Source organism: Labrus mixtus, chromosome 1, assembly GCF_963584025.1.
Source record: "Labrus mixtus chromosome 1, fLabMix1.1, whole genome shotgun sequence".
NCBI classification, from domain to species: Eukaryota; Metazoa; Chordata; class Actinopteri; order Labriformes; family Labridae; genus Labrus; species Labrus mixtus.
In genome coordinates, this window is record NC_083612.1 from 5,843,919 (window position 1) to 5,981,418 (window position 137,500).

A 137,500-nucleotide genomic window follows, 5' to 3' on the forward strand; every position below is an offset into this window, starting at 1 on the left:
TCCTCCATTAACTTACAACTTGTTGAATTTTAAATATGATGTTACAAAGCCAAATTGTTCTCATGTCATAAAGTTTATTTATGTTGCACATTTAAACCCCTCTCCTCCACTTCTCCCCCTGATCCCCCAACAACTCTGGACTTTTAAAACTCCTTTGACTGATTCAAATCAACATTTGTTTAACACTCAGAAAAAGACCTGGATCCATTCCTTTTTCTGACGTCTTCGTCATGATATGACACTAGAAATCTCTTGGTTGAAAACTTTTTATAGTCTGTGTGGGAACAGATTAGTAAACTATAGGAACAGATTTGTAAATTGCGGGAACGGATTTGTAAACTGTGGGAACGAATTTGGAAACCATGGGAATGGATTTGTAAACTGTGGGATCAGATTTATAAACTGTGGGAACGGATTTGTAAACCGTGGGAACGGATTTGTAAACCATAGGAATGGATTTGTAAACTGTGGGATCAGATTTGTAAACTGTGGGAACGGATTTGGAAACTGTGGGAACGGATTTGGAAACCATGGGAATGGATTTGTAAACCATAGGAATGGATTTGTAAACTGTGGGATCAGATTTGTAAACTGTGGGAACGGATTTGTAAACCGTGGGAACGGATTTGTAAACCATAGGAATGGATTTGTAAACTGTGGGATCAGATTTGTAAACTGTGGGAACGGATTTGGAAACTGTGGGAACGGATTTGTAAACCATGGGAATGGATTTGGAAACTGTGGGATCAGATTTGTAAACTGTGGGAACGGATTTGTAAACCGTGGGAACGGATTTGTAAACCATGGGAACGGATTTGTAAACCATGGGATCGGATTTGTAAACCGTGGGAACAGATTTGTAAACTGTGGGAACGGATTTGTAAACTATGGGATCGGATTTGTTTGGGAACAAAATTGTAAACCGTAGGAACAGTTTACCAACTCTTTTTTTTTTTTACCTGAGCCCTCTGGGTCTCGGCTCTTAAGCAAATCTTAATAAAACCAGAAAGTAAGAGAACAAAAGTATCAGCACCAAACGAAGCGTAGAGTTCCAAAAGTGAAGGCACTTCATCTAAAACAATATGTCACATTATATTTGTTGGATCTCTACAGTCAGGAGGAACAACAAAAGAAAGAGGTAAATATGTCTCTGAAGATTATGACTGCATGTGAGTACTACCTGAAGTTTGAACTTTCCTCTGCAGGTAACAGGTGATGTGTTCAAGTCTGTCATGCACGTTCAGGCATGAGCTGTGCGTCATAAAGCCGCTTTAAGAGTCTCTGTTTGTTTTGAAACAGTGAACAGGATTTAATCAGCTGTTGGATCAGTTGAAGGATTCGGACGACTGAGTTTCTTTAATTCATCACAACTCTGAGATAAAACATCACGCTGCAGCTTTCAGAGACAGATCTGCAGCTCAGAGGAGAGTCTTTCTGTTTTTGACCTGATTAATAATATGCCACCACAGTTGGCCTCTCATCGAGTCAGCCAATCAGTTGTCAGCAGACTCAGTCATATGTAGGTGAAGATTGGAGGTTTTGAGTTCAGTAATCTTCCACAGACTGAGGCGAGGCCGTTCAGCTGAGGACACCAAGTTCACGTCTTCACTGTGTGTGTGTGTGTGTGTGTGTGTGTGTGTGTGTGTGTGTGTGTGTGTGTGTGTGTGTGTGTGTGTGTGTGTGTGTGTGTGTGGAGGAGTGTGGAAAGCCCTGGGAATGTATCTTTAACTGTTTCACGTTCTGTTTTATTTTCCTCCCCTTGCACCATAGAGCTCTACTCTTATTGAAAACACTCCGCTGGCTGAGTGTACTCGCTCATCAGCCTCCTGGATCTGATCTGATGGTTACATGTAAATGAGAAGCCATGTTATTAAAGTCTCTGTTTACATTATGCCCTCAGTGATCAGACACCTGGAGCAGGTGTTCTCATGACTCAGCATCGTGGTTTTTATCAGAGAAGTACAGCGAGCAGAACTGGCTTTCTGAAAGTAAGAATGATGTTTATATGTGAGGCAGATTTCTGTTCTGTGAGGTTCAGCACCATATCTCAGTGATCTCTCTTTACAGATTCTGCATGAAAATACAGAACCAGATTTTGATCGTGAAAGTGTTCTGCTTTCTGTTTTGTAGTCGTAGTAGTCCGTTAGCATTTCAGCAGGCATTGTCTGTCTGCAGGTAATCAGTCCATGCGGAGGCATCAAACAACCATGAGGCTGATATTAACGTTGCAGCCTGATGTGCACATGAACACAAGGTCAGACAGCACATATATCTCTGACCTTATCGAGGATTAAAGCAAGATTCAAATATGGGTTGCTCAGAGGGAAGAACAAACACCTAGCTGTGGGAGTGTCACCCACCTGGGGGAGGGGATACTGCCCTTTGTGATGTCATGAAGGGAAGATCTCCAAACGGCCTGTTTGAGCACACATTTTCTGAAAAGTGGAGCAGGCAGAAGACGGAGAGGATGGACTTTTCTCATAATTGGGGGGTTTGTAGACAGACTAGAGACACATATTAGTGTTAGAGAAACATGGTGAAGAGGATTGAAATGTTCAGAAATTCTGGTCGAGATTTCTCATTTAGGAGGTGTCCGTGAGGTGAGACCCAAAGCAGAATAACACTTTCTGCTCAAAGAGGAAAACACAGAGGATGTTTTTTTATGAGAAGATACAGATAAAAATGATCAGTCATTCACGGACAACGCATGCAGCTGAAGCAACACTGTGTTATCATTACACCTTGTATTCACGTGTCATATGAACATCCCTTTCATTCTGAGGAGACACAGAAACACATGAGACTCAGTGTGTGTGTTACTATGGTGAACGATGCAGAGAGACACAGGAGAGAGAGAGAGAGAGCTCAAGGTCACCTGTATTTAGTCTAAGCACAAGAAAAAGCCAAACACACTCAGAAACACGGTGGGAAAATAAAAACAGACGCTCTCAAAGCGTGAACAGCCTGTTAAAGGCTGTGTGAGGAGAAAAACATCAAACTTCTGTTCGGTCTGTTTTCATGTTTTAACCTGAAATAAGAAACAGAAATGTCCCCTGGGAGTTCAAAAAGATCAGGAGTGTGAGGCGTTTTTATTAGGTTATGAAACAGACTGAGTTAATATGAAGGCTTCTTAACAACCTATAAACCAAACCACACCGTAGATGATTCCTCTAAAGTGTTTTTAATGTGTGTTATTCCAGATAAGATGACATTTTGGAAATTTGATGTCTAACAGCTGATCCGTATCTGGTCTTTTTTTAGTTCTCGTTAACGTCAGTGAGGTTAGAAAAAAGTGAACTGAAGCTACAGAGGGTCTCCTCTCCTCTTATCTCGCTCAACATATTTCCTGTTCAGGCTCCGAGCACATGACCTTTTTCTGGAGCAGCATGGCCGCCTGTAAAAGCTAAATGCAGGAAAAGTTCATGTATACATTGATTTCATAGTATTAGAAGAATCTCCAGGTGTCATAGTTTGAATAGAAGCACGTGGGGTAAAATCTGTTCAGATAAAACCTGACATCAACAAATGAAACAGGATTTCTGGAATTTGTTGTAAAACTTCCAGCTCTGAGGGAATTCTTGTGTGTCCTGAGATGATGGATGTATGTCAGAAGATTCATGCCCACACGTACAAATAAGCTTTTTTCCTCTATATAAATGGAATTACATTGATAGTTTATGATTTTAAAAGTACATTTGTGGAAGATTGATGCTTTTGTTGTTCAGTTCATACCTTGCAGACAGAGGCCATGTTGTTGTTTGATACTGGAGGACATCAATCTGAGCAGATCATCATGAGATGTGATGTCCCCCAGGGCTCAAGTCTTGGACCACTACAATTCAACATTTACATGCTCCTCTAGCTCAAATAAAAGCTCATAAAAGCTACAAGAAAGAAAACCAAATAAGGGGGCTGAGAGTTGTTTGATACCAGAGAACATAAATCTGAGTAGATCCTCATGAAATGTGGTGTCCCCCAGGGCTCAACTCTTGGACCACTACAATTCAACTTTTACATACTCCTTTAGCTCAAACACAATTTAATTAAAGCTACAAGAAAGAATACCAATAATTGCATAAATATTTGTCAAAATGAAAAAGGAAATATTGATATTTGCAGCTTTAAGGACCTTTGAGTAAATTTGTGGAAGATTTATGCTTTTGTTGTTCAGTTAATACCTTGGAGACAGATGCAATGTTGTTGTTCGTTAGTGGAGAACATAAATCCTAGCATATCATCTTGTGATGTGGTGCCCCACAGGGCTCAACTCTTGGGCCACAATATTTCAATGTTTACATGCTCCTTTAGCTCAAATACAGTTCAATTAAAGCTACAAGAAATAAAACCAAACCAGAGAGTTGAAAGTTGCTAAAATACTCTAACACTGAGAGGGGGAAGAAGGCTGAGGGATGGTTGCACATGTTTGTCACTAATCACATAAATATTTGTCAAATCGAAAATAAATATTGATATTTCCAGCTGGACATGCCAGCTTGTATTCACAATTACAGCTGAGTATTCAGGACAGTGTAACCCTTTAGTTAAACAGTAAACAGCTGATAAAAAGGTCTGATTCAGTCTGACAGTCAGGCTGAATGTTCAGGACATTGGGAGCAGCTCAATAAACTGTTTTTACTGTTTGTACTGAACACACCTTTAAAAGCCAACGCACAAGTCCAGAGTGGAAACAGATTTTCTGTGTTTTTTTCTCATTCACATGCACATTGTTTTCTCTTTTGTGTGACTCAGAGCTGAGCAGTACATCAGACTGACGGTCAGAGAAATGCAGCTCATATTCTGCTTTCCATGACGAGAATAAATTCGTCATCTTCATAATAAATAATATGAAGGAGAGAGTAACCAGCACATTTATAAATGCAATGATTCAGAATTTAGATTCCTCAGTTGTGGATGTATGAACAGTAAATTCTTATAATACTTCTTTTTATGAAAAGAGCATGAGCACATCGGAGTGCAGACTTGATCAGCTGTACACACATCACAGGAGGACTACAAGATGACAGGAGAACTACAAGATCACAGGAGGACTACAAGATGACAGGAGAACTACAAGATCACAGGAGGACTACAAGATCAAAGGAGAACTACAAGATCACATGAGAACTACAAGATCACAAGAGAACTACAAGATCACAAGAGAACTACAAGATCACAAGAGAACTACAAGATAACAGGAGAACTACAAGATCACAAGAGAACTACAAGATCACAAGAGAACTACATGATCACAGGAGAACTACAAGATCACAGGAGAACTACAAGATCACAGGAGAACTACAAGATCACATGGGAATAAAGAGAACAACGTGCAAACAACATGTTGCTTTGTCTTTCTGAGGATGATTTGTTGTTCACTCGGTGCCTGTCCAGGTCGATGTCTTCTGTCCAGCTTGACAAATGCTTGCAATACAGGCCATGGTGCTCGCTGTTGAAACAAGAGCATCGACTAGAGTGGAAGCGAATGGCAGCAGTAGCTTGAAGTCGCTGTTTAGATAATAAAGTTTGATGAATCTGTTTTACTTTTACTTTTGGTGCTCGACTTATGAACAACCTTTAGAAAGTTAATTCATAAGGAAATCCAAAGGTCTTTACATTAGCTACAGCTAGCAGGCAGCTGTTAGCTAGCAGTAGCTGGGAGCCTCTGTTTACATAGTAAAGTTTAATGAATCTGCGCCACTTCATTGTTGATGCTTTAATTATGAGTTACTTTTCAGGAATTGTTTTCATAGAAAATAAATGTTTAAGTTATTTATGTTAGCTACAGCTAACAGGCAGCTGTTAGCTAGCAGCAGATGTGAATCCCTGATAACCCTGTAAAGTTTAATTATTCTGTTCTACTTTTACTTTTGGTGCTCAACTTATGAACAACCTTTAGAAAGTTCATTCATAAGGAAATCCAAAGTTCTTTACGTTAGCTACAGCTAGCAGGCATCTGTTAGCTTGTAGGCATCTGTTAGCTAACAGTAGTTGAGAGTTGCTGTAAACAGTAAAGTATGATGAATCTGTGCTACTTCTCCTTTTGATACTTTAAGACAAGAATATGTTCATAAGTAAATTCAAACTAAACTGAAATGTAAGATATAAATAAATGTTCAAATTAAACAGCAATAAAAATTACATTTCAAAAATTGCATTTCATAGATGATTAAAGAAAACAAACTGGTCGATCAGAAAACCAAGTTCCCACTAGTAATATTTCTACAGATTTATGATCAGTTAACGGATCTCTAATGTCAGACTTTTAATAATAAAGGATTACATTTTAATCATGCTCTGAGTCACTTCCTCCAACAGAAAGTAACAGTCCTGTAGTCGAAGTCCTATTATGTCATTATTATGTCACGACTCCGGCTGGTCACATGTAGAGCTTTCTCTCCTGCTGTCTACACACACGGCGCACAATCCCTGTGTATGTGTGTGTGTACGCTGAACATGTGACTTCAGATGGATTTCAACACACTTATGTAACCCCTCCCCCCTCTCTCTTTTACAATGTCAGGTACAGTAAATATTCTCATACAGTATGCCTGGAATGATGTCTGGTTGCATCATTTTGGGGTTTTGGTCAGAAGGTGTTTGTGGTTTCAGTTTGTTTCTAATCAACCCTCCTAACACATATAATCATCAGGATGATTTATCCTGAGTGATGCACTTCAACAACACATTTTCATGTCGTGTCGCTCTTTGGGTAAGAGTCAATGTGAAAACTATTCCCTCTTTTTAACTTATTATGACAACCACAGACTAATTATAAAGACAGCATGGCTGACGAGTCCTGCTTTTTTTTTTTTTCACAAAGCAGTGTGAGGCACTGTCTTTTGCAGGGGTGGCCGGAAGCGTGATGTGCAGCACAAAAACACATAAATGAATATCAATGATTCACCCTTTCTAACCTCACCAATCATATGGACAACACAAGATAATGGCAACATTGGAGCAGTTTGTGTAAAGGTTTACGCATTAATTAGTAAATCCAGGTGCAGCGCCGGCTTAGCCTCTACAGACAAAAGAAGAAGATTTATGTTCAGTCACAATTTAAAGCTCTTTGAAATGTGCATGCTGGGAGCGCTGACAGCCTAGCGGTTATGACATGTGCCCCTTGTACAGAGGCTATAGTCCTCATCAAGGGGGTTCAAATCCGACCTCGGCCCTTTTTCTGCATGTCACCCCCCCCCCCTCTCCTCACAACATTTCCTGTCTAAATTAAGCTGTCCTATCTAATGAAAGCAAAAAGGCCCAAATAATTACCTGCATGCGAACGCCTGCACAGTCTACCTTTCAAAAATACTTTCACTGGCAGCATTTTGGTCCCGACACTTTTCCCGTTAGTTCATTGCGAGGAGGACAGAGCGCATTACCTTCCTCATGTACCTGTCTTATGAAAAACATCTAATACAATTTCTGGTACGATCTGGTACAATTTGAAGTACAAACAACAGAAAATATGCTACATCAACACTTCAAGGCAGGGTTGGTAATTTCCTCCAGATCCACTTTTTAAGATTTTGGTTGAAATTGTCTTTAGGTCCTGACAGAAATTAATAACTCATGTTCTCTGAAAAAAGAACAAAGAAAATCTGTCATCTGTAGCAATTGTAAGCCTGTAAAAACTTCAACCAATGTCTGCCACGAGGTACCAATCTGATGAACCAATCAGGCGCCTCCCTGTCTCCCTGCTTGCTCTTTACCCCTTGCGTGCTCGAGCTCACACTCAAAGCATGAGCTGAGGTTCGCTTCTGGAGCAACGGCAGCTCATGCATGTAAGTGAGGGGGCGTGAGAGGACGGAGCGCTGTGGGAATGCTACTTTCAAAATCATGCTAGTTTTCGAAAATTACCAACCCTGCCTTTAAAGAAAAAACACTAGCAGCTCTTTGAAAAGAAAAGTCAAACATTTCACTTGGTTAGCGTTCCTTTGAGCTGTTTCCATTTCACCTGGGCGCTGAAGAAGAGGACAACTGCTGGTCTGGGGCACCAGGCCAGTAGGGGGCCCCCAAGGGCTGACTAACTTTCTGCTCAAAATGTGTTAAGTTTGCTGCGACAGTAGGAAACCTGCCCTGCTGCCCTCCTCACTGATAAATTCCACCAGATGTGTTCGGACCGCCTCCGCTCCGTCATGGCAGCGAGCTTTTTACTTTAGTCAATGTTTGCTGTACACACTCACTTACAGATGTTTAGTGTGTGTGCTCCTCACGCCACACGCCCTCTCTTAGCGTGCGTCATTAAACCTGACAAAGCATCGATCGGACACTTTTCATCTCTCAGACGCCGCAGGAAGCTGCAGATAAAGCCCTTTTAATCACGGATGAGTGGCATTATGTGGTTTCAGCACTTCACTCTCCAAACACACACACACACACACACACACACTTAAAGGCTGACTCATACTGAGATTAGAGTTTAACCATTAGATCAAGCTTTCTGATGCATCAGACCTCTCATTAAATATCAGAGATGTTATCATCTGAACCGTCTGTTAGTGTTGTAGTCCAGACCACACTAACTGAGACCAAGACCTTCTCCAGACCAGAGTGCTCCAAGACCGAGACAAGACTGAGACATTTAGAAAAAATGTGCCCAGAGAGATTCTTCATGCTTCTTTAAGCTCTCTGATAAAAACAAAGTGAATCTTTAACTTTGTTCTTTCTTCTTACAGCCTGCGGTGAATCCTGAAGGGTTAATGTCTAACGACTGTTTTTGCCTAAAGAACAGAGTCTAGTCCATCACGTCTTTGCCAGGACTCCCTTTGTTTATTTCTGCACCAGCACAATGTTCACTCATCAGCTCACTGAGATGTTTTGTGACCCGGAGATCAATTCCAGAGTTTTGGCCCATTTCCTGTTTCGCGGCTCCGCTGCCAACTGTGTCAGAGCCCACATCAGAAGAGTCAGAAAATAAATCAGTTCAGCTGCTCTGCACTGAGACTCCGGAGTAAATACATTTTAAAGATGCACGTGTGTGTGCTTCAAGTTCCCCTCAGATAGTTGGATAGTACAGTGACACACTCGAAGTATCAATAGACACAGAGTTAGCAGGATCATACCCTATGTAGTGCACTCAGCATATCCCACAATGCATTGTGGAAAGTAGTGTACAACCTAGAGTGGTGGACACTGAAGCTTCAGTGTTTATCCAGCTCTGCATCGGTCTGTAAACCTTTCTGTGTTCTAACCTCTCTCCATTTTTCAAAAGCATCTCCAATATTGATCCTAGTTTTAGCACGTTTCTGCTCGTGGAGCTTATTAGAAACATGCAGAGGCTTTTTAGGTCGGGTACAATCACTTCTATCTGAACCACTTCTCTTGCCCGCTTCTATCGCTGCAACACCTGTTGGTTTGACCTGATAACTGCTCTCATATCTGGCAAACTGAGGGGCGTCCAAAACGGCCGTGTGGGGGTCGCCTTAAAACCACCTACCTTCTCTGGTCCAAACAAATCCAGAGCATTCAGGACCAGAATCTAAAGTTAGAAGGAGGACATACTGGCTGCTGCATTGTTGTCAGAGAAACCAGCACTTCAACATAGCATGTTTCCTTAATGTCTGATCATATAGTAAGGTTAATTATGATAATATCTCAGGGTTGGCTGAGGCGGTGGGAGAGGGGGCCCCATGTGAGATCATCTGTCCATGGGCCCCACAAATCCTGGAGTCGCTCCTGCTGATATGAATTCAGCCCCTGAGTGAACAGAGCTGTGTGTTAATTCCTCTCTGTCTCATTTTACTCCTTACACTCCTGAGCCTATCAGTTATCCAGAGCATAGCCTGATCCCCCTGCACCGGCGATGACTTGCACTTCCAGCCTGACTAAACCCGATGAACCCTCGGGAGTTGGAGTGTGTCTCATCCTGTTAGAGAAAACTTTATACTGGATTTTAAAACAATGACTCTTTACATGCAGACTCTTACTGAAGCTGAGTCATTCTTCTCTGCAGGATGTTTGATCAGTTTGCACTTTGTAGCAGAGAGAATCGCTCCCGTGATTCCCCACCAGCCTCAACGTCATCTTTTGTAATTGTTTCAGCTTGAGAGCCCCCTGGTGGTGGAATGTGCATACTGTGCCTTTAAGAATAAAATCTTGGGCCACTGGAGTTAGCCTAGCGGTTAGTGCCAATAGGCTAAGTGCAGTTAGCATCGTTAGCACCAGTGCTAGTTTGGTTACGTCTGCCATCGCACAAATCTCATATAAACTAAAGTGACAGCGTCGCACGATGACGTCACACGGAGGAGAAACCGGCGCACAGCGTTACGTTACAAGAACTAAACTCTATTTTCCCCGTCTACACAGAAACACCTTAAACAGAGTTTCATGATTTAAAAAAAAAGTCTTAAAAATGATCAAAATGCTCGAAGTTCAACCAATCAGGGCGTGAAAAACATCAACCTATAAAATCAATAACAATCACAAATAAATAACCTCTATTATAACCTATATATTATAGAGGAGTGTTTGATTTTAACTTAGTGTCTCTACATCACCGATTATTATTTATTTATTTTTGTTTGTTTGTTTTATGTGACCAACACGGTAAACTCGTACACTCCCAGGGGGTCCTTAAACGCAGCATTAATTACTCTTTCCGCTCCTCACGTGCTGCACTGCGGCTCTGATCCAATCAGAGGCCTTAATTGAAGGAACACGGACGGTGACGCGGCGCCGGGTGTCGTCATCACGATCACGTTTGTACTTGTTATCCAGCCTGCTGTATTTGTTTGTCCGCGATAATAATTTCCATTTCAGTGTGACACCACTTCCTGCTCCGCCGTGTGTGTGTGTGTGTGAGAGAGAGAGAGAGAGAGAGAGAGAGAGAGAGAGAGAGAGAGAGAGGGAGAGGGAGAGAGAGAGAGAGAGCGAGAGAGAGAGGGAGGAGAGGAGAGTCTGAAGCCCCGCCCCTCTCAGACACGTTGCCCAGGGAGAGGCTGCACGGGCTGATGAGAGTCCTCCCCGCCTCCCCGCCCGCCCGCAGTCTGCTCGGTTCATGGTTTCACTCCATCATCGGCGCACACACACACACACACACACACACACACACACTCAAACACACACACTGCTGCTGCTGCTGCATGTCCTCAACTCACCGAGCAGGACGTGAACACTCGGTGTGTCGCTCTGCAGCTCACACACCTGCCTCCGGACTCACCTGGATTTATCCCACGACTTTTTAATTTAAAAAGGAGGAGAACTACATCGAGCGCGTGGTGTCGGAGAGGATGTTTGCGGGTTTCTGTCCCGCACTCAACAAACCCAACCGGAGCCGGTAAGTTCCCGCAGTGTTTTCTTTCTTCACGGTCCTGTGTTTGTGTGTTTCTGTAGACAGGTGTGTGTGTGTGGATATCTCTCTTTACTGTCAGTGTGTGTGTGTGTGTGTGTGTGTGTGTGTGTGTGTGTGTGTGTGTGTGTGTGTGTGTGTGTGTGTGTGTGTGTGTGTGTGTGTGTGTGTGTGTGTGTGTGTGTGTGTGTGTGTGTGTGTGTGTGTGTGTGTGTGTGTGTGTGTGTGTGTGTGTGTGTACATGTGAAAGAAACAGGTCCATGTGTTTGGATGTTTTCTTACATAATGTGGGATGACCTGCCCAGTTGGAAGAAGCAGAGGAGGTTATTTAATCCACCGGCCCGTGGGTTCTCTCATTCAGCTGTGTGTGTGTGCTGGGATCAGGCTCGTGCACTGGTTACACTGGGACTTTAAACAGCAGCTGAGAGCACGCGGCTGAAGCTGGGAAACAAATAATGAGGTCATCACTCGAAAGTCTCCAAATGTAGCGTCAAACGGAATCTGAAGTTTAACATTTTAAAGACGATTTTAAATCTTCTGTTTTTAGCAGCTTCAGACTCTCCACGAGCTGCTAAAGAAACAGAGAAGTACCATCAGTGACGAGGTCATGGTGGAGGGTCGAGTCCCAGTGAGTGACAGGGGCGCTGCCGGGTGTTTTTGGGCCTCAAACTACAGACCACATCCCAAACTACAGACCACATCCCAAACTACAGACTACAGACCACATCCCAAACTACAGACCACATCCCAAACTACAGACTACAGACCACATCCCAAACTACAGACCACATCCCAAACTACAGACTACAGACCACATCCCAAACTACAGACTACAGACCACATCCCAAACTACAGACCACATCTCAAACTACAGACCACATCCCAAACTACAGACTACATCTCAAACTACAGACCACATCCCAAACTACAGACTACAGACCACATCCCAAACTACAGACCACATCCCAAACTACAGACCACATCTCAAACTACAGACCACATCCCAAACTACAGACCACATCTCAAACTACAGACCACATCCCAAACTACAGACCACATCCCAAACTACAGACTACAGACCACATCCCAAACTACAGACTACATCTCAAACTACAGGCCACATCCCAAACTACAGACCACATCCCAAACTACAGACCACATCCCAAACTACAGACCACATCTCAAACTACAGGCCACATCCCAAACTACAGACTACATCCCAAACTACAGACTACATCCCAGACTACAGGCCACATCCCAAACTACAGGCCACATCCCAAACTACAGACCACATCCCAAACTACAGACTACAGTCCACATCCCAAACTACAGACTACAGACCACATCCCAAACTACAGACCACATCTCAATCTACAGGCCACATCCCAAACTACAGGCCACATCCCAAACTACAGACTACAGTCCACATCCCAAACTACAGACCACATCCCAAACTACAGACTACATCTCAAACTACAGACTACATCCCAAATTACAGACTACATCCCAAACTACAGACCACATCTCAAACTACAGACCACATCCCAAACTACAGTCCACATCCCAAACTACAGACCACATCCCAAACTACAGACTACATCTCAAACTACAGACCACATCCCAAACTACAGACTACAGACCACATCCCAGACTACAGACCACATCCCAAACTACAGACCACATCCCAGACTACAGACCACATCCCAGACTACAGACCACATCCCAAACTGCAGACCACATCCCAAACTACAGACCACATCCCAAACTACAGACTACAGACCACATCCCAAACTACAGACCACATCCCAAACTACAGACTACAGACCACATCCCAGACTACAGACTACAGACCACATCCCAGACTACAGACCACATCCCAAACTGCAGACCACATCCCAAACTACAGACCACATCTCAAACTACAGACTACAGACCACATCCCAAACTACAGACCACATCCCAAACTACAGACCACATCTCAAACTACAGACCACATCCCAAACTACAGACCACATCCCAGACTACAGACCACATCCCAAACTACAGACCACATCCCAAACTACAGACCACATCTCAAACTACAGGTCACATCCCAAACTACAGACTACATCCCAGACTACAGGCCACATCCCAAACTACAGACCACATCCCAAACTACAGACTACAGTCCACATCCCAAACTACAGACCACATCCCAAACTACAGACTACATCCCAAACTACAGACTACATCCCAAACTACAGACCACATCCTAAACTACAGACTACAGTCCACATCCCAAACTACAGACTACAGTCCACATCCCAAACTACAGACCACATCCCAAACTACAGACCACATCCCAAACTACAGACCACATCTCAAACTACAGGCCACATCCCAAACTACAGACTACAGTCCACATCCCAAACTACAGACTACAGTCCACATCCCAAACTACAGACTACAGTCCACATCCCAAACTACAGTCCACATCCCAAACTACAGACTACAGTCCACATCCCAAACTACAGACCACATCCCAAACTACAGACTACATCTCAAACTAAAGACTACATCTCAAACTACAGACTACAGTCCACATCCCAAACTACAGACTACAGACCACATCCCAAACTACAGACCACATCCCAAACTACAGACTACATCTCAAACTACAGACCACATCTCAAACTACAGACCACATCCCAAACTCCTCCCGGCTTAATGACTGAAACCACCAAAACTCTAAAATGCAGAAGATGATGATAAAGCTGTGATCACTTTGTCTCCTCGGCTTCATGCGTCAACTGTTTAATCTGTTTGGAGAAGAGGAAAATTAGAAACAGTGGATGTTGTGTTTACTTACAGATTTGATTGAATGATTATCAGAAGAATTTACTTTAAAAATCGATTAGTTCCAGTTTATAAGAGCGTGATTTAATAACACCCGGTCAGTTCCTGTCCCGGTGCAAATAAAGTCAAGGAACAATCAAACGCCCCAGAACAGTAAATTAAACGCAACCTTTCGCACACACTGCGTTTAGGAGGCGAAGAAAGACCAGCACGCCTTCTGACGGTCACCTCGCACACACCTCGTCTGTGTCGAATCAAACGGATGATCATGAAACATCACGACTTGTTCTGCTTCACATTTAACTTTAGAGATTTGGCAACAAACGTTTTCCTCCCCAAAAAACTCCACAGCGCTGGACATCAGTCAGCTGCAGCGCACTGGAGGAAGCTCAAGCTCACGTTAACTAGCAGAAATGAAAGTCAGCTGGACGGGCGCCGTCCAACACGGATCAAAACGCAGCACGGACGCTTCAGAAGAAACTCGGAGCGAACATTCTGTCATCGCTGTTTGAGATGACAGATTGTTCGCAGACATGTTTTCTTGCTGAGAGTGCGACCCTGCTCTCCGCTCTGTACCGCGCGCCGCCACTGAATCTTTTAGTGGAACGCAGAACTGGACTGTAGCGGACTCCTTTCACCCCGGGAGATATGTTGAAAGAAAGCAGGAAGAGATTTAAAGGAGCAGTATGTAACTCTGACCCCTAGTGTTTAAAATGGGTACTGCAGTCTAAATTCTAAACCTTGTAGAGAGCTGTCTTCCCCCCCTCCTCTCTAGAGTTGATGCTCACTCAGGTCACCATGTGGTGGACACTGAAGCTTCAGTGTTTATCCAGCTCTGCATCGGTCTGTAAACCTTTCTGTGTTCTAACCTCTCTCCATTTTTCAAAAGCATCTCCAATATTGATCCTAGTTTGATTCAATTTGAAATCTATTTTTCTAACCTGTCTCTCTCTCTCTCTCTCTCTGTCTCTCTCTCTCTCTCTGTCTCTGTCTCTCTCTCTCTCTCTCTCTGTATGTCTCTCTCTCTATCTCTCTGTATGTCTCTCTCTCTCTGTATGTCTCTTCTCTCTCTCTCTCTCTCTGTATGTCTCTCTCTGTCTCTCTCTCTCTGTCTCTCTCTCTCTGTATGTCTCTGTCTCTCTCTCTCTCTCTCTCTCTGTATGTCTCTCTCTCTCTCTGTATGTCTCTCTCTCTCTGTATGTCTCTCTGTCTCTCTCTCTCTCTCTCTCTCTGTATGTCTCTTCTCTCTCTCTGTATGTCTCTCTCTCTCTCTCTCTGTCTCTCTCTCTCTGTATGTCTCTGTCTCTCTCTCTCTCTCTCTCTCTGTCTCTCTCTCTCTGTATGTCTCTCTGTCTCTCTTCTCTCTCTCTGTATGTCTCTCTCTCTCTCTGTATGTCTCTCTCTCTCTGTATGTCTCTCTGTCTCTCTCTCTCTCTCTCTCTCTGTATGTCTCTTCTCTCTCTCTGTATGTCTCTCTCTGTCTCTCTCTGTCTCTCTCTCTCTCTCTGTCTCTCTCTCTCTCTCTCTCTCTCTCTCTCTCTCTCTCTGTTCAGCTCAGTGATGCCCTCTGCTGGATGAGATTGTAGCGCCAACATGTCGACCTCAGACTCTGATTACTCCATCGACTGGCTCGCCAGCGACGAGGACGACTGCGACAGCTCGAAGAGTTCAAGTCCTCAGCACGCGGAGGAGGAGCCGCCTGCTGCCCCCTCGTCATCGTCATCACCGTCAAGGGAATCTCCGAGCAGCTACTGTCACTGTGGAGCGGAGCAGAGGAGAAAGAGGAGGAGGAGGAGTGACTGCAGGGACTTAGACTCTGACTCAGAGTCCGCCTCGGTCAGTCCGGTTCAGGGATTCACGTCTGTGTGTGCTCAGGCTCCTGTGGGGGCGGAGCTTCGTTTAACCAGGAAGAGGACTCACAGCTCCGGTGAAGACGGCCTCTGTGCGACGCCTCAAGCAGACACTGAAAATGAACGTTTCTTCCACAAGGTGAGAGCTCCAACACTGAGGCGTGAAGACTCCTGACATGTCTTTAAAAACACGGACCCTGTTTTTATCCTCTTTTGAAATCCACAACATAAAGATCTCACAGCTGAGCAGAAAGTATAAACCCTCGGCTGCTCTTATTGGCCGATGTTGTTGATAGATGTTTAACAAAGGTGCAGAGATTTGAGTATGAGCTCCATGCATCGATCAGGAGATGGTTTTTAAAGAATATTAATGCAGTCTCCATGGAGTCAGAGCGCCCACTGCTGGACCGTTTGTCCAGCAGAGGGCGCTCTGACTCCATGGTTTACAGTCCTCTCAGCACAGTCTGCAGCACGCAGAGCAGAACGTCACAGCTGAGCAGACGTTAAACCGCTGTCGAACTTCAGAAAATCAGAGGAGAGAAGGTTCATCTTTCTAATCCAGGCCTAAAAAAATCACTAATACTTTCACACTTCAAAAAACTTCCTGATATGTTCAATCTGAGCGTCATGTGTGACCACAAACAGCTGAATGTTTCTCTCTTCACCCGGAGTTTCTCCTCCAGCCTCCTCGTATTTATTCTGCAGAAAGTCAGAGTGAGCTGATGTGAGAATTCAGGAGTGGAGATGTGAAACCACCATATCTTTACATAAACCATATTACTCTCACTCTTCCTTCCTGACTACCATCTGTGTGTACTTCAGTTACAGACACAGCCTCCACTCCTTTGTTTGCTTTCAGCTGATTTAAAAGTTCTCTCACACGTTCTTCTGTAAAGGTTGTGAATGAAAAAGCATTCTCTCTCTCCCCCCCTCCTCTCTCTCTCCCTCTCTCTCCATTTCTCTCTCTCTCCCCCCCTCTCTCTTTCTCTCCCCCTCCTCTCTCTCTCCATTTCTCTCTCTCTCTCCCCCCCTCCTCTCTCTCTCCCCCCTCCTCTCTCTCTCCATTTCTCTCTCTCTCTCCCCCCCTCCTCTCTCTCTCCCTCTTTCTCTCCCCCCCTCTCTCTCAGATGTTGTGCGGCCTCTCCGCTCCGTGTTTTTGTTCTACTGTTGTAACTCTATGTTTAAGTTTTGACTTTTATCTCTTAATTGTCCCTTCGACCACGTTTGTCCTCACTCAGCAAAACTTACATCATCTCGTGACGTCAGAGGATCAAAAACCACAATTTAAGAACCGTCATTAAGCGTTACTGTCATGACCAGGACTTTCTCTGTGACCCGTCTAATAAGGACTGCTGCAGGTCTCAGACTGCTGCAGGTCTCAGACTGCTGCTGGTCTCAGACTGCTGCTGCTGGTCTCAGACTGCTGCTGAAGGTCTCAGACTGCTGCAGGTCTCAGACTGCTGCAGGTCTCAGACTGCTGCTGCAGGAGGTCTCAGACTGCTGCTGCTGGTCTCAGACTGCTGCAGGTCTCAGACTGCTGCAGGAGGTCTCAGACTGCTGCTGCTGGTCTCAGACTGCTGCAGGTCTCAGACTGCTGCAGGTCTCAGACTGCTGCAGGAGGTCTCAGACTGCTGCAGGAGGTCTCAGACTGCTGCAGGAGGTCTCAGACTGCTGCTGGTCTCAGACTGCTGCAGGAGGTCTCAGACTGCTGCTGGTCTCAGACTGCTGCTGCAGGTCTCAGACTGCTGCAGGAGGTCTCAGACTGCTGCAGGAGGTCTCAGACTGCTGCAGGAGGTCTCAGACTGCTGCAGGAGGTCTCAGACTGCTGCTGAAGGTGTCAGGGAAAGTGGTTTCTCTATAAACTGAGACGTTAGATGAGAGTATCTGCGGGTTGGCATCAAACGGGGAGCTGCTGCTGTCACGGCGTGTAAGAGGATCTGATGGTGCCCATTTTCATGCGGCGCTCACGTTTCTGTCGGAGACGCTCGAGGACGGAGGGGCCGGCACGTGTGAAGCTGTCGATAGTGATCGGGTTCTCGATTAGCCTCTACCAGCTGTTAATGTGGCCTCTTATTGAACGCCCTGTGGACGCTTACCTTCAGTGTTAATACTGAGGGGGAGGGGGGGAGGGGTCTAATGGTGTCAGACAGAGCGGCTGTAAATGGACAATCAGACAGTTAAAGCTGTAAATCAATAAAACCCAGAGAGAGAGATAAGCTGTAAATCACACACACACACACACACACACACACACACACACACACACACACACACACACACACACACACACACACACACACACACACACACACACAGCTGTGGATGTTTAACTAACCACTCTCTCTCTCTCTCTCTCTCTCTCAGTGCTCGGAGCTGCAGTGCTACATCGCGCCGCTGTCGTCCATCCTGCAGGGCCTCAGATCAGGAAGGTACTCTGAACGTAAGTGTCTAATCTCTCCCCCAACACACACACACACACACACACACACACACAAACCCACGTGTTGCTTCACTCACTCACGCAGCCCTGCCGCTTATAAAAAGTTCTTGTTTTTGTTCACAGACTCGCAGTAGAGTTCTGAATCAGCTCTGGTTCTCTAATAAACTTTTCTGGTAGATTGTAAACAGAGCTCTCTTTCTCTCGGTGAAATGATGGCGTTTGTTCACCTCATTCTTCTCTGTGAAGTTTGAACATAATCGTCAGAACTGAAGACGTTCAACACTTTTTCAAGTTTTTAATTGTTAAATATGTAATTTAAATAAGTCATGAAAAGTTCATCGTTGTGAGCTCAGTTTATTCCTTTGATTTATAAAAACACGACTTTAACAAATGTTCATTTAGTGATCACAAAATCTGAGACTCCACAGCAAGAGAGTCCTGGAGACGGCGTGCAGACTGAGCGTGCACACACACACACACACACACACACACACACACTGAGAGTGCAGACTGAGCGTTAGCGCTGCAGCACACCTCTAAAGTGAGACGCTCAGAGATGACAGACGGCGTGCACACAGAGGTGAGATATGAGCTGAATGTCTGCACCAACACGCAGTCAAGATAAATATGTGAGCGGTAATTAAAGCCCGATCGGATCGTGATTAAAGAGTTTTTATTTAAATCAAACCTCCTCAGAAGCTTCAGGACTGATCGTCTGCAGGCTGTTAGAGACGTTTCATTTTGACGTTCAGTTTGAGCATCCGGCAGGAACGAGAGCAGAGAAGTTCTTCTCCCCTCAGATACGACGACCTGGAACTCTGACAGTGAAGCTCGAGCTGCAGCAGGAAGTCTGCTTTCTTTTTCCTTTTTTTAAGATTTATTTTTGGGCTTTTTGTGCCTTTAATGGAGAGATAGGACAGATGATAGAGTCAGAGAGAGAGAGAGAGAGAGAGAGAGGGGAATGACAGGCTGGAAAGGAGCCACAGGCGGGATTCGAACCTGGTTGTCAGTTCTCACAGGTTTTCTCTCTTTTTGTCGTCTGCAGGTCTGAGCAGCTTCCAGGAGAGCGTCGCCATGGACCGGATCCAGAGAATAAGGGGGGTCCTTCAGAACCCACACGTCGGGTAAATACCTGAGAAACTACTTCAGCCTCTTGAGCAGCTCCATGTTTCATCTTTCTGATCAGATCCTGAATCAGCTGTTAGCGGTCTAGAGTCCGGATTAGACCTGGGATCAAGTTAGTCTGTGTAGGATTGAGGTCATTAGATGGGAAGGACACTTAGACTACATCATGAGGACTTCATGCACTCAGAGGGGTAGGGAGGCCGGATAGGATACCCCCCTGATGGAGTCTAGACCCTGGTGGTGATACCCCCCTGATGGAGTCTAGACCCTGGTGGTGGTGGTGATACCCCCCTGATGGAGTCTAGACCCTGGTGGTGGTGGTGATACCCCCCTGATGGAGTCTAGACCCTGGTGGTGGTGGTGATACCCCCCTAATGGAGTCTAGACCCTGGTGGTGGTGTTGGTGGTACCCCCCTATGGAGTCCAGACCCTGGTGGTGATACCCCCCTGATGAGTCTAGACCCTGGTGGTGGTGATGATACCCCCCTGATGAGTCTAGACCCTGGTGAGACCCCCCCCCCCAGCTAGTCAGTCCTCATTGTTTATTGTTGTAATAAAAACGTCTCAGGTGTGTAAACTGGTTCACGTGTTTATTTATGAGACTGGTTTTCTCCCGGGTGGTTTTTCTCGTCCTGAACTCTGGACGACCTCCAGGAAACGTCACGCTCATGACGGAGCACATTTCAGACGGCGGTTTTGGTCTTTGAAGTGGACTTGGCCAGAGGGTTTTTTTTTTATTAGACAAGAAGAATGAGCTCCGAGAAGGTCCAACAATCAGAGGAAACATTCGCAGGTCGTTTTTGTTCACCGTGTGATTTAAACGCAGACAAAGAGGCGGAGCCGAGGCGTTACATCCTGACTCACAGCCGCAGCACGCCAAGAGCTCGCCACACGTCTGTAATCATCTGCGCTCATTTTAATCATCTTTAAGGTAGACGTTAAATTTAAAAAAAAAAAGAAAGTTTATTGAAACCTTTAATCGTTTAAAATGATTTTTCCGTTAACGTCCAGACCTCGCTCTCTCGTGGTCAGATGTATCAAAGACATCCTGAGCGAGAGAATAGCGCCCCCTGTACTTTACAGAACCAACATGTCTCTGCTCGCGGTGCTTTTATTGTGAAATGCTGCTTGACCTTCATGAAGGTACTTCCTGATCGCTGTGAGAAAAAAAGGTGTTACGGTTTAAAACGTGACCATGTTAACTGGTGACTTTTAGCCGGACGCGTCTGTGGTTGTCATGGTTACAGCAGACGTTGAAGTCAGAAAGTGTCCAAACTAATGCGGCTTTGTTGTAATTTTTTTATTGTTATGTTAAAAATAACAAACTTATGTGTCTGTAACCATGACAACCAAGACGCATTCGGATGAAAGTCGCCAATTAACACGGTCACTCTTTAAACCGTAACACCGTTAAATTTGAAATCGGTTTAATAAGGTTTATAATTAACTGAATTTAACGTTAAGAACTTTGTTAACGGATTAATGAATTTACATTTTGGATGAAGTGAGCTCGCCGCTGTACACGCCCACCTGTCACTCAACTCAGCCACCACAGTAATTATGCAAATTATGTAAAACGTTCTGCTGGTTTTGAGGAGGAAACAGAACACTTCACAGACTCTGATAGTAACGTGGGTCTTTGTTTTTATACAGAAGAGCGTCGTGTAAACGGGTTCCGTTTGTTTTGTTTTAAAGTCGATCCTCGGTACCGACGTCAGAGATTATATAAGAGTGACAAACTGCAGCTAACGAAGAACAAATGGAGCCAACATCAGGAAGCATTCAGCGTGCTGCACACACACACGCACGCAGCGAGGGCGACACACAGGACTCCCTTCTTAGAGTTCATCGTCACCATGGTGTAGAAATGTGTTTGAATGTGGTCAGAGTGTTGTATGAAGCAGCAGTGACCTCCGTCGTCCAATCAGGCGTCTCTGCTCATCAACATAGTGTGTGTGTGTGTGTGTGTGTGTGTGTGTGTGTGTGTGTGTGTGTGCGCGCGCGTGTGCGAGAAGTCCAGTTAGCATTGTTAACACCAGCGCTAGTTTGGTTACGTCTGCCATCGCTCTAATCTCATGGAAACTAAAGTGATCGCACGATGACGTCACGCGGAGGACAAACCGGCGCTCAGCGTGACGTTACAAGAACTAAACTCTGTTTTCCCCGTCTTCACAGAAACACCTTAAACAGAGTTTCTGAACATCTTCACCCTGGAAGGAGTTTAGTAATATTTAGGCCTGCAGTCTTTGGTCAAAACGCAAAGAAAGACACGTTTAACAATACCCGCCTACGTGTGGACGAGGCCTGAGTTTGAGGGATCTGACCGGATCGTAAATCCGACAGATTGTGTTTGTGTTGAAACCTCGTTCAGAAGTTATAACCACGATAAATGGCTCCTTCCTCTCAGACGAGTTTGATTTACTGTCAACAGAAAGCTTTCAGGGAGAGAGAATAAAGACATCAAACATTTTTATTACAAAAACACAGAAAATAACTCTGAAAAGAAGATGTGGAAAGTTTATTCTGCTTGATATTCACTCTGCACTGTAACGGGTCAAAGAGAAAAAATAAAGAACGTCTGAAGAAGCTTTGAGTTCATAAAACCCCGAGTACACACACACACAACAGTACTGTGTGTGTGTGTGTGTGTGTGTGTGTGTGAGCAGTGGGCGGGGCCTAAGCCGGCGCTCCAGGGCTTACTGCTCTATTTATAGCCTGTGAATGGAACGAGGATGGCCCCCCCCGCTGCTGCCACGTGTGGGCTGTGTGAGACTGTGTGTGTGTGTGTGCGCTGTGGTCACATTTCTCATGGACCTGAACATGCTTCACTCGCCTCCACGTCATGTGACGCTCTCATGTGTGTGACCAGATAGTATCACACAGGCGGGGAGGAATGCACACACACACACCAGGCCTTTATATCTGTTCAGTCTTTGTGCTATTTCATGTCGTCCACCAATCAGACGCAGCGGCTCGTCGATGTGTCTGCAGACGCTTCATGAGGATTATGTAACGACCATTGGCGAGACATCCCTAAGCCATCTGATCAGATTGTGTGTGTGTGTAGTGGTCTGAGGAGATAAATGACCTCACCTCAGTTCGTTATCACGTGTTTCTAAAACGATACAGCCTCTGTTACTTTAATGATCAATGGAAGATAGAGAGGCTGTCTTTATTACGTTGCCAACGTTTCGGTTCTGAAACGGGTCGTAAAATGACCCGTTCTTTGTCATAATCACATCAAAGTTTAAAAACCTGGCGTCATGACGACCCTGCTCGGCACACGGCGCTGCAGATGAGTCAGATCTTTTGACCCTTTGGACAACCAGAGTCCTTCAGATCAGCAACATGTAGCTGATTACAAACGACCACTGACCAGGAGATGTAAACGTTGAATGTTTCAGTCGTTTCCTGACCAACTTTGGTTCCTGCTTCTTCCATGTTTTTTTTTGTTGGTTTCTTTGAGAGTTCTGAGATGAAGAGTTCAGACGGGAAACGTTCAGAGATCAGAGGCGGAGCTACATGTTCACAGAAAGACTGATGACGTCATCATTCATGTTAAACACTAAATGATAACGTGTTAATTAGGATCGACTGATTTTTTTAGGCCGATACCGATACATATATACGATATATCAGCCGATATCTTTCTCAGATCTATGTCCGATCTTTAGAGATAGATAGATTTAGATAAACACATTTATTGTGTTGCAGTTATCAAACAGTTGTGTTCACCGCTCGACACTCTGGAGAGTGATGATGCTTGTTGTGATCCATATAGCGCCCTCTGCTGGTGAAAGAGAACTGCTAGTGTAATACAATGAAACTCAAATTAAACGCTATTTGACTGGTGACAAAAATCAAGTTATATCAGTGATAAAATCAGCCAGTACTGATAGAAACTGGATATGCTGATATTATCGGCGGGCTGAGTTATCGGTCGGGCTGAGTTATCGGTCGGGCTCTGGTGTAAATGAGAATAACTATCTTTCAGGTTTCTCTCCTCAGGAATCTGTTGGAAACTGTTTGAAACATTACTCTAATACTTATATTTTCTCTTGTAGGCGACGCTTCTTCGGCCTTTTACTGAAAATCGAAGAAATGCTTCAGAGTTGGTTTCCTCACATCAAATCGAACGTGACGCAGACGGACGGCGGCCCGGCAGCCAAGACGCTAAAGGTGAATATGTTTCCTTTATTATGTCAGAGTGTAGTTATGATCATCTGGATGTTTGGGACCTTCAGTTTGTCAGCGTGGGCTCAACTTGAGCCACAAATCTGCTCGACGCTGTCCCAAAGTTTATAAGCGTTTAGATTTCCTGACTTCCCTGAATGCATCGGAAACGATCGATCCGACCCCCATTCATCAAACAGTTTAGAAATAGTTTTCTTCTCCTGACAAATCTCGACTTTAATCTGTATCATAACGTTATCTCTACAAACTTCAGACCCGTGTCCTCATCCTCCTGTGTCGTCCGCGCTCTGTTGTGTTAATAAAGTTTTGTGTTTTGTGTGTCTCCTCTGCAGCCGCCTCACAGCAGTGCCTCCCCTCGTCCGCCCTCGTCAGAGTCTCCTCTCGCTGCCTCTCACTCCTCCACCAGCCTCAAATGGCTCCACACGTCTCCCATCTGCTCCGTGACGACAACTGAATCCATGCTCGCCCGGCCCCCCCCCTCCCCTCGGCCCGCACGCTGCAGCCCGGAAGCGACCCAGGACCACGCCGTCTCCTCCACCTCAGAACTTGACTCCGAAACCCCTCGCCACCTCCCTCCTGCTCCTCGAGTGAGCCGGGGGCCGCCGCCCTTTAAGATCATCTCTCCGTGTCTGGAGCGCCTCCTGCAGGCGAAGGAGAGCGTCGTCGTTCCCCTGGCGGCGGGGGAAGAGGGGTGGATGTCGTGAGAGGAGGCGGGTCTCATGGCGTGGGATCATTCAGGACAAACATGGCTTCCACTCAGTCCGACTGAGACACTAAAGGCCTTAAACAAAAGCATGCTTCAGAGTCTTCTACTTCCTCTTTTCTTTTTTAATCTGTAGCTCGCTCCGGGGTCAGGATCGCCATGACGACCACGAAGACTCTGAATGTGAAAAAAAAAAAAGACAGGACAGGACTGCTGTTTTTGTTTTGTCGTGCGAGGAGACGTTGGACCTCCTGAGTCGGTTGGATTTGATCTTGTAGCTCAAAATACGATGTTGACAGAGCGAACACTTTTGATACCATGTGTTATAAAACGATGAATCTCTGTTGCCATGACGACCATCGTCTCAAAAAATAACAGAAGCTTTAAAAGTCGGGGCGTATTTTGAAGCCTAAGCATCAGACACAGAAACGATGAACCTCTAAATTATACAAACACATCGGCAACTTTTCAGTTTCGCTAATTGCAGACATTGTTGTCATTTTTACCCGACCGATAAATCAGCCCGCCGATACTAACGGCCGATATCAGCATATCCAGTGACCATCAGTATCGGCTAATTTAATCTCAGATATGCGCTTATATAACTCGATTTATTCACCAGTCAAATAGCATTTACCTCTTTCACCAGCAGAGGGCGCTATATGGATTACAACAAGCATCATAACGCTCCAGAGTGTCGATGCACGCACATGCTCAGTTACTTTCCAGTCGAGTGACCATCTTGTCTTCATTATAAATCTTTTCCACAAGTGTTTGATAAACTACATCTGAGGGATGAATGCAATAAATGTGTCTATATTTATTTATCTCTACAGATCTGAGAAAGATATCGGCATCTGATTTTTTTTCTGTCCCTGAGATCAGTCGGGTTGTATTTTTTATGACCTGAAAACAGTAAACACACTCTTGTGCGCAGGACTTCTGTTTTTGTTGCCGTGGTATCAAACGCGTATCCATACGGTTCATATCCTGACCGAGCGTCCGCTGCACGTCGTACGAGGAGATGTTTGATTTCCGGACCTGCACACTTTTTTTTTTTTAACAGACCCCTCTACCTCAGGCTGGAAACAGAGCAGAGCTGTTTGGTGAAAAGTGAGAACTTTGACGGGAGCGGAGATGGTCTGGAACTCTTGTGAGAATGATCCGGCACAATGCATCACAAACAACAGAATCTACAAAACACTCGAGCACTCGTACGCGACCGGCACACGTGAGGATATATAACGAGGTCAACATGACCGCAGTGAGGCCGTCGTCTGCGCTCGTTCTTTGATGAAGGTTTGGTGTGTTTGGAGTTTTACGCTGACTCATCGTCTGTGATTAAAGATGATGTTGGGGTGTCCCGCCCGTCCCCGCTCAAGATGTTTGTTTCTTATTTTTTTTTAATTCATAGAAAATCCAAAGCAGGGCGGCCACCGCTCGTTAACCCACTTCCATGTTTTTATGGTTTATGGTCACAGGAGGCGACAAACAGATTCAGATTTTAAACTCTGAGGGGAAACCAAACGAGGACTTTTCTCTCCGGCCAAAGTTAAATAGATATCGGTGCTTTTATCGTTTCTCCTCAAACTTGATCTGAAGCTGAAGTCAGTCGTGTAGATTTCTCGAACAAACCTAAAAGCTGCCGCAGCGACTTCCTCAGCCTCGTATCGTGGTCGCTCGATGAGGCGCTTTGGGATTAGCGTAGTTTCTTTAAGTCGTTTATTGGAAAGGTTAGCGAGTTGCGTTCCCGCCTCAGGATCTGCTGTCCAATCACAGGCGGGGAAGCTGCTTGTTTTACATCTCTGATCACATCGTTTTCACGCTTACCGTCCGTCGGCGCCGCTTGCTTCCACTCTAGACAATGCTCGTGTTTCCACATCACGCACTCTCTCCGCAAGCGTGCCAGCAGCGCCGCTACGCTCTGCTCCGTTTCAAATACGCTCAGAGTCGATCGACGGAGCACGCTGCAGGCTGGACAGGAAGTCAGATGAGGAAACCCAGCGTGTCCGGTCAATTTCAAAATAAAACATATATACGGACTGAAGATCGTCACTTTATCAACATGACGTTAAAACAGGCGCCGAAAGACAAAGCTACATCGTTAGCACGTTCTCTTTCTTCCCGCGTGATCTCGTGAACCCGTGAGTACAGCTGGGCGTGGCGCTGATGAGACGCCGCTCGCTGAGGACAGACACTGTGGTGCGTTCACTGTAAATGTAAATGTGAGCGTTGCGAAATCCCAACCCGCCCTTTCACCAACAGCTCTGGCCGACACGAGAACACACTCTGACCTTCTCTTCTTGTACATCGTTTCTCACTTTGTATTTCCTCCTCTAACGATGGCCTTTGTGATATTTTGTACATCTGAAATAAACGTGATGTTTCTGAACTCGTGTGTGTGTCTCTTTAAATCGCTCACTCTGAAGAAGCTCACACTCAGACGGACTTCTGCAGCATTTATTGTTGTTTTTTCTGTCTGCTTTGGGAAACTCGGCATCGGCAATGAAAACAATAAATATGGATCTTATGCAAAACATTTTCCTAATGAAGCATTTTACACAATGTACAATGTTGTAGCTCGCCCACCACTCACTCTCTTCTATACACAGTTCAGACAAATAAACAAAGCTCCATGCACAAACCCTGAAAATGGGATGTGGAGTAATGAAAAAAAAAAAAAAAACGCTAAATGCACTCCTTCTCGTGTGGATCTTTGTGTCGTTTAAAAATCAACCACGGGGAGAAATGAAACGTGTGCTGAAAGGAGATAAAATCATTTAAAAAGTGGCCTGTCTGCCCGTCACCAGTTCCCTCGTCTGTGTGTGTGTTGTGATGAGAAGCTCCGCCTCAGTAGTCCGTGTCGGAGCCCTCGGCGTTGTCCACGTTCCGTGACAGCATGTAGTTGTCCATGTCGATGGAGCGGCAGTTGTTGATGGCGTAGCGCAGCCGCTCGGCCATGACGGCCTGACTGGAGTACGGAGGCAGACGCAGCTGGAAGAAACACGTCTGAGAGGTGGGGAGGCTGTCGTACGGCTGCACAGAGGGGACACACAGAGGACAGGGTTCAATCAAAGGTCAAAGGTCAAAACGTGCAGCCGGGCGGGCTGACGATGAGCTTCAAACATTCTAGAAAAAAATCAAACGACGTCGACACGTTTGGCAACAAAAATAAAAGAAACCTAGAAACTTATATTCACTCATTTCTCGTTTTCAAAGATGGCAGCCAAACTCCTGCACAGCGTCTAAATCTGCACCCGCACGCTGTCATCACGTCTCTGTACGTTCAGATTCTGTGGCGGCGTGTTATCGGTCTCTCAGTCTGTGAGGTCACCTTGCATTTCGCCGTTGCAGGAGCATGACCCCAAAAACAGTCCAAAGGGGGACACTTCCCCCCATTATCCATTAACGACATTTAGATTTATGGCGAAACGTCACAGCGGCGTAAATATGGCGGCTTGAAACAGCGGTCTGAACGGGGCTGTTCTAAAACACGCGGTGAGCAGCCGGTGTGAGGTCATTAACACGAGAAAGATTCTCTGGAAACAGAATCGTCTTTTTTTTTTTTTTATATTTTCAGTTCAGACGCAATTTTGAGAACAACCGCCGTGGCGTGAGCACAGATCCACCAAAACAGCAAAAAACACTGTAGTATACACGCCAGGCCAGTAGATGGCGGTGTGCCTTCGATATGAAACAACACGAGCACGCTTACAGAGCGCCGAGGTGTAAACAAACAAACAAACAAACGTTTGTGTGGACGGGCGATGAGGTGAGGTCGTTACTCCGAGTGACCTGAAACTACAAACAGAAAATATTTTTACAGACAGAAGTCAGGAGTCGGCCATTGTTGTTGTAGTCCATCTACTCGCTCACGACTTAATGACAGGAAGCGTAACGAGCATGTGTGAAAAGGAGGAGCTGAGTTAATCCAGTTTACACGACGACGACCGGGACGCTGCTTTGCGTTTTCATGCAGTGTAAACGCCGTTGCCTGAATCAAACCGTCTGTTACATCACTAATCTGAAATCCTCTCTTGCTGACTGGACGCCGCTCGTTAATGTGTCTGAGCTCCTGCCGGACTCACCCGGTCCACCTTCATGATCTGGAACCTCTGCGAGATGTCGGCCGTGTTGGCGGGCAGCCTCGAGCGTCCGGAGACGAAGCGCATGAAGAGGACCCTCTCCTCGTTGGAGAACTCCTCCAGCGTCTGCCAGAACCACTGAACCAGCGCGTGCTGCTCGTCCACCTCCCGGTAGCGCACCACCTTCTTCAGCACGTCGCAGCAGATCTCCGGCATCCCGCACACCATCTGCTCCAGCTGCTTCGCCGTCAGCAGGGAGAGCAGCGGCACGGGGACGATCCACGACATGCCCTCACGCACCGCCGCCACCTGAGACACAAACAGGAAGAGGAAACGGATTAATAATCATCTCTGACGGAGATCCAAAGATCAGAGAGAGTCGTGTTAGTAAACAAAGTAAGACGAGACGTTTGACCTTTGACCTCCAACACCTCACCTGTCTGCTTCTTTTCATTCAAAGATCGAGACTCAATGTTTGTATTTAACTGTTTTGTTTGGTCAAAGAAATAAACAAACAAATAAATAAATAATTGAGAGTGTGACCTGGCGGTCGATCTCGTGCAGCCGGTACTCGATGGCTCTCTCCACGTACTCCTTCCTGTTGGAGAACGTCAGAGGGATGCTGTTTCCTCCGGGGATGATGGGAACCATCTTTCCGTCCGCACTCTGCCCGACAAACGAATCCAGAGGAATCATCTGGAAAACAAACAAACAAACAATTAGAAAAAAATGTGATTTTCAAATGATTTAATACGCAGTGTGTAGGTTCAGCCACCAGGGGGCTCTCAATCAAAACAAAAACAAGATGGAGCTGTTTTTAAATCCAATGTTTAGTGAAACATGAAACATAAATATTTAAATAAAAGGTTTTTATCTGAAACAAATCTTCTCAGTGCAAAAGACTCGTGCTGCATTCATGTGGTGTCGGACACATTGGAAAAAAACAGATTCCAAACTGGAGAATAAACGTAAACGCCTGCTCATGTTGAAACATCCACTCAGGAAAGAATTAGGTGCCATCTGTCTCCATATTCATCATCAACATGGAGCACTGGCCGCTCGCTGTCCAAAATGCATCCATTAAATACTTCATGCTTGGCTCTGTGCTTTTATTTTGAAGGTGGGAAAACAGAAGTGTGGTGCTTTTATTTTGAAGTTGGGCAAACTGAAGTGTGGCGCTTTTATTTTGAAGGTGGACAAACTGAAGTGTGGCGCTTTTATTTTGAAGGTGGACAAACTGATGTGTGGTGCTTTTATTTTGAAGGTTCTCGGTGAGCTGAACAGAGTGTTTCGATGGTGTTGTTGATACAGGTCAAAGGTCAACATTTATTTATGCACCGTTATCTCAAATGCTGACATTGCCGTGACGATAGATTTGTGATTTATTACTGCAGGTATGCCTCTGGTGAGCTGACAGCCCGCTGCTCATCACGCTGGCAGATTTATCGGGTCCACTTTGGTTTTTTTCCGCTGTCAGACAAAAGACGTTTAAAGTTACGATGCCACCCACAGCATCCAATCAGCAGCTCCGAAGTGTTTGCAATACTTGTCATGGCTGTGTTTAGAAAGAACTACCACGCACCTCGATCTCTTACACGAGCTGTGATTTAAGTATTCATTTATTCGCTGTCCTGGCGGCGTTTTAAGACCTCGGTGGGACTTTTGACGGCTCGTCTGGAGGAATCTAAAACCCGAGACGACGGAGGAGCAGAACACAACGAGATTCTTTCTCTCTCGTCTTTTCATGCCAGAGCAGCAGATGCGGCCCCCTCCTCTCCTCCCTCCGCCTGGCTGATGAAGCCGGCCGTGGCAGTGTTGTGGCTCCCGCCCCCCCCTCAACCCCACCCCGCCCCGCCCCCCCCTCTCGCTCTACAAGGCCGGGAGCGGGGCCAAGTCTCCAGCAGGCAGGATGTGCTGCATCAACAGCGGCCCTGGCATTCCTGCAGGTCGGGGCTTTACAGAGTCGGGGTTGTGTGAGGTTGTTTGGACAGAAGAGGGGCTGCGGGATGTGTTAGCTTTCTGATGCGGGGGGTGAGGAGGGGGCTGTGGTTGTATCAGAGTGGATGTATCAGTTGAAGTTTGGGCCACAGACTGATGTTGTATCAGCCTGGGAGAGGAACAGCGTGTACCAGAGCCTCGCTTCAGCTCCGTGTTTAACCCTTTACACCCCACAGCTCTCTCTCTCTCTCTCTCTGCATGTTTCTAATAAGCTCCACGAGCAGAAACGTGCTCAAACTAGGATCAATATTGGAGATGCTTTTGAAAAATGGAGAGAGGTTAGAACACAGAAAGGTTTACAGACCGATGCAGAGCTGGATAAACACTGAAGCTTCAGTGTCCACCACATGGTGACCTGTGTGAGCATCGACTCTAGAGAGGAGGGGGGGGGGGGAGACATTTTTATCAGTGTCGTCTAAGTCAGGAATGTGAGCTCTCTGTGGTCTGTAAACAGAATTCACTTTCAGTAAATCACATGATTGGCTGCTGCTGCTGGCGCTCAGTGGGCGTGGCCTCGGCCCATGACATCACTGTGAGTTAGCGCCTGTTTGTGGCGGCTCAGACGGCCTGTGGGAATAAAAACAGGCTCAGAGGCTCGAGCCGCCTGCTTATTATCTGTGTGTGATTCTGATGACTCAGACGTTCTCACGCAGGACGAGGCAAACGCCGCGTCCACGCCGTCAAAACACCCATTAGTCCTCCTGTGAGGTTTCAGTGTGTGATGTTGTCAGAGAGGAGATTTAGCGTAAACACAGTGTGATGTCAGGACGCTGCGTTGGCGTAACTGCTGTTTATTAAAGAGGAGGAATGACGCTCGTTCAAGTTTTAAAAGCAGGAAAAGTTTCTGAGGAAGACGCCAAAGACAACATCATAAATCCCACCTTTGTGTGCACACGCAGGCAGCTGGTGCTTTTATTTTGAAGGTGGACAAACTGAAGTGTGGTGCTTTAATTTTGAAGGTGGACAAACTGAAGTGTGGTGCTTTTATTTTGAAGGTGGACAAACTGAAGTGTGGTGTTTTTATTTTGAAGGTGGACAAACTGAAGTGTGGTGCTTTTATTTTGATGGTGGACAAACTTAAGTGTGGTGTTTTTATTTTGAAGGTGGACAAACTGAATTTTTTCTTCAGTGTCCTTGCTACAGGTCAAAGGTCAACATTTACCTGAGAGGTTCATCTCTCCTCTCTCTCTCTTTTCTAACCTTTAAGTGGAGAGAACGCACATGAATGATCATCATCATAACCAGGCATCGTGTTCCATTCCTCACCTCATGGAAATTATCCTCGGTGATGCCGCTGTCTTCAATGTGAAGAATGCTTTTGAGCGTCTGCACGTACAGCAGGTCCACCTCCTCCAGGTCCTCCAGCAGCAGGGGGATGCAGCACAGCTGTTTCCACACCAGGGGGGCCAGGTGCAGGTCCAGGGGCTTCTTGGTGCGGATGGCCACGCCCATCAGGATGCCCAGGAACTTAAACTGCAGCATGTGCTCGTCCATGCAGGAGGACGGGTTCAGGAGGAACCTGAGAGCATGACAGGAGGCGGAGACAGTGTCAGTGAAAGAGCTTCAGGCAGCTTTTAAAAGCACCAACAGAAATCAGAACTTACATCTATTTAATGTCCCGTGTGTGTTGAGGGTGACGTTAGCACATGCATGGATGATTTGGAGGCTTGGAGTATGCTACATCAGAGTTTAAAGAAGTTCTTTCCAGAGCTCATCAGACTGTTTTTGTTGTTGTTTTGTCGGCCTGCATTATCAGTGGATACTGGGTTTGTTTCATTTTAACTCCCTGTTCAAACGTCTTAGCCTCACATCCCTGAACCGGCTACATCAGACGGTCTCGTGTCCCACCCGTCCTCCCACATCACTTTTAAAGTTCTTGTTTTTGTGTTTAGAGCGGTGCACGGTCAAGCTCCGGCTTCCTTCACTGAGAAGGAACACCAGCAGGTCCCTGAGGTCCTCTGACTAAAGGAGACGAAGCCTTTGAGGTTACAGCACCTAAACTTTGGAGCTCTGTGGACCCTTTAAAGAACCCGTCTGTTCAGACTCTGGTTGTCCTGTCCCTCTGTTTGTTTTAAACGTCTCTGCTTTTTCTAACCTTTTATTGTGAAGCACTTTGTGACGTCTGCTCTTGAAAGGTGTTTTATAAATAAACACTTTACTTACTTACAGACTCGACGATTTTCAAACCTTAACCGATTTAAAAAAAGACTTTAGGACAGTTTCAGCTGATCCCAAATCTCGCCTAGAATCACCTGAAGGCTGCTACACACCAGACTGACAACAAAGAACAAGCTGTGACACAAAACGGCCGCCGCGTCGGGTTCTTTCAGCCGCTGTCGGGCAAAGAAGTCAAACTGTTCACACAGAACTGCCGATTTGTTTGGGGAGTTTGCCCATGAGCTCGAGGACCCTCACTGACAGCCCTGACAAGCCCCGCCCCCTAACACTCGGCTCTGTGTGTAACTAGCTCAAGGCCCCAAAATTGGTTTGTTTACAGGCTCTACATGTCCCCTCCTCGTCTTCCTCACCTGTCTCTGTTGTAGCCGACCTCGGCCGTGGCGTTGGGCGAGGGGATGAGCAGGTCGACCACCCCGGTCTCCAACTCCTGCAATAAGACATCCACAGAACACAAAGAGAGAAACATCAATAGAGCGTCCTTTAGGCATCATCACTCGTCTGAAGCGTGAACCTGACGGACGCGTTCTCACCTGACACATCTCTGTGATGGTGTCATCAAAGACCCCGCCAGCATCATCGGCGCCCTCTCCCACCAGCTTGACCTTCCAGGCCCTGGAGGGCAGGCGGAGGTCCGAGGCGTTCAGCTTCACCACCTGACGAGCGATCTGCACAAAGATCGGTTTGCACTTCCGTCCCCTGCAGAGTCAAAGATTGAAAACAGGATGAAGAAACACGAGCAGCAGCTGCAGAGAGGGCGGGGCCTCTGAAGCGGGACAGTTTAAGAACCCATGTAAAGTCATGACCTGAAGAAGCAGTTAACCATCAGCGCTCGGCAAACATTCATCATATTATTCAACGAGAGCATGAGTCACTGACCGTGTGGAGATCCGTTTGACGGTGATCTGCGGGCCGTAGTTCTTCCCCTGCACCATCGTCTTTCCGATGGAGCGCACCATGGGCAGCGTGTAAACTCTGGGCGCCAACAGGGGCCTCAGCTGGCCCTGGACGATCCCCCAGGTGCCGGCGTTGTAATGGGACGTGCAGCTCTGCAGAAGGAGAAAGAGAATGTGATCACTGCTGAAGTAAAGCGACGGACGGATTTATTGACCTTCTTAACCCTCAGGCATCAGTTTTAATTTACGACCCTCTTAAAGAGCCCATATTCTGTCCTTTTTGGGGTTCGTATATTTAATCTATGTTCCTACTTTTGTACGTTCACAACAGCTGAAGTCCGAAAAAAGTGTCTGTTTTCATGTACTGCTCCTCCTTGCTCCCTCTCCGCTCTGAGTCCGTCAGCTACACTCTGTTGAGCCCACACTGTTAGACCCCACGTGGGCCAAGTCTGCTCTGATTGGTCTGCCGATCCGCTCTGTCGTTATTGGTCAGTTGCTCAGCACGCGTCTCGGAAATTTCAACATGAGCTGCTGGACTTGCCACAACGAGCCAATGGGCTTAGATCAGTGATCTCACACTGACAATGACGTCGGACTGACAAATTCTTATCGAGGGGGGCTAGAACCGAGCGCTACATGCAGCTAATGCTACAGCTAACAGGAGGACGTAGGAGAAGCCACTTTGAATTTTTGCACATAGATGTGTACATGCACAGGACACATGGAAAACACACTAAAGGGCATATAAAACCAGAAAAAGCATAATATGGGACCTTTAAGTCACTAAAGACAAAAATGTCCATTTCCAAAAAACTGCTATAAAAAGAGAACAGATTGATATTTTTTCAACTTTTTTTTTAATACATCTCTTAAACAACTTCAGCCCTGCTCAAAACTACCAAATATTGAATAATTATCAGGAATTTAACCCTTTAAATGCCAGAATCATGTAATCAAACTGGCATTTAAAGGGTTAAATTCCTGATAATTATTCAATATTTGGTAGTATTTAGCAGGGCTGAAGTTGTTTAAGAGATTTATGCAAAAAACAGTAGAAAAAAATATCAATCTGTTCTCTTTTTATAGCAGCTTTTTGGAAGTGGACATTTTTGTCCTAAATGACTTAAGAGGGTCGTAAACATGTTTCACAGTGTTCTATTGATCTATTAAAAAAATCACATTTAAAACGTTGTCTCGTCTTTGTTTTTGTTTTCAGCTTCAGTTTGAGAAACGCTCCTGGTTCTGAGTGTACCTGGTTGTTGGGGCTCAGGTTGAGCAGTCTCCACGACGAGTACATCAGGTCGGAGAAGTGGTAGAGGAGTCGAAGGCGAGCCCTCACCGCCTCGATGCTCACCTCCTTCAGCCCGCTGTACTGAGGAGGAACCGCCACCGGGAGGCCGAGCTGGAGAGGAACTGACGAGCCTGCAGAGGAGGGGGACAGGTTTTTAATGTCACGGTACCTGAGAGTGGACCGCCACATTTAACTGCAGCAGGCGGATACTTTAGAGAAGCTACCTGCTCGTAAAGAAAAGTTCAAATGACTGAGAGTGTGTGTGTGTGTGTGTGTGTGTGTGTGTGTGTGTGTGTCTGACCTGCAGGATAAGTTTATGTGTGTGTGTGTGTGTGTGTGTGTGTGTCTGACCTGCAGGATAAGTTTATGTGTGTGTGTGTGTGTGTGTGTGTGTGTGTGTGTGTGTGTGTGTGTCTGACCTGCAGGATAAGTGTGTGTGTGTGTGTGTGTGTGTGTGTGTCTGACCTGCAGGATGTGTGTGTGTGTCTGACCTGCAGGATGTGTGTGTGTGTGTGTGTGTGTGTGTGTCTGACCTGCAGGATGTGTGTGTGTGTCTGACCTGCAGGATGTGTGTGTGTGTGTGTGTGTGTCTGACCTGCAGGATGTGTGTGTGTGTGTGTGTGTCTGACCTGCAAGATGTGTGTGTGTGTGTGTGTGTGTCTGACCTGCAAGATGTGTGTGTGTGTGTGTGTGTGTGTGTGTGTGTGTGTGTGTCTGACCTGCAGGATAAGTGTGTGTGTGTGTGTGTATGTGTGTGTCTGACCTGGGGCTCGGGGCGGCACAGACGGGGCGGTCCAGGCAGCACTGTGGCAGCGTCCTGCAGAGATCTGGTGGATGTTTTTGCCCTGCATCACCGTCACCACTGTGGGCTCTCTGACGTGGTTGGTGTGACCCAGGCCGAGCTGCACGATGAGAAAGTAATCCTTTATATTCAGCCTTAGTGTAAATTAAACATTCATTCATTATTTAGAGAGAATGAATACTTCCTGCTGGAATGTTTTAGGTCCACGCTTTAATAACTTGTTTCAATCAGCAGATATGTTTTATATGTTTAAACTAAATTAAGATCACAATATTCACCTTTAACTAGCTGCCTATTAGCATGCTAATATGTAGCATGTTAGCACCCCCTACTGTAAATCTCTGAACTCCTACCCCCCCTCGCCCTACCCAGACCTCTCGGGTCATCAGACCAGCGGCTCCTGGCTGCTCCTCGGTCGAGGCTTAAGGGGAAGTAGCTGCCTTGAAGCTTTTTTCCCCTCATGCATTTCAGGTTCTTTCAGATCGGCCCCGTTAGCTCCCTAAAGGTCGAGTGTGTACGTTTCTTTGAATGATTCTGCTTTTAGGTTATCTTATCATGCAGCACTTTGTTTTTAAATTTGCTCTATAAATAAAATAGATTTGAAAATATTGACATTTGTTACCGTTCCTTTGACAAGTTTGACTTTAGTTTGTGATCCCTAACCACTTCCTGTATCTGTGCTTAACTTCATGTCCCTTCCATCTACAGCAGTGGTTCTCAAACTTTTTAGACTGCGTACCACCGCCGAAAATATTTGGCTCTCCAAGTACCACCATTATGGTAGATGTTAAAATACACTGTCGGCCTATTTCAACACACATTTCATGCAAGAGGCAAATTAATTCATAAAAATAATATTATTTATTATTGACTGCTGGCAGCCACACTGTAGGACTACTAAGGGCTAGTGATAGAACCTACACACACAGAAGTGCAGAACAATAAAAATGACAACTTTATACCAACAACCTGTTGAAATATTTAGTCTCCAGTGTTTCCGTATTATATTTCCGACCTGTTCTCATTTAATTTTTCATATATTCATAAAATTGCTGCGTGCCTGAGAGAGCGAGATGTAGCGGCGGAGAGAGAGAGAGAGCGCGTGAGAGTGCAGGCGCGCGCTCCGCAGGCTCGGTGCAAACAGCGGCGCTTTATTATAAGTCTCTGCGTTCAACTGCCTTTTTTTTTTAAATCCCTCTCGACTCCTACGGAGTGTTAAGACATCAAAAGAGAGCAGAATCACATCAGCTTCAGAGCAAGAGAGAGAGATAGAGGGAGGGTGAGCGATAAGGTCCGCTGTCCGTACATGCATCAAAACTGAAGTTTCTCCTGGCTCCGTTTTAAAAATGTTAATGTTAAAATGTAATGCTGCTTGCTTCGGATTGTGTGCTGAACTCCAATAAATAACAAAATATCTGTTAATGCAGGTCTACATTAACAGAATATTTGTTATAGTTCAGTACTGAAACAACAGCAAGCAGCTGTAGACCTACATTAACAGATATTCTACATTAACAGATATTCTGTTAATGTAGAATTTCTGTTAATATAGACCTACATTAACAGATACCACCATTCTGTTGTTTCAGTACTGAACTATAACAGAATATCGAGTGGAACCTTTCAAAACGTGAGGCGTACTCCTGTTGTTGTTTATGTCTGTGTGTGAGCATAAATTGAGCAGATTAAAGTTGTTTGTTGCAAAAACTAGATTAGAGGGGAAAACACATTTGATATAAATACAACAACTCAATAGATACGAGACAGATAAGATTACGACAAAAAAAATTGTAGTTTTATGTTGAACGGGTTTGTTTTTTATATTGTGGAGATTTGTTTGTGTACCACCACAGGGAGCCCACATACTACCGGTGGTACCATAGTTTGAGAACCACTGATCTACAGGAAGGGCCTTACTTTATTTCAAAATAAAAGCACACATTTAGTAAAGTACTGCCAGCTTAAGACAGGACAAACCTTCAAAATAAAAGCCTGACAAAAACTTGAAATGCAATATAATGGAAAATCAAAGATGTGATATGTCTCTATTTGTGTGTGTGTGTGTGTGTGTGTGTGTGTGTGTGTGTGTGTGTGTGTGTACCTGTCCCTCTGAGTTGCTGCCCCAGGTGTAAACGTCTCCGTTGGCAGAGAGAACCAGAGTGTGTTCAGCTCCCACAGCCACGTCCTGGATGTGGACCCCCGACAGAGCCGGGACCTGCTGAGGCCGGTTGTGGTTCCTGGCTCGGCCCTCAGGGAGGCCGATGAGGCGGTCTGACACACAGAGGGGGAAAACAACATAAAGAGACCGAATAACACAAACGGTCCAAACAGGAAGTTTAACTCTGCAGGTGTTTTTAAGACTTAAATCCTAAAGATACAAAAAGACTCCTGGGGCTCATCTGTGACTCAGGAGACCAAAGAGAGGCAGTCCTGCTTTTCTCAGCTGAGACTCAGAAAGCATCAAACCCTGCCGTACCTTGTCCGAACGTGTAAACTTTCCCGTCTTTGGTTAAAGCCACAGAGAACTGAGTTCCACAGGCGACTTTATTGATGCCGATTCCACACAGGACGTCCACTTTCTGAGGAGATAAAAACACATTTACATTCAGACGGATGTGAACACCTTCACCGCACAGCCCACATGAAGACGCACAGCTCCTACCTGAGGAGAGGACTTGGCTGTGGAGTTTCCGAGTCCCAGTTTTCCGTAGTCTCCGTCCCCAAAAGCCCAGACCATCATCCCGTCAGCAGAGACGACCAACGTGTGGTTCAGCCCACAGGCCACCTGAGGAGGACACGCAGGTCAGGATGAACTCTGAGAGACGTCACCACTCATCCGCAAAGTTTACTGGAGATTTCAGCTTTATAAAAAAATTAAGACTTCTTTATGGAGTCGTGAACATGTCAAAGGAAACTCTCAAAAGATGTTTCTAATTAGTTTCAGTTTGGATACGAAACATCAGGAAGTGTTTTCACTGCTTGAAAATGATTATTAGACTTAAAGGAGCAGTATGTAACTCTGACCCCTAGTGTTTAAAATGGGTACTGCAGTCCAAATTCTAAACATTGAAGAGAGATGTCTCCCCCCCTCCTCTCTAGAGTCGATGCTCACGCAGGTCACCATGTGGTGGACACTGAAGCTTCAGTGTTTATCCAGCTCTGTATGGGTCTGTAAACCTTTCTGTGTTCTAACCTCTCTCCATTTTTCAAAAAGCATCTCCAACATTGATCCTAGTTTGAGCACGTTTCTGCTCGTGGAGCTTATTAGAAACATGCAGAGGCTTTTTAGGTCGGGTACAATCACTTCTATCTGAACCACTTCTCTTGACCCGCTTCCATCGCTGCAACACCTGTTGACCTGATAACTGCTCTCATATCTGGCAAACCGAGGGGCGTCCAAAACGGCCGTGTGGGGGGGCCTTAAAACCGCCTACCTTCTCTGGTCCAAACAAATCCAGAGCATTCAGGACCAGAATCTAAAGTTAGAAGGAGGACATACTGGCTGCTGCATTGTTGTCAGAGAAGCCAGCACTTCAACATAGCATGTTTCCTTAATGTCTGATCATATAGTAAGCTCACTTTTCACTCACTACACATCTCACTGATTTTCTGCACGTCTAATCCCTTTGCATACATGATGTGCTCATCTAGAAACATTTTTGTCGATATTTTCTGTCCCACCTGTCCGACTTGGTATCCCTCCAGAGCGGTGACCTTCTCTGGAAGCTTCTTGTTGGAGGTGTTTCCCAACCCCAGCCTGCCGTAATCGCCGTTTCCAAACGTGAAGAGTTTTCCATCAGCTGTGACCACGGCCGAGTGTTTGAAGCCGCACGACATCTGAAGGACGGAGATGGCGAGGGAAAGCAGGCGAGCTTAAAAATATTTCATTATTTGTTCATCTGGAACTGATCAGCTGAATGAATCTCCTCTTACTGACCTGCACCACCTCCTCTCCCTGCAGGGCTTCGATCTGTCTCGGACGCCGCTGGCGGTCGCTGTTCCCGTGGCCCAGTTTACCGTAGTCGCCGTCGCCCCAGCTGAACACCTCGCCGCTCTCCGTCAGAGCCATGGAGTGACCGTCGCTGCCGCAGGACGTCACCAGCTGAGTCACAACGAAACCTGATGGACCAAAGAGACGACAGATTGGTCAGAGAGGAGGAACGACTGACATGTCCGCCCGCACCTGAGGAAGGCGAAACCCATTCCTGCAACCGACCAGCACCTGAGACCGTAGGTCGGCTGTGCATGTGTCGCCCTGAAGGTCATACAAACACGTTTGTTTGTTTCAGTTTTTTCAGAAGCTCTTTTATTTACGGACCTTGCAGAGCTGAGATGACGGTGAGGATGTGCAGGTCGTCAGAGTTTCCCTGACCCAGGCGCCCGTAGCTTCCCTCCCCGCAGGCCAACACCGTCCCGTTCGGCTGGATGACGAAGGTGCAGTTCTGACCGCACACGACCTGCAGACGACGAGGAGGAGGAGACGGGTGGAGAAAAGTCATACACAGCACATAAACATATGTAATCTCAACTTCATAAAACATCCATCCTGAGAGACTTCAGTCTGTGTACCTGCTGAGCCTGAGAGAAGGACGGCGCTGTCGTTGGCACCAGGATGTTTCTGCCCGCCTCCGCCAGCTGTCCGTGTCGACCTGCTCCCCACAGGTACACGTCACACTTCCCCCCGAGGTGCCAGTCCTGCAAACACACACACACACACGTGAGGAGAAGATGGCATTAGAATAGCCGCTCTTGTCTCCAGAGTCTGAGGAGAGGAAACGTGTATTAAAGCTGATCCAGGTGTGAATCACCTCTGGTCTGGAGGTCGCCCAGGACATGATCTGCTCGTCCATACCGGAGCCCCATTTACTGTTGTCCTGTTGAACAGAGCACACGCCGTTATCAAACCGTTAAAACGACTCGTTAAGCAGCGTCACAGTCAGCAGCGCCTCACTCACCATGAGCAGAGCCAGCTCGTCTTTGGGCACCGGCTCCAGGTCGGGGACGGAGAACGACTCGGGGAAGGTCGCCCCTCGAGCCAGAGCCTCCGCCGCCTTCACCGTGGTGGAGAAGCAGTCGAGCCACGCCCACTCGCTCGCACACCACACGGCCGTGCCGGACTCCAGAGGGCAGTGACGGAGGGGAGGGGGCACAGGGGGCCGACACAGGAGATGGTCCAGGTGGAGACCAACAGCCAGGGAGGCCAGACACTGCATGTAGGGACTGTGGACCAGCTGCTCGCCGCACACCACGTGAGGCTGGAGAAGAAGAAGACAAGGAAACACCTTCAGCTGAAGAGGTTCAATTTTAAATACTAAAGGACTTTTACATCTGCTATACCACTGATACTCAATAATAATTTCCTGCATTTTAAAGAGGCAGCTACCAAGTTGCCCAGACCCCAAAACATTTTCATTGGTGGAATTCCTGCATTTGTTTTTTATTTTCGGTGCATCATTTTACCATGCAGAACTTGCAGAACAGCAGATTGCAAACGTTCAAATCTGAGTCTCAAACTAGCCACAAATTTAATGTGTCTTAAACAGCCATAACATGTGACTCATACAGGAAGTATTTTTCTGCCACCGTACAATTCCCATTTGGAGCAGCATCTGCTCAGCTGTGCTCCTTGTGCTGCAGACTGTGCCTAGAGGATTGCAAACTATGGAGTCATAGCGCCCTCTGCTGGACAAACTACACCATGACGCCATTTCTAAATCATCTCAAGCATCTTTTTCGGCATAGAAGGTTCACATCTGCAAATATCTGTGAACACATTCTCAAATATTGACACATTTGTGAGAGATGAATATCCGCTGACTGATTTGTGTGTGTGTACCTTCTCGTAGGCATACTGCTCCTGCAGCATGACAGGAAGTCTCTCCAGGAAGGCCCTCATGCAGGGCGCCATGTTGAGGCCGACCACGCCCTGCTTCTTGAGCGCTGTGCGGCATGTGGCCAGCACGTGGTGAGACGACATGAACTCTTTGGAGCAGTTCACAACCAGCACGTCCTGGAGATGAAGCACACCGGAGCGTCAATAAACATCAGTTAAATTTTTATCTTTTAAATGACCCGACATGAAAATATGAGTCAGGATGTCTCACCTTTGACCTGTTCGAGCAGACGGCCACGCCCACATCTGGAATCCAGACGATGTTCTGGATCGCACCTGAACCGGCGACTACTGTCTGCAGCACTGAGCCATCCTGATGGGGAAACACAGTGAATCACCCATCTTTTACCTGCAGTGTTTCCTGTGTGTGTGTGTGTGTGTGTGTGTGTGTGTGTGTGTGTGTGTGTGTGTGTGTATCCTACCCTCAGAGACCAGATGTTCATGAGGCCTCCCACTCCTCCGGATGCCAGAGCCAGACCGTCGGGGCTGAAGGCGAGCGTCCTGACCGGAGTGATGTGGCCCTTCAGCTGGAAAACACACGTCGCTCCTTTTCCTGACCGACGGGAGGACTGACGGAGAGAGAGAGAGAGAGAGAGTGTGTAAGAGGAAGAGCACACACACTTTTAGATCTCATTGGAGGAAGAGCTTCTAGCAGGTCTTTACAGAGAGAGGATGAATCTGTAAAAAACATATTTTTTCAGGTGATGTTTCGGGTTAAATCATCGTGGATGTGTTTCAGTACCATGAACTTTGGTTTGGCTTCATGCTCCCACCATCCCTCTGAGTCCGAAGGGGAGGATTCTGGGAAGTTGGAGATGTCTTGAGGAACAGTCCAGACTGACACGAGGCCGTTCTGACAGCATCTGACGAACACAGAAACCACATCAAGACCTTCCTGCACAGTGTCCCTTTTTACAGAGCAATCGTGCGTCACACAGTGTGGGGCCCCGTGTGAGTCCGCCCTGACACTGTGTCCTGTGGTTCTAATGTGTTCTTAAATCTTTGCATTTTGCCTTTAAAACTCGAGCTGCTGTGATGCAAGAAAATCTAACTCAAACTGCATCAAAGGGATCATTCCTCAGGCAGACGGTCTGAGAGCAAATGAGGATGTCAACACGAGTCTGCAGGAGAAAAGAGAATAAACCAGAGAGTGTGATCAGCTGTTCCACTTACATGGCTAGCATGTTGAGGGGCTTTGGGGCTCGTCCCTGCAGGCTGCACCAGGCCACGCCGTTCACCAGCGACGGGTGTCTGAGAATCTGCAGGCAGCGCCAGCCGGAGCCTGAATCCGAGCCGGAGCGAGAGTCCGGACTGGCCCACAGCTTCACCGTCTCCTCTTTGGCACAGGTGAGCAGGATCTGACCGTTCGGACTCCACTTCATACTGCTGATCGACTCCTGGAGGAACAGCAAACAGAGGAAAGAGTTTGGCTACACTCGTCGGATTTCAGAATCAAAAGAGTTTGTTTGTGTAAGAATAAATATTTTACTTTGTGTGCATCGATGACGACGATGGCGCCTTTCTCCAAAGGCTCTTTGGTTCCTATCAGGAGCTTTCCGTCTGCGTAGCCGACAGCGAAAGGCTTGTCTTCGCTGTACCACGCTATGTGCATCACGGCCACTGACAGAAGAAGAAAGAGGAGACAGACGGGGGAGTAATTATCAAAGATCTGGTAGAAGGTTTTTGAAGCGTGAAGTTGAAAACACTCAAAGTCATTTTTACCGTCTTTCCTGTAGCAGTGCTCCAGCTCGGTGCGGTGCATGCTGCAGGAGTCAAGCACCTCGATGAGGCCCAGGGATCCGTCCATCCGTCCCACCAGCAGCATGTCTTTGGGTTCACCGCACCACAGCGACTCCGCCTCCTCTTTGGGCCAGGCCAACGCCGACACCCAGTGAGGCTGCACGTCCAGGAGACCTTTACCGCCTTTAAGAGGAAGACACCAAGTCGCAGTTTACGTTTACGTTTTTTAAAACATGTTTGGGCATATCGTCCATAAAAGCTTCCTGTGAGTCTGCCGTTCGTTGCTGATGGCCCAGCCGTTAGGTCACGCCCCCTTCACAGAGGTTAGGGAATAAACGTCACCCCTGGAGGAGAAACTCCGGGTGAGGAGAGAAACAACGTTTGTGTTGACACATGACGCTCACTCCTGCAGATATCAGGAGTTTTCTGCATGTTTGAAAGCAGCTATAAAATTGCTGCCAAAATGAACGATGGTCTGTCAGGAGGTTAACCTTGTTTGGTATGTGTGATTGCTCAAATACACGTTCTACAATATCACTTTCCCTGCAGGCAGAGCCATGGCCGGTTGCTCGCACTAACGAGAACAACGACACCCACAGAAAGCTGGTTGGTGTATCGAGTGGGAGCCATGTTTCTTCTCTTCAGGCGAGCAGCAGTGTGATGGTGGGCTTTGATGCTGGAGGCGATTGAAAGTGATTGAGGACAGATGGAGCGTGCTGCATCCAGTCCTCGGGCAGATTTATTTTTTAATGGGAGCTATAAAAATGTAATAAGTCCTCTCATTCATATTCTGTGGAGCTCGCACGCCACGGGTACGATCTGCTCCGCTTCAAACTCTGTTCAGACAACAGTTCATGAACAAACTGAAACACACAACAGATTAAAGACCGCAAGAGGAGATGGAAATTAAAGAATGTTTACCGTTAACCTGCCAGATGTTGACCATTTTCTCCATGGCGGAGGCGAGATATTTCCCAGTGACACTCCACGCCAGAGGAGACATGCAGGGGTCGCTGGGAGACCCCAAACCGGACATCCCCTCCTCTGAACCATCGCTGAGAGAACACAAGATTCACACAGATTAGACCAAAACATGAAGCTGCATTTTCCTATTTGTCCTCTAGGGGGCAGCAGAGAACAATCCTTAATTATGACCTCTCAAAGGAGGCAACACGTCGTAGAGATGTTGTTGAGATGTCAGAGCATTCAGCCAACAGTTACAAAACGTGCTATCATTCGTTTGACCACACTCTCAGACTTTCACTCCCCTTTGTAAAATCTCTTTTTTGATCCTCTTGAACTCTTCAGAAACAAAACTGTATTTTGTAACTCTCATCTAGTAATATTGGTGCATTTCTACACTGAAATTACCCGATATCGATCGTCACTGGATATCCTAATATCGGCCGGCCGATATTATTGGCTGGCTCGATTTATCAGTCGGGCTCTAATGTGAGCAAGTAAAAAGTGCAGTTAGCATCGTTAGCACCAGCGCTAGTTTGGTTACGTCTGCCATCGCACTAATCTCATGTAAACAAAAGTGACGGCGTCGCACGATGACGTCACACGGAGGAGAAACCGGCGCACAGTGTGACATTAGGAGAAGAAAACTGGGGTTTTTTTATATTTGATTTTGACTTCAAAATTGTTGAAAAATTTCATGAAAAAATTTTGACTTCAAAAATTTAGAAATCTTTCATGATTTTTTATATTTAAAAAAAAAGATTTTTAGTTTTGGGCTTTTTCATGCCTTCAATGGAGAGATAGGACAGTGGATAGAGTCAAAAATCAGGGAGAGTGGGGAATGCGAGAAAGGAGCCACAGGTGGGATGCGAACCCGGGCCGCCTGCTTGAGACTACAGCCTCCATACTTGTGATGTATGTATGTCTTCGAAAATTTTCCTGAAAAAATGTTGACTTCAAAAATTTCGAAAATTTTCATGAAAAAATGTTGATTTCAAAATTGTCGAAAATTTTCATGAAAAAAATTTGACTTCAAAAATGTATACTGGGTAAGTTTTGAACTAATCCAGTATTTATCATCTAGAGGATTGTGCATCATACGGAGATCTGCAGGGGAGGAACAAGACTTCTGGTTTTTGTTTATAGTCGTGATTGATCACACTAAGCGGTCTCTGGCTGTGTGCAGGACAATCAGCTGAACGCAGGTTATCATCAGATCTCAACAACCTGCAGTAAAGCAGAGCAGTCGTGATATATCGGCAGACACTCCCATCACTGCCAGGTGAAAGCTGATTGGTCCTCAGATGTTGCCTGTATAGACTGAGGTTTCTAAAATAATAAGATTCTTACTCCTTGTTGAAGATGCAGGTCTGCTGGAGGCTGTACTGGTTCTTTGTTACATTCCACACTCTGACCGTCCCATCGTTCCCGCTGGTCGCCAACAGGCCTCTCTTACTGCACCAACCACAGGTGATGACCTGAGAGAAACATGGAGAGGGACTTTATAATTCAGCGAACAAACACAGTCACGTTATAACCAAAAATTTAATCCGGATCAGGAATTATTTTTGTTGTTGTTCATGGTCAGGTAATCCCGTTAGCGTCCGTCTGACCTCGACTGGATCAACCTGATCCACATAGAGATCATCAAAGATTACAACATCTAGACCACCAGAGCACTAAAGGGGACTACATGTTACATACTTCGTCCACAGGGGGGCGCTAACACATCCAGAAAAAACTTTTATTTGAATATTCACATCACATAAACGTCAACATCGCCAAATTCTTAACAACTTAAAAGCCGTATGAAGACGAAGAGGTTCCCGCTTGACGACCCCCCTTATGTCCCGTGCATGTCAGCCTAGACGCTTGAGTTGCGGGGGCCAGAAGGTGCCATGTGGTAGGGCAGGTAGCATTGGCGTGGTCTCTACCTGGAGCTTGCATCAACAGCCTGGGTCTGTTGGTGGTTGCCGGGGGCAACAAAGGGCCGTAAGGTAGGTTATGTAATTTATCAGTCGGGCATAATCAGGATGAGGGATGTCTTCACTGAGCGCTGATCCTTTCATTAAAGCAGCTTGTGTTTATTTCTAATAGTCATGACATTTCAGTGACATCACAGCGAGATATTCGATAAAAACCCTGAAACATTTTTATTTCGGCGGACCTTTAAAGTCATAAACATTCAGAGAAACGTGGAGATTTTCACTCACCCTGCTCTGATGAGCCTCCAGTTTGATGAAGGAGCACTTCCGCAGATCCCCCGCCATGTCGGCAAAGGTCTGCGGCCGGCTCTGGTTGTTGTCGCGGTCGTGCGCGGCCAGCGTGCGGACCAGCTGCTGGGCAGCCCACTGGCGGTGCTGAGAGGACAGCCTGGAGGACAGGCAGCAGGCCGCCAGAGCGTTGGCCAGCTCCAGAGGCCCTACAGCGGAGGGATTATGGGAAGGATGGGCATACAAATGCGCAATTAGACCTGCTCGACACGGAAAACAAGGTGACAAGGTTTCCCGGTGAGTGAGAGAAGAATCACGGATGAAAAAAAGACAAACATGAAAACAGAAAAAAAAACACAAAAACTAAACAAAAGATGAACTGAGCTGCAGCGGTCTTCATGGATGAACATGAACACAAACACGAGATGATTAAAAACAGATCCACAGGGCAGAACTCAAAGTCTCTCACAGACCAGATTCACACGGCGGCCATGTTCCCGTGATGTCACCATCAGGAACACAATCGTTGAAGTGTCTGTTGTGCTCCAGGTTTAGGTCGTATTAATGTCGTAAATCTGAGTTTTCATTTCAAAGCTTCCTGATTGATGAGAAAGTAAACAGACAGGATACAGACGTCCTATCAAATAAAGGCCAAAAATCCGGTTTAATAACCCGTTAGCATTCAGACACTTCCTGGTTAACATTTAAGTTTTGAGGGTCACTGATGCGATATGAAAGCCGTCCTCCAGAACCTCCACTGGCTCCATGTTCCCCAACAAGTCCAGTTTAAAGCCTTCAACAACCAGACCCCACCTCACTGACCTGACACTGATGATGAGAACAGTTGCTCAGGTTTGTTTCCTAACACGACTTCAACCTGACGCACAACAGACACGACAACAACGATTTGGCTCCTCCCCCTGAGAGTGACATCACGGCAACATGGCCGCCTTGAGAATCTGGTCGTCTGTAGAGTAATTCTGCAGTTTGCTGGTGAGAGTTTGAGAGCAAATATTGAGGCGTGAATTTGATCGTTTGACCCCCAGATGATATAAAAGTACTAAGTCCAGACACACTATCCAATATCTACTTACTTACCGCAGCTAACTATCAACATGAAACCTCGAGATTCTGAGATAAAACAACGACCAATGAGACGAAGAGATGCACGTTATCAAGGTCACAAAGGTCACAAAAGAAATCTCCCGAGTCTCCTGAGCCTACAAACCTCTTTTCTCCATGTCGGCCTTGTCATAAGCAGGTCTGAGTCTGGCTCCTTTATCGGCCAGCAGCGCCACCAGCGCCTGAGTCACCACGAAGTTAGGGGACGTGACGAGCTTGTTCTCCTCGGCCACGCCGCGCAGGAAGCTCGGCAGGAACTTCCTCTGGATGGGGTCGTCCACTGTGGTCAGATTCATGCCGGTGGCGGCAGAGATCAAGTTCTGGAGGGGAAGAAAAGAAGCAGTGAGGGGGATTAGAGTCAGAAATCAGGGACAGAGTGAGACATTTTTTTAAAACTTAAAGCTCCTTAAACCAGAGGAACTTGTGGTTTAAGTCGATGTTGGCGCCCCTAGTGGACAAAGTGATAAGTCTTATTTCTTTGCTGATCTTGTCTAGTAGCATTTTTTATGAGGGATCACTCTAATCATAGGTTTTAGAATAACCTGTACAATACAATACTACTTTATTTACAGAGCACATTTAAAAACAACAGAGTTGACCAAAGTGCTTTACAACAAAAAAAGGAAACATAACAATAGACAAAGCAAAAAACGAAACAGACAAACTTATACTGGGTCTATGAACGCCAAAGCATACAAATACGTTTTCGGACGTGATTGAAACACTGGCAACGTGGGTGACAACCTAACCTGGGGGGTGCAAGTGGTTCCACAATTTAGGGGCTATAACTGCGAAGGCCCGGTCTCCCCTATGCTTTAGCCTAGCTTTGGGTGCAACCAGAAGCAACTGGTCAGCCGACCTCAATGACCGTGACAGGAGATACGGCTGTAAGAGATCAGAGAGGTAGGATGGAGCCTGCCCGTTCAATGCTTTGTAAGCAAACATCATGATTTTAAAATGGATCCTAAACTTGACAGGGAGCCAATGAAGGGAGGCCAGGACGGGAGTGATGTGCTCTCGCTCGTGTGTTCCTGTGAGGAGCCGAGCAGCAGCATTTTGCACAAGCTGCAAACGAGACAAGGAGGCCTGGCTAACACCAACATAAAGAGCATTACAATAGTCAAGGCGGGTTGAGATAAAAGCATGTATCACCGTCTCAAAGTCATTAAAAGAAAGAAAAGGCTTGATCTTAGACAGTTGTTTCAGCTGAAGAAACTAGATTTTACAACAGAATTTATCTGTTTGTCCATTTTCACACCGAGGTTGGTTACTGTGGGTTTTACATAAGGATCAAAGGGGCAGAGGTCTAGAGGGGCATGACAGGAACCTGCGTTAGTAATATGATACGATCTACGGTCTACCTGCGGTCTGATGATCAGTGTCTCTGTGTACCTGAGTGCAGAGCTGCACCAGCAGCTTGGCGGCGTTGGGACTGTTTGAGGCCAAGCAGCCCACAGCGGTGCTGAGGTAAGCCAGACAGGAGATGGGTTTGCTGGCCTTGGCGGCCCCTCTTGGTCTCTCGCAGTGTCCGGAGCCGGCTGTGGGACTGGTGGAGAGACCGGCGCGACCTGCAGCCGCCAAACACATCAGCCTGACCAGAGTCCTGATGTCGGTCAGACCCAGAGACTCCAGACCGGCTGCAAGGCTGCAGCTCGAGCCGCTGAGGGGAAGAAAGGAGAGGAAAGTCAGGGGGGAGTATTATAAGAAAATCCAGGATAGGTTAAAGATAAACTTTATTGATCCCCCATGGGGGAAATTTGTTTGCATTACAGCAGCTCAAGAAAACAGGAAAAAGGAATAAAAAAACAGAAAACAAAAAAACAAAACAGAAAGGTTTGCTGCAGTGGGTGATGGTGGTGGTTCAGCTTTTCATACCGTTTTATTTGGTTGCATTAACTTTTTAGATTATAGAATGTGAATTAAAGATTCTCTGAAGAAAGTATTTTCTGAATGAACAGACGCTCAAATTGACAAATATCCTCTAAAACCGAGCGAGTCAAATCAGCTGAGACGATAACATCTTCATGAGTTGTTTTAAAAATGGTGTCCAGTTGATTCCATGTTGTAAAGGCGATAACAGCAGAGATCTGAACGCTCTGACAGAGTGTGTCTTACCTGACGGACAGCAGGGACAGCGCTCTCATCACCATCGTTCTGGCCAGCAGCACCTGAGCCGCAGCCGTCACCCTCCTCAGAGCCATCACGCGGTCGTGAGGGTTGTGCAGGGCCGCCGCCTGCTCGCCGAGGGTCACCCTGCCCGAGGAACTCTTATCCACCGACGTCTGACAGCCTGAACACACCACACAGTCGTGTTGACCGGCGAGAAACTCGACACAGCACACTGAAGACCAACACTTTAAATCTGTCCTCCTCACCGATCTGCAGCAGCGTCTCCTCCATGCTGTTTGTGGCCGTCACCATGGCAACGGAGGCTCCCAGCGGGTCGCTATCGGGGAACTGAACCGCCTCGGGTACGATCCTTCGCTCAGTGAGACCCAACGGACCGGACAAAAGTTCAAACTCCTCCTCCCCCGTCAGCTTCTCATCCTCATCCACATCCAGCATGTCCCAGTCCTCTGCAGGCGGGACGGACACACACGTGAAGCGTTTACAACCGAAGAAAAACTCGCCGCCATGTGATGGCATGAACATTAAACACATCATGTTATATTTCTGAGTTTGTTCACACCTTCATAGACACTGTCCTGCTTCCCGAGGAGGTCCGGAGCTTGCCCTTTATACCTGAATACATTTCAAAGGAGAAAAATCATGAGAATTTATCGTGAAAACTTCCTTTAAAGGAGCAATCTGTAACTCTGACCCCTAGTGTTTAAAATGGGTACTGCAGTCTGGATTAAAAACATTAGAGAGAGCTGTCTCCCCCCCGCCCCCTCCTCCCTCCCCGTGTGCGTACCTCTCCACGATGGGGACTTTGGCTTTGCTTTTGATAGCCAGGTATTTCTCTCTGCAGGCGCCACACAGCAGGTAGTACGGGTTTCCACTCCCACACTCGCCGCCGAACCAGCCGTCCACGTACGAGCCGTTGCTGCGGTAACCCTGCCGGTTGGCGCTGCGCCCGCAGCCGGGGTGGCTCTTCTTCATGTGCTGGTTGAAGTTGGCCACGTTGGCCTCGCACAGCTCGCACACCACCACCTCGTCTCTGTCGTCTGTCTCACAGACGTGCTGCGAGGGAGGGGGCGGTGACACACACACACAGACACAGAAACACACAGACACACACACAGACACAGACACACACACACACACACAGACAGGACAGAGTTGTCAGGCCTCAAACAGCAGAAAGCTTTCCTGCAATGTGTTGAGTTAGAAATATGCATCAATGAGTTATTTTCAAAGCAGCACTCAGAGGAGTTTAGTCTTTCATTTCATGCCGGTTAGTAAAGCTGAGCGGGTATGAGGGTGGGGGGGGATTGAGGGGGGCTGAGAGTGTCACTGTGCATGCTCACTATGAGTTACTGTGCATGGGAGGGGAAGCAGAGGGGGCAAAGGGCAGAATGATGGCAGCCCCTCGAGCCGCAGCATAAAGTCACACACACCCATGTTGGCCAGTCCAGTACCTCCGGGATCCACATTCCCAGAATGTCCGTGTCACTGGCCAGGTCCTGTCCGAACATGGCCTCCATGGTCTCCTCGTCCAGGTCCATCTCCAGCTCCTCGTCCAGGTTAAAGTCGTAGAGGGCGCCCGGGTCCTGCTGCTGCTGGAGGGACGACACCTCCCGCCGGGACTGGCTGTGGTGGGCCTGCACAGAGCGGTACAGACCGGCTGAGGAGAACGGGAAGAAGAGAAGAAGTGTGAGCTCTTTGTTTGACGATACAGAGTGGAAAACTGAGAGGTGTATCTGTGAAATGTTCTCACCAGCACGGGCTAACAGCGTGCGAGCAGCGAGGTCAAAGCGGTGTTTCCTACCGGCAGCAGATCGTCCTCTGAGAGGGGCACCGCTGGAGGCTGACGCGGCGTCCTGGTCCAGACCCTCAGGACTACAGAGAACACAAACACACTCTTTATTTTACAAAGTCTAAGTCGAAATAAGTCATTATGATTAAGATCCAACACATGTCTCGTCCACTACTTTTACTCCTGTACCTCTCGCTGAAGCCCTCCTCCATCTCTGAAGCGTCGGCGTTGGCGATGTCTCCAGGTGAGCACAGGTACGAGCTCCGGTCCGCAGATTTCCCTCCAGAAGAGGCCATCGCACCGGGACAGGACGAGTCCGACCCGTCTCCTCCGACTCCTCTGCCGTCGCCTCCTCGGGTGTGAGGCTCGTCGTGCTCGTCCTCGTTGCCCGGATGTTCGATCATCCACATGGCGAGCACCGTGATGTTCTGAGCGTCTGCTTCTCCGCGGGCACCTGAGGGAGCAAACAGTGTGAGCTCTCAGGTTGTTCAGTGTGAGCACTTAAATCGTATAATCGAACAGAGAACGGCGGGCTTCAGAGAGACTCACCGGTGGCTTCCAGAGCTTTAGTGATCTGTCGGAGGGAGAAGCCCATCTCTAACAGCGGCACAGCGATGGCAGGAGGAGGAGGAGACGTGGAGAGTCTGCTGCTCGGGTCGGACAGAGCTGAAAGAAACAAACAGAACAATGTGTACGCCCCCTCCATAGCACAGAGACAGCACTAGTAAAAATCACGAATGACCTACTCATGGCAGCTGACTCCGGACTTCTAACCATCCTCATCCTCCTTGATCTAAGTGCAGCCTTCGACACCATCTATCATCACACACTCCTTGACAGACTTGCCTCCATTGGCATCACTGACACACCCTTGCACTGGTTTTCATCCTATCTCTCTGGTCGCACTCAGTTCACTCAACTCGGAACCTTCAAATCCCAGCCATTTCCAGTCACTACCGGTGTTCCTCAGGGTTCTGTCCTGGGCCCCCTTCTGTTCATCATCTATCTCCTTCCTCTTGGCCATATCTTCCGTGAGTATAACATCCAGTTGCATTGCTATGCGGATGACACCCAGCTCTACCTATCCACAAAACCCACCTCCTCCCTCCCGCCCACTTCCCTGACTGATTGCCTGCAAGAAATCAAATCCTGGTACACCTGCAACTTCCTCAAATTAAACCGTGACAAAACCGAGCTTCTCCTCATCGGCACCAAATCAACAATCTCTAAACTCGACTGTTTTTAATGTTAATTTTATCGTTGTGTTGTTACTTTGTTGTTTTTATCTCTGCTTTGTAAGATGACCTTGAGAGTTTTGAAAGGCGGCTTTAAATAAAATGTATTATTATTATTATTATTATTATTATTATTAATATTATATGAAAGGATAATATGGGATGCAAGGGAACTAGTTCAGATAGAAGTGACGTAATCTGTGGTTATACTTACAGGTTCCTGTTCTGTTCTGCTGTCTGTTGGGCTGGGAGTCGGGGGAGGTGAGACTCTGCCGGCGCCCCACCTCGTCTGAGGGGGAGGTGGGAAGAGAGGACACCGGGGGGGTCTGAGCTCGACGGCTGGGAACCAGGGTGGTGGTGGGGTAGCTGGAGAACATTTGCCTGAAGTCACATCACACAGAGACATTAAAATAATCATCGTGCATTTTAACATCGCTGCACAGACTGTGTGTTCGGACTGTTCTGTTCTCACCTGAGCAGGCTGAGGGGCATGACCCCCGGAGACTCTGACGCCGGGACCGTCTCTGTGTCTGTGACCGGTGTGGTGGCGGTGGTGGTGTCCTCCAGAGAGGAGCTCATGAAGGAGGTGGTGCTGGAGGCCGAGGGGCTGGTGGTGATGGGGGTCTGCGCCAACTGCTCCCCCTCTAAACCCTCCCCCTCCCCCTCTGGTTCACTCCTCACACCTGAGGGAGAAAGGAACACACACAGAGGTTAAAAATCATCAATACACTTGAGGAAGATCTGGAATCCGTCTTCAGAGTAGAACCAGAGCTTCAAACGTCACCCATCTTCAACTCAACCGCTCAAAGACTGAGCTCCTTGTCATCCCAGCACTTACCTGTCAGAGCATGCTGGGCGAGACTGAGACAAGACAAAGACTATTCCAACTCCTTACTGGCAGGTCTTCCTACATGCACTATCAAACCCCTGCACATGATCCAGAACGCAGCAGCGTGACTCGTCTTCAACCTCCCCAAAACAGCACATCACTCCTCTGTTCATCTCCTTACACTGGCTCCCAGTTACTGCTCACATCAAATTTAAAACTCTGCTGCTCGCTTACAATTCTACAATTCACTTAGCAGACGCTTTTATCCAAAGCGACGTACATCAGAGAGTAAGTACAACACAAGCAAGGATCTAGAAAAAAGGGAACAATGTCAGTAAGAGCAAATGATCAGCTTTGAGTCTGATTGGACACACAGGTGCTGACAGGCAAAGCACAACATTGACGGCAGTTCTAAAGAGCTCTAATCAGTATTTCCCCAACCATTATACAATTACAATTCTCCTCTGCTCTCTGTGTCTGATCCAACCTTCACAAGAGGGTCCCAAGACGCTAACTAGACTCTTCTCCTCTGTCGTCCCTGGGTGGTGGAAAAAAACTACCAAACTCCATTTGATCTGCAGAGTCCCTTTACACCTTTAAGAAAAAGTGCTCTGCCCTGGTCACTGTCGTTCAGTCCAACCCTCCAAGCTCTGATTTAACATCACTTAATTGGATATTCTCACCTGGTTTGGTTTTTCCTCCACTCGGCTCCTCCAGCAGACCGCTCACCACGAGCTTGTAGATCATGGCCTGCGCCCTCTCCAGGTCAGCCAGACCCAGGGCCCGCTTGATCGGGGAACGCATCACCGCCCGCTTCACCATGTGTCGCATGAGGAACTGCAGAGCCGCCCTCATCTCCACCTCCTCCTGACACACAGGCGAGGTGGCCGACGTGCTCCCACCGGAGCTGGTGTTGAGATCGGCGTTGTGCCCACTGGGAGCAGCGTCAGGTAACACCTGGATGTAAGAAGAGTGGAGAGACAGGAATGAATGTGAGGATGTGTTTCAGCCTCCTGTATACACATTTCATAACGTAGCATACTGCACAATATCTGATATGTTTGAGAAAACCTGCCGTACCTTGGGAATGAGCAGCAGCTCCGCGTACTTGCTGCAGCTCAGCAGGGCGCTCAGGGTCTTCATGGCGCCCAGGTAAAGGTAGGACAGCTGCACAGCGTGGATCTCTGACTGCGTGGCGACGGACGATGGAGAGTGCTCGTGACTGCGAGAGCCGGCGTGGTCGTGACCTTTCTTCCTGTTCCCTTCGGTCGGGGTGTTTGGGGCTGCGGCGAAAAGAGCCTCGTTCCCTCCGCTGACCACGGAGGAGATCTCGCTCTCTGACTTTGAGTTGGGGGCCACGTGTGCTTTCACCTCCTCCAGACTGTGGGACACCCGGAGGTCGGAGGTGATGGGGCTCGCTCCAGAAGACGCTTCGGTGTCCTTTTGGTCACTGCGGTTGTGCCCCTCGTTCTCTGCTTTGTCTTCGTTAGCGGTCGGCTCGTGCCCGGTGGACGCCGCGTTGCGATGCTTCTTCTCGTGGCGGCGTGCGCTGAGCTTGGCGGCGGTATCCTCGTGGATGCTGGTGAGGTAGGTGAGGTCCAACAGCAGCGAGGCGGTGAGGCCACGGAAACGCGCCACGTCAAAGGGCAGCGGCTCGCAGGGCTCCAGGTTGTAGAGCGGAGTGTCACTAGGCGACCAGAAAGTTGGGAAGCTTTAATCGAAGGGAGTGGAGAGTGAAAGGAGACAAGGGAAGGAAACACAAAGTGAGGGACAGGGCAGGAGAGAAAGAGCACAGCATGCCACACGAACGATGGAATGTGTGGAAGTGAAAACATGCCGCTCAGTGAGTCATGGAGGCGTGCAATAAGAGCAACGGAGTCAAAAACAGAGGTGTGGAAACAAGAAGGGAGGGACGATGAAGGATGGAAAGTGAGTCAAAGCAGGAGGCTCGTGCAGAGTGTGAGAGGGACGTGAACAAACACTGAGCTTCATTTCTCCTTTAAGATACATCTGCCTCCAACACAACAGGACATAGAACAGAGATTCATGCAAAGCAATCTCAGAGATTACTACAAACACGAGTCTCTCCTCCTGATTACTGTCTTTGTTTTTACATCGTGCTGTGTTTGTGATGTGCAAAAGTAAGATGAAGAGCAAGACGCTGTCACTCTGATGAACGCTAAACAGTCAGTGTCAGACCTGTCGCGGTGAAATGACTCTAAACCAACCGTCACTGTGAATATACATATATTTATATATATATTATTTAATTTAAATGATCACTCTACGCACACTTATTTATGTAAATACTGTAATTGACATCTTAATTGACCCATCTGTCACATCTGCATTTTAATTATTATCATGTTACTTCAGCATCTTTTGCACTATTCACCACTGCACTGTTTCATATTTAGTCATGTTAACATTAGTCTTTTCTTATGTTTATTGTTGATATTTAATGTTGTACCTGTACATATGAGAGCACAGTTCACCGAAGTTAAATTCCTTGTGTGTGTAAGCATACCTGGCCAATAAATCTGATTCTGATTCTGAAGAGCAGAAGATGTTTACACTGACATCTTTTTGTGGTTGATGGCATGAAGTAGGAGTTAGTTAAAGTAGGACACATTATGACCATAAACACTAAAATAAAGAGAGTTCATCAAAGACAAAGCTCCTGCTCTGTTCGCCATGACTCGGGTCCTAACGGGCTCACAGGATAAAAAAAGCGACACACAGAGAACAGGTGACAAAAGGTGCAAAAGGAGTAAACGTTTCAAACAGTACCTGATGGTGATCTCGGCTTCGTCCCACTGCACCTTGGCGGACGTGCTTCCTTCCTTCACCACGCCCAGCAGAGTGGCGTGCCTCCCGGTCTGTTTGTGCACACATCGTCCGCCGACGCGCAGACCTGCATCCGCCCCGCCGATGATGCTCAGGACCGGCCACACCTCCGTGCAGAGCGTCCTCAGGTGGTGCTCCGACAGCTCCCCAAGACCGTGCTGCCGTCCGTGGCGTCCGCGCTCCTCCTCCGTCCTAGTGGGCGTGTCCTGGCTCTCTCTCTGGGCGTCGTGCTCCTCGCGGCTCTGCACTGAGCGGCTCTTCTTCAGCCTCTGACCACCGCCGCCGCCCGCTGCACTGGCTGACTCTCTGAAGCAGGGCTTGATCTTGTGGAGCCGCTCGATCATGGTCTTGTTGATGCGATGGGTCCAGTGGTCTGTGCGGTGTAAGATCCGGATCAGCTGCGTGGTGGCCTCGGCCAGGACGGTGGCCATCGGGCTGCAGACGGGGTCACCTGGGAGGAGGTCTCGAGGCGTTCCTCTCATCTGCATGTCGCAGATCTTCACCTGGAAAGATCAACACGTTATGTTAAACATGGTTACCAATCAATGGTTGACTTGGACGTTTCTGGGCGGAGCTGGTGTGTTTCCTCCAGCCAATCACAGCGCAACAGGTGAGTTTAGGAGTGGATACAATTCAGTGATTGTGCCGTAAACGTACACACTACGTGCTGCAGGGGGCGGGGCTTCTGGGGGCGATGAGCCCAGGAGGAGGGGCCACATTTGAATTTTTTGTTTACAAACACTTCTACTGACTCCGCCTTTAAAGAGTTTTTAAAGAGTAACGTCCGACACCCTCTCACATCTAAAGACGATGTGTCGGCAACTCACAGGGTTTCAGTCACAGTAAGGGGAGGGGAGGGTCACTAACTGTGAAAAACAAAATCTAAAACTTTAGAGCAGAAAACCGAAAGGAGGCGAGACTGGTGGAGTTGTGGAGAGAGAGAGAGAGAGAGAGAGAGAGCTAGAGAGAGAGAGAGAGAGAGAGAGAGAGAGAGAGAGAGAGAGAGAGCTAGAGAGAGAGACAGAGAGATAGAGAGAGAGAGAGAGCTAGAGAGAGAGACAGAAAGATAGAGAGTGCTGTTCAGACCGGTGAGCGTGTGTCCGTTCTCACCTTCTCTCCTGGGTTGCTGCTGTAGAACATCACACAGGGATACAGCTCTGTAGCATCTACATCCTCGAACGCTAATTTTGGCTCCTGTTGGGAAACATCACAAGATATCGGTTAGGAATGGACACAGGAGATACTGACACTCGTGACGTTATTTTTTAGTTCTTTCTTTGCTGTTTATTTGATGCCTTCAGCTGCAAGACTGATGTTTGAAGTTCACTGTTTGGATGCAGAACTTTCTCTCTTTTTTATGCAGTTAGGACAAACCACCCTATGATGAGAAAAGTCCATCCTCTCCGTCTTTAGCCTGCACCACTTTTCAGAAAAGGTGTGCCCAAACAGGCCGTTTGGAGATTTTCCCTTCATGACATCACAAAGGGCAGTAACCCCTCCCCCAGGTGGGTGACACTCCCACAGCTAGGTGTTTGTTCTGCCCTCTGAGTCTGCCTTCTCACCATAAACAATAGGACATGGAGCGAGAAAGCCCGAGACACCCAAGCCCTTCCAGAGAGGGGGGCGTGGTCAGACACAGCTCATTTACATATTTAAAGGTACACACACAGAAACAGCCTGTTCTGAGCAGGGCTGAAATAGAGGGGTTTATAGACATGATCAAATACAGGATCAGAGTGGATTTAGAACAAGAAACTTCACACACATGTTTTGAGGAGCTCTGAGACTTATTTAAACTGGATGAAGAGGAGGAGAATATGTGAACTGTTGCATTAATAAAACCCCACTCTTTTACTCTGGGTAAAGCTGGCTACACACTAGATGATTTTAGGCCAGATTTTCACCCTCCCCCAAAAGATCTGGGGGGGGGGGGCGTGGCCTGATAACAGGCTTGTCTCAACCAATTATTTGTCCAAATAATCCTCCAGTGTGTGGTGTCAATACGATTATTTTACTGCTCCTGTTAGAGCCTCCTCAATCTGGATGCATGAACATCAAACACATTTCATATTTATGATTCCAGGTTGGTCTTCCTCTGACTGAGTACCTGCATCAGCCAATGAGAGAGCAGACCAGGAAGCATCACAAACTGATTGCTGCAAATTGTATAAAGCCACGCCTAAACGTTTTGTCAGCCAGGATTTCATCTGTATTGTTTTTTAATTTTAGGATTTTAGCTGCAGGACAGCCAGCTGATGTTGTACATTTTTGTTTATCCTCAAGTCACGTTTTATCTCGCGGGTTTCTGTGAGATCTTGTGTCTGTGGAATCGTTATTACAAACAGCAGGTGTGTGGTCTCGTGGTCTGGCTGAATCGTCTAGTGTGTGCATTCAGAGGATTGTAAAGTTAAAATCTTCCCTCATGTCTGTGGTCTCCCACGTCTTTAAAATCAATTCAGATTTAGAAATCGTCACGTGTGTAGCCATCATAATAATGAAGTATTTATCGCTGCCTCGGCGTCCGGTGTGAAACAGGTGAATCAGTTCGTCTCTCACCTCTCCATTCTTGCCGAAGGAGATGGTTCTGGCCTCCATGTCGAGGACGCAGGTGATGAAATCTCCCTGAGTGAAGCTGCTGAGTGTCAGCGTCTGCTCCCCGTTGTGATAAAGGTTCCCGCTGTACGCTCGGTATAACCACATGTCAGACGTGGTGCGGTGGTTGAAGTCGTGCACGGGCCATCGAGAAACGCCGACACACGTTCCCTCGTTCCCTCGATTCTCCTTCACAATGTAGAACTAGAAAAAAAATAAACAGTCAAAGGTTAGACGATGTCAGACGCTCAGTAGGCCTTCCTCCTTCTTTTATTCACTTTGCGACCTCTAACAAGCTCCTTTTTTCTGTGGTTAAATTAACGTCGATATCTCTGATCTACAGGAAGTTCCTTTTTTAATTTCAAAATAAAAGCAGGGTTGTATCCACACAGGAAGTTATATGACTCTTTTGCTTAAGACAGTAAAGAAATTCAAATAAAATCATGAAGTAATCTGTTTTAAATTGCTCTCTCTCTCTCTCTCTCTAATAAAACAACTGACCTTCCACTGGTAGCATCCAGAGGAGATCCCCGTGGAGGCCAGGCCGTAACCTTTCCCCCCACTGCCATGAGTCAGACCCTGTCCGTTCTCCACCACGCAGCACTGAGCCTTCTCCGGGTCAAACGACACTTCCTGTATGGGGAGGTTCTCGTCCTCCTCCTCTGCCTCTCCCTGTGGACCAAACAAACAAACCGTCAGTCACTCAGAAACATAATGACCCACGGACACACTGGACGGCGTGTTCCCCACCTGGAGTTTGAGCTCCTGAACCTTTTCTTTAATCTGGATGGAGTGTTTGGCCTGAGCGATGGGAGCCTCCCACATGCAGTCAGAGAGCAGGGCGAAGAGCCGCTCGACCACCTGTGTCACCTGGTCGTCCTCCATGTTGGCCTCACAGGCGGGCAGGACGGCCTCCAGAACGTGGAGAGCCAGGAGACGAGTTCTCAGGTTCCCCACTAGAGGGACCCCTACCACCAAACACAAACAAGAGCGTCATCGTTTTGTTACCAGATTAATTATTAATCAGATTTAATGAGCTTTTTTTACCCGAGCAGCATTTCTGTGCGGCGATGTTGAGCAGCACTTCGGTCCATTTCGGGGACGCCATCTTGGACTGGATGGCCTTAGAGGACACGACTCTCCTGAGGAAGACGAGGAAGTCTCCGAGGTGAAGCTCGGCGGTGTGCTGCTTACGGATCAGAGCTGAAAAACAACAAATAAATATGATGAAGCATCAGATTTCACCACGGCTAAAGGGAATAAAAAACGGCTGCTTTCAGTTAAAGGACCGATCTAGGGTCCTTCTAGGATTAAATCCTCTTAGTGGGTTCCTCCAATTCAGCTCATTAGGTCTTACTCCTAGAAGAGGCCGTAATGATGAAGAAATCCTTCAGCTTGTGATCATACCTCAGAGGGCGTGGTCGTGGCTCTCCCTAAAATTTAAGAGAGTCTGCATTAAACAGGAAGTCCTTCTTTTTTTTTCATCTCCGCTGTACAAACTCCTATCTGACCCGAGTTTTTCATGTCTGGTACATTTTCTGGCCTGAATACATCCATATGAAGGACAGTTCTTATCATTTTGAACATATCTGCGTCCAATTCGATCAGAAAGGTTATGCCAAAGTGTGTGTCTGTGGTGGTGCAGCAACGTAAACTTTTGAGCTTTCAAAACCCTGAATCGCTGCTCATCCCGTCGTGAACCAAACGCCAACATTCCTAACAACCCGAGATGTGCTAAGGTGCGACGGCCTGATCAAAGCACCATATTTTCAATATTACAGTAAAATCTGGTGCATAAGACGATGAAAAAACTTTAAATACCAGTTTTTTCATCTAGAAAGTCGTCTGCGTCCTTTAAACCGGTGCGACCAATTAACCAGTATAAAATGCTGACGCAAGCGCCGCGATTGCAGCGAGTGCAGCCGACACCATCACACTCTATTCAAAATCTGCCCCCATTCTTTGTAGCTTGCAAGCTGTGCTGGAGGAAATGACCTACTCTGCCTTTAATGGGTTATTATCTCCAAATATAAAAAACTGCACGTCTCAAACACCGGAGGAGAAACTTTACGATCTTTGGCAACAAAACTCTTTGATCACCTCTGAAGTCTTTCTTCTCAGAGTCCGCGGCGTCCTCCTGTTTGTTGTCTTCGGGGTCTTTTCCTGCAGCGAGCAGACTGACGCCCGCCTGAGACAGCAGGTTCTTCAGCTGACTGCAGAGCAGGTCGAGCAGCGACTGCACCACCTTCGGACTCAGCTTGTCTGCATACGTGCTGAAAATCAGAGCAAACACACGGGAGATGAAATCACCTGCTCTTTGTGTTTATAGATCCACGTTAAACACCTCCTGCAGCTCTCACCCTGTGCTGATGGCGAGTATCTGCAGCAGGCGGGTGGACGCCACTTTGAGGGCGGTGCTGAGCTGAGACACTCCGGGCTTCTGCAGCAGCTGGAGCGGCTGTCCCAACATCGTCTCCGTGCCGCAGAGCTGCGACAGGACGTTGAGCAGCCCGCTGGATATGGCCAGGGACACGTCCACGGGCTGGTACCTGACACTCAGAGCGAACACCGTCACCAGCAGGAGGCGCTGCTGAGCTTCTAGAGGGGAGGCAGAGCCAGAGAGAGAGAGGTCAAATCAGACGAGCTGCCGCCATACGACCTCTGCAGGTCGACAGCACGACTCTTTCTTACCTATGTGGTGCTTGTTGGCCTGCAGCGCCCTCTCCAGAGTCACAGACAGCTGCTGGTAGATCTTGTGGACGGCGGTCTGGATTTCCATCTGGATGCTCCGTTTCGCCGCTTTCACGCCATCCTGAAAGAAAAGTACAAACCGTCGAGGTTAACGAAAACAAAACGACCAGAACTTGATGGTTGTCCTTCCTGCTGCAGTCCGTCTGTCGTACTTGAGCAGGTTGGAAGCTTCGTACCTGGTAGTGATGCAGCTGCACGCTCTCTCTCTTCAGCGCCCCCGTGCCCACCGTGCCGAGGCCAAAACAACCGGCGAGGAACTGCAGCCTGACGGAGGTGAGCAGCGAGGACGACTGGAAGGCACCGCTGGATCGATCGGCGCTCCCGGGCTGGCTGCCCTTCTCCTCCATGCCAGAGATCAACACCACGATCTGATGGAGCGCCTCCAACCGCAGCTGGAGAATAAAAAAAAGCACATTATCGCCCAGAGTGTCAGCGGTTATCTGAACACGCTCACAAGAAGATGTCACCACCCCCCTCCCACTCGCTCCAGGTGAATTCTCCTGATTATATCCTGCTGCGTTCTCACATCAGCTCACTCTGACTTTCTGCAGAATAAATACGAGGAGGCTGGAGGAGAAACTCCGGGTGAAGAGAGAAACATTCAGCTGTTTGTGTTCACACATGACACTCAGTCTGCAGATATCAGGAGAGTTTCAGGAGTTCTCTGCACATGTGAAAGCACTAACAGACACTTTGCACAGTGCGGCTGAGGCGTTTATTTTTCTACAGCAAAATGTCTGGCAGAGTGATCGAGCAGTGAAGATGATTTAGTGGTTCTTTCACTCCTTGAAAACCAGAAAACTGTCGATTCGTCTTCTTTTACATCGTTGAACCGTCTTAAGTTTTAGAGTTTCACCTTGCAAACAGGGTTAAGTTATCATGTGAAGAAAATGTGTGTTCATCAGACTCTGTGCTCATGAAGAGCAGCAGCTTACCTTAAAGGCAAGGTTGTGATTTTTTTGAAAACTAGCATGATTCCCTCAGCGCTCCGTCTGCACCCACCCCCTCCCCTCTGTGCTCTCAAGACCAGAGCGAGGAGAGTTCCACCTCTCGATAAGGAGCTGCAGAATTATCCAGAATTATTTGAAACCAAAAATAATTTCGTTTTTTTCTCAACTTAATTGCCGCCAATACATCCCAGGGAAGCTGATAGAAAGCTTGAGCATCATCCTGTCTGGATTTTTAGCTGTCCTCGAGGAAAATTATTGACGTGATTATTGATTACTGACGTGATTTGTTGGATACGTTAAACTGCGAGTTTAATTCATTGTTTGGACTGTTTGCTTCACTTTGAACTTTAGAGAGCCGACGATCTCCCTCACCTCGGCCCGTCTCTGCTGCTGCTCCATGGCCAGGATGGTGGCCTGCGGGCTGGTGGACATACTCTCCTCTGGCTCCTTGAAGGCCGGAGCGAGTCCCACGTCCCCGCTGATGAAGCTGACCATGTTGTCGATGAGAGCGTGGATGCCCAGCGAGCGGCTCAGGTCCAGGTCCGACTCCTCGTAGGAGTGGGCCGAGCTGTAGCTGCGCTGCCGGCTCAGCTTGGCCCTGAACCAGGACTCAGCCAGGGAGTCTGGAGAGCTGTGGAGGAAACCTGCAGACAGGAAGAGAGAGAGAGAGAGAGAGAGAGAGCCTTTCAGACGCATACATGCACAGGATCACTTTTGATGGATGTCGATTTGAAGCACTTAGGAGGTTTGCAGTGTGATGCATTAATACTGCAGGAGAGCTCATTGAATGCTGATTCTTCATGCAGCAAAAGCCTTCATGAGCCGGAATGGAGTCATCTATAATGGGAGCACTGGGTCTCTGATGTCCACTGAGGAGGAAATGCTGCAGCTGAGAGGTGAAATGGAAACCAAATCTCTGCTTCTATGAAACAACTAAAGGGCCCTGAAGACAAAAGCTCTGATCACACCTGGTGTTAACACGTCACCTGAGCGATCGGATCGCATGTGGACGAGCTCCGAGGACAAAGTGTGAACACACAGAAGAAGAAGAAATCAGATCACTCGGGCCACATTCAGAGGAAGTCTGCGACATATATGTCCACATTGTTTAAAGCAACATTATGGAGGAATTCAGTTTGGTGCACTTTGGCGCCCACCGAGGAATTCTGAGTGCAACTGCACTGTCCTGAGACAGCGCTGTTATCTCTCCCGAACGTGCACGACAAAGATTTTCTTGTGTCCAGTTTCTTGCTCGCTCACTCTCTCTCTCACACAGGATTCTGCAAAAATCTGACTGTGCTAGCGTCTACAAACCACATAACTTCAGATAGACGACTTCCTGCAGCCGGTAAAACTGCTAAACATGAGACAACGATGTCTCAATCTGTTCTGAATAATATCTGCAGGGATGTTCTCTCTCTCTCCCTCCCTATCTCTCTCTTACAGAGACGGGCTAACTGGCTGCTTTGTAGCTGAAGGCCGCTGTATGAACTAGCGCCGTAAAGACGTACACATTTCTCACCAGACGACCTCGGCCTGCTGACAAAGTTACATAGTGCTGAAAACAGGCGAGCGGGGCGCTCTGTGGACATGAGCGATTATTGTTCTATTAGATCGACTTTGAAACGACTGTTTGAAGGAGGAGGAGTTACAGACTGTTGCTTTAAGTGAAGCTTAAAATGAGGCTCTTATCATGACATATGAATGCAGGTTCATGGAGGAGTGAGCTAACAAAGAGGAGGAAACATGCCATCGTTTACTTGCTTGGAGCTCCTCTTGCGTTTGGGGCTCAACTGGCCCAAGAGAAGCAAATAAACTATCGGCACAGGGATCGAAAGACAGAGAGACAAGAGTAACACGTGACTGATGACGACTAACACCCAGAGTCATCTTTTTTTCTCCTCACATCGAGACGGACAGGTCGGATATTTACCTCTCTTTTTGTGAGAGAAGGCCAAGTCCAGGTCGACGTTCCTCCTTCCGCTCTGAAAAGAAAACACAGGCGCAGTTTAGCTTTCTCAAATCCGGTCTAAACTTTCTCATGATGCAGATCGTAGATACAGATGTGGTAGAATAAAGAGCATGTGTATGTGGTGACAGGGAGGAGTGTGAGCTACCAGAGTGTATCCCTCCTCGTCTGACTCGGGCTGGGACAGGTCAGACTCGCTCCTGGACTTCATCAGTCTGTAGCTCGGGCTGCTCTGAACGGAGCGGCTCTCCGCGCTCAGACTCTCACTCCTACAAACACAAACACACAAAGTGGTCAGCTTTATATTGTACTCCTGTAATTCCCTCTATGTAGGGAGGACTTTCTGCATCGTCTTGTGCAGCGAGGATCTAAATCTTCAAGGTATGAATATGTGTGGAAAGCGAGGGACGCACTATAAGACAATCGGGCTGATGTCGGGGGGGGCGACTCCCCCCTTCAAGTCAGCACAGGCCCCATTATCTGATGCTTCTAAAGATGATGTTGCCAGATGTTCCTGAAGTGTGAGGTGTGAGTGATTTAACCTTCCCCGATCTGCTCGGTGCGTCGATTTGAGATCGTTCATATCAAACACGTTCAACATTTGGGATCAGAAATCCTGTTGTGTGGCGAGACCATAAGAAACATCGCCTGAATCCCAGTTAATAAGACGAGAAAAACGCAGAACAATGGCTCTTACAGTTTCGTCCTTGAGACTCTCTTCAGTACGTTTACATGCACGTTTAAGTGGCGCTATGGCTACAGCTCGATTAGGCCGTTTAATTGGTCTACTGTCCCTGGCTCAGTATAAAAGCACAAGGGAGAATCAGTATTTTATTTAATTTTTTAAAGATTTATTTTTGTGCCTTTGATGGAGAGACAGGACAGTGGATAGAGTCGTAAATCAGGGACAGAGAGAGCGGGGAATGACATGCGGGAAAGGAACCACAGGTTGGATTCGAACCTGGGCCGCCCGCTTGGAAGACTACAGCCTCCTTCCACGGGGCGCGCGCACTAACCACTGTGCCACCTTTTTAGATATAAGTTGAATATTTGAAATGCGTCTCATACTTTGAATGTTACGGTAAACCTTGCAGGCAACACGCTCTGCTACCAGAACTCTGTGTGGCTGTGAAGTCGAACACAAAGACAGATCTACTCGCATCATTCCACTAAATCTCTCCAGTACATCCCGGGGCTCTATGAATGATGTGTGAACGTTTAAAGGAGGGCAGGAGTGATGTGTTTAAAGATTTACACACGCCCAGCCCTGTAGAGCAGAAACCAGAAGCTATCAGGAGGAATCTGGAACATGGACATGATGCAGGTAAAAGTTCAGAGGAAACTCGTTGGAACAAGATTAAAGTGGGTTAAAGGTTTCCAGCTGACGATGTGAACTCAACTGAACCGTCTGATTTAAAGAACAGAGAGGACACACCATCCTCTTGGTTAACTGAGGGCAGGCGTGGCTCCATAAATCATTTACACACTCGTTTAGAAAATTGAAAGGTTTATGGTGTTCAGTGTTTCCCCTACCATTATATGTCACCTGAGCGATCACTCAGACGATCACTCAGACGATCACTCCACCCCCCACAACGCCGTAAACCTAGGGGAAACACTGGTGTTGGTTTTAAAGCCAGCAATGTTTTATAGTAACGGACAAAAAACAAGAAGCCTGTTCTACACCAAAGAACGAGCGCACATTGTAAAGCAGGAAGAAGAATATTCAACCTCCCCCCCCTCTCTCTGTCTCCTCCGTCTCCTATTCTATCCACCGTCCTATAGAGGGGGCAGAGCACCCAAATAAATCAGATTCACGGCCCGTGTCCACTAAGTATGGTGCCCTCGAAAACGCCCTCAGCATCATCATATTCTTTTTTGTACGCTTCTCCCTCACCCACCAATCAGAATCAAGCAGAGGCGGGACTTCTGATATCAGCTTTGCCAACAACAATGGTGGAGAAGAGCATAAAATTGGAATACAGCATTAAAGGAGATCTAATATCCTCACGTCCACCATGACTGATGTCAGTCTGGGACACCTGTTGAAGATGTGTAGCTCAAAAACCTCCTTCTTTATCTGATACTGGCGTCAGTAAAATCCCTCATTTCAGCCTCTGTCTGAAACGCTTCATTTAAGTTACTGTCTCTTTAAGGAACCCTTAACCACCCTCCCCATGTGCCCACTCTCCTCCGATTGGCCGGCTCTGTTTACAGAGAAATTTGAGCGAGCTTCCTTGTGGGCGTGTCCTTGAACGAGCTGCCAGGGTGGACATGTCCTACAACTTTGCTCCATGCTTTGCTCTGATATGTCGGTACCCCCCGCCCCTTCCTCCAGACTGTACCCCTGTGTCCTCTGACCTGGTCATGAAGCTCAGACACTCCTGTGTTCCTGAGGTGGACTGGGTCTGGCCCTCCTCCTGGTTCTGTTTGCACAGCTCTCCCAGCACCGGGCTCACCCCGAGCAGCAGCAGGGCACAGCGGTGGATCACAGAGTTACAGGCGGCCGTGTACAGGTCCTGCCCCTCCGTGAGACCCGTACTGCCCCTCCTCCCCTCCTGAGACAGAACGGAGTCGTCCTCTCCTCCGCCGCCTCCTCCTCCTCCTCCAACGCTCCTGGAAACAGAGCCGGACCCCAGCCCGGTGCTGCTGCTGGCTCGCTCTCTGTCCCGGCTCCGAGCGACCTCCCGCGCTGAGAGGAAACATTGAAAGATTTCTGTTGTGCAGGATGCACACACACAAAATACACACACACACGCACACAAGATGCTGGGTTAGAGGAGAAGCAGCACCTAAATAAAACACTCACAAAGCTCAGGCTACACCTCTAGATCGTTTGCTTTGGTCTGAATCATCCACTAGATGATAACAGGGCCATGTGTTCATGACTAATTCAATAATTTGTGTTTTTAAACCCTCATTTCTGATAATAATCTATTTCAACGTGACGGTTATTAACGATAAGCTCTCTGAAAGCACATCCAGGCACGTGCACTCACTTCCTGCCGTCATGACCTCGTGCTCCCTGTCCTCCTCTTCATCGTCTTGCTCCTGATGCCCCTCCTCTCTCTCGCGGTTGGCTCGCTCCTCTAGCTCCGCCTCCTCGTCGATGGTGCGTGTGAACGAGTGCTCCTGAGGGTCCATGTCCAGAGAGTCCTGATTGTCTGAAATCTGAAACCACATGGGATCCATGAGTGTACGAGGTACTCTTACTGAGAATTATATCTGACATGTGAATGTGATTAACTCACCCTCCGCTCACGCGACGAGGATCTGGTCTGGATGAAATCCATGTTCTTACAGGCCAGCAGGCGGTTCCTCACCTTATAAACGCTGCGGTAAACTTCAGCGAGGGATTTAGACGGCTGGTACCTGAAGGGACGAAAACATTACTTCTGTAGGACTCTTTGAAATCCATTTTTATTTTATAGACTCCTGTGTTTTACAATGAGTGGAGGCTACACTGTTGTCATGCCAACGCTCCTGCTTGTTTACAAAGCTGGTGACTATTTCTCCACCTAAAGAAAGAGAGGAAGCTATTTCTTTTTTTTCCAGTAGAATATCTGATTCTTCACAATCAGCCTCAAACTCCTAAACAAACTCTCGTCTTGTTTCTGCCGACGTGTTAGCACGAGGGAGAGTTTGCTGAAGTGATGAGCTCTTGCTTGCACGCTGCCTCTCTCTCTCTGCTTATGATTGTAGGTCATCGCACGTCCAAAGTATGCTGACAGAACTTACAGGTTTAATATGAGAGCATCTGCTGGACCCCGTTAAGAATCTTGCAGCTGCATTTTGAATCATTTGTAAGAGGTCGAGGGAGGATTCATTGAGGCAGCTGGACAGGGAGTATAATGAGTCTAGCCTGGACGGAACAAAAGCATGTGAGACAAGACATGTTGGTCAAAAAACATTACACATTACCCCGATGTTTTTTAACATTATGTTTTGATATCACAAGGGGGGAAAGGGATCCAACCGGATTAGCATCTTTGGAGGCAAAGCTATCAGAGGCAATGATGAGGACCTCGTTTTTCTTGGAGTTTATCGATAAACTAAACTACAAGAAGCTTCTTGGCTGATTTCTTTCTGCATCTGAAACTGAGACGCACAGCTGCGAGGGCGGAGCTTGCAGAAGAAAACACTGATCTCGACAGCTCAGCCTGAAAAGAGCTGATCAGAGCAGAGTTGGAATGATTTATTGGGAGTGGTTTAGATTACCTTCCCTCTCCACAGCCTTGTCCCAGCAGCCCGGTGTGCTTCAGTAAAGCCGCCAACACAAACCTGGACACGGTGTCTAGCAGGGACTCGTTACTGAGAGACGCGTTGTCCCAGTCTGCAACACAACGCACGGCACAGTCAGCAAACTGTAATCCAGAAACAACAGAATTTATTATAAACTGAGACATGTGGCCCACCTTTGCTGATGGCGTAGTCCTGCATGTTGATCCACAGACTGTTGGCGGGTTCTTTAGTGGAACCCAGAGCCAGATCCACCAACATGCTGAGGTCAGGACGCAGCGTGCAATCAAACGGCTTCTGCTCCTCGTTCCCGGAAAGAGCGGCCTCCAGTAACGAGCTGATGCAGGTGTCTGAAGGATAGTTACACAACGAGAGAGAAAGACGAGTAGAGTCAGAGAAGAAGGAAAGTGCACCGACAGCCAGCTGACGACGCCGATCGTCCTCCATATTGGTTTTTCTTCTGAAGTCTACAGGTGTGTGTCCTTACCCAGCTGTGGGATTTCCATCTCCAGTCCGTTGCTGAAGAGGGGCGTCTTAAGCCAGTAAGCTGTGTCCTGTTCCTCAAGAGAGGTCGGCGCTCCCTGCAACATGCCGCCGAGGCAACGGCCGACCAGCAGAGCGACCGTCCTCTCCAGATCCACAAGCCACACCCAGGACAGAGCCGGCGGAGGCAGGGACATGCCCGAGGCCGGCTCGGCGAAGTCTGACGTACCTGAAGAGTTAGAAAGTCAGAGCGGTTAAAAACAAAACTCTGTGATTGGCTTACAGTATCTGAAGCTCGTAAAGGTCTGTTTTTATTTCTCACCGTGCAGAGGCCACTGCAGCTCCTGGTCCTCCAGCGGGGCGGCAGCAGGCAGCAGGCGGTTGAGGCGGTCCAGAGGAGGCAGCAGGTCCAGCAGGTGACTCAGCAGAGGCCTCGCCACCGACACAGGAAGCAGCAGCAGCGAGTTGATGATCTGACACAGCATGCTGCCTGCGGCCGACACGTAGATCACATCTGGAGAGGAGAAGAGAGGAGACACTTTAAGGGGAGATTCAGATCTGATGTCAAACTAACTTCTGTAGGTTAATAATCATTAGCTTCTCTTTTGTTTCCTGCCGTATGAAATGGTTTCTGAGTTTGTAGTATGAAGCAAAACGTTAATACGGGGTGATGTGATCGAGTCTGAATCATCTTAAAAACACTTTGGATTCTTAATTGATGACTCGCCGTCTCTCAAGCTTCATATTCAGCTACTTTTAAAGAACCTACAGTTACACCTTGTTTTCATTTTGCTGCAGAAAGACCGACTTGTCCCCTGATCAAGTATGGTGATGTTTTAAACATGCATGCATCATCTTTGGATGCAGTACATCACGGTGCGTTGAGGTTCAGAAAGAATCTTAGCGCCCTGACTCGTCAGGTCGGCTGACCTGCATTGTATTGTTGTAGTGTACATACTCTATTAATCCCTGACACTCTGTTATTAAGAGACATGCTTCTCACACACATCGGCCTGAAATGTGTAATTGTACTTGTGAGAAAGTGCTGGAAGCTTTAGTCATCGCTCTGCAAACCAGTCACTAAACTTATTGTTGTTATCTGTTTCTAAAGAGTGTCGGGAAGCAGGGAAAAGCTCGGACGACCTGTGGCTGAAGAACCTGCTCCCTTTAAATCTTTTTAAAAGTAGACTGAAGGTGTTGGACGAAGATGCTTCAGGTTGTAGATGCTTTGAATAACGACTTTTCTGCTCGGTGACTCAGGAGATGTTGATTTGTGTTTTATGTCTGTAACCTCTCGACCAGGACTCTCTTGTAAATATGATTCCTTATCTCAATAAGGTTCTCCTGGTCACATTTAACTCCAAAAAAAAAGTGTTTGTTGTGTAAATAAGAAGTAAAGACGCAGAGGATAAGAGGGTAAGCTATGTTGAAACATGTCGACCTTGTTCCGTCAGAGCTTCAGTGATTTACTCCACCTTGCAGCTTCTCTCGTATGCTGCCGTTCCATGAGCTCTCTTTGATCAGAGTGGATGAGCGGGAGAAGATGTCTGTGGCGTGAGGCAGCAGGAGCTGCAGATGTTTGTGCAGCAGGGCCACGCTGCTCGAGTTCTGCAGAGAGACAGAAAGATCAGAACATGTTGAATCTCTCACAAAATATTCAGCAAGTTGAACTCTCAGGCCTTGAAGGAGAATCCTTGATCCTAAACTTTGGCCCCGCTTTGGGTCAAATCGACTAACAGGCCCAGTAGATCTCTTCAGCCTGCAGCCATGAAACAGGAAGAAGTGACAGCTAAATGATTCTTCAGGGCAAATGCAGCCTTCAGAGTGAGTCTTAAAGTTGTTGTTTTTGTTGAGTGAAAGATTGAATCTCAGAGAGAGAGAGAGAGAGAGACCTCTCTATTACTTTAGGAAACGCCTTCAATATATAATATAATACTATAACTTAAATATGCATGCATAATGAAATCGGAGCATTCACTCGTTCAAACACTCCTCTGCTTCGTGCACCAGCTACAGATTGTTTACAGCATCGGATGTTATTTCAAACCTCATAAACTCGACCATGTGAGCTCTGAAGTCGGCTGTGCAACAACACGATAATCACTTCATCAAATCAAACATCATGCAGCGCTCTAATCTTAGATCTGCTCGGTGCATAAACAAACATCATGTTGTTATGAACGGCATGTTCATCATGTGACTCGAATGGAAGAGCTGAAGACTGTGTCCTGCCGTTTCCCCGTTAACACATCAGTGATGTAGAGAGGAGCGGAGCGTCCGTACCTCAGTCACCGAGTTGATGTGGCAGTATGCTAACAGCTGTTTCTGCAGGGAGCACAGGAGCTGGTGGAGGTGAGCCGGTTGGCTGCTGTCAGACGAGGACATGCCCTGCTGCAGCTTATCGCTGTTCTTCTCCAGCTCCCCGAACGCCTGATCCTAAAGAACGCACAGAAACACACAAACACAAGCAATCAGACGGGAACAACAGCTGCAGGGTCACAGTGTGGAGGTTCATGCACATGAAACAGGTTTAATATCTGTGTTGTAGCCTGGGGGAGAAGAATTCAGGTGAGGTGTGTTTTTGAAGAACACGATGATTCACTCTCAGCTGTCAACTTGAAGCTTGTTGTGAAAATTACAGGAGGGTTATTAAATAAATCGAGGATTTAAAAACAGCCTCAGTCGGTATTTAGACTTTAGACTGAACCGCTCAAACGCATCGGTTTTGTTCAGACTGAGGAATCACTTGTTTTCCTGCTTGTATGCTTTTTAAATCTTTTTCTCTAAAGAGCGAGAGGTCAGATCTGAAACAGGACTTTCCCGCGTGCACAAAACTCCTGAAAAACTCCTAAAAAACGGAATGTTTCTCTCTTCACCCGGAGTTTCTCCTCCAGCCTCCTCGTATTTATTCTGCAGAAAGTCAGAGTGAGCTGATGTGAGAACGCAGCAGGATATAATCAGGAGAATTCACCTGGAGCGAGTGGGAGGGGGTGGTGACTTTTATTCCCTGTGATCGCTGCACGACCATAGACTGTCTGCACGCCAGTATTGTAGTACTTGAAAGGTCTGGAGAGGTTTCCGTCTCGTCTCTGAATCGAAAGCATTTTTACTCTGTCTTGTCTCGGTCTCAGACTGGGCGGACTACAGATTTTAAATCAAGACCGGTCAAGACCACCACCCTGCCTTGGTTTTGGTCTTGTCTCAGTCTCGGAGCTCTCTGGTCTCGGGCATGTCTTGGTCTCAGTTAGTGTGGTCTTGTATACAACACGTTTGTTGAACGCAGAGATGAAACATTAAAAAAGGAGAAAGAGCAAGAGGAGAACAACAGAGAGACGCAGTGACTCAGCGGCAGCTCTGCAGTCTAATCGTCTTTCTGCATAATCACACACACTTAAAACAACAAATGTGTGTGTGTGTGTGTGTCACTGTGTGTGTGTGTCAGTGTGTGTACGTGTATGTCTGTGTGTGTGTTTGTGTACCTGTGTGTGTGTGTATGTGTACCTGTGTGTGTGTGCGTGTGTGTGTGTCACTGTGTGTGTGTATGTGTACCTGTGTGTGTGTGTGTGTGCGTGCGTGTCACTGTGTGTGTGTGCGTCACTGTGTGTGTGCGTCCGTGTGTGTGTGTTTGTCGCTGTGTGTGTCTGTCTGTGTGTGAATGAGTGAGTGAGTGAGTGTGTGTCTGTGTGTTTCTGTGTGTGTGTGTGTGTGTGTGTGTGTGTGTGTGTGTGTGTGTGTTACAATCGATAGAAAGCAGCCTTCAGAGAGCGAGCACAGCATCAAACTGCTGCTGTTCCAGGAAAGAGGCAGCAGTTGATGATAACAAAGGATTAAAAGTGAGTCATGCTCCGCCTGCAGCTCTTAAAGAGAAGCCGGGCAGAGACGGCGCTCCATGCGGCGACTCCACTGATGACCTCTTTCCTCGTTAACGTCCGTCTTTGTCAGTAAATGGATCATAATGATCCTGCAAACATTGATCCATCAAGCACTCACCGTGTAGAAACCCAGGTTCCTGAGCAGCGTCTTCATCAGGATCTCAGCCAGGTGGGTGTCGGGGTGGCCCGTCGTGGCGCCGTATGTCGGGTCAGTTGGCGCTGTAAAACCAGGACCAGATGTAAGAACCTCGGGGCCGTCAGCTGGCAAGCTGTACCCGAGGAGCGAGGCCACGTGGGTGTGGTCCTGCAGGCTGGTCAGGATGATGTCCAGCTGCATCCGCTGAGAAAAACAAACAAACAAATTAAAGTTAAACTGTCAACGGCCTCTGTGTGGCCTCCACAACAAGAGAACGAGTTGGTGTTGTGATGTTGTAATTGTGTTGTGGTTTCTCCATCAGGGTTGTCTGCCTTCTTATCGTGGCGTTTGCATTCTTATCGTGCTGTTTCCATTTGTCTCGTTGCACCTCTCTTTTGTTTGTGTTGTGGCGTTTTATTGATGTTGTGTCTTTTGCATTTGTGTAGTTTCTTTGCGTCAGGGTTGTAGCTTCTGGCATTCTTGTTGTGTCTTTGCGTTATCTTGTGGCGTTTGTGTTGTGGTCATGGCGTTCGGGCTGAGATGTTTTTATTGGTTTTGTTGTTTCTTGCGAAATGTTGTGGCATTTGATATCATCATGTTGTAGTGTTTGCATTTGTCTTGTGGTACTTGTGTTGTTGTTGATTATAATCTTGATGTAAATCATGAACTCTGGTGCACTCACGATGTGGCGTCCGCCTTTCTCTTTTCCATTAATGCTGTTTTGGATATGAAATTTGTCTTGAAACCTCCTAACCACCGTAGATGAATCTAAAATCAGGTCAAAGAAAACCAACTCTTTTCAAACATTTGTTGGTTCCAGCCTCAAAAAGTGAAATGTTTCTGTTTCCTTTTTCCTCTATGAGGAGACTCGTCACGTCTTAAAGGGAAACTTCAGCCATTTGCATTAATCTTTGTATCATTAGAAACCTGGTAGTATTTCTGAATGGTCATGCATCCCGCCCTCATTTTCCCCTGAGATGGGAAATCTTTGTATTTCTTGTCTGCAAAAGGAGCCTCACTGTTTGTCTATGGACACAGACACAGAGTCTGTTTTCTGACAGGAATTTACAAGATGCCAATTCCTTCTGGAAGAAATCTTGGAATCAGTTGAGGATGTTGATGTGTTGTAGTAAATGTCTGTAAATAGAGGACCGGGACCCTAGCGTCAGTGGGAGTGGGAGTGGTTTGCGGTGCTGTGCATTCCGGGAGTTGGTGTCTTGCCACATGAACCAAAAATACACTTTCTGCCTTTTCTCAGCCAAGAAGGCACCAACTTCAAAATGTATTTCACATTTCTACTACATATATGACCCAATGTCAGATTCATGTTTCAACGGGTGAAGTATCCCTTTAAACAGCTGGAAGCACAAAAACAAACAGAAGCATGACTATGGCCTCTGGGATTGTTGTTTAACTTTTAATCCAATAATGGAGAAATAAATCAGAGGATTAATGGATCCTGAAGGTAATCCTTACAAACAACAATTGTGTCGGTGCTGTGGGTTCAAACCGAGGACAGCGCAGGGTCACCTGACGGTTATTTCATTCAGAGCTCAGATGCATCGTAACGTACTGTAATATATCGTAACATAACGTACTGTAATATATCGTAACGCAACGTACGGTAATATATTGTAACGTACTGTAATATATAGTTACTTAATACAATCTTAAATCTTAAATAAATCTGGAAGTTAGGTTATGTATCATATCCTAACGTAACATACTGGAATGTATCGTATTCTATCGTAACGTAACTAAGGTACGGTAGTATATCGTAATGTACTGTAATGTATTGTATCATAACGTATCGTAGCATGCATAACCCTGGGAATAGAACCCAAAGCGTTCATTGTTTTGGACTTTCTAATAAAAGTCAAATTTAGGACTTTGTCTCTTTTTCAGCCTTTGATAAATATTCTTCATTCCTTTCAGGCAGAAATAAAATCATTCTAATGACTTTATTCCAGGTTACAACTTAGCTAGGAACAGCTAAGCGGACCAGCTTATGATTAATAGGATATAAAATGTTAACTCTACTAAAACTCATGTTTATAAAACTCTTTAATATTCAGCTCCATCTCTGAAGTTTTCATGTCACCCTGAAAACTAAAAAGGAAACATCCTCTTAAATCAAACTGTTCGACATATGATCCGGTGATATCGATCTTTACAAGCCGCTGCATGCTCATTTCAGGCAGCTTGTTACAGGCCACAGACAGCTCAGCTCTATCTGTATATAATTTATAGACACAGATATGTTGAAGGTATCAGGTAGGACGTATCACCTGTCCTTTGGAGAGACTCTCCCATCGGTCGGGGCCCTGAGGCAGCAGAGAGTGGAGGAGCTCCATCCTCTCTCTGAGTGGAGGCAGCAGCATCGTCGCCCCCACGGACAGAGTCTCGATCACCGCCTGATCACACACACACACAAACAGGTGATAAGACAAGTTAATGACCTCTTTGGAAAATGGACGTACAAATACCTTAAATCCTTTTGTTTACGACACTTTTAAGAAATAAGAAGCATGTAGGAGGAGGATGCAACATGTTCCTTCTCTGCTGACAGCTTCCCCTCATTAATTATTCTCCTGTCGCTTACCTCCTGGATCTCGTCTGGCACGGACGAGTCCATCAGTCTGAACAGAAGGTTCCTCAGAGGCCTGGCCTGACGGCCTAAGATACTGGTGGCGACGCCCCCTGCCAGGGCCAGAGCCAGGTGATTGGACAGAAGCCGAAGGCACAGCTTGAGGAAGTTATGATGCTCCCTGCAGAAACAGAAGAGAAAGAATGATTCAGAACACGCAGGAGCTAAATGTGTTTATCAGCTAAATGTTAAGGTAGGGAGAAGTAAAGGTGTGCACGAAGCTGTAACAGGAAGTGACGGTGGTTTGGAGGCCGCAGGTTCTCACCTGGACGAGGGGAACGGGAGAGGAGGAACTTCACTGTTGATGCCGTCACAGTAACGCTCGAGGAAGGAGCGCAGGTGAGAGAAGGTGCTCTCTTCAAGGTCCACGCAGTACGGCCTGTGCCAAGCCACCACTTGCCTGGAGAGAAGAAGAGAGGAGACATCAGAGCGTGCTCGAGGATTTCTCAGGTATTGCAGGAACAGTACTCCTGGAATTATCTAGATTGTTTTAGAAATGCATATGTAAAAATTATTATTATTATTTTTTTTTTTTGTCAAAACGATTTCTGTCCGATTTCGACCCGATGCGACGGATTTTAGAGCTGGGCTTAATTTCAGCTCTCCGTTAGTGGTGCAGTATACACTGAGGCACGACTTCTAATCACCGCCCGATCGTTTGCTCCGGACCAATCGGGTGATTTTCAGGCATGTATCAGTCAGTTACACAAACACTCCCACAGTGAGAGCAGAGCCACGAGATGATTCACCAACTTCAACGACTTTTACTTCCTGATTGTTCCTGCACAAAAAGTGACGGACAGCGTCTTAAATCACCATGGCAACAGCAGGCCTGCCTGTTTAATCTGTTCTTCCCCTTCCGATCATGAAAGAAATGATGGCAGGAAATATCTGCAGACCTCCAGCTGACAGGGAACATTTGTTATGATTTAGCTGCTGGTTAGCTTCTAACCTCCGCCTGTGGTGGTTTTCTGTTGATCATAGGGAGCTCTCAGGTCGTAACAAGCTGGGCTTTAAACCCAAGTGAAGATAAACCTTGTGAAATCACCAGAAATATTTCTCCTAACTGTGACGAGCTGCATCCAGACACACAGCAACACAGCACAGTGTTGTTTACAGTCGTCTCCGTCATACGAGCAGACTGAACTTTACTCCTCAAAGTCAGTGGAAGTCCCCAAAAATGTATTCTACTCCCTGCCAGCCCTGAAGAATGGAGTCTTTATTATCTGTGAACGCTGCATCTCAAAATAAATCGGCCACATCTCGGAGTCACTACGATCAAGAAAACAGTTCTGTGTTTTTATTTTGATGACATCTTGGCTCTGGTCTCTGGTATGTCTCGGTTAGTGTGGTCTCAATAACAAAAAACTTGTCCCATACACCCAGGTTACAGTCTGTGCTTTCTCTGCAGCCTTCAGTCTCTGTGTGTGTGTGTGTGTGTGTGTGTACTCTGATTTTAACTGACCTGTCTCTGGGCAGAGCCGTCCACGCCAGGCTGTGAGACGTGCCCGCTGAGATCTGCTGAATAGCCACTCCGTCCAGGCCCACGACCTTCTTGGGCTTCGTGATCGGCCCGGTGGAGTTCCCCTGGCCGCACTGCCCCATGGAGTTGTTGCCCCATGCGTAGACTTCATTGTCTTGAAAGAGGAAGAAAGTTTATATATATATATATATATATATAATATGTATATATATTTTAATGTCATAATTCTTCAGCCTGCAGCAGATAAACAGGCTGTAAAGTCTGCAGGTTTGAAGATCTATTTTTGGGCTCATTATGCTTTTATTTAGAGACAGTGGATAGAACTAGAAGATGGGCGAGAGAGAGAGAGACAGAGAAAGACAGAGAGAGAGAGAGAGAGAGAGACAGAGAGAGAGAGAGACAGAGAGAGAGAGACAGAGAGAGACAGAGAGAGAGAGAGAGACAGAGAGAGAGACAGAGAGAGAGAGACAGAGAGAGAGAGAGACAGAGAGAGAGAGAGAGAGAGAGAGAGACAGAGAGAGACAGAGAGAGACAGAGAGAGAGACAGAGAGAGAGACAGAGAGAGAGAGACAGAGAGACAGAGAGAGAGACAGAGAGAGAGACAGAGAGAGAGAGACAGAGAGACAGAGAGAGAGAGAGAGACAGAGACACAGAGAGAGAGAGAGACAGAGAGAGAGAGAGAGAGAGACAGAGAGAGAGAGAGACAGAGACAGAGACAGAGAGAGAGACAGAGAGACAGAGAGAGAGAGACAGAGAGAGAGAGAGACAGAGAGAGAGAGAGAGACAGAGAGAGAGAGAGACAGAGAGAGAGAGAGAGACAGAGAGAGACAGAGAGAGAGAGAGACAGAGACAGAGAGAGACAGAGAGAGACAGAGACAGAGAGAGACAGAGAGAGACAGAGACACAGAGAGAGAGAGAGACAGAGAGAGAGAGAGAGAGAGACAGAGAGAGAGAGAGACAGAGACAGAGACAGAGACAGAGAGAGAGACAGAGAGACAGAGAGAGAGAGACAGAGAGAGAGAGAGACAGAGAGAGAGAGAGAGACAGAGAGAGAGAGAGAGAGAGAGAGACAGAGAGAGACAGAGAGAGAGAGAGAGAGAGAGAGAGACAGAGACAGAGAGAGACAGAGAGAGACAGAGACAGAGAGAGAGACAGAGAGAGAGAGAGAGAGAGAGAGAGAGAGACAGAGAGAGAGAGACAGAGAGAGAGAGAGAGAGAGAGTGGGGAATGACATGTGGTAAAGGAGCCACAGGTTGGATTTGAGCCCTAGGCTGACCTCTTCAGGCCTCCAGTAACTTCAGAATACAAGCTAACGTAAAAAGGTGGAAAAATGTCTCGTGGACAGACGTGGTCAAATGAAGAGGTCAAAGCGTGATGTTGCTCCGTCCGTTAAAAGAAGGTAGGTAAGAAAACACGGCTGATCAGAGTGTCTGTGGACGATGTCAGATAGGTTTGCCGAGCGTGGCTAACGTTAGCATTGCTAACAACACGAGCCTTCTGTTCTCCTTGCAGGTTAACGTGCACACGTCTGTGCTAAATGTGGTTACGCATCACTCCGGTCGATACTACAGCTTAACCTGTCACAGCAGACGTATAACTTTATCTCTATTTTAAAGCTCTAAATACGGACAAACTGCGCCGCGCTTCAGGACGCCATTCTTCCACTGTCCTGTTGTTTACCTCAGGGTCATAGTTCACTACTGGTGACTAGCACAAGTGTTCATTTTAGCATTGTGTTGTTACTTTGTTGTTTTTATCTCTGCTTTGTAAGGTGACCTTGAGAGTTTTGTAAGGCACCTTTAAATAAAATGTATTATTATTATTAGTGGCGGGAGGCTACGGTACACAACATCTGACGGGCTTTGAGAAAAGCAAACCGAACGTTATGATGCAACTTCACCCCTGAATCGTATCGAGTCCTCCGACACTCGTGAAAGCGACTTTAGACTCCAAAAAATTTAAACACGAGTGACTAAAAATACCGGAACGACACTGTCAATATTAGCTTGGTCTTTGAACTTGTTATTTCATCATGCTTCATGTTCTGTTCACTGCTGGAGTAACCATCACACTGAGACTGACGTAAACCATCTACAGAGAAAACACAGGGCTGGGGGGGGGGGGGGGCGGGGTGGGACATGTACCGTGCGATAAGGCCAGGCAGTGACTGTCCCCTATGGAGATGTCCACCACCCGGGTCGTCGCGAGTTCCTCGATGAGTTTGGGTCTGAGCGCCGTGGCTTCAGAGGAGCCACACCCCAGACAAGCACCGCAGCCCCAAGCAAACACCTAAAAAACAAGACACACAAAGCAACAACAGCACGCTTTATTTTTGATCCATCCCCGAGAAAACACGTCTTAGATAACCCGCCCTGACCTTCACATCGCTCACAATCAGCGTCCTGCGTAAACAGCAGCTTCTCTTTTTAAAAACAGACAAAAGTTCTCAGGGGAAACAAGCACGACTTGACGTCCTACCTGTCCTGTCGAGGTTAAGGCGAGAGATGATTGGCTTCCTGCACACACTTTCCTGATGAACATGCCCTGCAGGGCCTCCACTACCTTTGGCTTGTAGACTCGATTAGTATCACCATGACCCAGTTTCCCTGCGAGACGTAACAAGGTTAAACACGGCGTGTCACATTTTGGTAATATGTAACCATGGTGACACACATTCTCACACACACAACCAAAAACAAGAGTTTCCTGATTCTGTAAATGAAGTGTAAATATGTTTTTAATTTATATATTGTACTGATAAATCTCCACACCGTTGTCCCCGCCTCCGAACGACCACACAGTGCGTCCGTCCTTTGACAGAGCGATGGTATGAGAGCTCCCACACGACACCTCGCCCACATTACTGATGTCTTTGACCAGAGTAGGAATGTTTCTGCTGTTGCTGTCACCGTGACCTGCGAAACCAAAGAAGAAAGAAAAAGGTTTGAGTGTTTGCAGAGTCGAGGATGTGATGAAATCACAGAAAAAGAACAAACGTGCACACGTTTCACGAGTCAGAAGGAGAACAGACCAAACGTCATCTTCTCACGTCGCCTTGTACCCAGGGTCTGAAATAAACTGTTTGACTTTGATTGGTTAAAAGATTCATCAGCCAAGAGTGGTTTTACCGGCCAAAGGGTTAGGCCCGGGGTTTAAGTCTGACCTTTGGCTCACTTCCTGTATGTCGTTCTCCACTTTCTAGCTGAACAGTGTGCAGACCTTTACGTTAGTGTCATAACCATCAGACTAAAGGAAATGTATAATTTCATTTAAAAATAAAAGCAACCAAACAGGAAGTAAAAGCAAAACAAGAAAGATTTACAGCCGTCATTCTGTTAGCACACAGCGACTTATTTACCAAACAGAAAGCTCAAGTTTCTCCGTGCTAAACTCTAAAAAAAGGCAGAGTCCAGTTAGATCTGAAACCTGAAAAATTTGTACGGCAACATCAGAGCCCTGTAACTGTCAATCAGCCGAGGCTAATCCAATTAAAAGTGCAGCTTTATATTAGAAAAATCCACTTGTACAGTGTTTTTGAACATTTATTTAGGTAACCTGAGTAAACCCATAAAACCCATCCAGTCCTTTGTTTGTGGTCTGCATAAGTCTTACAACACAGAGAAAAATGCTCTGTTTCAAATGTGCTCTCCTTGTGATGTCACAGTGGGATTCTGGGGAAAAAAAAAAACCTCCCATCCCCTGGTATTTCCACCCATGGACTCCACCCCCAGCCTAGAACAAAACTTTTACACAGGTCCGCCACTTTTTTTTCACGCTAGGAAAGGAGTGATGTCTACCAGGAAAACTCAGGGGGGGTTCATTGCATTTAAAGAGACACGCACACCAAAACGGAGCGTTCTGAGAGAGCTGGTTTATACAGGGTCACAAACTTCCTCTGGTGCTTGATTCATGTTATATTTTGACCAAAGCACAGCACAGATGTTTCATTTAGACTACAGGGGGACTGTTTGAAAAGGTGGAGAAGGGGGATGATATGTCCTCTTTAAAATATCTTCGTAGATCATCAACTTACCTAATCTTCCAAAATCTCCTTCTCCCCATGTGTACAGCTCCCCGTCCTCGCTGACTGCAGCGCTGTGCCTGTATCCAGCAGACACACACACCACCACCTGACGGGAAAAAAAAACAGCCATGCACATTTTTAAGGGTCGGTAGGTACACAAGCAGAACATGCATTGATTGTATTTCTTGGTTCAGAAAAGTTCACCAAATGAGGAGCGTGATACATAACTAAATGAAAGGTGTGATGTCGAGGTGAACCCCTACCTTCCCCTGCAGTGGCCCCTGGATAAGTTTAGGGTATTTCTGAGTGGAGCTGTTCCCGTGACCCAGTTTGCCATAATCACCGTCCCCCCAGCTGAACACCTCACCCTCCGTCGTGAAGGCCAGCGTGTGTCCGTCCGAGCCTTTGGACGACGACACCTTCTTGATGGCGCGGTGGGGTTCGAAGGTCAGCTTCTTCAGGGTCGATTGGTTGTTGGAGTCCCCGAGCCCCAGGCGGCCGTAGCTTCCCTTCCCGCAGGCCCGAACGGATCCGTCAGAGGAGATCACGAAAGTGCAGTACTGACCTGCTTCAATCTGCAGAGAAACGAGGGACAGGACCTTTAAGAAACCTGGAGACGGGCAATATGGCACTGTGATAATTGTTTTACTGTTTATGAACCAATAAGAATGAGCGGCCTCTCATACACAGCTGCAGGTAATCGATGTAGATAACAGAGAACAAATTATTCTCCAAGGCTGAGGGGTTTGTTGAGTAAAGAGTCAGTAATAAGGAACAGGTGTGGATATCTCAATGCAGGTAGAGACGGTCTGCAGAATCTGCTGCTGCCACCAACACCAGAAACACAACAAATACAGTCCCTGTTTTGTGCTTCTCATCTACAGGCCCTGACACACCAAGCAGACGGCAAAGAACTAGTGGAGACGAAGGCCATCTTGGCCAAAAAAATTGCACTTAAACACACCGCAAAGACTACAGCCGACGGCCAACCACCACGTACGTTCTGGTGGTCCGTTGTTATGACACGAGAGTGTTTCACACCGCTGTCGCTCACCACTCGTATTATAGGTAGCCTACTTATGGAGAATAATGTCTGATAAAAAGTTGAAAATGACGCTGCCGTTGTCAGCCCTTGGTCTTTTCGTGGAAAAAGAAAAGAAGAGGAGGAGGAGACAAATAAGGAGAAACCGCACTAATGGGTGAAAGCATGGATACTACAGCGGCATGCTCAAGGAGCTTTCCTGAACCTGTGTTGAGAGCTGGAGAGAAATTAAACCTCAGGACAGCCAATCAGAGAGACTCCTCTCACCGACCACCGATGCCGATTCAACAAAAAAGCCGACTGGTAGCGACGGAGCCTGACACACTGCATAAACTAGGACCGACCATCTCCTTGGTGTGTCAGGGCCTTAACAAATACAGCATGTCACATTTCTTCCTGTTTCCCAGCAGAACCAGAGACACTTTTCATTTTACAAACTGTGGGGTAAAAACCTTCTCCACATTAACACTCACGATGGAATAACCAAAAACAGAACAACATTATTCTGAGACTTGTGACAGTTTCTTCACTTTTGAGGATGAATACAGAATAAAAGATTGGAGTCGAGTGATGTCTGAGAAACAGACGTTTGGGGTGGCAGGAGCTCATTTATGTTGTTGTTCAGTGAGAACAAAAGGCATTCAAACGTGAGTCACGGCTCAAACAGAAGACTCATGTGGGCGCGGACACAGCGTGTCGCTAAACTGGATTAAATAAGGAAGAACTGTACGTCACTCAGGACGGTATGGAATCAGAAATGGCTGTTCAGTATGAAGCTTCACTCCTTTATCAGCATCTTAGAGGTCTCACGTTTCTCACACGTTGACCGATATGGGATTTTTGGGGACGATACAGATATTGATATTTGGGACAGAACAAATTTGATACCGATATATCGGCCGATATCTTTCTTAGATCATCTATAAGGATATAGATTCAGATGTACATTTGATCCCTCAAAAGCAGTTATCAAAGATTTATGATGAAGACAAGATGGTCACTCGACTGGAAAGTAACTGAGCATGTACGTTCATCACCGCTCGACACTCTGGAGAGTGATGATGTTTGTTGTATCCATATAGCGCCCTCTGCTGGTGAAAGAGAACTGCTCGTGTAATACAATGAAACTCAAATTGAATGCTGTTTGACTGGTGAATAAATCGAGTAATATCGGCGCATATCTGTGATAATATTAGCCGATACCGATAGTCATTTGATATGCTAATAACGGCCGATATTATCGGCTGGCTGATTTATCGGTCGGGTTCTAGTTTACGTTAAAACATTTCCAAACAATCGTAGTTTTCAAGTCATATCCTAATCTTTTACTGCATCATTTAATCCTCTTGAACCCCGACTTTAAATATTAAGCATCCACAAAAACCTGAGTGAAAACAAAAGTTTATAACTTTTAGAAAAACTTGCTGATTTTGCAGTTTGGGTTATTACTCAGGACTGTGTGGGCGTGGCAGCTCACATGTCAATCAAATTTCACCCCCATGTGTTGCAACCGTCCAACTCGCTGCTCAAAGCATCCTGGGATACTTAGCAGCGCTAACAGAGCTAGCAGCACCACTCTTTAACATCTTTTCTCCCTCATTGTGTCAAAATCATCCACAGACGACAGACGAGGTATCATAAATGGCATCGTCAATCATCCTGCCTAAAAGCAGAAATTTCCTGCCAATCAGCAGACAAACAGTTCCACAGCACACACAGGAACTGTTCTCTCTTACCGTCTGTGCATCAGCGAAGCTGGCGGCTAACTTTGGCTGCAGGATCTTCTCTTGTGTTCCCTCCACCAGCTGATGGCTGCTGTTACTGCCCCACACATACACCTCACAGGTCTCTGACACCACAGGGGCCTCTCCGGTCTGGATGCTGTCCGGACTCACACACGTGCGAGAGTAGTCCGATGCCATCCGACAGACCTGAAACAAGAAACAGACACGGTTATTAAAAAAGGTTAACTGCGAGTAAAGCAGTCTGCGAAAATCATCTGTGTTAATTTTTTTTTGTAACCAATTAACCCTGTTGAGAATTCTTAGAAGTAAAATCATACAAAAGGAGAGGCTGTAAATAATCACTGGCTATTAACCCTTAAGTTGAGCAATTAAAGGTCCAATCAGTAAGATGTGTAGAGAGTAAAATGATAAAGTGATCTTACTATATGATCAGACATTAAGGAAACATGCTATGTTGAAGTGACCAGAGAAGGTAAGCGGTTTTAAGACACCCCGACACACGGCCGTTTTGGACGCCCCTCGGTTTGCCAGATATGAGAGCAGTTATCAGGTCAAACCAACAGGTGTTGCAGCGATGGAAGCGGGCAAGAGAAGTGGTTCAGATAGAAGTGATTGTACCCGACCTAAAAAGCCTCTGCATGTTTCTAATAAGCTCCACGAGCAGAAATGAGCTCAAACTAGGATCAATATTGGAGATGCTTTTTGAAAAATGGAGAGAGGTTAGAACACAGAAAGGTTTACAGACCGATGCAGAGCTGGATAAACACTGAAGCTTCAGTGTCCACCACATGGTGACCTGAGTGAGCATCGACTCTAGAGAAAGGGGGGGGGACAGCTCTCTACAAGGTTTTGAATTTGGACTGCAGTATCCATTTTAAACACTAGGGGTCAGAGTTACATACTGCTCCTTTAAAGAGCCACAAACAGACAGTGATGAGTGTTTAAATGTCTTACCTCTTCAAAAAGACAGAGTGCTGCCTCGTATAAAGAGCAGAGGCCATCAGAGGTGCGTGTTGGTTCTCTCCACTGGCTGCGATCTGCTGAGGAGCCCTGAGACAATCACACACACAAAAATCAATGGTTTGACCATACAAGACATCAAGTCGGTTTAATATTTCTGTGCTATGAGGCACATAGATGAATTGATTTTGCTATTCTTTGCAGTGATTATTGTTTTGCATTAAGTTTTCTATTGAGGGGAAAAAATCAATACGTAAGTGAACTCACCAAGGAGCGTCTCATCTGCATGAGGATGTTCATGAAGCAGTCGTATCCGATGAGCCCCTCCTGGCTCTGAAGCACCTTGTTCTCCTCCATAGTGCTGACCACCGCAGAAGCAGCCAAAGCCATCTCAATCCACTCCAGCAGGTACCTCAGGGATCCCCTCTGAGAGGCCAGCCCCAGCAGCAGCTCCGAGGCCAGCCGCCGCCCTAAAATATCCGCCCCAGAGTTTGGCATGGTCACCCCCTTCAGGAAAGTGGTGACCTGGGCCAGGCAGTCCAGACCCATCGGGGGGATCTTGCTCTCGTTGGCCAGAGAGAGGGGGGGCAGGGAGCTGACCACATCGATGGCTGTGTGAATGACATCATTACACAAGTTAATGTTGCCCCCAGGACCTCCACCAGGACCAGGGGGAGGGGGCATCATCCAGCTTTGGCGCAGCAGAGCAAACAGAAGGCTTAGACCCGTTCGGACCCCCATCTCAATGAGGGCGTCGGTGCTGGAGCGCGGCCGCTCGCTGACAGAGTGCAGGTCTGTGGAGCCCGAGTTGTTCTCCGGAGAGTGCTGCTGCTGCTTGACCTTCCCTTTGTCGTGGTATTTGTTGGACAGTGCGTAAAAGATTCTCTGGAGCACCAGCACACGTTTGCGCAGCGCCGCAGCAAAGGGAGAGTCGGAGCAGACCATCTTGGCCAGGGCCAGCTGGCTGCTGAGCAGAGCGTCCAGGTAGTGCTCCTGCTCATCGCTGGAGAGGGATTCTCGCTCAAAGTCAGGGAGCTGGGGGCCCTTCAGACACAGAACCTGCTGGGGCAGCAGCACCGCCTCTTTGTTGGCCAGCAGCTTGGAGTAGAGCACGGACACTCCCTCCCGCGTGGCTATGGACTCGCTGTCCTCCGTGATCCATGAGCTGTTCAGGTGCTCCAGCCATTTGAGCTTCACCGGGGGGATCATTAAAGCCATGGCATGTCACTCTGGAGCCATCAGTCCTGGAGACATAAAGCACACATGAGACTAAAGCTTATTACTATTATCATCTGTGGGCCAAGAATATTATATGCAACCTTTCCCTGAAGGGACACAGTGAACTCAGTTTGAGATTGTGAATGTTTTTCAGTTTAAAAAAAAAAAAAGCAAAGCAGATGAAGTAATCAAAGTGTATTTACTGCCTGCTGCAGAGGATAGTCGATGTTAAGCTACAGAAGAGTTTCTCTACTTCCTGAAAATGTTTTATTTCCTCTACTACTTGCAGGGTTTACGCCTTTCTTTCAATTTAAATAACTTCACGGAAATCAAAATGTCATTATGAGCTCATGATATGTTCATAAAGGCCTTCCTGGAAAATCCTTTACTCTGCATGAAACAGAACCAGAAGAGACATTTTTTACAGTCCATCACCAACTCTGTGGATAGAAGTATACATGTTGCTTTCCTTGATTTCTCTTGGCATCACAAATAGTGAACAACCGTGTCATACATAATGAATTCCTAATCCTAATTGAAATGGTTTCTGATAAACAATCCACCTCAGAACGTCTTCCTGATGATTTAGGCTCATAGTTTGCTCCGTCTGTGTCAGTCACAGCTCACAGGGGTGGCTGAGACTTCCAGATGCCAGATAGGGGGAGAACGGCTTTCATCTCTCTGCAGTGCTCTGAAGTCGCTGACCACGGAGTCTTACTGTCCCGAAGGACACAGATTCACCTGCTGGTCTGGCCTAATGGATTCTCTTCCGCCTCAGAAAGTCTTCCTGAGGAATTAGGCTCATAGTTTGCTCCGTCCTTGTCGAGTCACAGCTCTCAGAACGGCTCAGACTTCCAGATACTAGTGCAGTGCTTTTTCATTCAAACACTCATTAGAACCTGGGTGGAAAACGTTCACATAATCACATTCGAACTGTAACGAGCCGTTTGAATTTTAAATCTACAGTCTATCAGCGCATCAAGCTGTCTGAAGTAGTACGCACTTTGATCCAGCAGAGGGCGCTCTCAGCATAACCCATTGCATGCGCTCTTGACCTCAGTAATTGAAGACAGTGATGCTGAGGGAGACTCTTCTCTCTGCAGACAGAAGCCTGCTGTTCTGGTGGAGAGACACAGGGTCGCCACAAACCCGCAACTCTCCAAGCTGGCTCGCAAATATTTGTGAGTACTAGGAAGGTCTGTGCGCTCTGTCTGAACAGGTGATCTCGTCAGCAGGTAAAGGAGAGCTGCACTCGGTCCTGATCAAGTGTGAGAGACTTGTGTTTCTGGCAAAAAATATTTAAAAATAACTCGGCTGATTTTAGGCTCATTATTGCTATGGTAAAATTAAATTATGAAAATGTGATGTGTCCGTGCAGAGGTAGGAGGGCTGGGGGTTCGAAATTGCTCGAAATATTACTCTGTCATGTTCTAAATTTGTTTGAAGAAGTGACAGCACTACCAGATACCCCCAGCAGGGGCACCTTTCACAGTCCAAATCCCCGTTCACTGGAATAAAGGACACATTTTTTAAAACCACCTTCCTATTTTTGAGTTCATGTGTTTGTATTTTACTTTATAAGACGAAAAGTTAACCTTTTTTTTTTTTTTACTTTCATTTGACGTTCAGCCATACGTTTGAGTACAAACTCCAGCCGGCCTCATTGTAAAAATTACACACGTGTTGTTGACCTGTGGATATCAGGTCACAGAGAGTCCAAACTTTACCTTAAAGAATCAATAAGTGATGGAAACTTAACTATTAGCACTTACAAAGGAAAGCAAGATATGATAGCAGCTGTAATCTGAAGCGGGCTCTCAGATGCTAACTGGTTCTTCTTCTTCAGTTTATCTCGACATGACACATAGGTGGTGCATCATTAAGTAGAAGGTTGTGAAAACTTTGACTGACACTCTGTTGTTCCAGAAAAGGCTGTGAGAATGCCGGGTAGGGTAAGACAAGGTTCAGATCCAAGTCCAGGTCACACAGGTGTTTGAGGATAATCTACCTGAGCATGGCTTCCCCAGCAATAACCGTTCATCAGCGTCATCTATTTTATTCTCAGATGTTGATCTAGAAGATGTTTCACAGGCAGAGGAGAGTGCAGCAGCTGATGAACGAGGCAGTGAGGTTTCCTGTTGTATTAGTTAACATCGAACTGATAAATGCTTCTAATGTCTCTGACGAGTGTAAATTAGGACGACACTTTAAAACGAGGCCAACAAAACTAGAGACAGACCGATTAATCGACCAGCCGATAACATTAGTATCCAGTGACTATCGTTATTGGCTAATTTATCTATCTCTACAGATCGGACATAGATCTAAGAACGCTATTGGCCGATATATCGGTATCTGATTAGTTTGTCTCCCCAATATCGGTATCGGCCCCAAGAACGGTCGAGCCCAAAAAAACAAAAACCCTGAGAACAAAAGCCTCAAGAATTATCTATTAAATCTGTTTCATTTTGGATGAAGTAAATAAAAACGGATCATGGAAAATTGACAACAGGGAAAATTAGTGTGCAAAGACATCTTATTTTTTTCATATTACGATCCATAAAATGTCTCAAAACTAGAGCCCGACCGATAAATCGACCCGCCGATATTTGGCCGATATTAGCTTATCCAGTAACTATCGGTATACTAGATTCAATCACCAATATGTGATGCTTTTGAAACCAATCAAACAGCATTTAATTTATGTTTCACTGTATTATACTAGAAGTTCTCTTTCACCAGCAGAGGGCGCTATATGGATTTTAACAAGCTTCATCACGCTCCAGTGTGTTAACGCGGTGACGCATTCTCATCACAATTCCTTCCTACCCACAAGTCCAAAGTGTCTTCAATGTTTTTTTCGTCGCAGCAACAATTTGAAACCCCAAAACTTCTCATTTACAAACGGATAAAAGGAAGCAAATCCTAACATGTGAGGAAAAGGTCGTCAAAATGTTAAATCTGGTAACACACGAGACGATCCTCAAATCTTAGTCAATTTTAGAAACACGGAGACCACAGACATGAGGACATTTTCATGAAATTCATTAATCTTGGTAACTTTGTGAAATGTACTATTCAAGTCTGTCTACCACCTGTTAGCACTCCTACTTTTGGGTGTCTGAAGCTGTAACCTTATATGAGTGAAACACCTAAATTGTAGCAGATTTTTATTTGTGTAAGAGCAAACAACTGTTTGCTAGACAAAGAGTCTACATCTGTTATGTATATAAATCAGTGTAATGTCATCTTTATTGTTTTATAGTGATGTACCCAAATAGAAAGGAATTTGGGGGTTGCAGCAGCACTGTGAACACTGTTACTGGGTCAGCGGTCATTTGTAAGCATGCGTGTTTGGTAAAGTTGTCTGACCTCGGCCGATTAAATGGCGTTATAATCTACAGTCTGTTTCACGATTTCTTCATTGGATTTATACAACAGAAACAACCCCCACCTAACAACAGTTTTAACTGATGTTTAATATAACAATCCTGTGATCGCACACACAAGACGATTCAGCCGGACCACAAGACAACATAGCGGCTTTGATGATCTCACAGACACGAGATCTCACAGAAACTTGCGTGTTCTAACATGACTTCAGAAGAAAAACAAATATGGAGGACAATGGACAAGGTCAGCTGAGAAGACGGTTTACATGTTTAATGTTCGCTGCCAAGTTTGTCAGCTTGACAAGTACGCAACACCCGATTTGGTGACGCTTGTCTGTCTTTTACGATCTGGAATCATAAAAATCAAACAGGTCTGATATTTTGGATTCCAGATTGGGGAGGCTCCAACTCGATCGGGAGCGGTAAAATAACAGAATATTGAAAACACCATGACAACCCCTTTTTAATATTTTTTGTGACATTTTTGCTTTAAAAGTCAACCAAAAACAAAACGCTTTATTTGGCTATTCATTTACTCTTCAGTAGGATAACCCTCACAGCTCTCGTTTATGGAGAATTCCCTCGTAAACTCGTGTCAGCATATTTTTCTTCCTACAGGAAAGAAACCCCTTCAGGGCACAGACTCCTCAAGTGAACTACTCAACTTTGTAAGCATGAACTGAGACAACCTGCAGAAGCATGCAGGGGATCGCAGGTTTGAGTGACAAGACGATGGATCTTCCCCGCAGACAGAAGGATGACGGTTTAGATGCTGTCAGTCTGTGGGCGTATCACAGGTCAAACCCAGTAACGTACAATTTGCGTATGTATTTGGAAAACTGCACCTTGTACAGACACCTGTACAGTGACATAATTACTGGTTAGAGCACACAGAGCGTTTCGACACTTCTATACAAGGTCAAAGAAGGTGACGTTGAAGCGTCTTCAACCTAACCACTGACTCTGAACAGTTTTAAGAAGGGTTTTTAATCCCTCCACTACGTCTGCAGGCCTCAGAAGATAAAGTTAAGATCTATTCCCTTTCATGGGGGCCGATAAAATGCAGATCTTTTCCAAACACTGCGCCTGTATTTAAGAACAATAAGCCCCCCCATGATGTTCGAGAAAACTGATGAAAAAAAGCTGCAGATTTTCTTCACATATAGATATTAAAATGTGAAACTGTGATACAATACTTCGATACCACGGTAAAAAAAAAAATAGAGCATTCGGGGACGCCAGTGGACTAGTGGTTAGGGCGCGCCCCATGTATGGAGGCTGTGGTCTTCCAGAGGGCGGCCCGGGTTCGGGTCTGAACTGTGGCTCCTTTCCTGCATGTCGTTCCCCACTCTCTCTCCACAGCCTTTGTACTTTTTAATACTGTTGATCATTAAAACAAAGACCTGGCAGCAAATGTGGGGAAGACTAAGGAGATCGTAGTCGACCTAAAGAAGGAATAAGACATCTCCTTCCCCCGTCTGCATCAGTGGGACTGACGTGGAGATCGTCAAGTTCTACCTGGGTACCTGGGTGTAAAACTGGGTGACGGACTGGAGCGGTCCACCCTACCAAAAAAATGAGCCTGAGCCTGGGTGGAGATACCCGGGGAAGGGAGGGGAAATTAGAAACGGAGCATTTTTCTCTGTGTTGTAAGACTTACGCAGACCACAAACAAAGGACTGGATGGGTTTATTTCACATTTTGTGGGTCAGTAGACACTACCCAGATATACCCAGATTATGTTCAAAAGTGGATTTTTCACAATATGTTCCCTTTAAACTCGCGAACAAACCGAAGACAAAAAAGAAACGACTAGTCAACTCAGGATTTCCGAGCATTTAAAGGAGACCCTGAACGCAGCAGAATCAGTTAGCACCAAGCTATCTTAATATTGAACTAAATGTCAACTTAAATTCTGCTTTATTTATTTATTAAAACACATTAATAAGACAAACTTGCAGCCTTGTTTGTTGTGTCAGATGTTAAACAAAAGCACCTGCCATGTTTGTTGTGTCAGATTACCCTGTGATGATAATCACCTCCGGCTAGCTTCACAAATCACTGACAGAACAGCAGACAGGCTGATATTTAACATCTACAACAATAACAGCAGCGTTAACTACTATCACTTAAACACTCACTGTTTATTTTAAGGCAGTTTCTTTGAATACAACCCCCCCAAAAACACGGCTGTCTACTGTTTATGTTAGCTAGCAGAAGCTAACTTTCCTCTCGTCACTCAGCTCAGCTAGCAGCGCATAAAAAAAAAAAAACACATTAACAAAAGGTGTAACGCGTGAATCTGCAGGTGTGACAGGTGGGGAATAAATCGGTAATGTGCTTTTTACAGCATGCATATCGGTGCACAAGCTCAGCCCAGCACAGTGTGGGACATTTTGCCCGGGGGATATATTTGTCTTATCTGCTGTATCATAGCCGGTTAGCTCGCTAGCTGCACTTTCTAAAAAAGCTTACCGTGATCTGTCAGCGGCCTCCTCCTCTTCCTCCTCCTCTTCTTCTTCTTCTTCTTCTTCTTCTTCTCGTTCTGCTTACAGAATAATAGACTCACTTTGCTTCATCGCTCGAAGACTAGCAGTTCAGTTGATGTCTGTACGCAGTGATTGGGTTACTGTGTTAGGAGACAGAGGCATGCCTGGATCTCCATGTCTCCGCCCGCCTCTCCCCGGACCTTCACTGCGAATGACTGCTGAGACCCGGCCCCCTCTCCGAGCCCCGGCCCCAGCCCCGCGGTGACGTCACACCGGTCTGCCTGTCAATAAGTGTATTATCAAATTCTGTACTAAAGGGAATGATGGATTACAGTCCAGAAAACAGACAAAGGGATACATTTTTAAATGTATTTTATTTTTTTATTTGATAGAATAGAATAGAATAGAATATAATTACTTTATTGATCCCAAACTTGGAAATTGTGGCGTTACAGCAGCAGGTTATCCAACACACAATATGAGTAAAAAACACAATGTTAGCAATCTAAACACAATATAATATTAACTACAAAGTAAATAAGTACTAAAAGATATCAAAAATAAGAATATGAATATATACAACCAGGATTTAACTAAGCATGCCTTGCTTAGTTAAATGCCTTGATGCCCTTTATTTTATGCGTTGTTTTCTAATCTTACTTAAAAGACATTGCTTTTAGTGTTAAAAAATGTTCAGTGTAAAAGAAAAAGAGGTGCTCCTCACTGTCAACTGTGGTTATTATACACTGTTTCCTGCACAAGCTTGGATGCCGTGACATTCTTCGTGCCATACTTTGTGGTTACAGGCATAACTATTTTGTCTATAATGTATGGGGTGTGCCATGTGTCTGAGCTATAGATGAGAAATGTAATTTGTGGCCAATGTGTGTTGTTTGTTCTGTTGTACTGTTTGAATTGTCTGTATGTGTGTTTAAAAGTTAAAAGTACAATAAAAATATATATATATTTATTTTTTTTTTTTAAGAAAAAAAGTGTATTATCAACAGTCACTATTGAATGACCGGAGCTCAAAATTAAACACCATTAAAAAAAACAAAAAAGTGTTGGTTTTAGAAAAGTCCTGACATATAGATTTTAAAGAGGACATATCATCCCCCTTCTCCACCTTTTCAAACAGTCCCCCTGTGGTCTAAATGAAACATCTGTGCTGTGCTTTGGTCAAAATATAACATGAATCAAGCACCAGAGGAGGTTTGTGACCCTGTATAAACCAGCTCTGTCAGAACGCTCCGTTTTGGTGTGTGTGTCTCTTTAAATGCGGGGGTGGAGTCCATGGGTGGAGCTACCAGGGGAGGGGATTTTTATTACCAGAATCCCACTGTGACATCACAAGGAGAGCACATTTGAAAGGGAGCATTTTCTGGGCTCTAGTCACCTCTTTATTTTAAATTGTATTTTATTTATTTATTTATTTTACTTTAAATGCACTTGTGTATTGTATAGCAAATTAACTATATGTTTGCAGAAGTCGTTAGTCAATCAAGGAAAAAGGATTGAAAAACCATGTGAAGGCTGCCATATGTGTGGTTATATGCATGTATGTAAGTCTATGTCTATCTAATGTAGGTATGAAGGAAAGGGTGTGTGCTTATAATACATGTATGGATATGGATGTGTAGTTGTTTGGTAAAATTACATGTTAGGATTTCATGAGAAAATGGACAAGTGTAACTGAAAAGCATCTCTTGAAGTTGTATGTTTTATCTGTGTACTAAATTAAAAAATAAGTTAAAAAAAAAAGAAGAAAGGGAGCATTTTTCTCTTTATTGTAAGACTTATGCAGACCACAAACAAAGGACTGGATGGATTTATTTCACATTTTGTGGGTTGGTAGACACTCAGGTTACCCAAATATATGTTCAAAAACACTGAAAAAGTGGATTTTTCAGAATATGTCCCCTTTAAGAGGTGAACAGACTCTGCTCTCAGTGAGTGCACATGGACTTGATTATACCGGTTATTAGCATGTGTGTGTTTGAAATGGTGTTATGTTTGTGTCTTTGTGTGGATTGCATTACATCATACCGTAACATATCCATCCTATACTTTCCTATCATGTGGTACTGTTTCCTACCGAGTCTTGATATATCGCTCATGTTGTATAATACCGTATCGTACCACATCATATCATAATGTTTCATATCTTACCGTATCCGACCATATTGCACCGTATTGTATCGCATCAGATCGTATCATACCTTACTGTATCATGTTATATTCTATACCTTCCTATGGTTTTATATGGTTCTGTTCAACATCATGTCGTGTTGTATTTAATCGTATCATATTATATTGTATCGCATCGTAGTTACAAATACAATGCAGTTTTAAATGTAAGACAGACAAAACACATCACACTGTCTGTCACTGTCTGGAGGTCGGAGCAGGCCGTGCATGAATGAGGACGGCGGTGGTTGTGGGGACGACACAGTCTGACGTCAGGGAAGTCGGATGGTGGTAGTGCTAGATGACCTCGTCTACTGAAGAGCCCGGCTTCTGCTGCCGGGACAAGGCCTAATGTGCTTCTAAGGCTGGACTTCTAAGGCACTGACACAGAAGGGGGGGGGGGGGGGGGGGGGGTCCATAGCAGCAGGCCGTACCGAGGAACCTGCAAGACCTGAGAGCTCAGGAGCTCTCATATAAATATGTGGTTAGTAACTTCCCCGTCTGTCTCCGGGGGTCTGTGAATGCATCCGGGCGGTGCCGTCGCTGTTAAATGTCTTTTATTATACTTAGAATATCTTCTAATTATGTTTTTTAATGATTTAAAATGTCACATTTGTATATGTGCAACAACAAACATGTCACATTAGTGTTCATTATCAGCATTAAATTAACAAATATTGCTGTTCATAATTAGTTAAGTCATTATTGTGTCGAGGTTCCTATAAATCCTTGGAGTGTGTTTCAGGATGTAAGCTAAAGGGTGTTATCTTCACCGTGCAGACTCAGAGCGGCCCGACCCAGCAGCTGCTCACAGATGATATCACGTACAGACCAATGTTTACTGTTTGTCTGTTTGTCGTCAGAATGAGTCTCATTTCTATCAGCGAGGCGTGAAAAGAAAGATCCTGTAAGACATTTAGAGGAGCTTTTATCTGAAACCAGGGGCGCCGTATGCTGGAGAAAGGTTAGGATGGTTTTTAAAGGGGCCATAAAAAATAGTTTATAACTCATTTTTAACCTGTCACCATAAGTGAGGATTTTAAAGGTCCAATCAGTGAGATGTGTAGTGAGTAGAAGTGACCTTACTATATGATCAGACCTCCTAACTTTAGATTCTGGTCCTGAATGCTCTGGATTTGTTTGGACCAGAGAAGGTAGGCGGTTTTAAGGCACCCCCACACGGCCGTTTTGGACGCCCCTCGATTTGCCAGATATGAGAGCAGTTATCAGGTCAAACCAACAGGTGTTGCAGCGATGGAAGCGGGCAAGAGAAGTGGTTCAGATAGAAGTGATTGTACCCGACCTAAAAAGCCTCTGCATGTTTCTAATAAGCTCGGCAGTAGTTCAGTCTGTAGGGACTTGTGTTGGGAACCGGAGGGTCACCGGTTCAAGTCCCGGTGCGGACCAAATATGGAAGTTGGTCTGGTAACTGGAGAGGTGCCAGATCACTTCCTGAGCACTGCCAAGGTGCCCCTGAGCAAGGCACCAAACCCCCCACCCACCACCAGCCCTGGGGCGCCTGCCGGGGGCCGCTCCATCACTCTGACATCTCTCCATTAGTGCATGTCCATAGGATCCTGTTTGTGCATGTGTGTGTTGCATGATTATAGAGTGTAAAAACAGAATGTCCCCTTGTGGGATCAATAAAAGTAAATCTTAATCTTAAACAGTTGCTACAAGCTGTCTATAAAAAGTCACACAGGTACTTTTAAACAGCTGTTAAAAGAGATTTAAAATCAGCTGTCAACGGCTGCATTTTCAAAAATACACACAGAAATAATAACCTCATGATTCAGATGTTTCTACTCTTTTATATGAAGCTTTCATGGACAACATACACCAACAGAAAAGACATTATCTTGTTGTCTTTGTCTTCAACACACAGCACTACAGACTGATGTTACCAGACTGAAACATGCCGCTCAAAGCTTTACAGCACGTGGAAAAGAAGCTTTCTTTCTGCCTGATATTTAAGGGCGCATTCACACTAGGCAATCCTACGTTTGACCACCAAAGTCCAGTTCCTTTGACCAGTGTGAGACAATCGTGGGACAACTGGGCCGAGTGTGAGTGCGTCCTTAATCTTAGCATCAGATTATTCTTAAGGGTCGTACATGCAGCACCTTGTGACACGTTAACGTGTTTTAATGAACGATGAAACTAAAAGCGTTTATCTCTGCTGTCCGCTTTCAAAGTCCAGGTTGATCCCCGACAGCAGCTCTCCTCCACACGAGCGGTTCAGCAGCTCCTTCAGCGCCTCGTTCACGTCGTTGTTGAAGACGGTGGAGAAGTTGCAGTTGGAGTATCCTCCTCCGCTTCCATCCAGAGGGAACGAGCCCATCACCTCCTGCACCCACTGCAGCTCGTTGCTGAGCTCCAGGCGCAGGGCGTCCAGGTGATTCTGTCGCTCCTGGTAGCGGCTGTTGACGGCGCTGAGGCTGGAGCTGAAGGCCTGCATGTCGTCCTGCAGGCTGCGCTTAAAGGCCTCCACCTTACGGAACTCGTATCGGATCTGAGAGAGCTCGTGACGCACTCCTTCGCTCTCCTCCTTGTACCACGCCTCCTTCTCGTTATAGACCGACACCATGGCGTCGATGTCCTCCTGCAGGGAGTCGTGAGCCGCTGCCAGGCTGACGAACGAGCTCTCCATCTGGTCGATGTCCTCCACCACCTGGGCGAAGCGCTCAAAGTTCACATACGTGTTGTTTGGCGGCATGCTGGAGTGCGACTTGATGGTGTACTCCCTCAGGCGCTTCGTCTTCAGCTGCCGGCGCTCCCGTTTCTTGGGCTCCAGGGTTTTAGTCTCCTCCTTGTGCTCGTTGGACTTTAAAGTTTAAAGAAAGCGGAGTTAGAGAGTGTCGCTCAGAGAGTGAAGAGCAGGCACAGAGACAGAGAGCTCAGAGTGCTATTGCATGATCAGAGAGGAATACTAATCAAATATAGAAAAGAGATCATTTCAAAAGTCATCATTAATACATGCAGAGAGGAGGCTTTCTTTGAGCACACTCAACTTCTTCTGCTGCAGCCGAAGTTTTTACAGTCAAACTATTTCATGTTTTAAGTATTCAGCACATTTTTACAGCGTCACAGAATGGAGGGAAACACTCATGAAATACTGGCTAATGTTTATCATGCACATGCACATTTCTTGGAGACACAGTGTTCTGTCATACCAACGCCCTGACAAGTGTTCTTGTCAATGCTTGTCATTGTCTGGAATAAAAAAGCTGCACAAGAACGTACATTTGATTTACCGTACATGTCAGGTTAATAGCCCAAAGTTTTATTTACTTCAGCCTATAAAATGACCCTTCCTTTATTTTGGACGGGCGTCGAAACGAGACGAGACGAGACGAGGCCTTTAATTCTTTTAAAATAAAACTGCTGTACAGCAAAGCCGTGAAAAACGATAAAAGTAAATGTGCCCCAGGATGAATATTTAACTGTTCATAAAATTAGCAAATAACAGAGGATGAACGCAAAATCAGGAGGCCCCCGAGGTCCTGGTAACTAAACAGTATGTGTTTGGCATGTGTACATGTGGACAGTGTGCATGCACTTGTGATTGTAGGAGTGTGTGTGTGTGTGTGTGTGTGTGTGTGTTTGTGTGTACGGAAACTTCAGCAGATGCTTGGTTAATTTGTAGCAGGGGTAAGCTAATGTTTATCACATTTGTAACAACTGTTTTTAATTTCATGTTTTGTCTGTGCAGCAATTTCCCCGTATCCGAGACAAATTTCTCCCGAGGGAGAAGAATAAATAAACCTTGACCTTGATAAACAAACTGTATTAGAAATCACTGATTTGATGTTGCTTTGTAAGACCATGTATGTAAACCTGCTGCAGAGAGAGAGAGAGAGAGAGAGAGAGAGAGAGAGAAACCTGAAAGAGAGAGAAATCCTGTTTTTTTTTAAATTATTATTTTTTATTTGTTTGTTTATTTATTCATTATTATTTAATTTTTTTCATTGTTAAAATATTTAATTGCTAATTATTACTTTTCATTATTATTATTATTATTATTGTATTATATGCTTTGGCAATATATGCCAATAAAGCTATTTGAATTGAATTGAAATTGAGAGAGAGAGTACTGAATGAAAAGACGTCTTCCTCACTTCCTGTATCCTGACAACAGCACGAGCTCTAACTAGCTGCTGGACACAGAAACCTCCTCGTCTTTAGACACCAAGCACAGGGACAGGTTGAAGTGTCCCTCATTACTATTCAGATATTAAATGAGTCTATGAGTCATGCCTTAATGTCACACGGTGCAGGTGAGATAACGACCTTTACCTTGATCCATGGGTGATTCAGAGCGTCTTGAATGGTTAATCTTTTCCTGTGAGAGAGATCAAACGTTGGTTAGAACACTCAGACAGAGATCCCCCTCCTCGTGTCCTGTGTCCCTCCACCTCTTACTTCTTATCCTTCTCCAGCAGCTGGCTGATGAACTTCTTGGCCAGCTCGCTGGTGTGACAGAAGAACTCGTCGTCGAACTCGTAATTTATGGCAGAAATGTTCGCCAGAGTGTCCTGTTTGGTCTCCCCGAGGAACGGCGACGCCCCGCTCAGCCTGCAGACAAACGGAGGAGAAGAGTTGACCTCTGTTGACCTCTGTGTTTACAGGAAGCTGCAGGAGAAGGTGCAGTATTCGTAATGTGCAGTTCTCTGTGCAGGTTATCGTGTTGTTGGTGTATCACTTGCAGGATGTAGGTGATGACCCCGATGCTCCACATGTCAGCCTCCAGTCCGAGCGGCTCGTAGTTCACAATCTCTGGAGCTTAAAACACAAAAAGATGAGAGGTGTGACCTCGAACTTCCACCAGATACGCGTGCGTCGCATGTCAGCTCCGCTCCGGTACGTGCTCCATGCTCCCTCGTCCGTAAGGCAGTAAGGCATTTGACAAGATGTTGTTGTTTTTTTTTTTGAAAAAAATTTTTTTGGGGCTTTTTGTGCCTTTAATGGAGAGATAGGACAGTGGATAGAGTCGGAAATCAGGGAGAGAGAGAGAGAGTAGGGAATGACATGCGGGAAAGGAGCCAAAGGCTGGATTTGAAACTAGGCCGCCTGCCCGGAAGACCGCAGCCTCCATACATGGGGCGCGCGCACTAACCACTGCGCCACCAGCGCTCCCAAGATGTTGGTTTTTCATCTCAAAATTTACAAGAAATAAAAAAAGATATATAGGAACTGGTCTTACCTACGAACTCCGGCGTTCCAAAGATGTTTTTGAACTCGACCCCGGCTTCGATTTTGTGTGCGAGACCAAAGTCGATGAGTTTGATTCTGGGGAGCGGCACGTTTTTGTCCAACAGCATGATGTTCTCAGGCTGGAAGGAGGACACACACACAGTGAGATTTAAATGAACTCTTAACTCTCTAAACTTTGGACTGATGGAGGTCAGAAGGTCTGAAGGAAGCAGACCTAAGATAGACTTGTAGGTAAGAATACGTCAGTGTTTACAACGAACAGTGATGAGTAAAATGAAGCTCAGAGCTCCGTGACACACACATTCCAGAGTGTGTGCTTTGTGAGGACGCGTGTACATATAAAACATCATCACAGTCCAGCACAGACAGAAGAGTGACAGAAACCCGCCTGTTCTTAGAGTCAAAAGAGAGACAGGATTTTTGATTCTAAAGTAGAAACCCAGTTTGACTTTTAACCTTTTTACATTCCGATGCAGAGCCAGCTAAACACTGAAGCTTCAGTGTCCACCAAATGGCAACCTGTGTGAGCATCCACTCTAGAGAGAGGGGGGGGGACAGCTCTCTACAATGTTTTGAATTTAGACTGCAGTACCCATTTTCAACACTAGGTGTCAGAGTTTAGTAAAACATGTTGCAGTTTGGACCTCAGATGATTCTAAATGTGAGACAAGCAAACAAACGTGTTTGAAGAAAGCGCCACACAGACTTTGTAACTGAACTTTTTTTTGACCATGCACACTTTGGCGACCCACTGAATACAGCTCCGCAACACAGTTTTGGGTCCCGACCCACCAGTTGAGAACCACCGGTATAGAAAGTAAGGTGGCCCTGAAGGACATCTGCAAATGTCTTTTTGGGCTTAGATTTTTGTAGGATTTTATGCCTTTATTGTGATGGAGGACGATGGAATAAGTCCGACACAGGGAAGAATGACATGCGATGAAGTGCAGCAAGACGGGATCGAACCAGGGTCGCCCGGTTCAAGGGCTGCAGCCTCTGTTTGGCCACATAACCACTAAATACCGTAAATATCAATTAAAACCTTCAGAACCTCCATATGAGCTTCTCATGTCTTACAGTTCAAAGAGCTCAAACTGATAAACGTCGACGATACTGAGTGGAACATTTGTACAAATGACGCTGAATCCTTCAGAATAAAACGGCCTGAGGATCAAACACGTGAGTCGCTTCTTCACTCACACAGATCCTGAGCTCTCCGTATGAACATGTCAGTGTCTCCTTCCTGTAAATGTAAAGTTGTTGTTTTTATGACGAACCTTGAGATCGAAGTGAGCGATCTTCCTGGCGTGCAGGTAGTTCACCCCCTCCAGGATCTGTTTGATGAACTGTGTGGCCTCTTCTTCACTCAGAGACTCTTTCTGCGCCAGGAAGTCAAACAGCTCTCCTCCAGAGACCCTGAAACACAGAGACCATCAGACCATCAGACCATCAGACCCTCAGACCATCAGACCCTCAGACCATCAGACCATCAGACCCTCAGACCATCAGACCCTCAGACCTTCACCATCAGAACCTCAGACCATCAGACCTTCAGACCATCAGACCTTCAGACCATCAGACCATCAGACCCTCAGACCATCAGACCCTCAGACCATCAGACCCTCAGACCCTCAGACCATCAGACCATCAGACCTTCACCATCAGAACCTCAGACCATCAGACCATCAGATCCTCAGACCCTCAGACCTTCAGACCATCAGACCTTCAGACCCTCAGACCATCAGACCCTCAGACCATCAGACCTTCAGACCAGCAGACCCTCAGACCATCAGACCCTCAGACCATCAGATCTTCAGACCCTCAGACCCTCAGACCCTCAGACCATCAGACCATCAGACCCTCAGGCCATCAGACCATCAGACCATCAGACCTTCAGACCCTCAGACCATCAGACCATCAGACCCTCAGACCATCAGACCCTCAGACCATCAGACCTTTAGACCATCAGACTTTTAGACCTTCAGACCATCAGACCCTCAGACCATCAGACCCTCAGACCATCAGACTTTCAGACCTTCAGACCTTCAGACCATCAGACCCTCAGACCCTCAGACCTTCAGACCATCAGACCATCAGACCCTCAGACCACCAGACCACCAGACCACCAGACTCACAGCTCCAGGATGAGCACCACGTCGGTCCGGTTCTCGTAGACGTCATGCAGCGTGACGATGTTCGGGTGCTGGATCTGCTGCAGGATGTCCACCTCACGCTCGATCTCCTCCCGCCTCACCCCTCGAGAGCTCGCCATGCTCTGACGCTTCTTGATGAACTTGGCGGCGAATTCCCGGCCCGTGCTTTTCTCTCTGCATTGTTTTACGATGGCAAACTGCCCGCTGGAACACGCAGAGAGAGGTTAAAGGTCACATATTCTACAAAATATACTTCACCATGTGTCCCTAGTTTGTCTACAAACCCCCCAATGATGAGAAAAGTCCATCCTCTCCGTCTTTAGCCTGCTCCACTTTTCAGAAAATGTGTGCTCAAACAGGCCGTTCCCTTCATGACATCACAAAGGGCAGTAGCCCCTCCCCCAGGTGGGTGACACTCCCACAGCTAGGTGTTTGTTCTGCCCTCTGAGTCTGCCTTCTCACCGTAAACAATAGGACATGGCATGGAAAGCCCGAGTACACCCAAAGCCCTTCCAGAGAGGGGGCGTGGTCAGACACCGCTCATTTACATATTTAAAGGTACAGACATAGAAACAGCCTGTTCTGAGCAGGGCTGAAATAGAGGGGTTTATAGACATGATCAAATACAGGATCAGAGTGGATTTAGAACAAGAAACTTCACACACATGTTTTGGGGAGCTCTGAGACTTATTTAAACTGAAGAAGAGGAGGAGAATATGTGACCTTTAAATGTGAAGGATGACAGACTTTTAATGAAAAACATGAAGGTGGGTTTGTAAACAAGGTGTCCTTTATCAAAGGTTTTGAAACGCTGATCTAACACGACCATGCCCTGACTGTGGTCATTATTTGTTAATAAAGAACATTCATTTTTTTAGGCCTGACGTTTCTCCAACATGTCTTCTTATATTTTCTTCATTATTTTGTGACTAAACTTTGACCCACCATAACAGATGCTTCAGGGCCGCGGTCGTTGTGTGTGATTTAATTTGTGGCTCAAATTTTCCCTCCACGTCTATTTATAGAGCTACACACATTCTGCTGCAGAGTGTGAAGCCCGGCACTCATAGAAACACAACAACAACAACACAAACACTTCATATCCTTGTTGAGTCTGACCTGGTGATGTATTTAAAATTCAAAGGTTATGATACGTCCGTGCAGCTGCTCCTGTTTCTTTCTGCTCCTCTTGTGTGTAAGCTAACACTCCACTTCCTCGTCTGCAGCCGCTCTCAGAGCACTTTTAGCCGCCGCTAAAGATAGAAGAGTCTCGACATGCACAACAGTTGTCGCCACCTGACAACACGCAGCAACACAACAGGGCAACAAACACAAGCTGGTGTATTTATTGTGTTTTTTCAGGAGCATTGAGGTGAAGTCTGCAGTAAACGTGTGGAAGCTCTGTGACACATTGTGACTCCTGTTAAAGCAGGCGAATTAAAAAACTCTTCAGATGTATCAGGTGCAGGGAACATTTTCAGCGTGCAGTTAATGATTCAGTTTCATTTACAGATTATTTTTGCACGGCAGTAGGCGCTCCGTGCACCGGCCTACAAGCTTGTCTGTGCAACCTGAGCAATGCAACTTCTGTTTAGGAATCCTACGGTGACCTTTTCAGACCGCTAACTAAGCTCATCACGTCTTTGAACGTTCATATTGATTCTGCAACGGCGTTATTGCTGTCCAAGTCTGAGAATTCACATTGTGTCTCTGTGTTTTGAAGCACAACACAGCAGGAGCTCTACACACACACAGTCAAACATGCACACACACACACAGCACTGCGCTCCCCCGCTGGCTCAGCTGATCCCGTCTCTCCTCTGCAACGCCTCTGTTTTCCTGCAAGCTTCTCGCCAACGTTAAAATAAATGTTTCAAATAATAAATACTTGACTTGTGCGGCAGTAGCTCAGTCTGTAGGGACTTGAGGGCCGACAGTTCAAGTCCCAGCGGTAGATGGAGAGGTACCAGTTCACTTCCTGAGCACTGCTGAGGTCCCCTTGAGCAATCCATCGAACCAGAACTTTGCTGTGTGCAGCCCAGCCCTCTGACATCTCTCCATTAGTGCATGTCCATTGGATCCTGTTTGTGCATGTGTGTGTATTTCAACCTCTGTGTGTGTAGCATGCCTCATTAACTGAGGTAAAAAAAATAATAATTTATTCGGATTAATAAAGTAAATCTTCTAAAGTAGTTTTTGTTCAGATGCTTTCTTGTTTTGATAAATACCTTCTCTAGTGTCCTCAGCCTGTTTCATGATGTTTTGAGTGTTTTTTTTTAATCATCTTGGATTAATTAAGTCTTTAAAATCAATTCAAAGAATCTGATACTAAATTCATGGCATGCACAATACTGATAAACCAATCAGTACCGATACCATAAAGTGTCTGCGATCATAAAATCAGAGACACTCCATGCATGTTTGTTTGTACCTTCCCAGCTCTTCACCAATTTCATAGAAGTCCTCCACTCTCTGTTGTTTGAATGAGTCCATATCTTCAGTCTAGAGGAGGAAACTTCTGCAGTATTTTCATCCCTCTGCAAAAATCAGGAGAAAAACGTCATCCTGTTTCAACAATTTAATGCACGTGACAACCGCAAATAACCCTGAATTATGAGTTAAGGGGTCGACACTTCTCCATAGACGGCTCGGCATGCAGGACACACTCTGAATTAAAGTCTAACTGTAAAAGTCTCACTTGACAAAAATGATGCGCAAATGAACACCATTAAACATGAAATATCTCACCGTTATTCACACGTCAGGTCATGATCGTGGACACCATGTACTCCTCCTGAGTCCACCTTAGTCCTCTGCGTGTCTCCGTGTTGTGTTCAATCCACGCAGACTCTCAACACAGTCCGTGAACATGCACGAGGGTAGCGTCACACCAAACCTCATGCAGAAAACTACTAATTTAAGTGGCGTTGCTGGGCGGTGTTAAGAGGATCCTTTGAACATTTTTGCTTACTCTATCATTAATATAACCGAAACAATGGGCCGAGCAAAGCAGCTTGTTTGAGAATAATAAAAATCTTATTATTAATGTGTTTACACTGCTTCTTACACTACAAAAAGTTTGTAAAAACTGTTCCAAAAAATATTTTTTGTATCAATTTGGCGCCGATTTTACAATCAAAACGCAGCGAGTCAGATGATGCTTTGAAAATTGTCAAATATAGAGCACAACATCGCACAAATGTTTGTAAACGATGAATTTGAAAATATTTAAATGAGCTTTGGCGTCATGTTGTTGCTACTGCGGTGCGCGTGCCCTGTCACTTGGGCTAGACCATCTGTTCAGCTCGTGCATGAAACACCTGTTGTCACACTTTGAATTCTGACAAAAAACTCTGCAGTATTTTGAAATCATTCATAGGGTATACCTGATGTGAATAATTTAAACATTTAGTCAGTGCTTTTAAATTAGTTTTAATCCTCTGATGTTGAAAGCTACGATCAGACTGTTTCAATCCAAGGAAGACATGGTAGTTATTTTATAGTAATTTATTTCACCTATATATCGTCTTCCAATTAAAAGTTAGCTAGCAAATATGCTTAATATAGTTTTTCTCTCACATTAAGCTTGTCTTTGCTAACCTAATAGCAACTATCAGACAACACGTAACATTACTGTATGTTAGAAAGCTAACTTAATGGTTAGCTAGTTGTACAGTTGAATGTTACGGCCAACCTACAGTCACTTTATACTTTACTCATCAGATGGCTGTTGTGAGTCTGGTTCTGATCCAGGTTTCTGCCTGTTCAACATGAGTCTGATTCTGCTCCTGGTTTCTGCCTGTTCAACATGAGTCTGGTTCTGCTCCAGGTTTCTGCCTGTTCTTCAGGAGTCTGGTTCTGCTCCAGATTTCTGCCTGTTCAACATGAGTCTGGTTCTGCTCCAGGTTTCTGTCTGTTCTACATGAGTATGGTTCTGCTCCAGGTTTCTGCCTGTTCAACATGAGTCTGGTTCTGCTCCTGGTTTCTGTCTGTTCAACATGAGTCTGGTTCTGCTCCAGGTTTCTGCCTGTTCTTCAGGAGTCTGGTTCTGCTCCAGGTTTCTGCCTGTTCAACATGAGTCTGGTTCTGCTCCAGGTTTCTGACTGTTCTACATGAGTATGGTTCTGCTCCAGGTTTCTGCCTGTTCAACATGAGTCTGGTTCTGCTCCAGGTTTCTTTCTGTTCAACATGAGTCTGGTTCTGATCCAGGTTTCTGCCTGTTCAACATGAGTCTGGTTCTGCTCCAGGTTTCTGTCTGTTCTACATGAGTATGGTTCTGCTCCAGGTTTCTGCCTGTTCAACATGAGTCTGGTTCTGATCCAGGTTTCTGCCTGTTCATCATGAGTCTGGTTCTACTCCAGGTTTCTGCCTGTTCAACATGAGTCTGGTTCTGCTCCAGGTTTCTTTCTGTTCAACATGAGTCTGGTTCTGATCCAGGTTTCTGCCTGTTCAACATGAGTCTGGTTCTGCTCCAGGTTTCTGTCTGTTCTACATGAGTATGGTTCTGCTCCAGGTTTCTGCCTGTTCAACATGAGTCTGGTTCTGATCCAGGTTTCTGCCTGTTCATCATGAGTCTGGTTCTACTCCAGGTTTCTGTCTGTTCTACATGAGTCTGGTTCTGCTCCAGTTTTCTGTCTGTTCTACATGCGTCTGGTTCTGCTCCAGGTTTCTGCCTGTTCAACATGAGTCTGGTTCTGCTCCAGGTTTCTGTCTGTCCAACATGAGTCTGGTTCTGCTTCAGGTTTCTGTCTGTTCTACATGCATCTGGTTCTGCTCCAGGTTTCTGTCTGTTCTACATGAGTCTGGTTCTACTCCAGGTTTCTGTCTGTTCTACATGAGTCTGGTTCTGCTCCAGTTTTCTGTCTGTTCTACATGCGTCTGGTTCTACTCCAGGTTTCTGCCTGTTCAACATGAGTCTGGTTCTGCTTCAGGTTTCTGTCTGTTCAACATGAGTCTGGTTCTGCTCCAGGTTTCTGTCTGTTCTACATGAGTATGGTTCTGCTCCAGGTTTCTGCCTGTTCAACATGAGTCTGGTTCTGATCCAGGTTTCTGCCTGTTCATCATGAGTCTGGTTCTACTCCAGGTTTCTGTCTGTTCTACATGAGTCTGGTTCTGCTCCAGTTTTCTGTCTGTTCTACATGCGTCTGGTTCTGCTCCAGGTTTCTGCCTGTTCAACATGAGTCTGGTTCTGCTCCAGGTTTCTGTCTGTCCAACATGAGTCTGGTTCTGCTTCAGGTTTCTGTCTGTTCTACATGCATCTGGTTCTGCTCCAGGTTTCTGTCTGTTCTACATGAGTCTGGTTCTACTCCAGGTTTCTGTCTGTTCTACATGAGTATGGTTCTGCTCCAGGTTTCTGCCTGTTCAACATGAGTCTGGTTCTGATCCAGGTTTCTGCCTGTTCATCATGAGTCTGGTTCTACTCCAGGTTTCTGTCTGTTCTACATGAGTCTGGTTCTGCTCCAGTTTTCTGTCTGTTCTACATGCGTCTGGTTCTGCTCCAGGTTTCTGCCTGTTCAACATGAGTCTGGTTCTGCTCCAGGTTTCTGTCTGTCCAACATGAGTCTGGTTCTGCTTCAGGTTTCTGTCTGTTCTACATGCATCTGGTTCTGCTCCAGGTTTCTGTCTGTTCTACATGAGTCTGGTTCTACTCCAGGTTTCTGTCTGTTCTACATGAGTATGGTTCTGCTCCAGGTTTCTGCCTGTTCAACATGAGTCTGGTTCTGATCCAGGTTTCTGCCTGTTCATCATGAGTCTGGTTCTACTCCAGGTTTCTGTCTGTTCTACATGAGTCTGGTTCTGCTCCAGTTTTCTGTCTGTTCTACATGCGTCTGGTTCTGCTCCAGGTTTCTGCCTGTTCAACATGAGTCTGGTTCTGCTCCAGGTTTCTGTCTGTCCAACATGAGTCTGGTTCTGCTTCAGGTTTCTGTCTGTTCTACATGCATCTGGTTCTGCTCCAGGTTTCTGTCTGTTCTACATGAGTCTGGTTCTACTCCAGGTTTCTGTCTGTTCTACATGAGTCTGGTTCTGCTCCAGTTTTCTGTCTGTTCTACATGCGTCTGGTTCTACTCCAGGTTTCTGCCTGTTCAACATGAGTCTGGTTCTGCTTCAGGTTTCTGTCTGTTCAACATGAGTCTGGTTCTGCTCCAGGTTTCTGTCTGTTCTACATGAGTATGGTTCTGCTCCAGGTTTCTGCCTGTTCAACATGAGTCTGGTTCTGATCCAGGTTTCTGCCTGTTCATCATGAGTCTGGTTCTACTCCAGGTTTCTGTCTGTTCTACATGAGTCTGGTTCTGCTCCAGTTTTCTGTCTGTTCTACATGCGTCTGGTTCTGCTCCAGGTTTCTGCCTGTTCAACATGAGTCTGGTTCTGCTCCAGGTTTCTGTCTGTCCAACATGAGTCTGGTTCTGCTTCAGGTTTCTGTCTGTTCTACATGCATCTGGTTCTGCTCCAGGTTTCTGTCTGTTCTACATGAGTCTGGTTCTACTCCAGGTTTCTGTCTGTTCTACATGAGTCTGGTTCTGCTCCAGTTTTCTGTCTGTTCTACATGCGTCTGGTTCTACTCCAGGTTTCTGCCTGTTCAACATGAGTCTGGTTCTGCTTCAGGTTTCTGTCTGTTCTACATGCATCTGGTTCTACTCCAGGTTTCTGTCTGTTCTACATGAGTCTGGTTCTACTCCAGGTTTCTGTCTGTTCTACATGAGTCTGGTTCTGCTCCAGTTTTCTGTCTGTTCTACATGCGTCTGGTTCTGCTCCAGGTTTCTGCCTGTTCAACATGAGTCTGGTTCTGCTCCAGGTTTCTGTCTGTCCAACATGAGTCTGGTTCTGCTTCAGGTTTCTGCCTGTTCAACATGAGTCTGGTTCTGCTTCAGGTTTCTGTCTGTTCTACATGCATCTGGTTCTGCTCCAGGTTTCTGCCTGTTCAACATGAGTCTGGTTCTGCTCCAGGTTTCTGTCTGTTCATCATGAGTCTGGTTCTGCTCTGATTGGTCACATCTTGACCCTTGATTTAAAACACCTTGTTGGAATGAGCTGGTACGTACTACCTTTAATAAAGAGTTTATCCGTACCACATTGTTATCAGCACAATTAGAGCTGAGCGGTGGTAATACTGGTTTATCGAACTATAATAAGGACATAAGTTAAGTTCAATCCGTGACCAGGAACACTGATAGTTAAATGAAACAGGCGGCTCGGAGGGAGGGAGATAAACTGAAACAATACCACTATTCAGATGAGAGAGCCGCCCAACGGAAACAGTCAAATGAGGCACCTCGTCTTCCTTTTCAGATTCGGACGTCACCTGAGCACAGGGAGTGTGCTGCTCTGACCCACAGGTGTGAGGATGGAGAAGATGCCTGGCGTGGACCTGCACGCGGAGACTTCTTCAGAGGGAGGTCTGAAGGAGCTGGTTCTCAGGTGGTTCACCGAGACGCAGGCGCCGCTTATTCTCAACAACGGAAACTTCCCGGACTGGTTTCAAGGCTTTGCTGCAAGAAAGTAAGAAATACAGAAAAAGAGTTTTACTTCAGGACCTCTGCTGGAAAACTGAAGAGAAGCAGAGTCCACATGGTGCTCATGTTTTGGTCTTGGGGGCTTAAATGTTTTGTTTGTGAACTTTATTTGCTGTTATTAGAATACGTTTTTGCAGATCCTGTTGCTATCTCTGCAATCAACCTTTTCCCATATTTGTTTATGGTTTATTTGCAAGGCCCAGTTCCTGTACTATTTATAAAACAGCTACATTGGCTGTGAAACAGGTTGTAATGTCTGCAACATATTCCCACATGGATCAAAGTGTGGCTACTATAAGTTGTTGTTTTTGTCCCTGACAGGCTCAGGTTGTTATTTTAAGTTTGTGACAACATTACAGAAAGGATCCCTATACAGAGATGGACCTTCTTTTTTTATTGAGGAAGAAGATTTGTTTTTATATTACTCTCTTTAAAGTCACCAGACTGCATTTAAAAACGGTAATTTTATCTCCAAAAACAAGGGAGCTGCTGGTCTACTGCTGCCTCGATTTGTTAATCAGTGCTTAAAGGTCACATATTATGCAAATATGCACTCCTCCAACACTAACATGTGTCTCTAGTCTGTCTACAAACCTCCCAATGATAAGAGAAGTCCATCCTCTCCATCTTTTGCCTGCTCCACTTTTCAGAAAATGTGTGCTCAAACAGGCCGTTTGGAGATTTTCCCTTCATGACATCACAAAGGGCAGTAACCCCTCCCCCAGGTGGGTGACACTCCCACAGCTAGGTGTTTGTTCTGCCCTCTGAGTCTGCCCTCTCACCGTAAACAATAGGACATGGAGCGAGAAAGCCTGAGACAGGCCCTTCCAGAGAGGGGGCGTGGTTAAACACATTAATCCTGATTAACTACTGAATTTTTGTGATTAATCGTGTCCTAATATAGATTTATGTGCAGATTAAAATACCAGAAATTTGGGTGGCAGTTTTTAAAGGAGTACGTGTTAGGTCCTGAGGCTCGACCAGTTGAGACGGCTCCAAAGGTTATGAAAAGATGAAAATGAACTTGATTGGAGATCAAACGGCTGCGTTGGAGACACTCAATGACCTCATGGGTCTGATAGGAATGGATGTATCAGTGGATCTGAATGTGCGTGAGAGAAATGATCAAGGTGTCATGTGCGTGTTATTCTTTAATCTAATTTGCATTTGTGTAATTGGTTCCGTCACGCACGGTTTCAGGGACGCAGAAGATCTTCTGAGAGATAAATCTCTGGGCTGCTTTCTCATTCGCCTCAGTGAAAAAGCCATTGGATACATCCTGTCCTACAGGTGAGCCTCTGATCAGGTGTGTTGAACTCTGCTCACTTTGTTCTTTATATTTATCTCACCTTTTTCCTCCACAGGGGCCACGACAGGTGCCGCCATTTTGTCATCACTCAGGATCAGGGCGGTCAGTTTGTGGTTTCAGGAGACTGTCAGACCCACGGCAGCCTCAAGGAGCTGATCGAGCATTACAGAGTCCACCCCATCCAGCCGTTTGGAGAACACCTGACCTCCAGCTGTCATGAGGTGAGGACCAGCTGTTGATTGGCTCATCATTGCATCATCTTCACGCCTCACTTGTCCATGGTTGTCTTCCAGGTAAACTCAGCTGAGCTTTATGACGTGGTGAAACTCGACACCAGAGAGAGGTCTGGGGTGAGTGTCCAGGCTCTGCGGACCCTGTGGGATCAGAAGAACGCTCGGCACAGCCACCCCGTCAGTAACCACCGGACTGAGCCGCTGAATGATCCCTCGACAGCTCAGCCTCCTACACTGCCTCCCAAATCTGAAAACAGGAAACTGACCGGTGCCTGGTCTGTGGACACAAAGTCACACTCACAGGTACAACACAAATAAAAACTGATACATTATACTCTCAAGTGTTTGTTCTTTGTTGAAATCTTGATTTATTTACCTTGTAATCTCGGGATTACAAATCTCTTTTCCCGTGTTAACGAGTAAATGGTCTTATTTTAGTGAGATTTTGACTTATTTATCTCGGAGTAACAACGCTGGTTTTCTCGTGATAATGAGGAAATATGCATATTTTTTCAAGATCTTGACTTACTTTTGCATGTTATCCCAGGATAACAAAGCTGGTTGTCCGGTGATGACGAGTACATTTGTGTATTTTCTGACATCTTGATTTATCTTTCTTGTTATCTCGAGGCAACAAAAATTGTTTTCCGTGCTAACAAGGAAATTTCTGTTTTTTCTCAGGATCTTTACGTATTAATTTGTATTTCTCAGTATAATAACTCTGTTTTTCCATTGATGACGAATATATTTCTGTTCCTTCTTAGACTTAGACTTATCTATACCATGACCATAGGTCAATGACGCCAGGGCTCCCCGCGTTTTCTCAGGATTGTCACTAGTTTCTCTCCTTATCTCTGGATGTCAGCGCTGGTTTTGCAGTGATAACAGTTCCATTTCTGTATTTTCTTGTTTCATGTGTTTCAGGGCGTTCCTCCAGTGCCAAAAAGAGGCCTTCCTCTGGGTTTCTCCCTGAGTGGATCTCTGCCCGACACAACTTCCCATCCAGGTGAGACCGAGGTCGACCTGGACAGATCAGAGGGACTCAGAGGAAACACAAACCTGGACTTCTTAAATACTGCAGACAGCAGCTATCCAGGTGATCTGTGTCCACCTGGGACCACATACTCTGAGCTGACTCATGTGGAGAGCAGAAGCAGATCTCTGCCACGACTGAACATGGAGGAGGAGGAGTACTCAAACCAGCTCATATCCTCCTCCTCTTCATCACCCGCTCCTCTGAAGAAGACCACCTGCCACACCTACTCCCTCCACGAGCCCAGAGAGCGGCCGAGCTGCTCCCTGTCAGACCGGCAGGGTGACCATGAGGAGATGTCCAGGAACAACCCGCTGTACCAGCACTCTGAGGGTCCAAGAGGAAGTCCATCACAGCCTGAAAACATGTACGAGCTGATCCCTGGGGAGGCTGCTGCCAATGTTCAAGGTAACATGTACGAGTCTCTGGAGGACATGAAGACCAAGAAGTCCAAATCCACCATGGGGAAAAACGTACGTCACACAGGAAGATTAGATTCAGTTATGGAGAGAAAAAAAAAACTAATTTAACAACTTTCTTTTTTTTCTCTTTGCAGAATGTGAATTGGAAAAAATTCCTCCCTGACTACATGAAGAAATAAACAAAAGTCAAAGAGGGATGAAATGAAATGTGGAAGGGTGAAATAGAATGATTGGTTTTTATTTTCAACAAAAACATTTTAAAATTCACATGAATGAAATACATTTGCTTTCATTTACTTGTGTCCAAAAACAAAAAAAAGGAGATCATCATTTGCTTGAGGTTTAGAAGGAAAAACAGAACTGCAGTACCCAAAGAGTCCACTTGGGCTGTCTACTACTGTGAGTCAATCCCCATAGAACCCCATGTTAAAATGTACAACTTTACAGCTGCAGTTCCTCCAGTGTCCACTAGAGTCTGTCTCCTGCAGTGACTCAGTCCCCATAGAGCCCCATGTTAAAATGTCCAACTTTACAGCAGAAATAAACATGTTTACAGCCTGGTACAAAAACAGTTTGGGGTCTCTAGAACTCAATTCTCTCTTTGTTTTGTTCCTTTTTTTTGTGTTCGGCTTTCAAATATTTAAGATAGATTCTCCGTATGGCATGGAAGGGGATGTTAAGGGAAGCGTTTCACATTTGGTTGCAATCTGGGACTTCACCACTAGATGTCACTACACTCTTTTCAGTTTTTTTTTCAACATTTGTTTTAAACATTGCTCAGACTTCCTGCAGTTCAAAGCTCATAGTTTGACCTCTTGAATCCAGTCATTAGCGCTGTCCGTCTTTCCTGTATTTCAACTTTCTTCTTCTCTCCTCTTTGCGAACCATTGACTGCATATAAACATAGAAGATGAAGATCTCTATGGAGTGGACTGAACTCAAACCTCCTCCTCCTCCTCTGTCTTCATCTTCTCTTTCACTGAGTCCTCCTCGTGAGACCTCGTCCCACCCAAAGCCTTCCTCCTTTTGATGAGGAGCTCTTTATCTGAGATTCCTCTCAGCTCTTTTTGAACCGACTCTCTCTCCTTCATGGCGACTTCTTTATTCCTTTCAAAATCCTCCTCGTTATCTTTGCCTCTGTCACCTCCCTCTGAGGAGGTCGTCCTCTGAGAAGGGTCTCTCTTTTTTTTCTAAGGAATTTCTGTTACCTATTTCTAAAAGGTTTCTCCTCGTGTTATGGTCACCTCTTCATCACCATGAAGATCTATATTTTCTCGGTCTAGTTTTCTCTGTATCACTAACTTGCCCTAAGGCCGGATTAGCCACTAGGGCACCTGGCTGCCCTTTTCCAAAGAGAAGTTTTATTTACTGATAAAGTTGAATAGTTGTTGCTTTACCATCATCACTTATTGGATTTTAAACTACTGTAGTGTAAAAATAAAATATAAGGTTAAAAACTCAAAGTGTAAATGCAGAAGGATACGAATCTGGTTCTCTTAAGATCACTAAAGGCGTCCCCCAGGGCTCCGTTTTGGGACCTATTTTGTTCTGTATTTTTTTTAACGACCTGGTTAAGGACATCAAAGCCAAAAATACAGTTCTACACTTCTATGCGGATGAAACTATCTTTACAGTGGTATCCTGTTTAGTCTTTGTATTGATTTCAAAATTAGTTTTTAGTTTATTAAGCACTGTCATTTTAAATGTTTCTTGTGTGTAATCATGTGTATTAATTTGTCTGTGCTTTTATGTCTTGTCTGAACACTTTGCACTGCATTTGAATTTGTCTGAAAGGTGCTTTATGAATAAAGTTTGATTGAGTATCATCTACACACATGCTCCCTCCTTAACAGATGCAGTTACCCTGCAGAGTAAGAGCACCATCGGAGAGTTGAATACATGGAATCATGAGTGAAGGTGGCGGCTGTGGCTCAGTCAGTAGAGTCGGTCTCCACTGTAAGGTCGGGGATTCGATCCCCAGTGCCTGCAGCCTCATATCTGATGTGTCCTTGGGCAAGACTATTAATTGCTGATTAGTTTCTTCTGATGGTCACTTTACAAAACAGCCTCTACCATCAGTGTGTGAATGTGTAGGTGTGACCTGTGATGTAAGAGGACTTTGAGTAGTCAGAAGACTAGAAAAGTGCTGTATGAAGTCAATTTACCATTTAGATAGATAGATAGGAACTTTATTAATCTATCTATCTAAATGGTTTGATAGGGACATCTCAGCATAAATCCGGCTTTAGGGGTCAACTTTGGGGTCCAGACCCAATTCAAATGGGATCCCTTGAAATTTCTAATTATTGATCAATAAAAAATATATTGTAGCATTCTTCCTGAGTTGACCTACAAGACGCTATCGTGTTAAGAATGGGCTACATGCTAAAATCAAAGAATCTAGCAGTATCCCTGTCTGTCTCTGATCCAGCATTCATTTAGATAGATAGATACTTTATTGATCCCGAGGGAAAGTCAAAGCATCCAGTAGCAGGTTACAAAGACGTACATGACATGAAACATTTGTTACAAATTAAACCACAAATTTGAGACACGCTCACCTGGCTGTACATAACTTACACAGAGGAAAATAAAATCAAAATCAAGCAAAATTCACTGAACAACATTTGTGAATGTCATGGTTGTTTTGTTTGGCAGTTAATAGATGTATAGTTGACTTTATATGTACTAGTTAGTAGTTGTAAATACGTTGTATTTTTAGTTTATATGTATTCTTATTTTATTTGCACTCATATGCATGGTCTGCTTCTTGTCTTTTTGCTGCTGAAACACTTGAATTTCCCCTCTGTGGATCAATAAAGGATGATCTTTCCTTCGGCCTCTGTCCACAATAATACACATAGCCGCATTAAAGCAAATTACAAGAAGCTGGCTGGATGATAAACCCCCGTCTATTAATGCATGGAAGTTAACAGTGGAAGATATTAAAGAAATGGAAAGAATTACGTATAGGCTAAGAAACAGAGAAGATGAATTCATGTGTTACTGGAGTAAATGGATAAAGGAAACAGATAAAGTGGAATAATAACAGGTATATTAAATTAAGAGAGTAGTGAAGGAACTTTTTTAAATCTTAATTTAATTATCTTTTCTCTCTTCGTACCTTTTCTTTGGATTTTTATCTATTTTTATTTTATTTCATGATGTATTCTTGTATGTTTAAAAAAATATATATTTATAAAAATGTGCCAGGATGAACAAAATTTGTGGTGAAATATGACAACTTGTAATGAAGTAAAACAGCCTGCAATAAAGTATTTATTATTATTAATAATAATAATAATAATAATAATAATAATAATAATACACATAAAAAAGCCTTGATGTGGTGTAAAATGAATGTTTCCTTGCAACACACTTGACAAAATAAACGATCACGATTGAAAAAATATATAGTGTTAGCTGTAATAAGCTGTATGTGTTTTTGGATGCCTGGGGGTCCCCAGAGTTTTGTGAAGTAAAATAAGTCATAAAATGGGTGAGTCTGTATTATTTGTATCTTTTTGAATGTTGTCATGAAAAGGCGTGACCTCCATTCATCAACCACTTGATGCCCCCCACCCTACAGCCTGTCAAATGTCTGTACATCCCAGGATACAGCATTTTGGCAGTTCCCTCTCTGACCGCTAGATGTCGGAAAATGTCTCAGAGTGACGCTGACTGGTCGCTAGAGACGAAGAAGAAGAAGAAGAAGAAATTACGGAAGTACGGCTTCCAAACAGATTCCCGTTGGAAGAGTAAAATATAATAGACCGCCTTCATTTCCTCCTAATTTATTTTCAATCTCGGACTAACTCATTCTCATCAGGACGATGGGCACCAGGGACGACGAATATGATTATTTGTTCAAAGGTAAACTAAAACGGTTTCTTCCTGTTAGCATTCCTGTTAGCATTCAGGCTAACAGGCCAGCTGATTAACTGTCAGGCTATGCTAACTTAGCAACCGTCAACCTTTGTGCTCTGATTGCTCTTCAGCGAGCTTCCTTTGAGATGTCATCGAGTTTAATTCGTTTTCACGACCTAGGGGGCCTCTGAGTAAACAATGGGTGTGATTTTAATCGTTGATTCGTCACGTTATTCTGGTTTTCAGGCGGCTTGATGGACGGCTAACGTTAGCTGTTAGCTGTTAGCTCAGTGGGCGCGGACACACCTAAACGTTAACCGTTATCACCTCCATGAGAGACTCTCAGGGACAGAAACCGAGTTAAAGCATATTAAAATATAAATATATACAGTTAAACAAGACGTGTACTATCTGAACTTATTGTTATTATGATAATTATTGTTATTTATTATGTTTTTAAAGTCCGCAGCAAAACAACGTTTGATTAAAATCAAAGTAAACAAACTGGTTTCTGAAGCTGAACATTATTATTATTATTATTATTATTATTAATAAATAAAACGTTTTTATTTTTTATTATTATTAAATAAAACGTTTTTATTTTTTATTAAATAAAACGTTTTTATTTTTTAAAAACATTATTAAATAAAACGTGTATATTTTTATTATTACTAAATAAAACGTTTTTATTTATTAAAAACATTATTTATTATCTATTAGTGGAGTTAATTTATATGCTGCTTAAAAGCTAGGGCTGTTAGATTATGGAAAAAAGATTAATCACGATTATTTAGCTGGATTTATTATATCTGCTTTTTTTTAAACATTGCTGTACATATATATTTATATATATATATATATATATATATATAAACGACACAACTCAGAAGGTCAACACTTTTTATTTTTATATTCAGGTCTAATTACAGATTTTTTCCTCAACTGTTTATAGGTTCTAGGTAAATTTCACATATATTTTTATCCCTGCACGGGTTATGTACATTTTTAATTGCACAGTTTAAGTTTGTTTCATCTAGGGGTATTCTTTAAATCTTTTTGTGAGGTTAATATATATATGTATGGGAGGGGAGGGCGTCGGTTTTGTGGTTAATTTGTAACAAATGTTTCATGTACGTCTTTGTAACCTGCTACTGGATGCTTTGAATTTCCCTCGGGATCAATAAAGTATCTATCTATCTATCTAGATACTATTCAATAGAGGTTCTTGTTTAGTTACTGACAATGCGGGGATATGACATATGATATGATATTTGTTACAGGTAGGGGTGGGTGAAATGGACCAAAAAATTATATCTCGATATTTTTTAGCTGAATAGCGATCCGTAATGTCTCTTTTGTTTTTTACAGTGAAGAAATGAGAAAAACAAAGTCAAGTCAGTTTTAAGTCAAAGCCACGTGTACTAAATGTCACACTGGAGGCACTTCTATTAAGAGATAAGACCGATCCAATCTTATATCGGCATCGTGTCCAATATTGAATATAATTTACGTATCGGATATCGGACTGACAGCGCAGAGCCACGTCACTGATCAAGAAAGATCTCTGGCCACTAAGCATTCTCAACTTGGGGCGCGCCCCATGTATGGAGGCTGTCGTCTCAGGCGGGCGGCCCGGGTTCGCATCCCGCCTGTGGCCTCCTTCCCGCATGTCATTCCCCACTCTCTCTCTCCCTAATTTCCGACTCTATCCACTGTCCTGTCTCTCCATTAAAGGCATAAAAAGCCCAAAAATAAATCTTAAAAAACATATATTCTCAAGTCGCTCGATAAAAGGATAACGATAATTATTGTGATATAATTTTCTTCAATATAAATATAAAAAATGATAGATTTAAACCTGTAATTAAACAACCCAAACACTGGGGAAACGGGGTGAGAACGGCCACTTAACTTCAGGAATTTGGAGATATTTTGGCTACTTACAGTCTGACAAAAAAAACAGAGTACTGCCGAGCTGACCTTGATGAAGGCAGGGAACCCCCAGCCGCTCTGGCATGCTCCCTGAGTAGCAGCCTCACTCTTCTACTAACTCAGGTCCACAGGTCCTGTTTGTTCATGTGTGTGTATTTGAACCCTTGTGTATGAGAAGCACGTCTCCAGAACCAGAATTCCCCCTCAGGGATGAATAAAGAATGTAATATTAGTTGAACTGTTGAACTGACACATACAGGGCTGAATCATTATTCCTCATGTCATCTTTTTTCTGCCTTAAATCAAACAATCATTGGGTCAGTGGAATGTAACTTTAATCAATTTGAATATCAAATATTTAAATATGTTGTGCATTTCATGAGCAGCATATTTACCATGAAGGGAGATCTTAGATTACAGGTCAACTTTAATTAAATAAATGTAACATTTAGTAGTCCTTCTAAGTTTGGCTGAAACGTGTTTTCTCCATTCCGTGTGCCAGTGGTCCTTATCGGAGACTCGGGGGTGGGGAAGAGTAACCTGCTGTCTCGTTTCACCCGGAACGAGTTCAACCTTGAGAGTAAGAGCACCATCGGAGTGGAGTTCGCCACACGCAGCATCCAGGTGGACGGGAAGACGGTGAAGGCTCAGATCTGGGATACGGCTGGTCAGGAGCGCTACCGTGCCATCACATCAGCGTGAGTACAGAGGACGAGGTTATACAGACTTCAATCTACCACTCCATGTCAGTACTGTAAAGAGTTCCTGTTAGAGCATTTCAACATAATTACTCTCCTGGGAATCAGCAGGAGGACCAAAAACATGCAGAGGGACATGATATCTGTTTATATTCCTGTCTTCTCTTTCTTTTTTTGTTTGATTATGCTCTATACTACCAAAAAATGCATGTCTTAAAGGTCCAATCAGTGAGATGTGTAGAGACTGAAATGATAAAGTGAGCTTACTATATGATCAGACATTAAGGAAACATGCTATGTTGAAGTGCTGGCACCCCCACATGGCCGTTTTGGACGTTCCTCGGTTTGCCAGATATGAGAGCAGTTATCAGGTCAACAGGTGTTGCAGTGATGGAAGCAGGCAAGAGAAGTGGTTCAGATAGAAGTGATTGTACCCGACCTAAAAAGCCTCTGCATGTTTCTAATAAGCTCCACGAGCAGAAACGTGCTCAAACTAGGATCAATATTGGAGATGTTTTTGAAAAATGGAGAGAGATTAGAACACAGAAAGGTTTACAGACCCATGCAGAGCTGGATAAACACTGAAGCTTCAGTGTCCACCACATGGCGACCTGTGTGAGCATCAACTCTAGAGAGAAGGGGGGGGAGACAGCTCTCTACAATGTTTAGAATTTGGACTGCAGTACCCATTTTAAACACTAGGGGTCCGAGTTACATATTGCTGAGTCTCTCTCTGTTCCTGAGTCTGTTCCTGAGTCTCTCCTGTGTCTGTGTCTGCAGATATTACCGCGGGGCGGTGGGGGCTCTCCTCGTCTACGACATCGCTAAACATCTAACCTACGAGAACGTGGAGCGCTGGCTGAAGGAGCTGAGAGATCACGCCGACAGCAACATCGTCATCATGCTGGTGGGAAACAAGAGCGACCTGCGTCACCTCCGAGCTGTTCCCACTGACGAGGCTCGGGCTTTTGCTGGTTAGACTCTTTATATTCTGTTTTTATTGTTTAACTTAATTAAACCAGAAACAGACGAGTGAGTCAGATGCATATCTCAGTAGCCGGGTCAGACCGGTCTCTTATCTGAGGAATGTCACATATTTGGTTTACGGTTAACGTGTTCTGTTGCTCAACTTTCCCCTGCAGAGAAAAACGGTTTATCTTTCCTGGAGACATCGGCTCTGGACTCCACCAACGTCGAGACGGCCTTCCAGACCATTCTGACAGGTCGGCACTTTTCTTTGTTTACACAGGAACACATCGTAGAGAGACATCAGCTCTGATCACTTAAATCATCTCTATGAGGTCAGGGGTCACTCAGCTGCTGTTTCCTGATGGACACACTCTCACACACACACACACACACACACACACACACACACACACACACACAGCTGTACTTTCTTACCTAATGTTGTGTTTAACGGTTCATCTTTGAGGAGTGGCCCACGCTGTGATCACGAGTGTCATGACTAACTGCAGAGATAAACGTGTAACAGCGTGACGACAGACAGAGATCATTAACTTTAACACGATGTCTTCATTCACTTGGAGCTGGTTGGAACCGAAAGAAGCACTGGATCCATTTAAAGTCACATACATGAGGAGTCAGGGTGCAGAGGGTGCTGCAGAGCGTGCTGATTTTTAGTACTTCCTGCCCTGCACGGTGCCTTCTGGTGTTTTTGAGGTTTTCAACATAATCAGAATAAATCAAAGCTCCTCTGTCAGACAGAGCAGCATACCAACGTGTTCTCTAGAGTTTTGATTTTTACTTATTCTTTTAAAAACTTTCAAACATCTTCTCACTGAGAGAGAGAGAGAGAGAGAGCTCATACTCTCCCTTTTCATACTGCAGCAGCGCAGCAGCGGTGTGACAAAGCTCCGCCTACAGATTCCACAACGGCGTACTATTGGTGTGCCAGTCTGTGAATTCACAGATTAGATTAACAGGGTGTTCATCTGCTTCCTGTCAGTCAGCTGGCGGCCACAGAGATACAATCATCGTCAACAGGAGTCACTCTGATTGGTCAGGCCTCTGTGAGGACAGCAGGTCGTCTTAAAGCTACATTCTTCTTTATTCTATGGATCCAAAACTGTAGAAACAACTTCAAATCTTCAGAAATCAGAAGCTGCGGCCAGAAAAGGGAGACGTGTTCTTACAATAAGACAGTGTGCAGGAGTTTAGTTGCAATGTTTGGTATTCAAAAACTGTAACGAGTCTCTACCGTCATCTCGTCTTAGTCCATTCATCTGATTCTACAACGGTGTAATATTCTCGTCCCAGTCCTACTTTGCATTACTGTGTGACAGAACTAGTGCCCATAAGTCGAGGACAAGTTTATGAATGACGCTGTTTTTCCTCTCCGCAGAGATCTACCGTATCGTCTCCCAGAAGCAGATGTCGGAGCGTCAGGAGAGCGACATGTCGCCTAGCAACAACGTGGTCAACATCCAGGTGCAGCCCACTGAGAACAAACCAAAGATGCAGTGCTGTCAGAACATCTAGCCCAGCCGCAGATCTGCTGCTCCCTCCTCCCCCCTTTACTCCCCCCCCCTGTACCCACCGTCCTCGCCCCTCTCCCTCCCCCTGACCCCGCTCACAGCTCCTGAAGTCCCGCCCCCTCAGAGAAGAGACTGCCTCGTGTACTGTGTGGTGTGGGAGGGAGGAGCCACAGCTTCCAGGCTGTGACCCGAACTCTGCACCTAACTGTACCTGCCCCCGCCCCCACCCCAACCCCTGCTTCCCCGCCCCCGCCCCGCCCCAGGTAAATATATCCCAGTTTAAGAAGTCACTGCGTGGGGTGGCCCCCCCAGCAGACCCCCTCTGTCGTCAGGCTTCTGCAGGACAGCAGGCAGCAGGCATTTCATATCACTTTAGATTTCATTACTGTAGATGCGCTGACATGTCACAAAAATGTCTTAATATATGAATGTGATTAGTTTTCTTCTCTTTCTTCATCTTTGTGCTCCTGTTGATTTCTCCACCTTTTCTACGATCTCTCTCTGTCTCCTGTCATATATCTACGACTAGGTATATATGAATTAAAGCACATCAAAGTTGCTCTGAAGTCCTATATCCAAGCTGTCATATTAGCCCCGCCCCCCTCCTCTTTAGTGCAATGTACTGTTTTGGAAACCACGTGGATGTACGGAGCACCTGGCGCTCCGGTAGTGTCACGCCGTGTTGATCTGATTGCTGTGAATACGACGCTAATGAAACGTAGAAAACTTGTTGCACCTGCAGAGCTTCAGTCTGCGCGGCAGGAAGGCGCGAGCAGACGTGAGTTTGCATGCGGCGGCGCAGCCTCGTAAAGCGTCGTCTCTGTGTCTCTAGCAGGGGGCGACGTTTGGGCCTGACAGCTTTGCATGTCTGTATAGAAGGCTCTCTGCTGTGCTGCATGTTGAACAGGTGGGAGAGTCCACCTGGACTCTTGTGTTGAACACTATCTTTGCCTTCGGGTTGTGTCATTTCAAACTGAACTCCTAGTTAGTCGGATGTTCTTAGCGTCCTAGTTTGAGCCTCAGTGTCGTTCAGAGCGAGTCATTTGTCCACTGAGAAGGATTGTGTGACTGCAGACACATCGCTTGCTGCTCCAAGAACAGTTTGATTTCCTTTTTGACACATTTGACAACAACTATGCAGAATCTAGCACATGGCTGATTGCTTTTCTTTTCTTAGTGCGCCTCGGAAGGATTTAAAAAAAACCTCTAGTATGAGGTCTCTTCTTATGATACTCAATAATGTTATAATCTCAAACCTCTATGTCGAATAGCAAATGGAGCTTTGCATGCAACCACAGAGCCGTAGTTAGGACGCACAGAGAAAGTAGGAAACGTCTTTCACCCACTCGGCTTGATTTCATGAACGTGAGAAAGTCTAACTCTTGCACTGAAACCTGAATAGTTGATCTAGTAAACATGCTTTCTTGTCTAGGATTAGATTTACTGCACATCAAGAATCTGGACCTCATTTTGTCAGACTGGATCCACCTTTTTTTAAGACGGTGCCACTTTTAGCGAACCAAACTGTTCAGCTGTGCAGGACGCGGGTTCGAGTCCTGTGAGTCTTTCTTTAGCGCGATGAGCTGTGAAATCGACAGGAAATAATGGAGAGACTTCCGGGATTCAAACCCATTTCCTGCTAACTCCTCCTGGTCACAGTGCCTCCTTCATCATGCGAACACGCCTCCCATTCACCATCACCCTGCCTCCCTCTCTAACCCGTAACCGTGTCTGTCCTTCAAAGAGGCAGGCGGCCGTGTCGCCCCTGTCACATTACGCCTACGTACACCGAGCTGCCTCTTGAACACAATGCATGGCTTTCTGTACGACTGCACCTCCACGTCGTATCGCCTTATGTAGCTAACATTGTCATTACTGTCCATGAAATCTGCTGAGGGTTACGCTTGGCTAGCTAGCATGATGCTTAATAAGCTAACGTTGTGTCCGGCTGACAGACGCCTCGCTAACAACCTCTCGCTAAAGCTCCCGGGTGTGTGTTCAGTAGAATCTCCAGGTCATAGCCGTATCAGTGTGTGATGGTGTTAGCAGACACATACAATGCCTGACCCTGGTGTGTGTGTATGTGTGTGTAGAGGCAGAGGGTAGATCGGTAGCTCTGGAGTGTGCGGGCCAGGCTGGCAGTGCCAATGGCGTTTTTGTTTGGAACAGACGGCGCCGCCAGCCGAGCCTCTTAGACTCACTAGCTGGCAATCTGTGGACAAAGTGATTCCTTTTTCTTCTGAGAATATGATTTCTGATCCTGTTTGGTGTACCTCCATTGTTCTGTGTTTTTTTAAGACGTGTGTTTTGATTTCTTTCTTCTTTTTTTTTTTTTTTTTTTTTACTATATTGAATTCTATAACTGACTGTAATTCCAGTGTAAACGTGTAAGAGTGAAATGATGTCATTTCAATGAATTTGAAGGGTTAAATGTGAGAGGGGGGTCAAAACGAATGGTTTTATGTTTTGTACAGATTGATAAATTGTACAATGTTGTCTATATCTTAAGTTATCAGTTCATCTTAATAAAGCGCACCAGTCATAAACCTTTACCGTTTGACTTCTGGAGTTTTTTATTTCATGAATTTAACGACGATGATGATGAGTTACAGAATCTGGAATACTGGAAACACTTCCAATAGTTTAGTGTTGTAGTCAAGATGACACTAACCGAGACCAAGACATTCAATATCTCTGAAGAATCATCATCTTGTGTTTTGGGGGCGTGTCTCTCACAACACCAGGAAGGTTGTGGACGTAACCAGGGGATAAAAATCAAACTACAAATAAATTAAAGTTATTTGTTCGTTTTCCTTCTAATCACAGTAACGACGAGGAAAAATAGTCGATCAGTTGTGGTCAAGGCCCGATGTAAAAAGAACGATGCAGAAGCAACAGAGTCCTCTATACCAGTTCTCAACTCGTCTAGCGTCAGGACCCACCACCAACTCCCACATTTTTTATATTTTTCGACCAATCGGATTGAGTTACTGAAACATTGTGCAGTTTGGACCTCAGTTGGTACAAATCATGTGGCATAAGCAAGAAACTGAAGAAAACCAACATGTTTAAAAAGCGTTTCACAGAAGTTTTGTTTCCACTCACCAGTTGAGAACCACTGCTCTATATGACGCTATAATGAGAATATCTGTCTTTATATCAGTGCTACGTGTAGTTGAACAGAATCTCAAGCTGATCTAAAGAGTGGAGAAGAACATACTGGAGAACAGGAAACATAATGCAGCAGGTTCATTAGAGCACGGAGATGGTAGAGGTGGCGTGCAGACAGTCTATGGTCGTGCAGCGATCACAGGGAATAAACGTCACCACCCCCTCCCACTCGCTCCAGGTGAATTCTCCTGATTATATCCTGCTGTGTTCTCACATCAGCTCACTCTGACTTTCTGCAGAATAAATACGAGGAGGCTGGAGGAGAAACTCCGGGTGAAGAGAGAAACATTCAGCTGTTTGAGTTTTTCAGGAGTTTCAGGTGTGAAAGCGTTTGTCTAAACCTCTATATAATTGACTTAGTTTTTCTACACACTAATGTTGTTTCTGTTTCTTCTATGCAGGTACTGTGACTGTAATATTTTATTTACCTTTAAATTAGTATCAATTAAAAATATATTTGGATAAATATTTGAATAAAAATGGCCGACCTGCGCTAAAGTTTTGTTATAGTCTTTGGGTGGAGTCCATGGGTGGAGATGCCAGAGGAGGGTAGGGTGTTGTTTTTTTTTTTACCAGAATCCCACTGTGACATCACAAGGAGAGCACATTTGAAACAGAGCATTTTTCTCTGTGTTGTAAGACTTATGCAGAACACAAACAAAGGACTGGATGGGTTTATTTCACATTTTGTGGGTCAGTAGACACTCAGGTTACCCAAATATATGTTCAAAAACACTGTACAAGTAGATTTTTCATAATATATCCCCTTTAAATTAATATTGGAGTCTCTCTAAAGGAAGCTTTCTGGGCCCTTTTTTGTCTTAATACAACTTTTTCTGGGAAACGTTGTCAGTGAAACATAATGTAATCACCGATATGCAGATGATGCGCTATTCTATAGCTCCAATTGATCCGTTAAGGAGGATTGTTTCATGACTTCTTTAACTACCAGGAGTGTTTCAGGCTGCTTCTCTTAAGAGAACAACATGTCATTGGTTTATAAATATGAGTGGTGGTGTATCAGGACATGAGGCCACTCCCCTGAGCTATGACAACTTTATTTAGTTTGAAAACAAAAAGACCGAACAAGCAGCAATCGACGCATCTACAATAAAAACTATAACTTGGATCAAAGCTGAAAAAAGGCAAACAAGCACGATAAAATTACAGCAAATGGGTCAGAAATAGAAAAAAGAATAAATACATGAGAAAAAAGAAGAAGCTGTCTACATCTGATTGTCAACATGTCCAGTTATTGCTGTTTGCAGAGTGGTGATCATCGTTTGTTACCAGCTGACCGGCGTCTCTTTGAAAAGGATTGTAGCTTTACAAGTTTTATTTCACATGTTGTGTGAGATTCAGTCGGAAAAACAAGACATGAAACACACTTTGGAAATGTCTTCAGAAGATGAAGTAAATAAATGTTTATGTATTCATGTCTTTGATGGTATGACGACTCCTTACTCTTGCTTCCATCCTGACTGTCTGCATGCCCAAGCCCTGTTCAGTCCGGTTCAGTCTGGTTCGGTCCAGCTCAGTCCGGTTCAGTACACATTTATTGGCGTTTCGACTGTCAGAAGTTGGAATGATACCAAAATATCCGTACCGTCCTACTTTTTTGGTACCCTTCTGTCGGGGTGCCAAGCGTACCGATCTGACCATAAAGGGCGGAGCTAGACACACTGCAGTCTGCTGATTGGTCGAAAGAATCTTCACTTCCTGTGCAACAGTGGTAATAAAGGACAAACACAAAACGCACTGTCAAATATCCTGCGGATTTGGAGAGAGACATTTCACGGCTGCCTCAGAGTGATGTGTAAGGGTACGGTCAGCTGTGGAAACACAAGCAGGATCAGGGTTTACTGAACCAGACGGGACCGCTTGGTGGAAAGGGGGCTTTGTCTTCGTCTTGTTGGGCTCTGTCCAGGTGTTTGGAGTTGACATGTGGGCGGAGCTGGGAGGGTCGTCAGCTGATACCCACTAAGCTGAGTAAGTCCTTCAGAACGGCATGAATGCTCTAACTTTTTTTAACTTTTCCTTTGTGTGGTTAGACGCTGTTCTTCTGAAGTTATTTCATATACATTTGATTATTTCAGATAATTAAGTATTAGTTTGACTGAGAGTCTCTGTGTGGCCTTCGTCTTTGGTGCCAGCCATGAGCCAGGTCATTGGCCTCTTCACAGGAAGTGATCCGCCTCACTGCTTGTAAAGCTTCAAAACTGCAAAGACGAGACAGAAGGCAACTTTTCTGATTGTAGATTATTGGGAACTCTATAATCTATTCCCTTATTTTCTGTCAACGTTATGATGTTTAAATCAAATTAAATGTGTATGTTTTAAACAATGACCACTTGTTAAACTACTCTCTAACATTTTGACTTTTAAAAGTCAAGTTAAAAGCTTTTCTGTTTGGACTACTCTTCAGGTTGGTTCCAGGAGGTTTCAAACCCTGCAGGGGAATTCTGCAGTTTCCACGCTTTAGTCGTCCTCAAAGCTGACCAATCAGAGCGAGGGGCTTTCAAGGAGGAGGGGGTCAAAGGGACGGGAGTAAGAAACGTTTGTTTCAGATGGACGCTAAACTGAGCATCTGTGTAGAAGTTTTTCACACAACTGAGTGTGAAGTGAATACTGTGTTCGACAGTAGTATTCAGTAGGCGGTTTCGGTTTAATTTCGGATTTTGGGTCGGCACCTGAAGTGAGCAATCACATTTTAAGGTGGGCCATGCCCCCCCCTGGACACCCGTCCAGACACGCCCCTGCTGAATATTGTCAACATTCTGCTGCTTTCTTCCCTTCACGTTACAGAATCCTAAATCTGAAGGTGTTGAACATTTCCAGAAGTCTTACGGGGTTTTGGGAAACTGTGATCGACATTTGAGATTTTAAAGTAATTAATAAAAGATTCTGAACATCATCAGGTTATGAAAAAATCTACATTTACCCAGAATGCACCTTTCAAAATGAAGTGGTTCACATGTTGAGACAGTCAGATGACAGGGTGAACAAAAGAAGGGAATTCTCGGCTAACTATTTCAGCTTGAATCATCTTTGGCATGCACGTGTATTAAGCTCGACTCAACGAAAGAAAAATCAAAAACAATCACCACTAGTGTACAGTCAATACACAACTCTGTCTACACAACATACAAAAAGAGAACGTCTTCAGGGACCCTCTGCAGGATCTTCACATATGTAAACAGGAAATAAGAAACCATGTGTAAAAATACCCGCCCCCTGCAGGTAGTCTGCTCACACTGCAGTCTGTGTGCATGTCTTCACAGAGTCCCACTCAGGGACGAGGAGCACCTTTTTTTTTTGTTCTCCAGAGTTGAGGCTGTACAAGTCGTCCGAAATGATCCACTCAGTCCAGGAAGTGAAGCGGTCTCATGCTTTGAGGTTTACACTCCGGCTTCATGAAACAGTCCAAACCACAAACATGAACATGAGAAACTCATTCACTTTGTTTTATCAAGTCATCTTCTTTGACTTTATGTCTGTAGACCCACCGTGTAGATTCCCTCTGATGGTTTTTTTTTTAAGAGGGGAGTTTACTAAAAAAAACACAAATATGTCGAATGAACTGATTCAAGAACAGCTCCAAGTGTTCAGATATAATACAGAAATAAAAGATGAAACCACCGTGCAGCAGTCACAGTGCTGCAGGCAGGTGATCTCTCTCTCTCTCTCTCTCTCTCACACACACACACACACACACACACACACACACACACACACATACACACACACGCACAGCCAAACAAATACACAAAGATAAATAAATAAATAAACATCAGCTGAAGTGAAACACGTCATTCAGCTCGTTGTCCTGTTTCAAGAACAAAATAGAAACTGTGTTGTGTCTTGATTAAAAGTTTCCTGGATCAGGATGAACTGGGAGCACCGGTCCGGGGGGGATGGGGGTTAAGGAGTTTAGAGCAGTGAGCTGGTGGGGCTGCCGGGCAGGGGGGGGCTGTGGCTCTGGGTGTGGGAGGGGCTGGGGCGCATGGGCAGCAGGTCGTAGTGGCTCGGGATGTGGCTGTTTCTGGGCAGGTCGTACGGATTCTGAGGGTAAGTGGGGACCACGACGCCGCCCGCTCCCTGCATGATGCTGATGGTGGGTTCTGGAGGGAAAAAAAGAGAAATGGGAGAAGAGGAATTTAAGAAGTTCTGATGTGGTTAAGTTCATTTATTAATCACTGCTAAAGAAAAAGGTGGAACGTAGTAAAAAGTTGGGATGTTAATCGTCTGAACCGACTTCTCTACGGGTAAGAAACACTCAGAATAAACTCAAATTGAGCAAAATGTACTCAAAATGGTGGTGTGGCTAACATTAGCAGTTCTCCCTGCAGGTTAAGTCCACATGCCCGTGCTAAATGTGGTCACTCATCGCTCTGGTCGATCAGCCCGTTTAAGCTGACTCAGCCTACAAACTGCTTTGCTCCTAAGAGATGCTCTCTGCTCACTGTGCTCGTTTACATCCAGGTATAAGAGTGAGGAGTGAAGAGTGAGCTTCAGCCCGTCGCTCCGCAGAATCCCCTCTTAATTTAATAATATTTTCATACTTACTGTTACCCTTTTAAGTTTTCGGTCGATTTATTTGTTTTCTAAAAGCCTTCTAGTCGCTGTGATGGCAACAGGTGGAAGAAAGAGTTCTGGCAATAAGTTAACTTCTCGTGCAACAGACATCGAGGAACTTGCCGAGCTAGTTAAGCTCAAAAACATTTCCTCAGTTATAAAAACTTTTCATGAACATAAAAAATATTTCAGGAAAAAAAACGATGTTTGAGTAAAAGCTGAAACGTTGTACCCATGTCGTAGACGTTCTTGGCGGGCGCTGTGGTTGTGGTGGTCGTGGTGATGATGGCGGCGGAGCAGCAGTGCGTCATGTGCTCGTGGCGAGCCGGCGACTTCATCTCCACGTAGCTGCTCTCCGTGTGCTTGCAGAGACCGGGGGGGTCGTTGATGGTGGCGTACGGGTTCTCACTGTTCAGGGAGCAGGTGCTGGACAGCGAGCCCTTCATGTAGTCTGACAGAGAGAGAGAGGAAACACACGGGTCGTTTAACCTCAGAGTGCAGAGAAACAACGCTCTGCGCTTTAAATGACAGAGCTCTTAGGAGTGAACGTTGGTAATGATGGGAACAGTGAAGAGGCTGCTCGTCTCTGAAGGTCTGCAGCTGACGCTCAGTGTCAGCGGCTCGGAGAGAAAAGCCTCCAACAGACAAAACTAGAAACCTTTTTAAAATGCTTAAAGACACTCAGACATTTTTCTGTTAATTTAGAGGTTACAGATATTTATTTCTATGTCTGAAACATTTTAGCAGGGAGGTTATGAATTAAACAGACTTCCTGGTTATCTGGAGAGCTGCCGTAGCAATCGCTCTCATGTCTGTGTTCTGAGCAGGACTCGTCTCTGACGTCAGTCCTGAAAGGTCAAGCTGTCATGACAGTAAATTACATTTCTGGTTCGAGGATAAGGCTCCCATTATTCAAAAATGTTTTCTAGTTTGTCTAAAAAAAATGTCACAAACAGAAAGTCTACTCAGCGTCCTGCCCTGTCTGTGACACTCTGTGATTACTGAAGATGTAGATCTTTAAAAACGTCACAGAAACATCGAACTGGAGTTTGAGGAAAAGCTCACTCAGGTGTGGATTTTACATCTGGAGCACCGGGACATATCCCAGAGACCTGAGGTAATATTTGAGCTGCTATGAGCCGTTAATGTGAGCGGCAAGAATGAGTGAATATCTTTCTGAACGCAGGAAGTATCATATGCTAGTGTGACTCTCGCGGTTGGTTTAGACCAAGACCAAGACCAAGACCAAGACCATAAATAGGTTGCGACAGGTAGGTCACCATTTTTTCATGAAAATTGTTGTGTTTAGGGGGCGTGTCACTCACTTAGACCGTAACTCCGGGAAGGATGCCGCTGTAACCCGGGGATAAAAATCAAAACTACAGATGAATTGAAGTAATTTATTCTTTCAGCAAGAAAGTTCTTTTAGACGTGGAAAAATAGCCGATCGGCGGTGGTCTTGATTGGTGGACAGTCTGAGACCGAGACAAGACTGAGTAAAAATTATTTTGATTCCGAGACGAGACAGAGACCTTCAAAAAGTGACCGATTTCAAGTACTACATCACTAATGGACGGTCATAAGAAAAAGGACAGGTGGAGCAGAGAGGGAGAGGATAGGAAAGAAAAAGGCCCTCGTCACAGACACAGCCAAATGCTTCAAACTCAGTGACATGTTCGCCACTGAGGGACCAGTTTAGTCTACACAGACTCTTCAACAGCTGTTCTCTGTAGTTTCTATCAAATGTGACACAAACAGGAGGAAGTGGTGCAAACGTTAGGGACTATTTTCAGCAGCGGATGAATACATAATTGTCGATCTAATGAGCATTCAGAGCAGCAGGACTGAACAGACGACTTCATGGTTAGGGTCACGTTTTCACAGGATTTGATACAAAGAGGTAAAATTCAGAACATCAACATTTAACTGGTTCTTCATAAACAAACAGAAATGTTAGAGGAATCATCACATCGGTGGTCAACAGAGGTGAAGCTGCACACTCAACAGAAGCAGCTAAAAACACACAGAAGGGTGTAAAGAAGAGACAATCTGGGAAATCAAACGACAGGAAAACAAGCTGCATTCAGTTATTGTGAGGGAGAGATTTTATCCAGGTGAGTTTTGGAGGTGTGGGGGGGTCAGAGAAGGAGGAAGGACCCCTGCCCCCCCCCCCCCCCCCCCCCCCGGAGACAGGGGAGACACACAGAGGAGAGGAATCAGGTTCATCCTGCAGAGACACAAACACACAAATCAGTTACAATCATTTTAAACAGACGAGGACGAGCTGAGCATTCAGGTACAAACATGCGATATGTGCACTTATACTGTAGCGTTACGGAACAACCTCGCCGATAACACGAGAGGGGAATCAGTTTCATCTATTAAAGGGACAATCTAAGGTCCCTGCTGACTTTAAATGAAACATTTGCTCCGGAGCTGTACCTAAAGCTCGGGTTGGAAACAACAAAGCGTCCTCCCTGAATGGGGCAAGTCAACGCCTCGCCAAAAAAACGGCTCCAGACATGTTGGATGAAGTGTGGAGCCGCTGACAGCCCCGGAGTGATTTAACCGCTGCTTATACTTTATTTACAGAGCTTTTATTTTGAAGGCACACAGAGGTGGAAGTGTTCTCCTCATCACTGGAAAGTTTTAGCATCACGTCTCTTATAAATACCGCGGCGCAGTTACCGCCAACTCTCAGCAGAAGGTTATCGCTCCACTAGTGTTTTTTAATTCAATCTTTTTCTTAAAAGGATTCTTTGTTGCATAGAAAGAGGACTCTATTTCCCTAAATGACTACATGAAGGCTAAAAGATAAGGCACAAGCAGCTCCTGTTTGCGCTTCAACGCAGTTTGGGGAGCAATTGGACTTTGGCGGTTTGGACTGCCTACTGTCAGTGCGCCCTTAGAGATGTGGTCACAGTGTTTCCTGTTTTTGCAAGAAAACCTCTAAACTACCAACGCTAGAAGTCTATATTTGTAGACTCAGTATTCCACTTGAGTAGTCCGATTTCACAATCCTGAACTTGATCAAAAAACATTTAATCTGGAAATCTTGAGTCTTATTTCATAGTTTATATTCCCTCTTTTGTTACATGTGACATGCAGGAATCCAGAACCAGCATGACTTTGATGGACCGGGATCTGCAACATGAAGCATGGGGGTCAAAGTGTAAGACAAGCAGTGATTGGCTGCACGGTCAGAGGTTGCTGATGTCACAGAGGTTCACTGAACCTCACACCGTACCTCTGTAACGCGGCTCCACGTGGTAACTTAACCGCCGGTTGATGCAGTAAACACCTGCACACAAAGCAGAGAGAAAAAAAGGATCAGTACCAGGTCCAGTTTGAATACCTGTTAGTTAGGATCAGTACCAGGTCCAGTTTGATGACCTGTTAGCTAGGATCAGTACCAGGTCCAGTTTGATGACCTCTTAGCTAGGATCAGTACCAGGTCCCAGTTTGAATACCTGTTAGCTAGGATCAGTACCAGGTCCAGTTTGAATACCCGTTAGTTAGGATCAGTACCAGGTCTCAGTTTGACGACCTGTTAGTTAGGATCAGTACCAGGTCCAGTTTGAATACCTGTTAGTTAGGATCAGTACCAAGTCTCAGTTTGACGACCTGTTAGCTAGGATCAGTACCAGGTCCAGTTTGAATACCTGTTAGTTAGGATCAGTACCAGGTCTCAGTTTGACGACCTGTTAGCTAGGATCAGTACCAGGTCCCAGTTTGACGACCTGTTAGCTAGGATCAGTACCAGGTCCAGTTTGATGACCTCTTAGCTAGGATCAGTACCAGGTCCAGTTTGATGACCTGTTAGCTAGGATCAGTACCAGGTCCCAGTTTGATGACCTCTTAGCTAGGATCAGTACCAGGTCCAGTTTGAATACCCGTTAGTTAGGATCAGTACCAGGTCTCAGTTTGATGACCTGTTAGCTAGGATCAGTACCAAGTCCAGTTTGATGACCTGTTAGCTAGGATCAGTACCAGGTTCCAGTTTGATGACCTGTTAGCTAGGATCAGTACCAAGACCAGTTTGATGACCTGTTAGCTAGGATCAGTACCAGGTTCCAGTTTGATGACCTGTTAGCTAGGATCAGTACCAGGTCCCGAAGACGGATCAGAGCAGCAGAGCAGACTAGCATGAGTCAGCAGTTTGGATTTTACAGAGTTCAGGAAACATATGTAGGTAAGAGTGCATATTGTGTTTGTTAAATCTGCTCAGTAAAATACGTCATATCCTGAGTTAAGATTATTGTGATGCTAATTCTGTTAGCCAGTTTATGGCATTTTCCAGTATTAGTTAGCATCAAGCTAACAGACTTAGATATAAATCCCTGAACATCTGAAGAACAATGCAATTTCAAGTGATTAGCATTCCCTGGCCCAATTCGCATCATGTGTTGCTATCCTTTAGCGCTAAGTGTAACTGTCTGAGTAAAAACAAATATTCAAAGCAGGATGGGGAGAAACTTATACCGACCCAGATCACTGAGGTTACAGTAGGCCCCCCACTCTGGAGCACTGTTCCTGTGTCGCTTCTTCGTCTTCATCTGAGGAGAAATATACAAAGAAAATGAACTCATCAGAGATCAAATGCTGCAAACAGTCAGAGAGAAATTACTCAATTCTCTTACGTTTCTCTTGAAGCGTTTAATTTAAAATGCTAAACTCATTCTAGTTTTACAAACCTTCATTATTTACTTTCTTTCTCCTCCTTATCTGTCTTTGTGCTGCTGAAACATCTCCTCTCTGCAGATCAATAAAGTCTTCTCCTATCTTATCTCATCTCATACTGACTTTAAGGAAACGTGTCCGCACCCTGCAGCTCAAACTAACAGACTGTGAGAGTTTTCCTCGGGTGAGAGAGTCCTTGAACGCACCTTGTTGGAGGTCCTCTTGTCGGGCTTGGCGTAGTGCGCGGCGTAGGTGCAGGGCCCCAGGGTGCGGTAGCTGGGGTTGGAGAAGCAGCGTCCTACAGAGCTGTTACTGGGAGAGGAGTCTGCAGAGGAGAGCAGGCCTGTGCACTGCAGCCCTGCTGTCATACCAACACCACCGTTACCTCTCTTTATTCAGCATTAAGATATACAGGACATGCACGTGGACACACAGGCTGACAGCCTGAAAGGAGGTTAAGACGAAGGAGGAAGCTGGAAACATCACGAGATATCAGTAAATCATCTCATCTCTGTGAAAGAGCCACACACACAAACACACATTCAAATCCTCATAAAGTGACGATCAGAGCTGGAAGAAAAAAAGACCTGAAGAGGAACCAAGCCCCCAGAATCTACCCTGGAATTGAACATTTTAAATGGTTAATGTTTCAACATGGACAATACTGAGGGAGGGGATGTGAAGACCCGCCCACTCACTTCTTCATGCCGTTACCATCAACAGCAAACAGTCTATGTGACACACACATGAACTGAGTAACACGTTTAACTCGTTATTTAGCCAACAGCGACGACTCGAGAAGCAGCAGTGAAAGTTTACAGAGAGAAATGTGGCTTGAGGGTGCGTCAGTAGCCTAGTTGTTAGTGCGGCCGGCCTGGGTTCGAGTCTGAACTGTGGCTCCTTTCCTGATTTGTCATTCCCAACTCTCTCTCTCTCTCTGTCCCTGATTTCCGACTCTATCCACTGTCCTATCTCGCAAATAAAGGCATTAGCCCAAAAATAAACCTTTAAAAAAAAGAAAAAGAACTGTGGCTTAAAGTCGAGGAATTCTCTCCTCCAGAGTATCTGTTTGTTTTTTTGAACCAGGCTGTAAACATGTTAATCTCTGCTGTAAAAACAGGCTTTTTTAGAATGGGTGTGTATGTGACTTCCTGTGCTTCTGCAGCCAGCCTCTAGTGGACACTCGAGGAGCTGCAGGATTTTGCACTTCAGCATCGGCTTCATTTTTCAACACCGGAGGTTGCTGCTTGATATTTCTAACACAATGTAAAGAATTGAAATACTTTGTGCTCAGATATCGAGACACTTCTTAATACCCACATGCAGACGGTCTGGGGGTAAAGTTACCTGGATTCATTTTCATCAATAACACTCAACATCTCTGTAGGGTCCATGCTGTTGAACACATTGAGTTAGAAAGATGCCGAGGATGGGCTGAGATTTCCAAACTGCCTGGATGTGTGAAAAAACAGTACCTGGAATTTAAAAGAAGGTAAACAAACTCGTCTGCAGTGCGTCCGTCTCACCTGAGAGGGAGTAGTCGGTGGAGTTGATGTGCAGGGCGGGGGTGTAGGTGACGTTGGGGACGTGGTGACCCTTCTCTCTCTGTCTGAAGCGGAACCAGACGACGAGGCCGAGCATGACCATGATGAGCAGCAGCAGGAAGATGATGCCCAGCACGGCGCCGGCCGACTGACGCTCCGAGGCCAGAGCCGGGCTGATCTTTGTGTACGGGTTCAACTCCTCCATCATCAGAGCCGCTGACGGGACGAAACCACCGCAGAAATAAATAAATCAACAAATATTTTGAGGTTTTACAAAATGTTTATGCCTGGGGCGCAGATGGCCTAGCGGTTAGGTCGCGCCCCATGTACAGACTTAGGAGGCTATAGTCCTCCAAGCAGGCAGCCCGGGTTCAAGTCCAACCTGTGACTCCTTTCCTGCATGTCATTCCCAACTCTCTCCCGACTTCCTACTCTATCCACTGTCCAATCAAACAAAGGCAAAAGCATAAAAATAAATCCTAAATGTTCTTATCAGAGTGGAGCTGCTACACTGGGAGCATCCAGAGCAGTTAGGGGTTCACTGCCTTGAGTGCTCAAGTGCTCGAGAAGTGATCTGGCACCTCTCCAGCCATCAGACCAACTTCCATATTTGGTCCGCACCGGGACTTAAACCAACAACCCTCTGGTTCCTTACCCAAGTCCCTATAGACTGAGCTACTAAATAATTTTAGGTTTTACAAAATGTTGTTGCTTCAGGAAATGTTTGTGCATGTTACAAAATGTTTTATGAAATGTGTGTGTACATGTCTTTGAGCACCAGTGACGAGGTCATTGAGAGGGCAAAGTAACGTCCTTCTCTATGATGATGTTGGACCCCTAGTAGCTCTAATGGAAGCTGTCTGTGTAAGTCTAACTCTGGTCTCATAATGTTTTTTATACTCAGACAGAGGGCGATAAATCATTGCACCTGTCGGCTCTCAAACTCATAAAGCATGCACACTCTTGACTAATTCATCCTCTCTGATGACTTCAGAAACTGTCTGGAATCGATCAAGAATCCACAGAAATGACAGAAAACAATGGTTAGCATGTGTTTGTCATTTTGACTGAATTCATGATTTTTTCAGTGTTTGAAGAGTGAACCTGTGACTGACCATAAACATGAATTAAATCAGGACAGAATGCAGAAACACATCAGTGCGTTATGTTTCTTTGTACCTTTGTGTTATAAAATCAAAGTTTCTGTCATGCAGACGTCCGTGTGTGTTTCTTCTTTTAATTCTCTTTAAAATCGAATGCATGCGTCCGCCTCTCATCTCCTTCTTCAGAATCTATTTGAACCTCCCTATGAGCCCTCAGAGAGGAGCCTCCAGCTCCACGCTTCACCCCCCCGTCCCCCTACAGATCCATTAGTCCTCACCCTGGTCACAGCGGATCCCTTTGAAGCCGATGCTGCAGTAACACGTTCCCGTCACGTAGTCGCAGGTAGCGTTGTTCATACACTCGCACAGCTGCTGACAGCCGTAACCGAACGTCCCCGCCGGACACTCTGAGTGAAGAGAGGAGGTCCAACACAAGACGTTTAGTGTTTACATTTCAAGTAAAGACACATTTCATTATTTATCAGTTTAAGCTGCACTGTCTCATCGTGTCTTCTTTCTTTAATGTCAGCAGCTGATTGGCTGCTGCTCCAGCTAAAACCAGGAACAGTTAACTGTCGATATTGTGTCCATCCATCCAATATCTATACAGCTTGTCCCGTTAAGGGTCGTGGGGGGCTGGGAGGAGGAGGAGGAGGAGGAGGAGGAGGGGGAGGAGGAAGAGGAGGAAGAGGAAGAGGAGGAGGAAGAGGAGGAAGAGGAAGAGGAGGAGGAAGAGGAAGAGGAGGAGTAGGAGGAGGAGGAAGAGGAAGAGGAGGAGGAGGAGGAAGAGGAAGAGGAAGAGGAGGAGGAGGAGGAAGAGGATGAGGAAGAGGAGGAGGAAGAGGATGAGGAAGAGGAGGAGTAGGAGGAGGAGGAAGAGGAGGAAGAGGAGGAGGAGGAGGAAGAGGAAGAGGAAGAGGAAGAGGAGGAGGAGGA

The 137,500-nt window shown here is 45.7% G+C and overlaps 6 protein-coding genes across 11 annotated transcripts in view; 3 read left to right on the forward strand and 3 right to left on the reverse strand.

Moving 5' to 3' along the window:
• The first annotated feature begins 10,895 nt into the window (after positions 1-10,895).
• On the forward strand, positions 10,896-26,826 carry LOC132974966 (uncharacterized). The gene is made up of 6 exons (XM_061039348.1): positions 10,896-11,275; positions 15,676-16,111; positions 18,337-18,412; positions 19,458-19,536; positions 23,602-23,716; positions 24,064-26,826. The coding sequence occupies exons 2-6, from the start codon at positions 15,716-15,718 to the stop codon at positions 24,433-24,435; spliced, it is 1,038 nt and encodes a 345-aa protein (XP_060895331.1). The 5' UTR covers positions 10,896-11,275; positions 15,676-15,715; the 3' UTR covers positions 24,436-26,826.
• A 54-nt stretch (positions 26,827-26,880) lies between these two features.
• On the reverse strand, positions 26,881-92,634 carry herc1 (HECT and RLD domain containing E3 ubiquitin protein ligase family member 1). 5 transcript variants are annotated; one of them, XM_061038931.1, is made up of 78 exons: positions 92,421-92,634; positions 85,603-86,579; positions 85,330-85,425; positions 84,367-84,561; positions 81,852-82,163; positions 81,598-81,694; positions 80,336-80,479; positions 80,043-80,170; positions 79,709-79,853; positions 77,547-77,718; positions 76,347-76,481; positions 76,037-76,202; positions 75,723-75,848; positions 73,417-73,638; positions 71,710-71,862; positions 70,902-71,034; positions 69,749-69,940; positions 69,431-69,655; positions 69,120-69,293; positions 68,923-69,037; positions 67,956-68,076; positions 67,704-67,875; positions 67,066-67,396; positions 64,853-64,973; positions 64,669-64,720; positions 63,108-63,379; positions 61,962-62,177; positions 61,726-61,846; positions 61,395-61,632; positions 61,135-61,307; positions 60,082-60,237; positions 59,785-60,002; positions 59,536-59,706; positions 58,999-59,238; positions 57,553-57,636; positions 56,386-56,945; positions 54,676-55,306; positions 54,279-54,552; positions 53,239-53,449; positions 52,981-53,147; positions 52,081-52,197; positions 51,721-51,985; positions 51,493-51,614; positions 51,173-51,399; positions 50,527-50,795; positions 50,302-50,354; positions 49,988-50,188; positions 49,728-49,902; positions 49,005-49,272; positions 47,719-47,932; positions 46,491-46,750; positions 45,628-45,755; positions 44,236-44,369; positions 43,297-43,497; positions 43,064-43,194; positions 42,748-42,971; positions 42,317-42,437; positions 41,997-42,143; positions 41,786-41,887; positions 41,518-41,691; positions 40,637-40,936; positions 40,490-40,555; positions 40,251-40,376; positions 40,000-40,138; positions 39,619-39,800; positions 39,363-39,518; positions 38,344-38,466; positions 38,158-38,260; positions 37,783-37,952; positions 35,643-35,781; positions 34,841-35,010; positions 33,572-33,741; positions 33,226-33,391; positions 33,046-33,122; positions 31,784-32,036; positions 29,063-29,215; positions 28,523-28,828; positions 26,881-27,470 (listed from the first exon to the last, which is right to left on the reverse strand). In XM_061038931.1, the coding sequence occupies exons 2-78, from the start codon at positions 86,551-86,553 to the stop codon at positions 27,285-27,287; spliced, it is 14,928 nt and encodes a 4,975-aa protein (XP_060894914.1). In that variant the 5' UTR covers positions 86,554-86,579; positions 92,421-92,634; the 3' UTR covers positions 26,881-27,284. The 5 variants fall into 5 exon arrangements, with proteins under 5 accessions (XP_060894914.1, XP_060894831.1, XP_060894745.1 ...); XM_061038848.1 differs by having other exon boundaries at positions 54,676-55,282; positions 67,066-67,420; XM_061038762.1 differs by having other exon boundaries at positions 51,194-51,399; positions 67,066-67,420.
• Positions 92,635-96,412: 3,778 nt separating this feature from the next.
• Positions 96,413-104,894, reverse strand: dapk2a (death-associated protein kinase 2a). Its single transcript, XM_061040743.1, has 9 exons — positions 104,737-104,894; positions 104,420-104,525; positions 101,971-102,192; positions 101,113-101,251; positions 99,825-99,954; positions 99,328-99,403; positions 99,044-99,196; positions 98,918-98,963; positions 96,413-97,445 (listed from the first exon to the last, which is right to left on the reverse strand). The coding sequence occupies exons 2-9, from the start codon at positions 104,479-104,481 to the stop codon at positions 96,792-96,794; spliced, it is 1,482 nt and encodes a 493-aa protein (XP_060896726.1). The 5' UTR covers positions 104,482-104,525; positions 104,737-104,894; the 3' UTR covers positions 96,413-96,791.
• A 4,397-nt stretch (positions 104,895-109,291) lies between these two features.
• On the forward strand, positions 109,292-114,326 carry sh2d7 (SH2 domain containing 7). Its single transcript, XM_061040866.1, has 6 exons — positions 109,292-109,485; positions 110,700-110,789; positions 110,864-111,029; positions 111,102-111,344; positions 111,966-112,547; positions 112,631-114,326. Exons 1-6 carry the CDS (start codon positions 109,331-109,333, stop codon positions 112,673-112,675), a joined length of 1,281 nt encoding a protein of 426 aa, XP_060896849.1. The 5' UTR covers positions 109,292-109,330; the 3' UTR covers positions 112,676-114,326.
• A 1,858-nt stretch (positions 114,327-116,184) lies between these two features.
• rab11a (RAB11a, member RAS oncogene family) lies at positions 116,185-124,043 on the forward strand. The gene is made up of 5 exons (XM_061040982.1): positions 116,185-116,369; positions 118,798-118,993; positions 119,774-119,967; positions 120,136-120,216; positions 121,359-124,043. Exons 1-5 carry the CDS (start codon positions 116,330-116,332, stop codon positions 121,493-121,495), a joined length of 648 nt encoding a protein of 215 aa, XP_060896965.1. The 5' UTR covers positions 116,185-116,329; the 3' UTR covers positions 121,496-124,043.
• Positions 124,044-128,169: 4,126 nt separating this feature from the next.
• The window catches only part of LOC132976108 (multiple epidermal growth factor-like domains protein 11), a 117,606-nt gene continuing 108,275 nt past the window's right edge, over positions 128,170-137,500 (reverse strand). The window contains exons 20-26 of one of the 2 annotated variants that reach the window (XM_061041034.1): positions 136,843-136,971; positions 135,444-135,677; positions 134,124-134,278; positions 133,724-133,793; positions 132,485-132,538; positions 129,470-129,688; positions 128,170-128,783 (exon numbers count right to left, since the gene is read on the reverse strand). In XM_061041034.1, the coding sequence (XP_060897017.1) occupies positions 128,593-128,783; positions 129,470-129,688; positions 132,485-132,538; positions 133,724-133,793; positions 134,124-134,278; positions 135,444-135,677; positions 136,843-136,971 (1,052 nt within the window). In that variant the 3' untranslated portion in view covers positions 128,170-128,592. The remainder of the gene's footprint in view (positions 128,784-129,469; positions 129,689-132,484; positions 132,539-133,723; positions 133,794-134,123; positions 134,279-135,443; positions 135,678-136,842; positions 136,972-137,500) is intronic. The other variant, XM_061041043.1, reaches the window with a different exon arrangement.

Excerpts from the sequence above, each read along its gene's own strand:
- LOC132974966 (XM_061039348.1), top strand. The coding sequence starts at position 15,716 with ATGTCGACCTCAGACTCTGATTACTCCATCGACTGGCTCGCCAGCGAC. Across the intron at positions 16,112-18,336 it reads ATGAACGTTTCTTCCACAAG|TGCTCGGAGCTGCAGTGCTA; the intron begins GTGAGAGCTCCA and ends TCTCTCTCTCAG. Across the intron at positions 23,717-24,063 it reads CGGCAGCCAAGACGCTAAAG|CCGCCTCACAGCAGTGCCTC; the intron begins GTGAATATGTTT and ends TCTCCTCTGCAG.
- herc1 (XM_061038674.1), bottom strand. The coding sequence starts at position 86,553 with ATGGCTTTAATGATCCCCCCGGTGAAGCTCAAATGGCTGGAGCACCTG. Across the intron at positions 63,380-64,668 it reads CTTCTCTCACAAAAAGAGAG|GTTTCCTCCACAGCTCTCCA; the intron begins GTAAATATCCGA and ends TCCTGTCTGCAG. Across the intron at positions 29,216-31,783 it reads CCGAGGATAATTTCCATGAG|ATGATTCCTCTGGATTCGTT; the intron begins GTGAGGAATGGA and ends TTTGTTTTCCAG.
- dapk2a (XM_061040743.1), bottom strand. The coding sequence starts at position 104,481 with ATGGACTCATTCAAACAACAGAGAGTGGAGGACTTCTATGAAATTGGT. Across the intron at positions 99,955-101,112 it reads TCGCTCACTTCGATCTCAAG|CCTGAGAACATCATGCTGTT; the intron begins GTTCGTCATAAA and ends TCCTCCTTCCAG. Across the intron at positions 99,197-99,327 it reads GGGGTCATCACCTACATCCT|GCTGAGCGGGGCGTCGCCGT; the intron begins GCAAGTGATACA and ends GTTTGTCTGCAG.
- sh2d7 (XM_061040866.1), top strand. The coding sequence starts at position 109,331 with ATGGAGAAGATGCCTGGCGTGGACCTGCACGCGGAGACTTCTTCAGAG. Across the intron at positions 111,030-111,101 it reads TGACCTCCAGCTGTCATGAG|GTAAACTCAGCTGAGCTTTA; the intron begins GTGAGGACCAGC and ends GTTGTCTTCCAG. Across the intron at positions 111,345-111,965 it reads ACACAAAGTCACACTCACAG|GGCGTTCCTCCAGTGCCAAA; the intron begins GTACAACACAAA and ends CATGTGTTTCAG.
- rab11a (XM_061040982.1), top strand. The coding sequence starts at position 116,330 with ATGGGCACCAGGGACGACGAATATGATTATTTGTTCAAAG. Across the intron at positions 119,968-120,135 it reads CGAGGCTCGGGCTTTTGCTG|AGAAAAACGGTTTATCTTTC; the intron begins GTTAGACTCTTT and ends TTTCCCCTGCAG. Across the intron at positions 120,217-121,358 it reads CTTCCAGACCATTCTGACAG|AGATCTACCGTATCGTCTCC; the intron begins GTCGGCACTTTT and ends TCCTCTCCGCAG.